Below are 122,799 nucleotides of genomic sequence, written 5' to 3'. Positions count from 1 at the left end.
GGATACACAGCAGTTGGAAATGACAGTATCTCAATTTGTGTCTGTAAAAAATAATTTAAACCTCTTATTTCTGTATAAATACAAGCTGTTCTCACCCCATAATGTTCATTTACTGAAAGGAACCAACCCAAAAGAGTAACTTCTCAGAGGGGACTGTCATTCCCTCTCACTGAACAACCATCATCTTGGATATAGGCTACAGACAGATTTGAGAAAGAGACATGAGTGGTTATGCAAAATCATAATGAAAAACAGTCTCTCTGCGTTTCTCACAAGCGCTTCAGAGATCAATATTTGACTGAGGAATCCTCCCAGTTGGCCACATCAGTGTAGCCTGATGGCCCAATCAACACCAGGACCTGCGTGGTATTATGGTGGGAAGAACAGAGCACTCAATGACGGGCAGGGGCATGCGCTAGCCCCACCGCCCTCCCCCTCTCTTCCCAGTCCCTTCTTCCCCACACTCCTGTGATGTGTCGTTACACGCCTGGCTGGCTCCTCTTCCATGACAGACTGTTACTTCCTGGAGCGTAAACGCATTTGATTGTTAACATCTGGGCCATTACAATTGCAAACTAGGACTCTGTACATCAATCAGGAAGTGATTTCAAAACAAAGAGACCGTCCTCCAATCCATCTATTGGGAAGCGGGGGCATTACATGCTCCTGTAATCCCGGCTAATTAGCGGGATAATGGGAATGAGATTTATGAATCTGCCGAGGAGAGTGGAGGTGCGAGGGCACACTCAAATTAGCAGGGATGCACGCCAGAGCCGCAATAAACTGGGTGAGCTTTTTGCAGTGTTTTTTTTAATTTTTTATCAACTTCACTCGGTCTGTCAATCTCTCTGTGTTTATTTTGTGAAACCTCATGCTGGTGGGACCAAGTTAAATGTGTTAATTAACATAAAATAACCATGGATATATGACAAACCACTTCAAATGGAAAGTGTCTACGATGAACTTATATCCTTCCTTCTTGAGGTGGATTGTCATATAACCATTTGAAACCTCTGTTATTACCATGTCCCACTGCAGGCCTTTGTTATCTAACACGGATGTATGGTGATCATCCTGGCCATAGTGACAAAGAGAGAAGAGCCCAATACTTATTCCACTCATAATGAATCCATTGAATTATCCGTGAAGGTATTATTCACAACTCACAAGCAGTGGCTCTCGGCTGTAGAGGGGGTGAGGAACAGAGAACACTGACATATGGTGTTTTCTCAGATGGATAAACAGATGAAGAGAGAGATAGGGCTACAGTATCTCCCTCCCTCTCTGATCCTGAGCCTTGGTTTGTTTACCCTAAAACAGGTGGGGCAGAGGACATGACCTCCAACCCCTATTGTCTGCTAGGCTTTCTCACAGGATGAGAGGTGGGAGGTCAAGTAGGACACCATCACACCATGTAGGGGGTAATGTTCTTCCATACCAAAAGTTACTACAACAATTGTCAACATTTCAGAACACCAAACCAGAGAGCAGTTTGCTATTATTTTGTCAGAATGGTACATTTCCCTCAGTAACTAATCCAGCTGTCATGCTAATCAAAGTGGAGTCCAGTTCTCTCAGGGCTGTATAACTTTGTGAGGGAGAGAGTGGGGGAGAGAGTGAGTGAGGCAGAGCATTGTCCCTGGTGCCACTCTGCAGGCTGCCCTCCCTCCCCAGTGGCCACAGAGCCCTGACCTTGCCTGGCGGCGGGGTACATCAACCATTAAAGCTCGGCATTCTGATAAGGCCATTCCTTTTCCTTCAGCATCTCTTTAATGTCATCCCTGAAATATGAAGTCATTAGACGATATTAAAACAGTGCTGACAAACTAATTAACAGAAGACATTATACGGGATGGGCTCGATTAATCCGCGTTAATTGCTCTTTTAAATGGGGGCTCCAATTAAAATTAATAAAGATTTACCGGTGATCACACAAAACTATGCCAAGGAGTGGCTGTCTGAAGGGCAGCCTAAAGTCAGCCTCTTCCATTCTCAAGTTTGCCTTCCTGTGCTCCCTACGCCCTCCCAGTGTGAGCGTGCCAAAGAGTCCATATCCTGGAGTAAGAAATGGAAGATTAAGCATAATAACCATCCCAGTGACATCACTTTGCTCCTATTGTGTCCAGCTCTCTGGTGTTTGCTCCCGGCTTTGTCTACCAGACCCAGCTGAGGCTAGATGTGCTTGCAGTGTTTACTGTAATATCAAAAGGACGTTGCACCACACAGACATCAATGCATTTATATAAAACTGTTGTTACTTCATCACGGTACCTGAACATTTATATAAAACTGTTGTTACTTCATCATAGTACCTGGACATTTATATAAAACTGTTGTTACTTCATCATAGTACCTGAACATTTATATAAAACTGTTGTTACTTCATCACGGTACCTGAACATTTATATAAAACTGTTGTTACTTCATCATAGTACCTGAACATTTATATAAAACTGTTGTTACTTCCTCATAGTACCTGAACATTTATATAAAACTGTTGTTACTTCATCACGGTACCTGAACATTTATATAAAACTGTTGTTACTTCATCATAGTACCTGAACATTTATATAAAACTGTTGTTACTTCATCATAGTACCTGAACATTTATATAAAACTGTTGTTACTTCATCACGGTACCTGGACATTTATATAAAACTGTTGTTACTTCATCATAGTACCTGAACATTTATATAAAACTGTTGTTACTTCCTCACGGTATCTGAACATTTATATAAAACTGTTGTTACTTCCTCATAGTACCTGAACATTTATATAAAACTGTTGTTACTTCATCACGGTACCTGAACATTTATATAAAACTGTTGTTACTTCATCATAGTACCTGAACATTTATATAAAACTTTTGTTACTTCATCACGGTACCTGAACATTTATATAAAACTGTTGTTACTTCATCATAGTACCTGAACATTTATATAAAACTTTTGTTACTTCATCACGGTACCTGAACATTTATATAAAACTGTTGTTACTTCATCACGGTACCTGAACATTTATATAAAACTGTTGTTACTTCATCATAGTACCTGAACATTTATATAAAACTGTTGTTACTTCATCACGGTACCTGAACATTTATATAAAACTGTTGTTACTTCATCATAGTACCTGAACATTTATACAAAACTGTTGTTACTTCATCACGGTACCTGAACATTTATATAAAACTGTTGTTACTTCATCATAGTACCTGAACATTTATATAAAACTGTTGTTACTTCCTCACGGTACCTGAACATTTATATAAAACTGTTGTTACTTCCTCATAGTACCTGAACATTTATATAAAACTGTTGTTACTTCCTCACGGTATCTGAACATTTATATAAAACTGTTGTTACTTCCTCATAGTACCTGAACATTTATATAAAACTGTTGTTACTTCCTCATAGTACCTGAACATTTATATAAAACTGTTGTTACTTCCTCACGGTACCTGAACATTTATATAAAACTGTTGTTACTTCCTCACGGTACCTGAACATTTATATAAAACTGTTGTTACTTCATCATAGTACCTGAACATTTATATAAAACTGTTGTTACTTCCTCACGGTACCTGAACATTTATATAAAACTGTTGTTACTTCCTCACGGTACCTGAACATTTAAATAAAACTGTTGTTACTTCCTCACGGTACCTGAACATTTATATAAAACTGTTGTTACTTCCTCACGGTACCTGAACATTTATATAAAACTGTTGTTACTTCCTCACGGTACCTGAACATTTATATAAAACTGTTGTTACTTCATCATAGTACCTGAACATTTATATAAAACTGTTGTTACTTCATCATAGTACCTGAACATTTATATAAAACTGTTGTTACTTCCTCACGGTACCTGAACATTTATATAAAACTGTTGTTACTTCCTCACGGTACCTGAACATTTATATAAAACTGTTGTTACTTCCTCACGGTACCTGAACATTTAAATAAAACTGTTGTTACTTCATCATGGTACCTGAACATTTTTCGGGGGGTTCTTTTCTTACGTTTATGGAACCTGGCACAAAATTACCGACAGTAAGTCAGTGTTGAATTATGGAATCCATAATAATGGTTGCTACTATGATCATTTCAAGGTGAAGAAACATCCACATGGACGACTGTTTAAGTCACATTCATATTTGTATCTGTTGTGAAAATCAAAAAGTTTGGAGGATCGGCTCAGGTCCAGTGTTGCAACAGTATTGTTACAGTAACCAGGGCGAACCTGTGTGGAGACTTTTACAACATGACTGTGTCACTGTATAAGAACGTTTTGTTTGATTGCTAAATGATAAAAGAAAACAAATCAAGTTGGGAGAATAACACGGTATGCATGCTATGAACTAGCACATCAAAGGCCATGCATCAAATAATAGAAGGGAGATCTTGGTCAGTACCCTAATTGAGCCGAGACCTCTCGATGTTACTTCAGTGATCCACTAGATGGCACTGTTTCTCTATTAAATGATCCTTTACTATGTCCCTCTGTGAGATTCCCTCTATACTCACGTTCTTTGTTTTTAAAGATAGAGACACATATTTTCACAAGTCTCCATGAAGATACTACCATGACAATTTTACAATATGTAAATGTAGGGGCATTTTTTTAATTAAATTGCTTTTCGTTATTGCTTCTTGATTAGAGGGTGTTTCTTAATTAACAAACAAGCACAGCTAGCTCTACCCACATGGTTCCTCCTCTCTAAAAATCTCTTTCTAAAATTTGGGGTAACAGTGTTCAAATGAGTAGGGATATTTGCATTATATAAACCTTAGAATTATACTAAAATTCAACTCGTTTTCTTTTCTCATTTAGAATTTTCTTGCTTTTCCCCTACGCTATATATTTTCTATTCCTTTACGGTCACACTGGGAGCTTCAGCACAGTAAGCCCTGGAGGCAGTTGGACATTTGAGACAATTCTCTTTGTTTTCTTTCATCGTATCAGGCACCAAGTCTTATACTGAAAATGTCATAACAAATGAATTTGAACAAAGTACTTTAGTTCAACCGGTGGCTTTTTAATTGAGTTGAAATGTTAAATCAATTTACGGAAGAAGATTGATCTAATTGAAAATAAATGTCTATTAAATGATTACCTAGGTTGGTATACTCCACTCCTTCTCATAAAGCTAATCAAACAAATGTTTTAATTTCTTAAATGTTATCATTTCAGATGTAATTGGTGCTTGGGTGCCTAACAGGTTTTCCAATTAAATGTTTGTTTTGTGAAGTGCCAAAATGATTTAATACATTAACATGAAACAGTCTACTTTAATGAAGAGCTTCTACTTTCACAGTGTATGCAGACTCCTTTGTTTTTCTTTCTATTCAGTTGTGTTTATAAGAAGTCAAAGCCTTACTGTATTTTTACAGCATGTTTTTTCACACATTTAAGGGTATCATATTGATAGTCTTTTGATAGATTTATAATAAATGATGGCTGAATATCAAGTCAGGTTTGAAGTTGACAGGCTTCCATTGAGCTAACCACAGGAGGCCCTCTATCAGATAGCAGGGAGAGGAATCACGCCATTCATAGTTGTGGTGTCACCGTGTGTGTATATCTGTGGGTCAGCGTGTGTGTATATCTGTGGGTCAGCGTGTGTGTATATCTGTGGGTCAGCGTGTGTGTATATCTGTGGGTCAGCGTGTGTGTGTCTTTGTGAAGTGATTAACACGCTTTGAGCAAGCCGGTGCCTGGAAGAAAAAGTCAACGGTTTTGTGGAATTTTGCTTTGGTGGCACAACTCTGATATGAGGTCACATTGGGCATTACTCATTAGGAGGGAATGCATTGTGTCTGTTTTTAAGACAAGGCAGTTGTTCGCATCCACGCTGCCCACACAATTAGTGCAATGTGAGCAACGTAGTCTGTGGGACTTTAAACAGATGTCTTTATGGCATGGATTAGTGGCACCTTAGCGGCTCGGAATTGAGGCAGAATACTTTCAATGTGGTGTTACAAACAATAGCAGTAAAAATATGAACAAAATGAACTAAATGTTTGGTGATGTCTAAAATGAATTGTGAAATAATTCCATAAAATAAAAATGATTATTTCCATCTATTTATATTTAAGTAATTTCATTAGACAACCTCATCCAGAGTGACTTACAATCAGTGATATAACAGACGTCTCAAGATGAAGTAAGTGCATCTTTATTCTATCAGCAGAACTATCAAATAACCACTCAGAAAATGGTGTCTCTGGAATTGAGTTGACAATAGGCAGTAGACTATAGAAATAGGCACAAAACATCTAAACATAACTTTGTACTTTTTTGTACATACAATTTTTTCTCAAACAATTGGTTCTTTGTGGTCACTTGCAATATTTACATGCTATTAGGTTAATACATTTAGCGTATTCACATTTACATATAACACTTGCTACAAAATCATCCAAAACCGCATGTCCATTAGGAACCATAAGTCAAATATGTATAGAAAGTACCATTTTGTTCACATTTGTAAGTCTATCAGACCTAGCAAGTGGACCACAGTACTAAACCACTGCCCTTAAATATCACTACATCTACAAACATGCAACTACATCTTGTCTTAATTGAATCCTTATGGAGATACACAGAAACACTACGATCTGCTGTCAGCTAAGTTTTTTTTTTAACTCCTAGGAGAGAGCTGGAGCAGTGCTATAAAGCTCACTGAGACTGTAAAAAGCTGTAAGTGCAGTAAGTAGGCTCCTATACTGCAGTGTATAATATGTCATTTACAACATAATCCATTTGTTCCTTGATTCTCTCACTAAAATCCAATTTATTGGCAAGATGTGTTAAAATTAGCACTTATTGTCATTGTATGACTGCAAAATGTCCTTCCTTCCTCGAGCATGGCTATTGTTTGCTCTGTCTATAGGCAGGTGGATGACTTGAACTCATCTGGTACATCACTGTCCAGTTTACAGATGACCTTGTAGATTGCCTTCTTCCAAGAGGGGTCAGAATCTTTGGCAGTTGAAATGGCGTTGAAAAACTCTTGGAGAGTAATTTCAGCAACCTCAAGGAATCTCTCAGGAACCTGTTGGTAGAGGGATCAAACACGATGGTGTGCTTAAAGCCAAGTCTCAATTAATTACCTGCACTGAAACCAAGCAAAATCTAAACCAACAGCTTCTTTGATGTGAGTGACAAACAAGCAGAGTGGATGGGAAGTGTGTTGTCTCATTGTTTACAGAACTCTTTTGTACAGTGCTCTGAATCAACACTGTGGAACCTGGACCTACAAGCAGGGCCAGATTAAAACAAGGGCTTACCGGGAGTGAAGCCTCTGGGCCCAGGCTAATCAATAATAATAATAATAATAATAACAATAATACTGTGTATATACACAGTACCAGTCAAAAGTTTGGACACACCTACTCATTCCAGGATTTGTCTTTATTTTTTAATATTTTATCAATTGTAGAATAATAGTAAAGACATCAAAACTATGAAATAACACATATGGAACCATGTAGTAACCAAAAAAGTATTAAACAAATCAAAATATATTTTATATTTCAGATTCTTCAAAGTAGCTTCCCTTTGCCTTGATGGTACCTTTGCACACTCTTGGCATGCTCTCGACCAGCTTCATGAGTTAGTCACCTGGAATGCATTTCAATTAACAGGTGTGCCTTGTTAAAAGTTACTTTTAACTTTTAGGAGGTGTGATGGTGTGGGGGTGCTTTACTGGTGATACTGTCGGTGATTTATTTAGAATTCAAGGAACATCTAACCAGCATGGCTACCACAGCATTCTGCAGCGATATACCATCCCACCTGGTTTGCACTTAGTGGGACTATCATTTGTTTTTCAACAGGACAATGACTCAAAACACACTTCCAGGCTGTGACTACATGGAACTCTATTCCACATCAAGTAACTCATGCAGTAAAAATAGATAAAAAAAGGCAGATAAAAAACACCTTATGGAACAACACAAACATAGGCGCATACACACACACACAGACACGATAACATGCGCACTATACACACACGTACACATGTATTGTGTACTGTATATATGTGGTAGTGGTGGAGTAGGGGCCTGAGGGCACACAGTCTGAATGTAATGTAATGTTTTTAAAATTGTATTAATTGCCTTAATTTTGCTGGACTCCAGGAAGAAGGTCCACACTCCACCATTTTGTATTTATTATGGGGATCCGTAATAAATACAAATACAAAAATGGAGTGCTGCATCAAATGATCTGGCCTTCACAATCACCCGGCCTCAACCCAATAGAGATGGTTTGGGATGAGTTGGACCGCAGAGTGAAGGAAAAGCAGCCAAGATCGTTGTAAAAGCATTCCTCATGAAGCTGGTTGAGAAAATGCCAAGAGTGTGCAAAGCTGTCATCAAGGCAAAGGGTAGCTACTTTGAAGAATCTAAAATGTACCATATATTTTGATTTGCCAAGGTAAGATTAAGCCAAGGTAAGTTGCTAGCTAGCAATAAACTTATCTTATAAAAAACAATCAATCATAATCACTAGTTAACACACATGGTTGATGATATTACTAGATATTATCTAGCGTGTCCTGCGTTGCATATAATCTGACTGAGTATACAAGCATACAAGTATCTAACTATCTGACTGAGCGGTGATAGGCAGAAGCAGGCGTGTAAACATTCATTCAAACAGCACTTTTGTGCGTTTTGCCAGCAGCTCTTCGTTGTGCGTCAAGCATTGTGCTGTTTATGACTTCAAGCCTATCAACTACCGAGAGATGAGGCTGGTGTAACCGAAGTGAAATGGCTGGCTAGTTAGCGCGCACTAATAGCGTTTCAAACTTCACTCGCTCTGAGCCTTCTAGTAGTTGTTCCCCTTGCTCTGCATGGGTAACGCTGCTTCGATGGTGGCTGTTGTCGTTGTATTGCTGGTTCGAGCCCAGGGAGGAGCGAGGAGAGGGATGGAAGCTATACTGTTACACTGGCAATACTAAAGTGCCTATAAGAACATCCAATAGTCAAAGGTTAATTAATGAAATACAAATGGTATAGAGGGAAAGAGTCCTATAATTCCTATAATAACTACAACCTAAAACCTCTTACCTGGGAATATTGAAGACTCGTGTTAAAAGGAACCACCATCTTTCATATGTTCTCATGTTCTGAGCAAGGAACTTAAACATTGGCTTTCTTACATGGCACATATTGCACTTTTACTTCTCCAACACTTTGTTTTTGCATTTGTATTTAAACCAAATTGAACATGTTTCATTATTTACTTGAGGCTAAATTGATTTTATTGATGTATTATATTAAGTTAAAATAAGTGTTCATTCAATATTGTTTTAATTGTCATTATTACAAAAAAATTAAAATAAAATCGGCCGATTAATCGGTATCGGCTTTTTTTGGTCCTCCAATAAATCGGTATTGGTATCGGCGTTGAATAATCATAATCGGTGGACCTCTACTTCTGACCCACTGGAATTGTGATACAGTGAACTATAAGTGAAATAATGTGTCTGTAAACAATTGTTGGAAAAATGTCCTAACTGACTTGCCAAAACTATAGTTTGAAATTTGTGGAGTGGTTGAAAAACAAGTTTTTTTTTTTTTTTTTTTGCATTTTACCCCTTTTTCGTGGTATCCAATTGTTGTAGTAGCTACTATCTTGTCTCATTGCTACAACTCCCGTACGGGCTCGGGAGAGAGGAAGGCAGAATGTCATGCGTCCTCCGATACACAAGCCGTACTGCTTCTTAACAAAGCGCGCGTCCAACCCGGAAGCCAGCCACACCAATGTGTCGGAGGCACCTGCACCGTGCACCTGGCAACCTTGGCTAGCGCGCACTGCGCCCGGCCCGCCACAGGAGTCGCTGGTGCGCGATGAGACAAGGAGATCCCTACCGACCAATCCCTCCCTAACCCGGACGACGCTAGGCCAATTGTGCGTCGCCCGATGGTCGCGGCCGGTTACGACAGAGCCTGGGCGTGAACCCAGGGACTCTGATGGCACAGCTGGCGCTGTAGTACAGCGCCCTTAACCACTGCGCCACCCGGGGAAAAACAAGTTTTAATGACTCCAACCTAAGTGTATGTAAACTTCCGACTTCAATTGTAGGTTTGTCCAAGCTTTTGACTGGTACTGTATATACTGTATATATTATATATGTGGTATATATATATATATATATATATATATATTTTTTTTTAATGCAACCATCAACCACAGGAATAACCCGTTCTCAATGAGTGTAGACAGCCTCATCACAGGAACATACAGGTAGGTATCTGCCAATATAAAGGAAACACCAACATAGAGTGTCTGAAAAGGATGTTGGGCCACCACGAGCTGCCAGAACAGCTTCAGTGCACCTTGGCATAGACTTCACAAGTGGACCTAAACCATGCTAGGAAAGTATTCAGACCCCTACCCCTTTTCCACATTTTGCTAAGTTACAGCCTTATTCTAAAGTGGATTAAATAAATAAATAAATACTCACAATACTCCATAATGTCAAAGTGAAAATAGTTTTGTAGACATTTTTGCGAATTTATTAAATATAAAAAACAGAAATACTTTATTTACATAAGTTTTCAGACCCGTTGCTATGAGAATCAAAAATTGAGCTCAGGTGCATCCTTTTTCCATTGATCATCCTTGAAATGTTTCTACAACTTGATTAGAGTCCACCTGTGGTAAATTAAATTCCCTGGACATGATTTGGAAAGGCACACACCTGCCTATATTAGGTCCCACAGTTGACAGTGCATGTCTGAGCAAAAATCAAGCCATGAGGTTGAAGGAATTGTCCATAGAGCTCCGAGACAGGATTGTGTCATTTCTGATACATTGAAAGTCCCCAAGAACACAGTGGCCTCCATCATTCTTAAATGGAAGAAGTTTGGAACCACCAAGACTCTTCCTAGAGCTGTCCGCCTAGCCAAACTGAGCAATCGGGGGAGAAAGGCCTTGGTCAGGGAGGTGACCAAGAACCTGATGGTCACTCTGACAGAGCTCCAGAGATCCTCTGTGGAGATGGGAGAACCTTCCAGAAGGACAACCATCTCCGCAGCACTCCACCAGTCAGTCCTTTATGGTAGAGTGGCCAGACGGAAACCACTACTCAGTAAATGGCACATGACAGCCCGCTTGGATTTTGCCAAAAGGCACCTAAAGGACTCTTAGACCATGATAAACAAGAATCTCTGGTCTGATGAAACCAAGATTGAACTCTTTGGCCTGAATGGCAAGCGTCACGTCTGGAGGAAACTTGGCACCATCCCTACAGTGAAGCATGGTGGTGGCAGCATCATGCTGTGGGGATGTTTTTCAGCTGCAGGGACTGGGAGACTAATCAGGATTGTGGGAACAATGAACTGAGCAAAGTACAGAGAGACCCTTGATGAGAACCTGCTCCAGAGCGGGTTGGGGCGAAGGTTCACCTTCCAACAGGGCAATGGCCCTAAACACCCATCCAAGACAATGCAGGTGGCTTCGGGACAAGTTCCTGAATGTCCTTGAGTCTCCCAACCAGAACTCGGACTTGAACCAGATCGAACATCTCTGGAGAGACCTGAAAATAGCTGTGTAGCGACACTCCCCGTCCAACATGACAGAGCTTGAGAGGATCGGCAGAGAAGAATGGGAGAAACTCCCCAAATACAGTTGTGTCAAGCTGGTAGCGTCATACCTAAGAAGACTCGAGGCTGTCATCGCTGCCAAAGGTGCTTCAACAAAGTATTGAGTAAAGGGCCTGTATACATATGTAAATGTGATATTTAAGATTTTTAATAACCGTTTTTGCTTTGTCATTATGGGGTATAGTGTGTAGATTGATGAGGGAAATAAACAATTGAATACATTTTAGAATAAGGCTGTAATGTAACAAAATGTGGGAAAAAATCAAGGGGTCTGACTAATTTCAGAATGCACTGTATACTTTATATGCCTCATTGACTTAAGTGTTTCCTTTATTTTGGCAGTTACCAGTATGTCTACAGTTTGGGCAGCATGCACTAAATACACAGCTTGTTGCATTGTGGCCATAGACATATAATCCATAGAAGGGTTTAGTAACTTCTTACCCTGGCAATTTGACTGTTAAACTCATGGGTACAGTAGCAAGGGATACCAGTCCTGACTTGAATGGGAACTGCCATCTATGGATTATTGTTCTATGGTTGGTTGCGGCTTTCGGTTTGCCTTGCAGATTTCAAAATATAATCGCGGGTAAAACGTACAGTTTGGAAAGCAAAGTTTGGGGTGCCTATAAAAAAAACAAAGCCCCGGGGCCTATGATTTCTTAATCCGGCCCTGCCTACAAGGACATTTTTAACACCCTTACTCACTTCAAAACAGACAGCTCCTTCACACTTTGTTCTCTATGCTCATAAAACAAATACAATGTCAGAATCATTAGCTGTCTGTAGTGGGATTCTCCTTTGACTTTGTAGCCTTGTTGCCTTGAATTTAGCTGTTCGGAAAGAGAGAAAGCACCAAGCCTTCCCAGGAATTTCACCCTGTTCTCAACACAGATCAACACAGATCAGGCTTGGATGCGGGGACAAGAATCTATTCGGTGCCATTATTTCCCATAGACCCGCTAACAGTCCAGTTGTTGGCATAACTTTTTTTTTTCTCATCTCCCGACACAAAGCATCCCTGGGAAAGGAATGTCTTAGTCCCAAGGTAAAGAAAACGGTCTTGGTTCTTTCCCACCAATCAGCCTTCTCCCTCGGAATTCACAGCATCTTTCTCAGCATTCCGCATCAGTAGCAATCTGAGCCTCGCTCAGGCGTACTGGTCCTCTAATCCAGAGTTGTTTTAGTGGGATTCTGCAGCTTCCTCTTCCCACAGTTTGATAAAGCATTGCTCTAGAGTTTAGATAATGGCTGCAAAGGCTGTGCAGCCACAGGTGCAGTGACACATGGGTCAGGGCAAGGACACAGTCATACGTGACCACAACTAGGAGATAGCTGACCAGACCAGAACCACAGAGGTAGGAGATTCCTGACCAGACCAGATCAGGAACAGGTTACTAGGAGGAGAATTCTCTGATATGCTAATGAAGGTGTATTACCCAAATACTACATCAATGTGTAATTTATCACATTCATGACTAAACAACTTCATTGTTTTCCTCACTTTATGACTCATTTTAGTTTCAGGGCAAAAAGCACAACTGCATCAACTGAGGAGTGCTGATGAAAGCAGAATGAACACACTGTTCCCATACATAAAGATAATTCAGTCAGCATTGACCATATGTTCTTTGAATACGTGCTGCAATTAACTTTGGAAAGGGAGGATGTTAATCTAATATGTAATAATCTAAAATCATGGAAAAACCTTGACGAGCTTACATACAGTATATAGTTACATTGGATACCAGGGGAGGAACTGACCATACATATGGTAAGATAAACACATTTTGACTTACCTGGAAATCATTGGCTTTGTTGTAGTGCATGTTGAGGGCTCTGAACAGCTCAGAGTCTCTGCTGATGGACATGTCTTTCACATCCGTGACCCCGTCCACTATGGCCTGGCGGGCAAACTTCTCCATCTGGATGTAGTAAAACTCCCGGAAGTTACTGAACCACTTGATGAGCTGAGAGGTGATGCAGCGATTGAACTAGAGACACAAGGGGACAACAAGTTGAGAAAAATTGACTGGCATCGTTTACTCAGATTACGTGTCTTTATCGACCAAATAATCAAGTTGATGCAAGATGATCGAGAACCGACTCTATGTCAAAACCGTGTCTTTTCTCTTTTTCATATCGATTTACAAATCTGAGCTGGAATATAAATGTGTTGTTTTGGGTAAAACCTTCCACAAGTGAATAAAGATCTATATTCAGTATGTACATAGTCGACAATCACCCAACCTCAACCCAATGGAGATGGTTTGGGATGAGTTGGACCGCAGAGTGAAGGAAACGCAGCCAACAAGTGCTCAGCATATGTGGGAACTCCTTCAAGACTGTTGGAAAAGCATTCCTCGTGAAGCTGGTTGAGAGAATGCCAAGATTGTGCAAAGCTGTCATCAAGGCAAAGGGTGGCTACTTTGAGAATCTAAAATATATTTTTGGGTTACTACGTGATTTCATGTGTTATTTAATTGTTTTGATGCCTTCACTGTCTTCACTCTAGTACAAATAAAGTAAAACCCTTGAATGAGTCGGTGTGTCCACAGTTTTGACTGGTACTGTATGTAAGCAATATGGATTGTGTTGGTCTGTCATTTTATTCAACGTTAATTGCTCTGATCTTTTCCCACCAACTTACTGAATAAAAAAACATCTGTCAAAGCCGTGTGTTTCTAAACTCAGTCTTGACATTAGCCTGGTTATTCTATCTCTTCATCCAGAAAGAAAGAAAAAAATGCCCAAGGGCTGGGCAGGCATCAAAGACGTTTATTTTCTCTGCTGCTATCGGACGGTGAGAAAGCCACAGTGCAGCGCAAGGACAGAAGGAAGCTTCCCTCTCAGTGACTCTGCCTGATAGGATGGAATCGGACACCAGGATTAGAACTGTCTTTTGTTCAGTGCCACTTCCCACCACAGGGTCGTGGGCAAGGAGGAGATGCAGTAGGCTGCTGGCTGCAGGCCTCCCTTCTGACCCTAGGGTCAGATAGAGTAGTGTGGAGGCCAGGCCTGGGCCCCAGACACAGACTGGCCCTAGCAGGACATGTCCCGGCCACCGTGGAAGGAGAGGGGACAGGAGAGGAAACACACAGGGCACACAGAAATACAGGATGCTGTGGTTAGGCCCAGTGCTCGCCTCACAGCCTGCCTGCATGCATGTCTAAAACCTGCCCTGTATTGACGCAGAACGACAGTGGCTTTATTACAGTCTTTTGTCAGTCCATTTGCTGACTAGAGTGGCTTTTTAAAGAAAGAATGCCCCTCTATCTCCCTGGTCTATGCCCCAGGACATGCTACTGGCTTAACAGCTTTGTTTTTCTAAACCGTGTGTTCTTTTGTTTCCTTCCTCCGACCATTCTGTCCCAAAAATACATCAACAAGTATTCTGCAGGCAAATATGGTGAACATAGAACAAGCCCATTAACATTAAATAACCTAACGTTAATTAATATTGTGTTAGCTTACCTTGACATCTGGAAAGAAGGTTTTCAGCACATTGGAGCTGGGATAACGGGTGTAGAAGAACATCAGCTTAGCTTTCTTCAGATGGTTGGGGGTTAGGCCTTCCTGAATGTGTCAATGTGTTAAGGCCACAAGTTCTGTCAGTCGATCACAATTAAATACAGTTCACATACACTGTACAAAGTGTTAATAGATTAGAATACTGAATTGCCTCTGTCTCCAATTAAAATGAATGACACTAAATAACAGCTCTGTGGTAACCAGGAAGTCAATAATGACCCTACAACATTATAAACTAGATTTGGGATTTCAATTAGTCACTGCGGCTCTTACACCTAATGCCTAGCGGTGGTGATGGTGATTGTTTGGGAAATGCTTTGAATAGTAACTAGATGGAAGACATCTTCCAGCTAGAAACGATGATTGAAGTATGATTTTTTTAGTATTAATCTGCTTCATCATGTTACAAATAAAATCATACCTCAAGCAAAGTTTCTATTCAACTAGATCTTCAGAGGTCTTTCTTTCTGTAGCCCACGGCCACGCCTTAGGTAATACTTCCTTATCAGCAGGTCACAGCACACTATACATTAATTAGGGAATACAACCTTTGAAATAAGGAAGTTGGAATGAAAGATTGATGAGAAATTGTTCAAAGAGAACCACAGCTCTTTGTACAGTAAAGATAAAGCATATCCTCAGAGAGCCTAATACAATTCTTCTCCAAATCCTTACAACTAAGGACAATGACCACTTCTGACCACGGGCACAATCTTCACGTCACTTAGAGTTGTTCAGTAGAGGTGAAAAAGAAATATGGCACAGGAGTTGGCTTACAACAGTTTACCTGTGATGTGCCGTTAACGTATCCAGTGATCAAACAATGCTTAACAACAGCAGCAGGGGACTTATAGCCTGTTTCTATCATAATGATTATGGGAAATAATTATTAATGTTTCGTTTGACAATGTGATTATATTAATTTATGATTAAAGTGATCATAATCGTGATAAAATGCAGAGTGGTGTCATTGAATATACTCTCACTGGATTATATTTATTGTTGGAATGTTTTTTTTGTGTGTATAAACACATCTTTTGATGGCTGTGTATGTATCCCATATATACTCAAGAAGACAAGTGTTCTGGTAGGGAGGCACTTCTGCTTTCCACAGGCACTCAGCTCTGACCTTTCAGATGCACTCCTATCACACTGATGATAGAGAAATATATTCTGCACCTTTTCAAGTCTGAAAAAACACTGTTTCCTGGACAGAAACAGAAGCTTTCTCTGCCTTTGAAAATTGGCTTTTGTTCCTGACAATTCTTATCAAAGCCTTGTATTCCTTTTTATTTGTCTTTTTCTAGACTTAAAGTCATTACTCTGCTCAGATTAAAGAAGATGCTATAATTTTATTTTGGGTTAGCGAGATCAAAGAAAAAATGATCCTTGAAGTCTGTATTAATGGAACTGCGCATGCTGCATTGAACCTCAGCAAATCATTGTTCAACTGGGAAGGCAAAACAGAGGGAGTTTGTATAGTGGATTTTATAATGAATGTAGATACATAATATCGGATAACTCAATATTAGTAAACACATCTAGGAATATTAATACAGTGTACATAATGCTCTATGTCATTATGTTTTTTTTATATTCTATGAAACATTTAATGCAGACATCCAAAGACTATATACTTGTAAATGCAATTCTACATTACTACATCTATATGCTGACAAATGTTAGATGGAACACTACCACACTATGAGATTTTTTTAGGCCAGTAAAAGGATATATTCAGAGACATGTAGGAGTTTCTCTCTGCCATGCTCTGCATGTCCCCACACTCCATCTTGACGTGAGGGAGACACAGACTGTCCACGGTCACTGGTCCTAAGCCTGATGTGCGAGGGTGGTGGGTCAGGTGGCTGGATGTCACTTTGGACCTCATGGCGATGGCATCCCAGGGCAGCTCCACAGAGTCTGGGGAGGTTCTGTCCATGGATGGGGTCACGCATGGAAGACCTCCGAAATTAGTGTGGGGCCCGTATTTGAGGAGGTGTTCCAGGATTTGACTGTCATGGAGAGGTGTGCTGTAGTTAAACTGGAATGGAGAATGGTGTAAGGGGTAAGGCCTCTTCACCGTCGGGGTAACTGAGCTAAGCTGGCTTAGGAGCGGCTTACGGACCACAAGAGACAGAGCCTCAGTCTGATCCTCAGGGCTGCAAGGCTCAGTGCTCTCGTAGTACTCTAGAGCCTGGGGTTTGACTGGCTCCTCAGTGTGTGATTGCTCCTGGTTACAGGCTACCTGGCCCTTCCTCTCAACTCCCAAGTCGATGTTCTCCGGGGTGTGACACATGCGCTGATAGGATGACTGGTTGAGCCCCGTGGAGGGGAGTTTCTTGAACACCATATCTACACTCTCACTCACCGCTTTGGAGAGCTCATGCTTCAGAGTCTCCTGTAGGTTCTTGCCTTCCGTTTGATGTGTCAGATAACTTCCGTCTTTCTTCACTCTGTCCTTACAGTCCCCTTTAGCTCCGTCATGCTTCCTCTCTAACTCTTCATCCATGTTTTTACGGAACCCAGACTCGTTGCTTGGTGCGGTGTCATCATGTTTTGCGGTGCTGGCTGTGCCTGTGCCATCTCTGTCCTCACGCTCAGTGTCTTCCTGGTTATAAACCTGCAAGAACTTCTCCTGGAGCTGTCTCAGGAGCCTCTGCATGCTCTGGAGCTGCTCCTTGAGCTTGTTGCACTCTTCATCCTTACTGCTGCTGCCACTGCTGCTACTGCTGCCTCTGTTAGCCAGAGCAGCAGCATTGAGACTGTGCTCCTGATGCTGGGGGAGCCTCTGTTTACGTTTGTTCTCCCTGTAGGCCTCTCTAGCCTCCCTGGTGTCTGACACAGCCCTCTCACTGTCCCCATGGAGCCTGCTGTTGGGAGACCCCGCCATGCCTCGGATTATGTTCTCCACACGGGCACGCTTGGCCTGGAGGTGATCACTCAGCGGCCTGTCCCCCTCAGGGCTGGCTCCGTTTGAGAGGTGACTGCCTGGGGATGCAAATTCCGCCGTGCTGTCCTTGGAGGAGACACTGCTCTGGTCCTCCTGACTGGAGTCAGCCATGGTGGAGCTGGACACAGCAGAGGTCGGTAGGTAGAAGTGGCTTTCGTCCAGAGCCCTCTTGTTTTGGACGGTTTTGCGCAGGAGGTGGGAAATGATGGATCCATTGGAGTATGAGGTTAGAGGCTCATCGTACATGTTTCTGCGGAAGCAGGGGATCATGAGCTCAGCCTTGTCATCCTCCACACCGCCGTCACTGGGGTTGTGCATGTTCTGGTCAGGAAGGCTTAGGTTCATGCCCACTGTGAACCTTTTTATTGCTGTGTCGGGACACCTTAGAGTGAGTCACAATGAGATGAATGGACCACAGACTGCTCTGGAAATGCAGGTATCTGAAAAGCAAAGGATAAAACCTGAATACACCATAAATCTCTTATTCAGTACAGCATCTATAGCATGGGGTATATCTGTGAACAGTATGCAACACTTAACAATATTTGGGGTTCAAATTATTATGTTTTGGGGAAAGTAGAAAGCACGAGTACAAGTTAAACAGAACATAGAGCAGAGGGCTTGCACCAGAACACTTCGGTTACTAAATGTTAGTTGACAGTGCTCACTAATTTCTCTATTACATGCCACTTCAATTATGTTCAACAGAGTTGATTGAATGTATATAATCATGGTGGGAAACAATAATCTGCTTCTTCCATTATGCTTATGACATCTTAAAGTGGTGATGCACAGAAATAAACTGCTACTCAAAAGAATTGAAAATATAATGCAATAGCCTCACATGTGATCCTGCCATTTCATATTTAGAACTTGACATTTCATCTGTGATCTTGTAATCACTACCTCGGTTAACAAACTTGTTACTACATATTCATAGCATGGAATGTCAAAGGCCACTCGTTATTAGATCATTATTTGGAGATCCTCAGATGTATAAGAGAAATCTCTAAGAACTCAAGGCACAGGGGAGTCCACAGTTGTGTCTCCCTTTCATCTTGGGTTGGACATAGTCAATATGAATGATAAAAAAGAATAACAGTTTTACTCATGAAAGATAGTATTTAATCAGAATATGAAAGGCAAGAAAATATTCTGAAAAAACACACAAAGGATCAATCTACAGTACCAGTCAAAAGTTGACACACCTACTCATTCGAGGGTTTTTCATAATTTGTACTATTTTCTACATTGTCGAATAATCGTGAAGACATCAACACTATGAAATAACACATATGGAATCATGAAGTAACCAAAAAAGTATTAAACAAATATATTTGATATTTGAGATTCTTCAAAGTAGCCACCCATTGCCTTGATGACAGCATTGCACACTCTTGGCATTCTCTCAACCAGCTTCATGAGGTAGTCACCTGGAATGCATTTCAATTAACAGGAGAGCCTTGTTAAAAGTTAATTTGTGGAATTTCTTTCCTTCTGAACGCGTTTGAGCCAATCAGTTGTGTTGTAACAAGGTAGGGGTGGTATACAGAAGATAGCATTATTTGGTAAAAGACCAAGTCCGTATTATGGCAAGAACAGCTCAAATAAGCAAAGAGAAACGACAGTCCATCATTACTTCAAGACGTGAAGGTCAGTCAATCCGGAAAATGTCAGTAAATTCAAGAACTTTGAAAGTTTCTTCAAGTGCAGTCGCAAAAACCATCAAGCGCTATGATGAAACTGGCTCTCACGAGGACCGCCACAGGAAAGGAAGACCCAGAGTTACCTCTGCTGCAGAGGATAAGTTCATTGGAGTTAACTGCACCTCAGATTGCAGCCCGAATAAATGTTTCACAGAGTTCAAGTAACAGACACATCTCAACATCAACTGTTCAGAGGAGACTGCGGGAATCAGGCCTTCATGGTCAAATTGCTGCAAAGAAACCATTACTAAAGGACACCAATAAGAAGAAGAGACTTGCTTGGGCCAAAAAACATGAGCAATGGACATTAGACTGGTGGAAATTTGTCCTTAGGACAAAGATTGTGAGTTTTTTGATTCCAACCGCCGTGTCTTTGTGAGACGCAGAGTAGGTGAACAGATGATCTCTGCATGTGTGGTTCCCACCGTGAAGCATGGAGGAGGAGGTGTGATGGTGTGGGGATGCTTTGCTGGTGACACTGTCTGTGATTTATTTAGAATTCAAGGCACACTTAACCAGCATGGCTACCACAGCATTCTGCAGCGATACGCCATCCCATCTGGTTTGCGCTTAGTGGGGCTATTATTTGTTTTTCAACAGGACAATGACCCAAAACACACCTCTAGGCTGTCTAAGGGCTATTAGATCTTAAAGGAGAGTGATGGAGTGCTGCATCAGATGACCTGGCCTCCACAATCACCCAACCTCAATCCAATTGAGATGGTTTGGGATGAGTTGGACCACAGAGTGAAGGAAACGCAGCCAACAAGTGCTCAGCATATGTGGAAACTCCTTCAAGAATGTTAGAAAAGCATTCCTCATGAAGCTGATGGAGAGAATGCCGAGAGTGTGCAAAGCTGTCATCAAGGCAAAGGGTGGTTACTTTGAAGAATTTAAAATATAACATATATTTTGATTTGTTTAACACTTTTTTGGTTACTACATGATTCCATTTGTGTTATTTCATAATTTTGATGTCTTCACTATTATTCTACAATGTAGAAAATAGTAAAAATAAAGAAACCCTTGAATGAGTAGGTGTCTCCAAACTTTTGACGGATACTGTATATTATTAAGGGGAAAATAAATAAATTCCTGTTTTTATCTCTCATTTGCATTCAATTGTAGTTTCTTTGTAAATTGATTTATTCCAGTGTGTGGATCATGTTATTGCATATTTCTTTAATCTCTGTAATAACAGCATGTTAAGATAGCTAGTAAAAATGTCTCCTGGTGAAAACATGCATCGATCAAATTTACCACAATCACTATTAATTACACATTACAAATGACAGACTTGCATTCTATAAAAACAACACACAATGAATGTATATTTCACCAAGCCCTCATGTGCTAAATATTTTGTTTTACATAAGTGAGTAAATAGCCTTATAGCCAGTATGGACATTTTCTTTGCAATAACTTTTTTTGGAGGGAGAAACACAACAAAATAAAAATACAAATAATCTTATGACCACTATGACTACAGAAAGTTGGAAAAATAGACATCCTCAATAAATACAGGGAAGTCATTCATATTCCACTTACAGCACGACTTTAATGTATAATTTACAACACATTGCACATTGTGTAGGCTACCTGGTGTATGGCAGTGACTGAAGAACTGGTAGTCTCTATACTTGATTTACAATTTGAGGATGGATTATTTTCTCTTTATTGGATGGAAACGCTTTCTGTCATTTGTTGAATCATCCTTACACATTTTTTAGTAAGGTTATCTAATAGGAGAGTATTTTTCTTTAGGCAATTAATGATTATCAAGTACATTTATTTGGATAAATCACAAACGTGGCATGATATTCTAACATAATAGTAAATGTAGCCTATAGCCTACGTCCATCTGCATGGAAATGACAGAACTATCCATAAAACTATAGTTAATCAATTATAGAGTTATTAATATATTTTTAGACAAGACGAACATAACAAAATGTTACAGTGCAGCTTGTAATCTGTAGTGAAAAGTAGTCTATAAGTGCTCATTGAGAGTTTTTGTATGTCAAATGTTTAATCAATAAGCCTAAAGTGTGCCTAAGATTTGCTTAAAAACACAAAACAAACGTGCCTTTATTTACTGAGTTAATGATATACACAAAAAAAACGTACAGAATTCAACATAGCTGAAATCATAAGCAACCAATTAATTTGCATGTGGACAATGCTGACATCAACTAACAATAAGGTCAACAATCATAGCCTTTAGTTGTGAAACTAAGGATGTAGCTGCGAAATGTAGGCTTAGTTGTCATCCTGAGAATGTCCCAAAGTAAACGAGCACACAGAACGCGCACCTTACCTGTTGCGTGGAGTAGGGTCGAGTTGATACACTGGTTGATACACTGAAAATGAATGTGATGAGAGCTGGAGCTACTGTCAATGCATCAAAAAGAAACAGGGGCGTGGCCTCGGAGTTGACTCAACTCTGAGGCCAAGGATGATTTTTTAAATTTCATTTCAACGTTATTTAACTAGGCAAGTCAGTTAAGAACAAATTATTATTTACAATGACGGCCTTCCCCATCATTCAAAACAAATACTCAATAGAACTAATTAGTTGAGCTCATATTAGTTGTTTAATAGATATTATTTTGTCATTTTCAACAAATCTATGTATTGGCATAATATGGCAATATTTCAGAGTGGTGAGTTTGAGGACAATTTGCAAGAAAACTGATTATGAAATGAGAAGAAACTGTATGCTACAAGTTGTGTTGAACTGATAGGCACTCACTTTATTGAGTGTAGACTAGATATCACATTATCAGTGATTTAATGGCCCTACCATTTTTTAAAGCTATAAACTGACATAAAATACAAAATAATAATATTATTGTGTAATTATCCAATCCTATTTAGGAATAGATGAGGAAAAATCAAACATGCATTATGCAAATGTATTGTAAGTTATTTTCACTCACTGAGCCATTAGCTTTTCCACAGTGGATCCTTTTTTGGGACATCCCTGTGATCAATCCCCTCTTTAGTTGTGGCTCTTGGTTCCTCCCACACTGCTTCCGCCTTTAGCAGGTTTTGGCGTACTACAGGGGAGGAGATTCCCTCCCGCCGACAGGTTGCTGTCATTACAGACACCATGTTATCCTACTCCCGGTGTCTCACCCGGAACTTCGGTCGTTCTCTCTCGGTCTTTCGTCAGGTAGGCATTAGATAAATGGAAAACTTTCACGCGGAGCTTCATCATGCTGCTGCCAACGTTGAGGTCTAGGTTAGCGAGAGGTGTAGAAGCGCCGCCGGTTGAGCAGTAGGCCTTCACATTGCAAGCCAAGGACAGCATGACACCCGATTCCCCGGCAAGACATTGGTTCAACCCGGTTTTGAATTCTAAAGCAATATCTCCCATATCATTTGATTATAGCTAACATTTTATTTGGTTTCACGAAGTTGGCTAGTTAGCCAACCAGTGGTTTATTTATCTAACGTTACCAAGCTACGATATGTTGAGGTCATTTGAGAGCACACAGCTATTTTTTTGTGATGATAGACTGTTGTATTTTGCCTAGTTAGCTAGCTATATTTTGAACAAGCTATGTTCTTTTTTTATTCAGATTTGACATCATATTGACTGTCCAATCTTTGCATAACTGGATTAAACAAACCAGTCGAACTCTCAAATACACAGATGACAGCCCTCTATCAATCTATTTTCACTTGGTTATATATTTAGTCATAGTAGCTAGTTATCCCCTAGCAGTCTGTTTGTATAATAGTGTATGCCTACATTGTTTCCATGGTTTGAAGTCACGGATTGGTACAACACGCATGCATTAATGGCGCTTTCAAGACAACTGTGAACTCGGTGAAAACGAGGTCAAATCATCACGTCGGTGATGTTCAGGTCGCAGGTCTGAGTTCTCGAAAGATGCCCAAGTTTCCGACTTGGAGTTCCGACTTGGATGAACAATCAACTATTTTTCCAAGTCGGAGGTAGTTTTTCTCCTAGTTCCCAGTTGACTTGAACGCTAGGAAGTCGGAGAGTTCCGAGTTCCCCAGTTTTTTTTCAACGTGGCAGTAGCCCTCCCCCACTACTGACCTTTGACTGGGGAGATACAGTATGTCAAAGTCTGTCTGTCAGACTGTTCATGTGAACATTGTAAACATGGTCCTTGGTAACAAACACCTGTTGTTGATTTGATGCATTTTCACTCCCTCGTTTTAGAAGGGGGGGGGATATAACATATGCATATGATATATATTTTGAGTTGTTTAATGATTACTTTATATTGATAGCTAACAGGTTACTGTTCTCTTTGACAGGGAATCAATGTGTCTGCACGGCGGGCTGTGCCAGGTGAGTGTTTTGAAACTGCATGTTAATTACAGTAGTTGAACCCAACTCTTTATACTGAACACAAATATAAATGCAACATGTAAAGTGTTGGTCCCATGAGCTGAAATAAAATATACCAAAAATGTTCCATATGCACAAAAAGCTTATTTCTTTAGAATGTTGTGCACAAATTTGTTTACATCCCTGTCAGTTAGCATTTCTCCTTTTCCAAGATCCACCTTAAAGGTGTAGCATATCAAGAAGCTGAATAAACAGCATGATCATTACACAGGTGCTGGGGACAATAAAAGGCCACTCTAAAATGTGTAGTTTTGTCACAACACAATGCCACAGATGTCTCAAATTTTGAGGGAGAGTGCAATTGGCATGCTGACTACAGGAATGTCCAACAGAGCTGTTGTTAGATAATGTAATGTCAATTTCTTTACGTTCTGCGTTGTAAACTACTTCAGTGGGAAAATACTCACCTTCGATGGCCGCTGGAGAAGTGTGCTCTTCACGGATGAATACCAGTTTCAACCGTACAGGGCAGACGTATGACGTCGTGTGGGCGAGTGGTTTGCTGATTTCAAAGTTGTGCCATGGTGGCGGTGAGGTTACGGTATGGGCAGGAATAAGCTACGGACAACGAACACAATTGTATTTTATCAATGTCAATTTGGATGCACAGAGATACGTGACGAGATTTAGAGGCCCATTGTTGTGCCATTCATCCGCCGTCATCACCTCACCTGCACGGCCCCATGTCACAAGGATCTGTACAAACATTCCTGGAAGCTGAACATTTCCCAGTTCCATGGCCTGCATACTCACCAAACATGTCACCCATTGAGCATGTTTGGGATGCTCTGGGTCGATATGTACAACAGCGTGTTCCAGTTTCCGCCAATATCCAGCAACTTTGCACGGCCATTGAAGAGGAGTGGGACAACATTCCACAGGCCACAATCAACAGCTTGATCAACTCTATGCAATGGAGATGTGTCACAGTGCGTGAGGAAAATGGTGGTCACACCAGATATAGACTTGTTTTCTGATCCACCGCCCTACTTCTTTTTAAGGTATCTGTGACCAACTGATGCATATCTGTATCATCAGTCATGTGAAATCCATAGCCTAATGAATTTGACTAATTTCTTTATTTAAATTAATTTGTGTTTTTTAATGTAAACTTTATTTAACTAGGCAAGTCCAGTTAAGAACAAATTCTTATTTACAATGATGGCCAAACCTGGACGATGCTGGGCAAATTGGGCACCGCCCTATGGGACTCCCAATCAGGGCCAGTTGTGATACAGCCTGGATTCGAACCAGGGTGTCTAGTTACACCTCTAGCACTGAGATGCAGTGCCTTAGACTGCCACACCACTCGGGAGCCCTATATGAACTGTAGCTCAGTAAAATATTTGAAATTGTTGCATGTTGCCTATTTATATTTTTGTTCAGTGACTTTTGAGATTCTGCGCTAGAACTGAGTACTGCTGTCATCTGTCCTGCAGGATTGTCAGCTAGCTGTAGTGTCACTGTCAATAACCCTACGTAAGTATTATAGCTACACCATTGACCTGTCTTCTCATTGAAACATTGCTTTAGCTGTGTTTTAGCCTTGTATTATGCAGTTATACTTTCTGTATTGACTGTATTTTATTTGTAGGAAATGTGAGGCCAGGTCCAGCATCTTCCAAATCAGATACTTCAAGACATCTGTAGCTTGCAGTATGTATTTTCCTGGACTCCCATCTGTTTATTTGACCCTTGTGATCTAAGCAGTAATGTGATTCTGTGTAACACTACAAGAGTTGTATTAAGTCAGTATTGTGTTGTCTTCGTCTTTTAGGGAATGAAGTCATCACAGTAAAGACACCTGCATTTGCAGAGTCTGTCACGGAGGGGGATGTGAGGTGGGAGAAAGGTACAGTAACTTATGTTTGTCTCTGATTCTTGTGCTCATTCAGATCTACCTGGTTGCAGCCAGGTAGATATTTCTGTTTGCCACGCTTAATGCAACTGTCTCTTTACAGCGGTTGGTGATTCTGTCAAAGAGGATGAGGTGGTTTGTGAAATTGAGACGGACAAGGTATTTAATGGTCGCTGAATCACCCTTTGAGCTGCCATTTTCACAACAGCCTTTTATAGTAAACTAACAGTTAACTGTAGATGGTTAGAATAACAGACCCACGGAAAGTTTGATGTATCATGCATGGTCCTTGATGTTTTGTCTCGACCCACAGACATCCGTGCAGGTGCCGTCTCCTGCTGCTGGGGTGATTGAGGAGCTGCTGGTCCCTGATGGGGAGAAGGTCGAGGGAGGACAGGCTCTCTTCAAACTCCGGAAAGGAGGTCAGTACCACTGAGTTTACCATGTCTATGGTAGGACCACATAAAAAATCTTCTAAATTCAAGACGCATGGGAGATGTTGTGTTTACAGAGCTATTAGATTATACTTACAAATTATACTTACCTACAAAGTAAACACATTGCTATTGCCTAATGCATTCTTATACCTTTCTCTCCTCAGCTGTTGCTGCCCAAGCTGCAGAGGCCCCAGCAGCAGTAGTAGCCACTCCTCCACCCCCCCATGATGCAGCCACAACGCCCTCTCCTTCTCCCTCTGCAGTGGGCCCCATCCCTACCACTATGCCCCCAGTGCCACCCGTCCCACGAGCTGCCATCTTTGCCACACCAGGTTAGTATGTCAGCCACTCAATGAACTCAATGTCAAGTGAGAAGTATTTAACCTGTCCAGTGTTTACTGTTGATTATGGAAATAGGATAAATCACTTGGCCCTTGCCTGTTGACAGTGACACTTGGTAATGGCTAAGAAGAGGTGGCGTGGCACTAACAACTCCTGTTCACCTGTCTGTTCGGTACAGTTTCAGCCATCAAACCCACTGCTGCTCCTGCTGCCCCAGCCGCTGTCACAGATGGAGGGGGTAAACCAGTCAGGACAGAGCACAGGGTGAGGCATCATAATCAGGAATACTGCAGTAAAGGAACATTATTCTTAATATTCACAATGGCTCAGACCATAGTGTTGGTATACAAAAACAGTGTCTGATAGAATGCATAGCTGTTGTGATGTTTTCTCTTAAGGTAAAATATTTCTGTGAAAATTCTTTAAATATTTAGTTTTTCTTTTTTTTCTGTCTCAGGTGAAGATGAACCGTATGCGTCTGAGAATCGCCCAGAGACTGAAGGAAGCCCAGAACACCTGCGCTATGTTGACAACATTTAATGAGGTCGACATGAGGTAGGCAAAAACAGAATAGCTGTCCTACATAATCAAGCCCTATCTCTAGTAACATAATTAGATAGGAAATAGGTCTTAAAGGAGCTGATTACTCATCCAGAACATATTAAACATTACCACTACACTTTCAGTACAACAGATTCACTTACATAAATGTATACATTTATATTAGGGATTATATGTCCTGTCTAAAATAAAGGTGTCTAGATAAAGTAAAGTCAGAAGTAGAGAAATGCTATTCAAGCTGAGGCCATACAGATAATGATTAGAGATTGGAATCTGCTCAATGGGATACGCTTTTTAAAGCCAGATCTCCTCTTAAACGATGGAATGTAAATATTTGGTCCTAATATTGGTGAAAACAAAGATAAGATTTCTTAAAACAGGGGCTTTATTCATTTACAAGGAAATTACCCCTGGACTAAAGATTACACTTTGAGGATTTATTTTCCTTTGCAAATGTGGGGTGTCAGCTTTCAGCTATTCAGGGGTTTCTCTGCATCCTATTTGAATTGGCATTGATGGTCTGGAAGAAGACTTCCAGGCCTGGGCTCATCTATAGCCGAAGGAGCAGTCAGACCTGGAGACCAGAGACCTGCGCTCTGAGTGGACGAGCTGCCCCAACCGCTATGGGTTTTTATGACAGGCCAGTAAGATTTAGAGGGTTTTGGAATGTGAAGATTTTTATCGCTTCTTCTCTCCTTTCTCAGTGCCTTGGGAGAGGCTAATGCCGTTAGCGAAGAAACTTTAGAGTTTAAACCAGGTTAGAGACAGGAAAACAAACAAATAGAGATACAAGAGGCCCTTTTCATCATACAGAGGAGAAATGAGCAATGGTGAAACATTAGCCCAGTGTCAATAGCACTCGATCACCATGACCTGGAGAAGCTGAACTTTAACTGAAAAAATGAGTATCGTTTTTTAAAGTTTGGTTGAAAAGATTGAGTGTAATGCATGTTTTCGATCGATATGAGAGCCTAATTCTCTCCACAGCAACATCAGTGAGATGAGGAAGGCCTACAAAGACGCTTTCCTGAAGAAACACAACATCAAGCTGGGCTTCATGTCTGCATTTGTCAAGGCTTCAGCATATGCTCTGATGGAACAGCCTGCCGTCAACGGAGGTGGGCTCTTCTTTCTGAGAAGTTGCTTTACTTGTCATATGAGTCTGAATAAGGCAACACACATTTTGTATCCACTGGTATCAGGCGTATGTGGTTAAGTTGGTTAAGAACAGGAACGAGATTTACATAGACAACCGTGCTTAGTGTGTACTCCACCAATGCCTCTCTGGCCTATTTAAACTAGCCACAGTCAAGAAGTGGTTAATTTTCACTCGTAAAATTGTCTGTGGGCCACCTCCCCACAGACACAAAAACGCTGTATGCTTCAAGGAAGTGAATCATAGAAGCCAAAGCAGACTGTACTCTCAAATGGCCACCCGGCAAGTGATACTGGAGCTCCAGGTCTAGGTCCAATAGCCTCCTTAACAGCTTCAACCCCCCCCTGTTTTTACACTGCTCCTACTCACTGTTTTATTATCTATGCATAGTCACTTTACCTCTACCGAAAGTTTATTAGTATTTAAAATGTTCAAATCCCTTTCATACCGTTTATATTTTTAGTCATTGACGACACCACCAAAGAGATTGTGTACAGGGACTACGTGGACATCAGTGTGGCTGTAGCAACACCAAAGGTAATGCCGATGGTTGGCTACTCACTCACATTGAACACTTTTACAACAGGGCTAATATACAGTACCAGTCAAAAGTTTGGACACACCTACTCATTCAATGGTTTTTCTTTATTTGTACTATTTTCTATATTGTGGAATTATAGTGACGACATCAAAACTATGAAATAACACATTTGGAATCATGTAGTAACCATAAGTGTTAAACAAATCTAAATATGGAATGCTGCATCAGATGACCTGACCTCCACAATCTCCCGACCTCAACCCAGATGAGATGGTTTGGGATGAGTTGGACCGCAGAGTGAAGGAAAAGCAGCCAACGCGTGCTCAGCATATGTGGGACCTCCTTCAATACTGTTGAAAAGCATTCCTCATGAAGGTGGTTGAGAGAATGCCAAGAGTGTGCAAAGCTGTCATCAAGGCTAAAGGTGGCTACATTGAAGAATCTCAAATATAAAATATATTATAATTTAACACTTATTTTTGTTTACTACATGATTCAAATGTGTTATTTCATAGTATTGATGTCGTCACTATAATTCCACAATGTAGAAAATAGTAAAAAATTATGAAAAACCCTTGAATGAGTAGGTGTGTCCAAACTTGACTGGTACTGTACATGAACCAAAACTCAGAATATCTAATGTGTCCTGTCTCCCAGGGCTTGGTGGTGCCTGTCATCCGTGGAGTGGAGGGAATGAACTTCGCTGACATTGAGAAGACCATCAACGAGCTGGGGGAGAAGGTAGGATAACATGGTTTTCTCTGTACTTTATGTTTGGACTTTGTGCATCTTCTAAGTTGATGATGTTGATTGCAGGCTCGTAAGAATGAGCTGGCCGTGGAGGACATGGATGGAGGAACCTTCACCATCAGCAACGGTGGCGTGTTTGGATCCATGTTTGGCACGCCCATCATCAACCCTCCGCAGTCTGCCATCCTGGGAATGCATGGTATCTTCGAGAGGCCAGTGGCCATCGAGGGCAAGGTTGGCTCTGTTCTGTAGACTTTGATTTTACACCATATATTGTAGATTCATATCTCAGGAGAACTCCTTATCATAAACTCAGCAAAAAAAGAAACATCCCTTTTTTAGGACCCTGTCTTTCAAAGAGGATAATTTGTAGAAATCCAGATAACTTCACAGATCTTCATTGTAAAGGGTTTTAACACTGTGTCCCATGCTTGTTCAATGAACCATAAACAATTAATGAACATGTACCTGTGGAATGGTCGTTAAGACACTAACAGCTTACAGACGGTAGGCAATTAAGGTCACAGTTATGAAAACTTTGGACACTACAGAGGCCTTTCTACTGACTCTGAAAAACACCAAAAGAAAGATGCCTAGGGTCCCTGCTCATCTGCGTGAATGTGCCTTAGGCATGCTGCAGGGAGGCATGAGGACTGCAGATGTGGCCAGGGCAATAAATTGCAATGTCTGTACTGTGAGACGCCTAAGACAGCGCTACAGGGAGACAGGATGGACAGCTGATCATCCTCACAGTGGCAGACCACGTGTAACAACACCTGCACAGGATCGGTACATCCGAACATCACACCTGCGGGACAGGTACAGGATGACAACAATAATAATCTCAACGCTGTGCGTTACAGGGAAGACATCCTCCCTCACGTGGTACCCTTCCTGCAGGCTCATCCTGACATGACCCTCCAGCATGACAATGCCACGCCATACTGCTCGTTCTGTATGTGATTTCCTGCAAGGCAGGAATGTCAGTGTTCTGCCATAGCCAGGGAAGAGCCCGGATCTCAATCCCAGTGAGCACGTCTGGGACCTGCTGGATCGGAGGGTGAGGGCTAGCCCCCCCCCCCACACCCCCCAGAGATGTCCGGGAACTTGCAGGTGCCTTGGTGGAAGAGTGGGGTAACATCTCACAGCAAGAACTGGCAAATCTGGTGCAGTCCATGAGGAGATGCACTGCCGTATTTAATGCAGCTGGTGGCCACACCAGATACTGTTACTTTTGACCCCCCCCCTTTGTTCAGAGACACATTCCATTTTTGTTAGTCACATGTCTATGGAACTTGTTCCGTTTATGTCTGTTGTTGAATCTTATGTTCATACAAATATTTACACATGTTATGTTTGCTGAAAATAAATGCAGTTGACCGTGAGAGGACTTTAGTTTATGTGGAATAGAGACAAGAAGCAGTTTGTCTCTGAAGCTCCTCTTCCTCTGCTGCAGGTGGAGATCCGCCCCATGATGTACGTGGCTCTGACGTACGACCATCGCCTCATCGACGGCAGAGAGGCGGTCACCTTCCTGCGTAAGATCAAGACTGTGGTAGAAGATCCCAGAGTGCTGCTACTGGACATGTGAGCCAGCCTCCCCAGTCAATGGCTAAACAAACCAACCTACCGCCCTTCACACGCAGCAGCTATACCTGCCTGATTAACCTAAACTGCAGACGTTTTGTGTTGGTTAACTAGGAAAAGGGATACTTGAATAGACCAAAAGGTGCATTGGACTTATTGCATGGGCTGAAATTGTAAAAAAATGTATGCTAAATGTTGTGTGTCTGGGGCAGGGAGTGGGTGTTGTACATCTCAAAGCACCATTTGCTATTTTCTACCTACAATAATTATAATATAAATGGCAAAAAGTTGCATTAAGTATTTTTCATGTACTTTTTCTGAGAACAATTGTAGCCTATCAGAAGATGGACTGTGAAAACACTATATCCTAAGATGTTCATGGTACAGGTTATTGATGCTTTGTTACACTGATGAAGTGTCAGGACCCAGTCATCTCATTCACGCACACTTAAATTCTGTTTATGCTGTGTAAAAAAACAAAACTATTTAAAGACAAGATTTCAAGGTTTAAAAACTATGCTTTTTGTTTTCTGTTTACACACACTTACTTGCCTTTTTTACAGAATGCTCTCAATGACTGGCGATAAGAACAATTCAGAAACCAAGTGGCTGGTGTGTAGTGTAAAATAGATATTGCCAGGCCTTGGAAGCTTTAAGAAATGGAAACATTAAAGAGACTGAGAACACACCACATCACTTACAAGTCAGGAAGTGACTGTCTGAGCTGTGGTAGAAATAGTCATAGGCCAGGGTTAAACAAACTTGGTCCTGGGGCCCTACCTGGGTGCACATGTTTGGTTTCTGCCCTAGCACTACAGTTGATTCAAATAACCAACTGATCAAGCTTTGATTATTTGAATCAGTTGTGTAGTGCTAGGCCAGAAACCAAAACGTGCACCCAGGTAGGGCCCCAGGACTGAGCTTGAGAAACCCTGATATAGGCTATGTACAGATGACCAGAAAAAAGGCTGACCATGAGTGTATTAAAGACTAACACAGCACAGATGCATTACTTCATTTTACTAACCTTATTGTCAACGCTGTTTATCACAGCCATTGGCTGACAAAGTATTTGTGTAGTAAGTGTTTGACAATGAAAAACATCCGTTTCCATACTTGGTGATGCTACGCATGGATGTTAACAGTAGCATTGCATGTCATTTGTACAACAAATACCCCAAAAGTCACCCAGGAGTACATTTTGCCCTACTATGTTTACACTAGCCTCTATTATTCAAACATGGAGGTCACAAAGACAACACTGCAGGCAGAGTTTGGTTGTTGCAGGGCTGACATGTTGGCTGTGTGCATATTGCTCTGAATTACCCTTCTAATCTATCATTCTTTGGGAAGAACAAGATGCTCAGGAAGTAGCTCCAGAGTTGGGGTTTCTATTTTAGCCACAAGGGGGCAGTGGCTGCCCAACTTCACTTGGCTGCAGATAACTGTTCAGGCTACAGAGTCTGTTGACCTGCTAACTGCTCAGTGCCTTCCAGGAGACACCATTGAAGAAGGGGTGACACTTGATGTCACTCACTCCACCGCCTCCAGAGCCCAAACGATAACCAGCGTCAAACTGCAGAAGCTGTGGAACACACAATAGTCACTCACTCAAACTCAAGCCAATTTGAGTTTGTACAATGTGTGTGGCTGTGTGTATCTGTGGTTGCAGGCTAGCAGCATGTGTGTATATGTCTACGGTATTTACACTACCAGTCATGTGTGTAATAGGACTCAGGCCTTACCTCAGTGAGCAGGGAGGCAGCTGCAGTACTCAGCTGGTCTGGGATCAGAAGCTGGGTGTGAGAATGTACCCCGGCTGGGTGGAACTGCCACAGAGGCTGGAGGCACAGGAACAGGCATAGTTTCAACAAGGACTTGATAATGGTACCAACACAGATACACTATCAACAGACCAGTTGGCAGCACTCTAATCAATATACATACACACGTTTGGATTGGAAAAAAACTTTACTATGACGGAGGGTAAGATTCTGGCCTCTTTTTTTCTTCAAAGGATTATTCAATACAAATGTTATTTACCATTCCTGTAAGAAGTTCAAATAGCAATGCCCCCAGACTCCACCAATCACAAGCCTCTGTTATTTTGGACACACCTCCAATCTCTATTGGCAAACAACAAACAGAACTGTTATTAACAGGTTTCTTATTGGATCAAACTAAATGTCTGATATATAATAACACTAGAAGGCACTTTAGGGTAGCAGCCATATGTGGAACTGTTGTGACAGTTTTACTAAATAAACAGTGTTTCCACCTGGGGCACAGTACATCTGGTCCATAGCTTCAGAGTTGGTTTCTGACTGAACTTCACTCCACTGGCCAAAGAATGTCAGGCAGACCTTTCCTGTTGAGAAACATGACAATATGTCACAATCAAAGTTTGTTGAGTTTTCAAGACTCAACTCGTGCCAAAAACTGAGACCTTACGGAGTTAAAGTGATTTAGGTGACTAACCGATGCTGGTAAGCAGGATGTTCTTTGGGTTGAGGTCACGGCACATGACACCTTGCTGGTGAAGACTCTCCAGGGCCAGGAGGATCTGAGCTCCCAACAGACGCACCTCTGCCTCAGGCAGCCCCCAACAGCCCTGCCTGACCCCGTCTCTCCCTCTGGAGGCCTTGGCAGGGAACTTGGGCTGGTGGCACCAGCCCTCCACCTCAATGATCTGATCCTGACCCTGTCCATCTGATCCATTTGACTTCAGGAAAGCATTCATGTCCTCCTTCCGACACTGTGGGGAGGCCCCTGTGGGGCCAGTGGTGTTAGGGTCACACAGTGATCCTTTCCCTTGGGGGATGTCCTTACTCAAAGGGCTCAGCTCCCAGCCCTCCTTCACCTCCTCCCCTGGCTCTCTGCAAGGAGGCCCCACATGATACTTTGCCCCTGTGAGGGCCAGGGAGATGCCTGCCTGGTTCCCCTGCTGTGTCCCAGCACTGAGACAGTGAGGCAGGGAAGGGGGGTGAGAGATCCCTGAGGATGTCCTCATGACCTTCAGCTCGTCTACTGTAGAGGGACACACAGCTCTGCCAGGCTGGGAAGTCTCTGTGTCCCTGCTTACTAAGTTCACAATGCTCTTTTCAGTAGTGTGACGGTTTACCTGTTCTTCCTGCCCTCTCTCCTGGTGTGTGGATAGCTCTACACCCACAGTGTTCTCAAGGTCTCCACCTGAAACACTGCCTTGGTGAGAGCCATAGGAGGTCAAAGTTGCCATCTCACTAGCCTGACTTTGATTATGGAGGGGAACATAACTTTTCTGTGAATACAAACTAATAGAATGATTCTTCAAGTTCACTGTTGACCCTGTCCCACCAGAAGAGGTCTGAGTTGTTTGAGGTACAGGTTTAGCGGCAGCTATATCGGATTCACTCTCACAATTCTGTGTCAGATCAGCAGCCTTCCACACCACGTCAAAATCCAAACTGGATTCAATTTTTTCTGTTCCAGTGGCCTTCCCAGAAGGCTCAGAGGTGACATCAGGAACCTGATCGATGCACAGATGACTAGGAGGAGCAGGCTTGTCCTGAGTTTCAGAGTGCAAACACTGATTGTGGCCTGCTGGATGGATATGGGGACTGATGTCTGTCCTCATTGGCCCAGATAAAGAGGGCTGTAGCGCTGTAGACCTTGAGTTGTTCTGCAGGCAGCCTGTCTCCTCGCAGTAGGAGTGGGTCCTACAGCCTTCCAGACGATGCTGAGCCTCATGCCAAGATGGAGGGGAGTCTGTGTCTGGGCTCTCCTCGTTCTCCCTCTCCAGGAGAGAGGTTGTCCCTGTGTCCCCTCTGTCATTCTGCTGGTAGTCTGAGCTGATAGTAGGGGAGGTGTAGCTGTTCTTCAGTTTGATCCTGTGCTGGCTGGGAATATAGCATTCTGGGTGCTCCTTGGCTTGGTCGTTCCTCACCTTGGACAGTTTGGAGAAAAGCTTCCCACCTACAGAGCATAGAAAAGTCAATACATCATAAGACAATAGTAGTTTTTCTTTATTTTAATTCAGCTATTTTTTCTAATCTCCTTGGCATCCTTGACCCAAAATGGCTGAAGAGTGCAACCATCAACAAAACAAATGTAACCTGTAGGTCCACTGCTATGCCATGGACATAAATCTCCCTTTGCATGGCGATAGGCTAGGTAAGAGCATCCGCTACATCTCACATACTGCAGGGCTGGCAGGCAGAGCCTGTGTTCAGCTCACCTTGAACATGCTCCAGATGCAGGTACACAGCATCCTCACTGACATAGTACCTCAGCAGCTTCACCATATAGGGGACGCCCTGGGGGATGATAGTGGGCTGGTCCCGGCTCTCCCAGCTCGACTTGGGCAGGCTCTGAGAGGACACAGCGCAATAGAACAATACATGTATGACTATGCTGTTACTATTACCTTGGTCAAAATACAACTTCTCTACTGTAATACACATTGTTCTCTTGTCTAGTCTTAGTCTGTCTATAGTTAATTGATAAAAACAGAAATCTAAAAACTAATCTCAACAAAAGCGGGCTTATACCTGGTTCTAACACGCGTCCTTTGTCCTGATCTTGTCCACATTCTGATTGTTAAAACAGGTGTAGACGATTAAAAGACACATTGTGATCAGATCTTCCTGACCACTTACGGAGGTAGTCAGGCATGCATTGTGTCTGGATATCTTTAGTGTAAACAGATCTAGATAGTGAAACCATTTAAATCCTCATTATCCCACCTTGTAAAATCATTGACAGGTGGCACTACTGACTTATGGCATCAATATGTGTCTTAAAATAATAAATAAATATTATTTTGAAAGAATATCCATCAAATAATTTATATACAGGGAGAGACCGGGAAATCTGATCACAATGTGGAAACAGTGGTCGTATAAAAATATACATTTTAATATCATATGTAGACACATTTCTCAAGATCTGGGCACAATCAGAATGTGGACAAGATCAAGACACATGATGCATGATAGTGCCAGGTGTAAACGAGACTACTGAGACCTGCGCCTTAGAGACCCTGCTACAGTATTTTCCAATAACAACTCTCTGGTTACGGAAATCAGAGGTGCATTTCCACTAAGAAGGTCAGAGTGGAGGGCTTTTAGCCAAATCAATGGTGAAGGATACTCAAGACTGAGAGTATTCCCATTGACTGGGCTGCCACAGAATGGCTGGCATGGGTCCAGACCGTACAACAGCCATCTGTGCACTGGATATGCATCTACACAGATAGACAGCTGCACTGTGACAGCTGAACTGTTTCTACTACACGTCTGCCACTCTGTCCTCTGACATACTGTATTGGTAGTGTTAAGTACTTACTTTAACAACACATTTCTCCTTTGTAATCAGGCTTTGGACAATCAGGACCTTGGGGAGAAGACGTACATTTTATTTTAGTTTAAATAGAACATAGTATGTTATTAGATGGTTGTGACATTTTAGGACAAGGTACTATTTGCTTAGCTAAGCATGGTTGTCACTGGATCTATAAGACATGGTATATGTGTATGTGACCAATAAAATGTGATTTGGTTAATAAAGGGTTAACTACAGCCAGGATGTCTGTTCAAGAGAGTATCATCAGTCTAACAAAATGTTATAGTACCCATGTCTGGTTGAGAGCAGTGAGTGTAAAAACGTCCTTACCTTATCGATGATCCCCACCACTTTACACATCTCCAGATCCTCCACTGGGCAGCTCAGGTGTCTGATTGGCCGGAATCTCAGACTACTGTAACCCTGGTGATAAAAAGAGATTACAAATCAGTACAGGACAGATAACAGCGATGTGGACACGTGTCTGTGTTTAATTCAGATCTGAAATGTTGCTTCTACTCAAGGATTAGTTACAATCTTAGAACAGATATTAGCATGTTGCATAAGAGAGAGGGGGAGAGAGAGCGCCCAGCCGGCCAGTGCGAGGCATCCTGGCAGATGTGATCTTCTCGCCCTGGTCGGGTGTAGTGTAACAGAGGGAGATGAGGGAGTTGTTGTGCTGTTCTGTAGCCCATCTCTAGAGAGAGGCTATAAGCAGCACATACTGGTTGCTTTGAGGATGTGACTCAGGCTTTCCCAGAAGGAAATGATTCAGAGAGGTGCTAACTGGAAGATTAGCACTTAACCACCTCTTCAATAAACAGACGAGACATATAAATCAACACAGGAGTAAAAAGCTGGAAAATGAGTGTTCAGTTCCCTGAGTAACATGGATGATCAGAGTGGGTTGATTTCCATCAATAAGATTTGCACAGTATTATGGAATGTTCATCTTGTCAAAATGAGGGTTCAAAGGTCATCTTCTTACCCCTAAGTGAGAGTTCCCCTTTCCCAGGTTGTCCTGCAGGTGGGAGATAAAGATTTCCTCGGCCCTCTTCAGATACTGAGTAGTCTTCCTCTTCACAGCCTCCCGGCGCTCCTTGTTAGGGTCCACTGGAAGACAGACCAACTACATCAGACCTCAGTTCTCTCCCTCTCACACAATGGAGAAACCTCACTCCACTAAACTGAAACTGAAATAACCTCATCATTCAAACACTTCTGTTTGAATATAGCTGACATACTTCACTAGCACAGTAGAGAGAGAATATCCGGCATGCTTTACCAGTATGGATATCGTTCTCTGACCTTGGCTTCCTGACTTCCTGTTTTTCATAGGAATTATTTAATTTAAAACAATGGATGAATCATGAGCAGATAAATCCACATGTTCCTGTTTCATGCCTCATGACTTATTCTCACTGTGTTGAGTAGCTAAAGTCTGTAGCGCCTTAACCTGCTCTATTCAATATCACCCTAACCAGAACCCTGCATGTTGACAGAATACTCTAGAGTACAGTAGATTACCACTGTACCTTGAACTCCATTGAGCAGCAGGTCAACCCCATTCTTGTAGTAGCTGAAGGCAGCTTCATAGTCTTCACTGACCTCCCTGTCCAGAGCCATGCGGATCTGCTTGGCTGCCTCCACCAGGTAGTCTCTCTTGGCCATGGCTGTCCTGGCTCGGCACTGTGGAGGTCCAGACGGGCCTAGCAGCCACACAGAGTGTACCGAGCTATATGGAATCACACAGACCTGTATGTCCTAGGAGGAGTCATAACACGACCAGCCACCGCTAAGACGTTCCTCTCTTTAAGGGAAGTTCCTAAGAATAATCCTTACGATGGCAGAGAATAATTGATCAAATCTTCCAGAGATGGTTAACTACCAAAAGCCAAGATTTCCCCAGGGCTACAGTAAATCCCTTAACTAGTCACTTGTCTGAGAAAAACATGACGGCAAAGCATGAAACTGAGAGTAAAGTGAAAGTAATGTGACCAATAATAGACTGTTTCTGTTCCTCTCCCCTTACAGGCAGCTGGTGGCACTGTAATTGGGGCGGGAGGAAGGGAAAGGGGGATACCTAGTCAGTTGTACGACGGGCTCATAATAATGGCTGGAAAGGAATACATGGAATGGTGTCAAACATTGGAAACCATGTGTTTGATGCCATTCTAGTCGACCCATTCCAGCCATTATTATGAGCCATTCTCCCCTCACCAGCCTCCTCATCAGATCATAAGGATGTGGAGTGTCTCACCTTTTCTCCCTGGTCCTATCAGCAGTGGGACTCATCTCTGGCAGCAGTTAGTCGGCTCACTGGGGGGGTTATCCTCCTCCACTTGAAGGTTAAAGTCTTTGTTTTCAAGCATGATGATACGAACCTGGGTCATCAGAGAGTTCAGTTTTTACTTCAGTAGAGCACAGGAAGTGAGTATGAGTGTGCAGCTCTGGTACTATTGCTGATGAATAAACACTGTCAGTGCTGCAGGGGTGGTGAGGAGGATGGATGACTCAAAGTACTTACAGTGCCTTCAGAAAGTATTCAGACCCCTTGACTATTTACAAAATTGTTACTTTGCAGCCTTATTCTAAAATTGATTAAAATGTTTGTTTTCTTCTCATCAATCTACACACACCCTATAGTGACAAAAGCAAAAACAGGATTTAAGAAATGTTTGCTAATTTATAAAAAATAAAAGAAACAAAATAACATTTACATAAGTATTCAGACCCTTTAATGAGCACTGTGTTGAAGCACCTTTGGCAGCAATTACAGCATTGAGTCTTCTTGGGTATGATGCTACCAGCTTGGCACACCTGTATTTGGGGAGTTTCTCCCATTTTTCTCTGCAGATCCTCTTAAGTTCTGTCAGGTTGGATGGGGAGCATTGCTTTTTTCAGGTCTCTCCAGAGACATTAGATCGGGTTCAAGTCCAGGCTCTGGCTGGGCCACTCAAGGACATTCAAAGACTTGTCCCAAAGCCACTCCTGCGTTGTCTTGACTGTGTGCTTAGGGTTGTTGTCCTGTTGGAAGGTGAACCTTCGCCCCCAAAGTGAGGTCCTGAGCTCTCTGGAGCAGGTTTTCATCAAGGATCTCTCTGTACTTTGCTCCGTTCATCTTTGACTCCATCCTGACTAGTCTCCCAGTCCCTGGCACTGAAAAACATGCACACAGCATGATGCTGCCACCACCGTGCTTCATTGTAGGGGATGTGCCAGGTTTCCTCCAGACGTGACAATTCAGGCCTATCTTGTTTAACATGGTCTGAGAGTCTTTACGCACCTTTTGGCAAACTCCAAGCGGGCTGTCATGTGCCTTTTACTGAGGGGTGGCTTCCGTCTGGCCACTCTACCATAAGGTGGTGGAGTGCTGCAGAAATGGTTATCCTTCTGGAAGGTTCTCCCATCTCCACAGAGGAACTCTGGAGCTCTGTCAGAGTGACCATCGGGTTCTTGGTCACCTCCCTGACCAAAGCCCTTATCCCCTGATTGCTCAGTTTGGCCAGGTGGCCAGCCCTAGGAAGAGTCTTGGTGGTTCCAAACTTTTTCTATTTAAAAATGATGGAGGCCACTGTGTTCTTGGGGAACTTCAATGCTGCAGAAATGTTTTGGTACCCTTCCCCAGATCTGTGCCTCAACACAATCCTGTCTCAGAACTCTACAGATAATTATTTCAACCTCGTGGCTTGGTTTTTGCTCTGACATGCACTGTCAACTCTGGGACCTTATATAGACAGGTGTGCGTCTTTCCAAATCATGTCCAATCAATTGAATTTACCACAGGTGGACTCCAATCAAGTTGTAGAAACATCTCAAGGATAATCAATGGAAACAGGATGCACCTGAGCTCAATTTTGAGTCTCATAGCAAAGGGTCTGAATACTTATGTAAACAAGGTATTTCTGTTTTTAATTTTTAATACATTTGCAAAAAAAAATTGTTTAATTCTTTAATCTAAAAACAAATCTGTGTTTATGTTGAATTAACGTGGAAAACTGATTAGATTTGGAAAAAATAAATCAACCTAAGGTAGCTCTTAGCATACCATACAAGTGCACTATAAAAATGTGCTGATGCCTTACCATTGTCTATCATTGTGACATGGGGTTAGTTTTGTATCCCACTCACATACACGTTATCATTCCTCATACAGTCTAATGAGGAGAAGTCATAGTGTGTCTGTTGTTGAGAATCAGTCCGCCTCCTGCAGTATTTCCATGTTACATGCACCAATATCCTTGATACTAACGACAAACATTGTCAGCGTAGAGACAAACCAGAATACACAAGATTAACAATACAATAATCCCATTTGTTTGTCTGCAATGGATAGACATGCTTGCATCATACATTCATCTTGGTCGCCACACGACAGACAGCACATGCACACATATATCCTACCTGATGTGATCAGAGCATGCCCCCTAGACCCACTGCCCCAGCAGCAGCCTTCGTCCTCAGCAGCCTCCCTCTGCACAGATATCAGGAAGAGGAGGAGAGTTCAGCGAGGCTGCTGCCTATTGGTTTGACATTATGTAAGGTGGTACCATTAGCCACGAGGCCTTAACTTCCCCCGTCTCATCCTGACAGATGCTATATTTAAAGAGATGGAGCTGTCAGATAGAACAATGAGACAGATATTTTACTGGATGTATATAAACGTGAAGCATCCGCTTGGCGTTTCCGCTGAGGGGAAACACACTGGCGCGCAGTGGGAGAAGATGGAACGAGATGGATTTTGGCCGACATTCAATACAGTTTTCTTTTCGCAAAACTACAATATGTCATGAACAGAGTGGGCTACGGTTTGTACACTTTGGCCTTTGCAAAAGTTTTTTTTAAATCACGTTGTTTAGAAGGAGTGCAAAAGCAAAAGCGAATTGAGTTATTGCACACGCGCACTTCAGAGAGTGGGCGTTTCTTAACGGAAATATGCAGATGATGCTAAAACGCACCAATGGGATCTCGCTAACTCGTGCTTGGCTCTACCCCCTCCTTGTGTGTTCTGCCCACTATGGCTCATTTGTTCCCCTTGAAAACGACAGACTTTTGTCTATCTTGGTTTAGTTATAAAAAATATTCGGTTCTGTTCTGTTTTTGTCTTGCTTTTGTTCTCAGACCTTTTTTCTATTTCAGATAGATTTGGCAATTTATTACAGTATAATGTTGTATCCACATTTTAATTAGTCAATGGATTTGTACAACAATGACCTGAAACCGTAAGAATAAAACAATGTGCATGGTTCATTGTTGTACATGAAGTGAATGGATGCTATGTGGCCTCACCCTGCCTGCTTAGTCTAATCTGCTCTGATTTGGTCCTCAGTAACAGTTGGACCCAGACTCTCGCTGGAGCACAAAGGGGAGGGCCACCCCAGTGGAGGGCTTGCTTACAGAGGAGCAAGGCGGAAGCCCCAGCCTGAGCCCAAGGAGGAGAGCTGGGAAGGGGAAGGGGAAATGAGAGGAGAGGGTGTGAGAGAGTAAACCACAGCCCAGGCCAAAGCTAGGGAGGGAGGGGTCTGATATCATACTGGGGATGAGTCATATTGTGGTACTAGTTATACGGAGTGACTCATATTCTACTAAAAAATAAGGGGTGGGATACTGCACCCCTATACTCTTTCTCATTGGACTGCCTTAGGTAATGGGAGGGAATCTGACACAGTTGGCTGGGTATTTTAATCATTATGGTAATAATGAACATTTGAATTTTCAACCCAACTTAAAATGAACTGAACTACAACACAAACAGATTCAATGCTTCAGTTTGATTTTATTTCAGAAATTCAAGGGACATGAGTTTTGAATGCAAGTCAGTGCATCAGACCAAGTAATGAGTATTTATTCAGTCAAAGCCCCGTGCTGTCAGAGAGTCATTTCAGTCACAATACGATAGACCAGAGGGAGGCTCTAGTTTTTGCTAAACGTGACACTATAAGACACAGGTTACACAGCAACTATACAAAATCAAGATCCCACAAATTAAGGTGGGAAAAAGGCTGCCTAAGTATGATCCCCAATTAGAGACAACGATTAGACAGCTGCCTCTGATTGGGAACCATACCAGGCCAAACAAAGAAATAGGAAAACTAGATTACCCACCCTAGTCACACCCTGACCTAACCAACATAGAGATTTAAAAGGATCTCTAAGGTCAGGGCATGACAGTACCCGCCCCCAAAAGGTGTGGATTCCGGCCGCAAACATGAACCTATAGGGGAGGGTCCGGGTGGGCATCTACCCTCGGTGGCGGGTCCGGTGCGGGACGCAGACCCCGCTCCGCTCGTCGCCCCGCCAACTTCGGTGGCGCCTCTGGTGTGGAGATTGTCGCCGGGGACTCCGGACCGTAAATCGTCGCCGGGGACTCCGGACTGGGAACCTCCGCTGGAGGCTCCGGACTGGGAACTGACGCTGGAGGCTCCGCACTGGGAACCCTCGCTGGAGGCTCCGCGCCATGGATTATCACTGGAGGCTTCCAGCCATGGATCATCACTGGAGGCGCTGGGCCTTGGATCATCACTAGAGGCTTCGGGACATGGATCATCACTGCAGGCTCCGGACCACGGATCATCACTGCAGTTTCCGGGCATGGATCATCACTGCAGGCTCTGGGCCACGGGTCATCACTGCAGTCTCCGGGCCATGGATCATCACTGCAGGCTCTGGGCCACGGATCATCACTGCAGGCTTTGTGCCATGGATCATCACTGGAAGCGTCGGGCCATGGATCATCACTGGAGGCTTTGGGCCATGGATCATCACTGGAGGCGTCGGGCCATGGATCATCACTGGAGGCTTTGGGCCATGGATCATCACTGGAGGCTTTGGGCCATGGATCATCACTGGAGGCTTCGGGCCATGGATCATCACTGGAGGCTTTGGGCCATGGATCATCACTGGAGGCTTCGGACTGGGAACCCTCACAGGAGGCTCCAGACTGCGGAGGCGCACTGGAGGCCTGGTGCGTGGAGCCGGCACAGGTCGTACCAGGCTGGGGAGACGCACTGGCGGCCGGGTGCGTGGAGCAGGCACAGGTCGTACCAGGCTGGGGAGACACACTGGCGTCCGGGTGCGTGGAGCAGGCACAGGTCGTACCGGGCTGGGGAGACGCACTGGAGGCCTGGTGCGTGGAGCTGGCACAGGATATTCTGGGCCGTGGAGGCGCACTGGAGGTCTGGAGCTTAGAGCTGGCACAACCCGTCCTGGCTGGATGCTCACTTTAGCCTGGCAAGTGCGGAGCGCTGGCACCGAGCGCATCGGGCTGTGAATGCGCAGTGGAGACACAGTGCATAGAGCCGGCGCAGGATATCCTGGTCCGAGGAGGCGTACTGGAGACCAGGAGCGCTGAGCCGGCACAACCTGTCCTGGCTGGATGCTCATTTTCACACGGCAAGTGCGGGGAGCTGGCACCGAGCGCATCGGGCTGTGAATGCGCAGTGGAGACACAGTGCATAGAGCCGGCGCAGGATATCCTGGTCCGAGGAGGTCTGGAGCTTAGAGCTGGCACAACCCATCCTGGCTGGATGCTCACTTTAGCCTGGCAAGTGCGGAGCGCTGGCACCGAGCGCATCGGGCTGTGAATGCGCAGTGGAGACACAGTGCATAGAGCCGGCGCAGGATATCCTGGTCCGAGGAGGCGTACTGGAGACCAGGAGCGCTGAGCCGGCACAACCTGTCCTGGCTGGATGCTCATTTTCACACGGCAAGTGCGGGGAGCTGGCACCGAGCGCATCGGGCTGTGAATGCGCACTGGAGACAGTGCATAGAGCCGGCGCAGTATATCCTGGTCCGAGGAGGCGTACTGGAGACACAGTGCATATCACCGCATACGAACGGTCACACGCTCCTTAAAGCGAGTGCAGGGATTTGGCTCTGGTCTGAAACCTGGCTCTGCCAGCCACCCCATGTGCCACCCCATGTGCCTCCCCCCCAAAAAATTGGGGGGCTGCCTCTCATGCTTGCGTCATGGTTGCGAACCCCAGTGTCATCGTTGTTCCTCCCTCGCTGCCTCTGGTTGCTCCCATGGAAGGCGATCCTTTCTGGCCAGGATCTCCTCCCACGTCCAGGATCCCTTACCGTCCAATATATTCTCCCATGTCCAGGATGTCTGCTCCTCCTGGCCACGCTGCTTGGTCCGTTTGTGGTGGGATCTTCTGTTACGTTCATCGTTTCAATGAGGAGACCAAGGTGCAGCGTGGTAGGCGAACATCTTACTTTTATTCAAATGAACACCGAAAAAATACAAAACGTCCGTAAAGTTCTGCAGGCTACACAGCAACTATACAAAATCAAGATCCCACAAACTAAGGTGGGAAAAAGGCTGTCTAAGTATGATCCCCAATCAGAGACAACGATAGACAGCTGCCTCTGATTGGGAACCATACCAGGCCAAACAAAGAAATAGGAAAACTAGATTACCCACCCTAGTCATACCCTGACCTAACTAAAATAGAGAATTACAAGGATCTCTAAGGTCAGGGTGTGACACAATGACCGTTTTACCCTTGGATTCATCAGTGGCATAGGTTACCCATAGCCCATTTTCATCATTCTCATGTTCTGATTGGCTAAGTAACTGTATGAGAATGTTGCACTGGCCTTTTTAATTACTCTGTAGTCATATTTGGAGGTGGTCAAATTCAGTTTAGCCATGCCGAATGGGCTGTTTTTCTAGTAACACAGGGTGTTACCATGAACAATGTAATTGTTGCCGGTACCCTGCTATCCATTTGGCAAGTTATGTTGTTTAAATTAATTCCTTAAAACCAGATTTTGATAGCCGGAGTAAAGATAAAAGTCATGCACTGAGGCACTGCTATAGGCACCATACCAATACATTGATTCAAAGCCACGATTGGGTTTTGAGCCTTCCATCACCCCCCCAAATCTGTAGCCCGCATTCAAGTTCGCATTCCGTTGGCTGATCACTGGCTTCCCTACACTGGCAATGCCTTTATGGTTGCAGGAGCCTTGGGGGAAACATAAATAGCTATTAATAATATATAAGACAAACAAATCCACGAACTACTGGCTTTGAAATAATGATACAATATGTTAACAATGCTACCATCACAGAGGCTTCTTACCAATACCTGGGTTTGTCCCCTCCTCTTGGTTCTTCTGGCACTCCTCCAGCTTCTTCTGCAGTTTTCCAAACTCAATACAGATCACCTCCAGGTTACTCTTGTCATAGCTCTCCAGCTGGTTCCCAATCAGGCTCATGTTGTGAATCTATGGATGCATGTGTACAAAGGACAAATAGGTCATTTGTTCCATGTAACAACATTACCCTTTCTTCACATGATATTAGCTGTCACTTATTTATAATGCCAATGACAGTCATTAATAGTCATTCTGCTATGTCTGTCTACCTATCACCCATTTACCTCAGTGCACAGGCTGTCGAACATAGGTGAGGAGGAGTTGAGGGATTCCTTCAGCTGTGTCACCAACAATTCAAACTCTCTCGTCTCGATCCTGAGAAGCTCGAAATCCAGTCGGATGTACTTATCAGGGCCGCTCTTCACAACCTCCACTCGGATAGTCAGGTTGCTTAACTCAGCCAAATAGATCACAATCCTGCCCTTGTAACTGTCCAGCTGCAAGAGAGACACAGGTAGTAGTAATGATGTAAGATATCTAGTAGGGTATACTGTGAATGAGGTCTCGGTTAAATATACACAAGCATCCCCCCCAAGGTTTACAAGACGTGTTCCATAAACTGGAGTAGGCTACTGTTAACATCACTCTACAACCTGGTGTGTAAATGCAATATGGATTCATCCTGTTCAGGGGGCTCAAACCTCACGGTGTTCATTACAATACAACAGTACATGATTTTATCTGGATTCCCACTTCCAGCATTAGATCCTTGGTGACCTGCTGCATGTGTTCCACATGGTCGGCAGGGAAGGGGATGTCAGGAAGAAACACATGACTAAGACATTGCCCCAACTCACTTACATTTGCAGTCACATTTCCAGAGTCCCAGTCCTCCATTGGCTGGAGGAAAATACAAGTTTGGACTGAACTTCACAGTGGTGGCTCACTCAAGTAGTAAACTAGCACTCTTTTTGGAAGTATCTCTAACTGTCAAGGTTTAGTGGAAGGAGAAAATGAGAGTCCCTTAACAGCCAAGCCACTGCAGGACAAAGGAGAGACAGGAGCACTAGAAACAGAACCATCTTGTATCCAGTGTTCTGGTGTGGGTCCTTGTCCATCTGTTCTGGGTTTTTAAAGACTCGCTCCTATCAGCTAATGAGAAACATCTTGCTTCTTCCCATAATTACTGCTGTTTCTTAAGAGACTACCTTCAATTCTTGAGGAATTATATGCAGACATCCTTGTTTGCTTGTAATAAAATACTCAAGTACAATTTTTTAAATCTGTCTCATAATTTTATTGATCACAATAATTCTATGGACATGGAGTGCATGAGAAACAGGGCATATGGACAGTTTTTTCAGTTATGAGGACATGTTATTGATGGCATATGGTAGATGGCACCTGATATTATCAACTACATAACTGGATCTTACTATTAGTCATCAACAATGTGGCAGGATGTTGAGATAAGCATAGTATAATAAAGTATTTTCATCCTTATTCCAATGATATTGCCTAGCAAGTTCCATCACACAATTCCACAAGTATTATGCTAACTTTTTTTCTCCACCTGAGACTTTAGATTATGCTGGTAAGGAGTATAGGTGCTGAAGATCTGCGTTACAATGTGATTGACAATTAATAAAGGCAATGTTTCTGCTGTCCCGGAGAATGCATTCACGGGCTGCATATGTCGGCTCAATCGGTATTCGGATCATCTGCGATGCTTCGGCGATACAGACTGAATCGCGCGCCTGTACACAAACTACGTTTAAATAGTTAACACTTAAGCCACTTTCGATAGTTCAAATCCATACTGTAATGCTAACAAAATAAATGGCCAGAGGCCAAAAGAGGATTGGGTCTGTGTTCAACATGGTTTTACCATAGTATTTTTTAGATACGAAAAGGAAGAGACAAATGTTGTTCTTTCAAGACTTTGCAGTAGCCAATCCTTGCAAAATGTCACATTATATTGTACAAGTTTTATTTTCTATATGTTTAGATATCAATAATGAGCAGACTAAGTATTCTCAGGAATGAAGTGTGTTACTGTTCATTAATTCCTAACAATGTGCTGCATATTGAAAGAGATTCTCCTCTAAAACAGTATCACAAACCCCCTCTGTGATGTTGGTGAGTGAGACTGTTTAGTACCTACAGTAGGCCTACATGAAGATTAACAAGACAGTCTAGAGACAGAAAATGTATTGGCATCTGACTTTATGTTTGACACCGAATTTATTATCAGCATAAGGGACTCATTTAAAGTATTTTCTATGAGATACACTGTATCATGCGTATTAGCCACAACTGACCTTCATTTGGCTGACTCTGGGGTCTAGTATACACCTCATTATACAGATGCTTATGTAGACTAAAGACTGAAGGAATCATAATACTTTAATACAATGAAGACAGTACTATTTCAGATGGAATATCAAAGGTAAACCCTTGAACACAACGAGAATGCTTAAGCGATTTATTTAAAATCAACACGTTTCAATATGAGAGATGCCACAATAGGCCTTTTATCTGACCAAGGGGTGTGTTGTGTTTACAGTGGCCTGGTTGTCAAACCTGAGATGATAGTTGACATAGTAGCCATCGTTGTACATGTAGAGTTTCTGATCAGTGGGGTTGTAGTCCAGGTTGACATACTTGTCCTGGAACCGCTCAAATGGAATACTCATGTAGCTCTTGTTGGGGAATAATCAGAATTGGTTGGTAACATAGGTAAGATGTTTTATATTCATCATATGTTTGTAAGTTACTTCTCATCAGAATGTTATTTTTGTATAATACTGTGGCGGGGTTGCAGTATCTGTTCTATGTCAAGACTAAGTTGCTTGGGCCGGAGAGAGGGGAGAGGTCAAGCGTGTATCTCTTGGCTCCACAATGTCTGTGTGACAGTCAGTGTGTCTCTGTGATCTTGTCAAGATAGGATGGATTTGATATATGCCTGTTGATATGGTGGATTGGTTTATGGTTCTGAGTTTGAGAAAATAACATAGTTTAGGAGACAAAGCTGAACAATTTATTATGTCTATGCTGTCTGACTATGTGTGTTTTTTGCTATTAAAGGATCTCAGTTGCAATGTGGAAGAGACTCTCAGAGAATTCATTGATAGACACTGAATTGATCTGAGAGTCACAGGGTTGTGATAGAGCTCATATAATTAAAGATGGACTTTGATAACTAACTCTGACTTGTGTGTGGTTTGCTCTCATGATTTGGTAAATAGAGGAAATTTCCACGACACTCTCTGGTTTTATCTTGGTGTCATAAGTATAAAATATTTCCTCATAGTGAATGTCAACTGTTCTGACAGCATAAAAGACTCCACACACCATGAAGGCATTGCTCACAGATGGTTTGTACACACTGGTTTCCCACAACTCCTCTATACCAAATGATGGCTCATGAATTTTAGCAATGATCATTTTACCCTTGGATTCCTCTGTAGCATAGGTCACCCACAGCCCATTCTCATCAGCAGCAAAGTCTAGGTTCTGATTGGGTGAGTGACTATACGAGAATCTGGTGCTAGCCTTTGCAATGACCCTGTACTCATAGTTCATAGTAGTAAAATTCAGTTTGGCCATGCTAAATGGGTTGTTCAATTGATAATACAGGGTGTTATCACGAACAATGAAGTTGTTACCAGTTCCATACCAGCTACTTGACAAGCTTTGGTGTTTAAATGGAGTTCTCAAAATGCAATTTTTGTAGCTACTGTAAAATCTCATGTCAACAATTGAGGCACCACTATACCCAGAGTACCAATATTGAGGTTCAGAACCATGCACAGGCTTAGAATATTTCCCCCAGCCTCCCTATTTGAAGCCAGCATTCAAGTGGGCATTCAGTTGACTGACAATGGGCTTGCTGACTCTGGTTATACCTCCGTGCTCACAGGACCCTGAGAAAAGAGGGTCAAGTCAGTGACATCAAAGATGCAATGGTCTACAAATGTTTTGGCATGAGGCGGGTGTGTATCACCATCAAAACAAACTTTACAAACTCTACAAGTGTACAAGTGTAGACCTTACCATGAAATGCAAATAATAGAAAGTAACACAATAACATAACAATAACGAGGCTATATACAAGGGGTACCGGTACCGAGTCAGTGTGCGGGGGTACAGGTTAGTTGAGGTAATTTGTACATGTAGGTAGGGGTGAAGTGATTGTGCATAGATAGACCATAAAGGAGACCATAAAAGTAGTCTTAGACTTACCGATGTTGGGGTTGAAGATCTCATTGTGGCGCTTCTCACACTCCTCCAGTTTGAGCTGTATGTTGATGTACTCACGATGGTTCACCAACACCAGGTTCTTATTGTATCTCTCCAGCATGGTCACGACCACCACCATGGAGGAGATCTGTGAGAACACAGATAAACAACCATAAGACCAGAAGTTTAAGTCCTTCAAAAGATACATGTCTGAAGTGAAAAGTAGACATGGTCATTGTTTATAGCTGTATCGTGGCCAGATGAGTTGTTGGGGACAGTCTTCGGGTAGTTACCTGCTGGTGCAGAGACTCAAAGACGGTAGTGGAGGTTTGTATGGAGCCCAGGAACTCCTGTACCAGAGCCTCCAACTGTTTGATCTGCACCTTCACCTCCTGCATGTAGGCGTCACTGTACGCGCCAGGGTTCTTCTCCATCAGCTCCACCAGTACTGTCAGGTTCACTATCCTCTCTGCATACACTGTCAGCTTGCTCTCATATGTCTCAAACTGGAGGGAAGGGATATTTTAAAACTGAGCTACTGTTAAGGAAAGAGTAGGTCATCAGAACCCGTGCTTATTGCTCAATTTTTATAGCTTAGCTATAGGTCTACGATGGTACTCCTTGTATATAATCTCCTTATTGTTCTTTTATTGTGTTACCATTTCCTTTTTTGCAAATTGTTCTTACTTTTGAAAACTCTGTATTGTTGGGAAAGGGCTCTTAAGTAAGCATTTCACGGTAAAGTCTAGCTGTTGTATTCCGCGCACGTGACAAATAAAATGGGATTTGATGATAGGATGTATGGTGTATATAGTGTGTCAGAGAGTAATAGGCCATTATAACCACCATTATAACCATCTATGTGACTCCATACTGGTGTACCTTGCTCATTTCCATCTCCAGCTTGTGGTTGATCTGCATAGCCATCTCTTCCAGGAGGACCAGCTCTCCCACTGGGAAGGTGGAGCCGGGCAGGAAGGCCTCACAGGAGCACTTCCCACCTCCATCCTCCGTCCCATTCCTCTCGCTCCACGGGCCTACAGGCTGAGAAGGCAAATAAACAAGTCACTTCTATAGGCATCAGTTAGTCTGAGAGAGATGCACCAGAATCACATCACACGTACCCCAAAGGCCAAGGTGGTTCTCAGGAGAGCTAAGACAAACAGAGTGGAAGTCATTCTGGAGTAGTCGAGGTGGTTATGATTCAGACTTGTTGGTTCTAACTGCTAGGATATTTTAGGTGCAGGGATGTCATAATGGTGTGGTATTATAATTTCCCCAGTTGATTCATAAAGTTGGCCTGAAACGTGGTTATGTATACTGGAGGAATGTATATTGTATGGTTATATGTGTAATACATGGACTGTATGTAGAAGCCAGTGATTTCTCTGTAAAATTACATAACATGGTTTAGATTGGGGCTAGCGTGGAGAGTCTTCCGTCAGCTTGGGCTGGGAGTAGGAGCACATGGTGGGGGAGCTGGTGGGCCTGTGGTGGGTCACATGGTGGGGGCATGGGAAGGTGGATGCGCTCCCTGCTCAGGTTGGTGACGGAGTAACGGCTGCTGTTGGACATGATGGTGTGGTGCCAGGAGTTCAGTGGGGTGGCAGAGAAGTGCTGGGGGCCACTGGAGTCCTCCTTGGTGCCCCCCGGGGACATGACCATGAGCTGCGGGGGGTGTTGGAAGGTCTTCAGGATGCGCTCGCTCTTCTGCTTCTCCTTCTTCTGACGGGACTCCATCTTATGCAGCTGGCATCCTCTGCTTCCTGGTGTCGGCCAGACCCCTGAGGAGGGACTCCGAAGAACGTATGATGTTTCACTAAAAGGACTTTCTTAGCGTTTGAAAAGGAAGAACATTGGCACGACACTACAAGCAATAATAAATATATATGTTTGCCCTACTTCGACACTTTGACCATAAACGTCTGCTCATTATGAGTTTTTTTTAGGGCAAACAGATGTGTGGACAGTTTATGACAAGTTTCTGTTCAGTTCACAGGTTATTGCTGATGTTTGGTGTTTTCTTTACACACTCATAGCGGTCTTCAAATAATGTTGCTAGTTCACCCCACCCTGACAGTGTGTACTGTATGAGAAAAGCCCACCTGTAATCAACCATCCCTGTCCTTTCACGATCCAGTCTCTGGAACGTTCCATGACAGATTGACCAGGTGAATCCAAGTGAAAGCTATGATACCTTATTGATGTCACCTGTTAAATCAATTTCAATCAGTGTAGATGAAGGGTAGGAGACAGGTTAAAGAAGGATTTTTAAACCTTGAGACAATTGAGACATGGATTGTGTATGTGTGCCATTCAGAGGGTGAATGGGCAAGACAAAAGATTTAAGTACATTTGAACGTAGGTGCCAGATGCACCAGTTTGAGTGTGTCAAGAACTGCAACACTGCTGTGTTTTTCACGCTCAACAGTTTCCCATGTGCATTAAGAATGGTCCATCACCCAAAGGACATCCAGCCATCTTGACACAACTGTGGGAAGCATTGGAGTCAACATGGGCCAGCATCCCTGTAGAATGCTTTCGACACCTTGTAGAGTCCATGCCTCGATAAATTGAGGCTGTTCTGAGGGCAAAGGGAATGGGGTTGGGGGGTGCAACTCAATATTAGGAAGGTGTTCCTAATGTTTTGTACACTCAGTGTATGAGAATAACATTACAGAAACCACTCATACGAGTACATGCAAGTGAGGGTATTCCGGGGTATCTTCGAGCATTGGAAATGCATTAGCTCAACGGACCCTGCAAATGTCAGAGACTATGGGATGAGCAATTAGTTTGAGAGCTGCACAGCCTTCCTGAAGTCTGCTACAGGCACTTGCATTGTCCCATCTTTTTGGGACAGTCCCAAAGGTGCAGCTTTTGTTGATCCAGATAATCCTTCAAAGAAAAGAGCAGAGATGTTTTTCCTTGACATAATCCTCCCTATTTCACATCTTGCACTGGTTTGAAAAACATTGATTACTAGGTACCAGTGAGTTGAATTTGAAGTTTATTTAAAAAATTGTTTAAATACTCTGTATTCAGTTATGATTTACAATCACTTGTAACTACTGCATGTGAATACACATTTGACAAAAATTATATGACCAGTCAGTGTACCTGGGTCAAGGCATTTGGATGATTTCTTAGCGATAAAGCCTCTGACACCTCCATACAGCACCTCTAGACTGGATTCTACTCACAAACACAAAGGACTCAGTTATAATTTTACCATGGTTTGGAGTGCTAACAGAGGAACCAAAACACTTTTCGTGTACATCAAGTAGAGAACAACAATGCTCACAGATATGTTGAACTCTTCCAGAGCAGTTCTGGGCGTGTTCTTGACCACAGTGACAAGAGCCAGCGCCCCTCCAGAGAGTTATAAGTCAGCTGCAGGGACACAAAACATCTAAAGTCCCCCTAGTTCCACACCACACAGGTCAGTGGATGTGAGCGCTGTCAATCAAGCACCTACTGTCAGCACTCCAAGAGTGTCGTTGGCCTCCAGCCCTTGCACTGCATGCCCACCCCCTCATTGGTGATGCGGTTGTAGTTGGGTTCTAGATATTTCGATACCAGAGTGTTGCTGAATTTCAGTGCCTCTCTTAAAGTCAAGGCCCCTTATTCCCAAAGACATTCCAGGACAGGTCTAGGTGTTTCAGGGTCACATTCACATTTGTGAAGAGGAGATATCTTCATCACATACTGTTTAACTATTTTTTTTTTAAAGGAACAATTACACTTTGAATGTGGGAATTGGGATGAGTATGTTTATCCACACCTTGTGGCCGGCACAGAAAGCCACAGCTCCTTTCATTTGCAGATGTTCCATCTTAAGTCTAGTACCGCCAGACCTTCATAATTTGCTGTAGGATTACAAGGTCAGTGACAGCAGATGCAAAACGCTAAACACTCACATTGTGAATGATTGTAACCCGAATGACTCCATGAGACTGCTCAACCGTAACGATGTGAGATGCAGACATAAAGTGAAATGGTCTCTACCTAACATCTGCCCCTGATGCTCCCCATTTCTCCCACAGAACTGATTGTGGCTCAAGTCCAGCTCCTTTACTCTATAGTTGTTCAAAAGGGAGAGATATTGCAAGTAGCTAGCTATAGACTCCAATGACAGTATTGTCATCAATATACCTGCATTTTTTTAATGTCATTTCTATTCACTTACTGCCAGGGCATCTGCAAAACTTTTAGCATCGTCCTCTATGTATCCATTCCCTGTTGTTGAAATTTTTGAAATAAAGATTCACAAATAAAGTAGAGAAATATAATATATACTTAACAAAAATATAAACGCATCATAAGGGAAAAGGGGATACCTAGTCAGTTGTACAACTGAATGCATTCAACTGAAATGGCAAAGGAGAAATGCTCACTTACAAGGATGTAAACAAATTTGTGCACATCATTTGAGAGAAATAGTTTTTTTGTGCATATGGAATATTTCTGGGATCGTTAATTTCAGCTCATGAAACATGGGACCAACACTTTACATGCTGCGTTTATATTTTTTTCAGTGTATCTATTGAACAGAGTTTTTTGTTTTCATGTTGAAATCTGTGTGTACTACCTGAAAGTTTGACGGATTTGATGGAAATGTTGTCAAGCAACATTTTTGCTCTGCACTCAGCGCCTTCAGACAGTAAGCGATTGTTGGACAAATTCTACTAGACAGTGGCCATTTTAATACATCTCTTAATGTCAAGGACTGCATGGCCTGCACAACTCCAATGCCCTCTTGTGGCAGATTGTGGGACAAATAGCACATCATACTTGTCCCATTTCTGAATGAACATGTTTAATAAGAGATGTTAATGCTACCAGATACATTTACATTACCTTCTTACAAAGAACTCATACAAACTTACCAGATGGCGAATGGTGAAATTTGCCTTCAACATCGCCACAAGGTATTTGGCTCCCTCAGCCAGCAGGTAGTTTCCTGCCAGCTCCAGGTTGGTGATGTGCATGGTCCCTGTTCCCCCACAGAGAAGTCTGAGAACAGTAACCCAGCACTGGAGCTAACAACAGAGACATCTGAAGTACAGAATCCATCAGTCAAGGACAACAGATGATAGAGTGATAGTCCATGTCCTGTTGATGAGCATTCCTTGAAGTTGATAATGTGTCAATAGACATCCAGCAGACTTACCACCAGGGCAATGACCAGCGCCTCCCCCCAGGGGTCCCACGCCGTGGTGGTTGTGGCTCATGGTGGAGGTGCCCAGATTCCAGAGGAAGTAAGAGACAGGAACCACTCGGACCAGGTTGCAGGCCTGCAGGTACATCTCAGCGGTGGTCTTTTTCACCTCTAACGATGATAAGAAGTGGTGTCACTATCAGACAACCATCAGGGTGAGATATGCATAAAACAAATCAACTTACAATACAAACAATAATACATTGTAATAACTACTGTGATCTGATGGGTTTTTTTATCCATAAAATTTCAATAAAATAGCATACTCATCAACCTCCAGGTCTGTATCCCACTCATCATGCAGGTCTAGGTCTTCTGCAAGGGATGGACTGACATTATCTGCTTGGCAGACTCGAGAGATAGGATAGACATCTCCTGTGTTCAACTCTCACCAGATCCAGGTCCACCACATATACATGTTGAAATATTATTTGCATTTCAGTATGTCTTTCATTGATACAGTATTTCCCACCATATGGTACTCTACATGAACAAAAGTATGTGGACACCTGCTTGTCGAACATCTTATTCCAAAATCCTTGGCTCTAGCAGGGTAGAAATGTGTCGAACTGACTTGTTGGATAGGTGGCATCCTATGACGGTGCCACGTTGAAAGTCACTGAGCTCTTCAGTTAGGCCATTCTACTGCCAATGTTTGTCTTTGGAGAGGAAGGCCCTAAAAATTTTCAAAGACTCCAGCCACCCTAGTCATAGACTGTTCTTTCTGCTACAGCACGGCAAGCGGTACCGGAGCGTCAAGTCTAAACAGCTTCTACCCCAGCTTCTAAACAGCTTCTAGCCCCAAGCCATAAGACTCCTGAACAACTAATAAAATGGCTACCCAAACTATTTGCACCCCCCACTCTATGTTATTATCTATGCATAGCCACTTTAATAATCCTACCTGCATGTACATAATTATCTCAACACCGGTGCCTCCAGCACATTTACACATTGACTCTGTGCCGGTACCCCCTGTATATAGCCCCACTATTGTTATTTACTGCTGCTCTTTAATTATTTGTTTTTCTTATCTCTTACTTTTTGGGGGGGTATTTTCTTAAAACTGCATTATTGGTTAAGAGCTTGTAAGTAAGCATTTCACTGTAAGGTCTACCTGTTGTATTCAGCGCATGTGACAAATAACATTTGATTTGAGATTGCATGGCTGTGTTCTCGATTTTATTCCACTGTCAGCAACGGGTGTGGTTGCCATAGCCGAATCCACTAATTTGAAGGCATGTCCACATACTTTTGTATTTATAGTGTTTATCATGAAAAAATATATAAAATATTCCTGGGTAGTACACCATTGAGTATTATAGATTTGGGACGATTTTCACTGTCAATCCATACAATTTCTGCATTCTCAGTTCCAGACCATAATGTTATACAAATAGGCCATTTTCCAGTGCACGACACACTGACGTTACGCGACTCTTGGCTGCAACGCCCGTACGTTGTTATTACTTCTAAACCAAATAACTTTTTGGGGTTGTCATGCGCTTACAATAATGTTTCGATTCTTGCTTGAACCGTCGCTAAGATTATAGTTGGTTGTGGTCTTAGCAAAATAACTATTTTTAATGCAGCAGGTAGCTAGAATGCTAACGCTCATTGACATTGGGTGTAGCAAAAGCTAGTCAATGGGCCATTTTACTGGTTGAAGTTTAAGTGTTTTTGTAAGCATAATGCAGTTGATTTGCGATGATGACACAAACATTATATTAAGCAGGTCATTCATACGAGCCTTAAAGTCCAATTATAATCCAAAAGTAGTGTGAACTGCACTAATTAGCTGGCATTCCATAGGAACTCGCGTGTTTTGCCACCACCTCGTGCAGCACTGTTTACAAACACATAAAAGGAGTCTATATTCCAACGTGCAGCTTTCTTGTTATCACTATAATGAAGTCTGCCACTGAGATGGTTGTAGTGTATGGGTTCACTTCTTTTTTAAAGACAATTATACATAATTAATGTGAGCATACCAGTGAGGGGATTCGATTAATCTGGCCCGGATGAAAGTTGATTGCATTCGTTTTGGAAACGGCCTGGCTGCCCTTGGGCATGAGGAACTGGGAACTCGGTGAAAAAACGAAAAAAAACTCGGGAGTTCTAGAAAGAATTCCGAGTTGAATGACCATTCAAAACGATGTTCCCAAGTCGGAACTATTTTCTTTCGCCGAGTACCCAGTTGTCTGACTTGCCTAGTTAAATGTTAAATACAAAACGCATTTAAATCAGAAGTCGGAGATTTCCGAGTTCCTAGTTGTTTTGAATAGGGAAAATGCCCACGTTAAATCGTGTCAAAACAAAAGTGACATGTAAATTAAGCACATGGAGTAATGAACAGAATTCTTAGTTTTTTCAAAGGTGATTTTTTGATAAAACGCGTAATCTGCCTTCCAACTGAAAACTAGTTAGACAATTAAAACATATTTTATGGAAATGGATGTTTTGTTGAGAACATGACCTCGTGGCGCAGATTATGGTTCGATTTGAGAAGGGCACTCATCCCGTTCATATCACGGGCCATAGCCCGGTGCCCCGCGGCTCGGCATGATCGGGTCCGCCCAATCATTGGAGCGGAGCATGATTGGGAGCCTGATATTTTACGGGCTTTACCCGTTAACACGGCTTATAAACTGCGTCACAGGTAAACCACATACAAACAAAAAACATTCGACACATACATTTTTGTTTTATTGCCTGTACATTTTCGCCTAACATGATGGCTCGTTTGGGTGCCTAAAGTCGAATGGCCGAATAGCTAGCTCTAGCTAACTAACTACACGTCGCGTAGCACATATTTAGTTGGAGTCCAATTTTTAATCGATGATTTAACTAAAGGCTAATCTGGTCTGCTTTAGCTACCGCATGCTATTTGAGTTTGAACATAATCTAAATAGCAAACACATGGCATTGACATTTTAGCTAGGCGCAATGGATTCTAAATGTACTGCGTGACGTCATATGAGTACCACGTGCATATGTTGTGGTGTGTGCAGTGACTGACAGCTTTTTGTTTGATTTTATGAGGAGTAATGATATAATTGCTTAAAATATTTGTTTTATTATAGATGCATGCAGCAATAATAAGCTAGTGTTTGAACACATATGTAAGTTATCGCACCATTTCTTTTTTACAGAACCCTTGAAAAAGGGTCCCTCTGTGTCCATTAATGACAATAAGGTGTGGGATGGTGAAGTCCCTTCCAAAATATTTACTAAAACGCAGGCAGGCCTGCTGGATCCGTGGCTTAGTACAAGCAGCGGGCCCCCAAAGGCCAAGAAGGATCCTGGGAGAGTGACTGGGGAATGGTTGAAGGAGAACGGCGCACTAGAAAAAGAGAAGAGTAAAGAGGCAGAGATGAAGAAAAGCACTGTGAAAGAGGTGATGGGGTCTGAACCAGAGAAAGACAGGAAAGAGCCTGTATTCGTAACTCTGGGGGGTCGGCTGCTTGATGGAGTGAAGGAAGAGGAGCCAGAGGTGAGAGACGACGTGGAGGAGGACGGGGTCAGAGAGGAAGGTCCAAAGCAGCAGGACCAGGAGCAGACTATCCTCTACTCAGAGAAGCTCATGAGGGATGATGGCGTGCAGGAGGCTCCCTGTTCCCCCACAGAGAAGTCTGAGAACAGTAACCCAGCGCCGGAGCTAACAACAGAGACATCTGAAGTACAGAATCCATCAGTCAAGGACAGCAGGACAACAGACGATAAAGCGATTGTCCATGTCCTGTTAGAACAGATAGTGGAAAAGATGAGCATGGGAGAGTCAGTAACCAAGGCACAGGTGCAAAAACCGGAGTGGGAGAGCCAGACTGCAGCAGGACTAGACTTGAGCTCTTTTGTAGACCCACATGCAAGCACTAGTGAAGTGCCTGCTGAGATATGGGATCCTGGGCTGGACCTGGTCTCCCTTCTCTGTGAGGCAGAGGCCCAGACACAGCCATGGGAGAGTAGGGCTCAGCCCCCACCCAAGGGCTGGCATTTCCCCATCGGCCCTGGCTTGAAAGAGGTGTTGTTCTGCCCTTCCACAGCGTTCCCAAGCATGAGCTACTACCCACATTCACTGGAGAGAGAGACCTTCCAAGGTGAGCATTTTGCATGATATCTGTAACATCTGTACAGGTTTTTGATTGATTGTTTGTGAACCCACATCACCATCAGAATATCAGTGTTACCATTTGCTTAGACATCTCTCTGCTTCCCCCTCAGTGGTGTGGAGGGTGTGGGAGGAACTCAGTGAGACCCACACAGCGCCAGAGCCTCTCCAAAGGCCCCCCTCAGAACCCCGGCCCCTGTTTGACTTCACAGTGATGTCTTACAACATCCTTGCCCAGGACCTGCTGGAGGCCAACCAGGAGCTGTACACACACTGCCCTCTAGGGGTGTTGAGCTGGGACTACCGCTTCCCAAACCTCACACAGGAGTTCAAGAAATGGGAACCAGATGTCAGTCTGACCTTACCAAATTAATACAGTAACATCTATTGACACTGTGTTGCTGAGCAATTGTCATCGGAGTCTCCTTGTGAATTGAGCTGTATGTTTTTCCCATGTGTAGATCCTTTGTCTGCAAGAGGTCCAGGAGAACCACTTTACAGAGCAACTCCATCCTGTCCTTCGTGACATGGGTAGGTCCAAGTTCCTCAGCATCTGTTAATGGCACAATCAAGACCATTGCAGAATAATGCAAGTCAGCTACACTTAGTAACAGACATGTAATAGCTGTTTGTATATCAATATTTGTAATTTTGTGGTTCAATCCTCAAGGCTACACCTGTGTTTACAAGCGGCGCACCGGCACCAAGACTGATGGCTGTGTGATTTGTTACCGCGGCGACCGTTTCTCCCAGGTGTCAGAGAGTCTGCTGGAGTTCTACAGGCCAGAGTGTGAGCTGCTGGACCGAGACAACGTGGGCATTGTCCTGCTGCTCCAGCCAATTATCACACAGGGGTCAGAAGTCACTGCCAAGGGCCCACCCCTCTGTGTGGCAACCACCCACCTCCTGTTCAACACCAGGAGGGGTGACGTGAAGCTGACCCAGCTTGCAATGCTGCTGGCAGAGATCGACTACATCGTGAGGAACTGCAAGGTGAAGGGAGAGCACTGCAATGTTGTTCTATGTGGAGACTTCAATGCTCTACCCAACATGCCTCTGTACCAACTGATCACGACAAGACAGCTTTACTATCATGGTCTACCTGCCTGGATGGTGAGCACACTACTCCTATGGAAAATGACTTGTCAATTTTAAGCTACTTAATAATTCAATGGTGAGTTGGTGTTCAGTATGTTACCTTGGCCAATGGGTTCTGTGTTTTGTTTCCTTATGTGTGGCAGATATCAGGTCAAGAGGATCTGTCCTACAACGTCCATCATAGAAGGGTATTCGCTCCCCTTTGGCCAAGCACCGTGGGCATCGATGACAACTGCCAGTACACAACTGTAAATGAGCCAAAGAGTCAAATCACGTCAACCCAGAGTCCAGAACGTATGTGTCAGTCTTTCTGTTTGGACCATGTCAGGGTGGATTGTTGAGTATTGTCAGTATCTCCATTTAAGTCTTGTGTGATGGTCTGACTGGCCACTCTGTTTGTTCTTCCTGTGTAGGGAACCTGCAGTACAACCATGGCTTCCTGCGTCGGCTGCGTTTCTGTGAGGCTGCCTGTATCCGGCCACAGGACCTGGAGCTCATTCCAGGGGTCACTGACAACACACCTGGTAACACACACACACACTAAAACTAGACCCCAAAACATTTACTCTCAACTATACCCACGGCAGGTGAGACCCCAGAGCACAGTTGTGTAGAGAACAGTTAATGACTCCTGTATGTTACTCTTTCACTTATTTCCAATAGATCCTGAGGACAAGCATCCTTATACAACAAGGTCAGATTTTATGTCCCTTTTCAAAGGGCCACATTTCATGTTCAATTTTGTTTATATGTCATATACACCTGATGTGCAATAAAATGCTGACCTGCAGGTTCACCTCTCCACAATGGGAAAGTAATTAAGTGAATAAAACCATACTAATGCAATAGAAGAAGGCACTCAATGAATTGAAGTAGGATATTTACACTTGCTGAAGAATTGTGCAATGGATTGTGTGATCAGACATTGTGCAGTAATATATACAGAAGTTTGCATACACCTAAGCCAAATAGATATAAACTTAGTTTTTCACAATTCCTGACATTTAATCCTAGTATAACTTCCCTGTCTTCAGTCAGTTAGGATCACCACTTTATTTTAAGAATGTGAAATGTCAGAATAGTAGTAGAGAGAATTAGTTATTTCAGCGTTTATTTCTTTCATCACATTCCCAGTGGGTCAGAAGTTAACACACTCAATTAGTATTTGGTAGCATTGCCTTTAAATTGTTTAACTTGGGTCAAACGTTTTGGGTAGCCTTCCACAAGCTTCCCACAATAAGTTGGGTGAATTTTGGCCCATTCCTCCTGACAGAGCTGGTGTAACTGAGTCAGGTTTGTAGGCCCCCTTGCTCGCACACGCTTTTTCAGTTCTGCCCACAAATGTTCTATGGGATTGAGGTCAGGGCTTTGTGATGGCCACTCCAATACCTTGACTTTGTTGTCCTTAAGCCATTTTGCCACAACTTTGGAAGTATGCTTGGGGTCATTGTCCATTTGCGACCAAGCTTTACCTTCCTGACTGATGTCTTGAGATGTTGCTTCAATTTATCCACGTCATTTTCCTTCCTCATGTAGCCATCTATTTGTGACGTGCACCAGGCCCTCCTGCAGCAAAGCACCACCACAACATGATGCTGCGACTCCTGTGTTTCACGTTGGGATGGTGTTCTTCGGCTTGCAAGCCTCCCCCTTTTTCTTCCAAACATAACGATGGTCATAATGGCCAAACAGTTCTATTTTTGTTTCATCAGACCAGAGGACATTTCTCCAAAAAGTACGATATTTGCCCCATGTGCAGTTGCAACCCGTAGTCTGTCTTTTTTTATGGTGGTTTTGGAGCAGTGGCTTCCTTGCTGAGCGGCGTTTCAGGTTAGGTCGATATAGGAATCATTTTACTGGGGATATAGATCCTTTGTACCTGTTTCCTCCAGGATCTTCACAAGGTCCTTTGCTGTTGTTCTGGGATTGATTTGCACTTTTTGCTCCAAAGTACGTTCATCTCTAGGAGACAGAACATGTCTCCATTCTGAGCGGTATGACGGCTGCGTGGTCCCATGGGGTTTATACTTACGTACTTTTGTTTGTACAGATGAACGTGGTACCTTCAGGCATTTGGAAATGTCCTCACCGACTTGCCAAAACTATAGTTTGTTAACAAGAAATTTGTGGAGGGGTTGAAAAAATATTTTTAATGACTCCAACCTAAGTGTAGGTAAACTTCCGACCTCAACTGTAAATAGGAGTCCAGTAGCAGCAGGCTGTAACGCAACAAAATGGGGATAACGTCAAGGGTTTGAATACTTCCTGAAGGCACTCTGACAGTGCTGAATACATGTTAAATGTAATAACATTGTCCATGTCCTTCCTCAGGTTCAGACAGACTATCTCCCATTACCTGAACCTGCGGTCAGCCTACGGCCACTTCATCCCTGGAACAGACCGTGCTGAGGTGACCACGCTGCACTCCGAGGTTGGAGCTACAGTCGACTACATCTTCTACTCTCCAAGGCGTGGCATTTCTGGTGCTTATCAGAAAGGTAAGGGGCATGTAATCCAAAGGAAATATATACAGTGCCTTGCGAAAGTATTCGGCCCCCTTGAACTTTGCGACCTTTTGCCACATTTCAGGCTTCAAACATAAAGATATAAAACTGTATTTTATTGTGAAGAATCAACAACAAGTGGGACACAATCATGAAGTGGAACGACATTTATTGGATATTTCAAACTTTTTTAACAAATCAAAAACTGAAAAATTGGGCGTGCAAAATTATTCAGCCCCTTTACTTTCAGTGCAGCAAACTTTCTCCAGAAGTTCAGTGAGGATCTCTGAATGATCCAATGTTGACCTAAATGACTAATGATGATAAATACAATCCACCTGTGTGTAATCAAGTCTCCGTATAAATGCACCTGCACTGTGATAGTCTCAGAGGTCCGTTAAAAGCGCAGAGAGCATCATGAAGAACAAGGAACACACCAGGCAGGTCCGAGATACTGTTGTGAAGAAGTTTAAAGCCGGATTTGGATACAAAAAGATTTCCCAAGCTTTAAACATCCCAAGGAGCACTGTGCAAGCGATAATATTGAAATGGAAGGAGTATCAGACCACTGCAAATCTACCAAGACCTGGCCGTCCCTCTAAACTTTCAGCTCATACAAGGAGAAGACTGATCAGAGATGCAGCCAAGAGGCCCATGATCACTCTGGATGAACTGCAGAGATCTACAGCTGAGGTGGGAGACTCTGTCCATAGGACAACAATCAGTCGTATATTGCACAAATCTGGCCTTTATGGAAGAGTGGCAAGAAGAAAGCCATTTCTTAAAGATATCCATAAAAAGTGTCGTTTAAAGTTTGCCACAAGCCACCTGGGAGACACACCAAACATGTGGAAGAAGGTGCTCTGGTCAGATGAAACCAAAATTGAACTTTTTGGCAAGAAAGCAAAACGTTATGTTTGGCGTAAAAGCAACACAGCTCATCACCCTGAACACACCAACCTCACTGTCAAACATGGTGGTGGCAGCATCATGGTTTGGGCCTGCTTTTCTTCAGCAGGGACAGGGAAGATGGTTAAAATTGATGGGAAGATGGATGGAGCAAAATACAGGACCATTCTGGAAGAAAACCTGATGGAGTCTGCAAAAGACCTGAGTCTGGGATGGAGATTTGTCTTCCAACAAGACAATGATCCTAAACATAAAGCAAAATCTACAATGGAATGGTTCAAAAATAAACATATCCAGGTGTTAGAATGGCCAAGTCAAAGTCCAGACCTGAATCCAATCGAGAATCTGTGGAAAGAACTGAAAACTGCTGTTCACAAATGCTCTCCATCCAACCTCACTGAGCTCGAGCTGTTTTGCAAGGAGGAATGGGAAAAAATGTCAGTCTCTCGATGTGCAAAACTGATAGAGACATACTCCAAGCGACTTACAGCTGTAATCGCAGCAAAACGTGGCGCTACAAAGTATTAACTTAAGGGGGCTGAATAATTTTGCACGCCCAATTTTTCAGTTTTTGATTTGTTAAAAGTTTGAAATATCCAATAAATGTCGTTCCACTTCATGATTGTGTCCCACTTGTTGTTGATTCTTCACAAAAAAATACAGTTGTATATCTTTATGTTTGAAGCCTGAAATGTGGCAAAAGGTCGCAAAGTTCAAGGGGGCCGAATACTTTCGCAAGGCACTGTATAATAGCCATTGATATTGTCCTCCAGTCTAGTAAGTGTATAGAGAAAGAAGAATTGAGAGATGGTGTACCAAAAACGTTGTTTCAGGTGGAGGTCAACGGCAGAGCCAAGGTCTGAAGCTGCTTGGTCGTCTCTCCCTCCTACCAGAGGAGGACCTCTGGTCAATGAACGGTTTACCCAATGAAATGTTCCCCTCGGACCACCTCAGTCTCCTGGCCAAGTTCCAGCTGGACCTGAATCCTGTGTGATTTGGGCTGTCTATGGTCAATGAAGAATCAGGAGGACAGAGGTCAAGCATTTAAACATTTTTGTTCAAACCTTACATGATTTGCCCATGGCACAATTCCATGTTTAAAAGTGAATACTTACTTGGTCCCTGGGGCTCACAGAGAGTTTTGAGTCCCATCTAATACTCTGCTTGTTTCCTACATGAAGAAAAACTACTCAGCCCAATTTCCAGAAGAGATGGGATGTCCTCTGAATGATAATATTTGTTTACATGTATAGAGAAAAAATAACCAAAAAGGTTAGATTCAGTTAGTTGGAGTTTATTTGACAAATGCTCTTACTGTTAAGATATGAATACAAGAAGCTTTTAGATTTAAAGGTTTATGGGGATTTTGTTTACTCAGTTTGTTCACAATCTGCTACACTAGTAAATTGGAACATTTGTCTTAAAACATTTACAAACTGTGAAATAATTGAATGTCAATGTTTTCTATTTATTTAGCTGTTTTCCCCCCTATCCTCTGTCTTTGGTCCAGTCAGTATTATTTGTTCAAATGGTAGAAATCTTAAATAAATCTAACAATAGCTTGGCAGTCTAATTAAGGTGATCTACATCATCTTTGGGTGTTAAAATTGTGACCTGAATGTTGGCAGTGCCACACTGAGATGGAAGCTCTCTCGCTCTACTGAGGCACTCTGTCAAGGAGAAGATGAGTGTGGCTGGCTGAGGCATGAATCAATTATTCATTCAGGTTGCAGGAAGGGAGCATTCATGCATGCTAGGGCACTGTCGGGGCCTTTGTGTGTGTGTGTGTGTGTGTACACTGCAGTCTAGACCAGGGTTTTCCCAACTCAGTCCTACGACTCCCCCTGGGTGCACGTTTTTGTTTTTGCCCTAGCAATACATAGCCGATTCAAATAATCAAAACTTGAGTTGGTTATTTGAATCAGCTGTGTAGTGCTTGGGCAAAACCAAAAGGTACACCGGGCAGGGGGGTTCCCAGGACTGAGTTTGGGAAAGCCTGGTCTAGAGGAACAGCCAACAGACTCCTGTCAACACTAAGACCTCTAGTTATAGCTCACTGGAATGACACAAATGTCAAGGTCTGACACTTCCTTTAGTCTAACTACAATAAATCAGGTGTTCTCTCTCAGGTCTTCCGGGGAATTATTTTCTGTATCTCATAATGAATCACTGAAAGAGTTTTTAAATGTAAGTTAGCATAAAGGCAGGCAGTGGGTTCAGTGTGTAAGAATTCCAGGATCTACCTTGAAACCTATACATGAGTTTGACTGTGCTGCACAAAAATAAATTTCCCGTGGCACAAAACACATGCACTGAGGAGAAATGGGTCAGTAGGTTTTTCAAAGTAGGCCACTATTCCTGTCTTCATTTCATAAACAGTGGTGGTGGCGGTAGTACCTAGTGTTTGTTACCTCTGGGTTTCTGTTTTGTCTCCCTCTGTGCCTTCATACATTTGAAATCTTGCCACTGAACATTACCATCCCTACCCCCACTTAACAAACCTATTTCAACACTTGCATTTCACATACCATACCTACATGATGTACATTCAGCTATAGCATATACTAACAGGAGCCATTTCATAAGAGAACAGTCACCAGCTACTCTTGTGCTACTGTATATGAGAGCTATCAAAATCTCCCTGGTCTGAACATGAAACAGTAAGAGGCTGTTTGTTCAGGAGAGCAACAACCATGGCAGTCCTGTGTGCTCGTATGATGAAATATGTCAGGTTAGCAGGGTTTAGTTAGTTAAGCCTTGTTAGCCGATTGCAGTGCTGTCAGGTAGACTATCCATTCAGCCAGGCTTCCATTAGACTTAATTGATTTGTGCAGCAGAATCCTTGGGCGTCAGTACACTGTAGACACAGCCAGCACAGTACAATTGACTTGTACAACCCATGCTGGTTGCTAGCACTAGCATCTCTCCAAAAAGCATGTGATGAATGGGAAAAAAGGTAGGTTAATCACTCAAATGTTACACCATTTGTTTTCAACAAATCTGGTCCTATACCAGTTCCTTGTTTATTTCAGTTTCAAGTGTCACAAAGCCATACGGGTGATTTACGGTTACAATATTTCAGATGACATGTATTAATACAGTGTCATCACATCTTTGCACGAAGGAACAAAAACAGACCACATTGCAATGAAAGGAGGAAATATCAAAACCTCTGATTTCATGTCACGGATGTCTTGGAGCCCAAAATGGGCTAGGTCGAATGTCTCAGTGTACCAGCGGGCAACAGAGAATATACAGAAAATTCTAATTAGTATAGCTGCAACCAATTGTTGTTCATTGTCTTACTGTATGGTCCCCCAGTACACATATCCTCAGTATGGGATTTGTATTAAGCTTTCTTTGAAGACAATTAAAGGAGGAAATGTTAGTCACTCTCTTTAGTCCAGGCTACACTGCCCAGTTTGGACTCTTGGTTGGCATGTAGGCTATCAGTTTGTCCTCAGGACCCAGTTTATTTATACTGCATCGGTCATTGATTTTTAACTACATTTTGTCCACTGTTGTATTTTGTAGATCTCTAAATATAGCTGAAGCTTGCTAATAAACATTCAGCCATCTGACCCATGTCAATGAGTTAGATAAATCCTGGCAACAACAGACACACTGGGAGGAAAGTGAGAGGAGTTGACTAAGTCAATAGAAAGCTTTACAACATGTTAAAAGGACAATTACAATATTTTGGCACAAGACAACCTCTGTTTATGGTATTGAAATTAAAGTGGACTAAAGGAATCCCAACCAACAAATTTCAATGTGCTCTGTGGCAATATTTAGAAACGTGGTGCGGACTTCAATTTCTCAAATGCTCGGTGATAATAAAAATTGATGCTAGTATAAAATTACAGAAACTCTGGCCTAAATGCCATATAAAAATGCAGATGAGAATACTGTAAACAAATCTCTTTGCACCTTGAATACAACTTTAATATTTAGAGTAGCTAGACAACCACACTAAGGCTGTGTGTTAAAATAAGAACAAGGTTATTTATACTGAACAAAAACTAAATATATCACTCCATGTCAATATAAAAAAGCAACTGCTGCCTTAAATGCCCATGTTATCAAGAATAATGACAAAGAAATTTTAAAAAAAATCACCTGCAATGTAATCGTTCACAATTGGACAAAAACATTGTGCATGTGAGGTTGTCTCATGAGTGACCACAAAATTCTAAACTTCTGTTGACCACAGTGACCACTTTCTCTTACTATCCTAAAAGGAATCACACTTCTCATGCTTTGGAAGGTTTAAATAGACTACTGCACGCTGAATTACCCCATATTCAATCATGTGTAATCAATAGCAGAACATACAAATACGAGATCAGGTGTAGATCACTCAGTCTGCTGGCTATTTGGGATAGAGCAGATGGTACAGTATGTTTTGCTAGTGAAATTAAAGATAAACTATTCATCCAGTAACACTTGTTTTCTTTATCACTGTCTATTAAAATGTTCATTAAAAAGGCACAAGGTAAGTGGATTGCAAACTACACTACAAAAGCGGTTACTATCCAGCAGAGCTAAAACAAATATTTACACACTTAAAGTACAACATGGAGACAGATTGCAATTCTTAATAACTGACATGGATCTCTTCTGTGATATGTCTAATTACTCATTTTTACACCTTACACAGCTTAAGCCAAATGTAACATTGCATATTAACCCATCTTTAAAAACATGAGCCATACCTGTTTAGCCTTTGGGAATTCCTTAAATGCTGCCTGAACCAATCTTATTGTAGAATGAACTATAAAAGAACGGTGTCACTACCAAGCTTCCGGCTTCATAAAAAGCCTGGTAGCAACCTAGAACTACAGAGCTGCTGAATGACCCATGCCACATTTTTGGAAAGAAGTTGCTGGGGACTTAACATCTATTACTCAACGAGATATTGTGAATAGGTCAGCTAGTTATGCCTGTTAATTTAAATATAAGTGTCTGTGTAAAACAGGGTGGGCAACTTTTATTTAGTTAATTTAAGTTTGAGAGTTCAATTATTATTTCCTCCAATTAAACACATTTTTGCCATGGGGTGTAGAGAAAACGTTGCAGGTTTAAAAGAAGTTTGGGGCAGAGAGAAAATTTAGCAATTTTATAACTAATTTCATACAATTCTACAAATTTTGTCAGGGGGATTTTTTGTGTGCAGTTTACAGCTAATGTCCTGCATTTCTACACATTTTGCCATAGGGTGGAGAGAAATGTTTGCAGTTTTTAATATGATGTGACAAACAAAATCAATGGGGGGCCCCCAGTTGGTAATTCGATCAGGATTACTAGAAGTTTAGATAGCTGCCCGCTAGACTAATTTACCAATCTAAAAATATTTAGCTGACATGGGTTCATTTAGTGACTTCCAGTGACTGACGTCAGAGGAAAACTGCTGATGCACAACCACATCTTGAAATTGCACCTTGTGTATTCTACCTCTCAAACGTAAGTTGAGATCCCACTGAGAACAAAATAATAATAATAATAATAATAATAATAATAAGTAGGCCCGTGGAATTGATCCTACACAAGGGTTTGATATCCCCTGGTGTAAAACGAGTGTTCGATATCCCCAAAGTTGAGCATTGCGAGACCTTAGAATTATAGGCTTTGAACATACAGTACCAGTCAAAAGTTTGGGCACACCTACTAATTTCTTTATTTTTGCTATTTTCTACATTGTTAAATAATACTATGAAACTATGAAATAACACATATGGAATCATGTAGTAACCCAAAAAAAAGTGTTAATCAAATCAAAATGTATTTTATGTTTGAGATTCTTCAAAGTAGCCACCCTTTGCCTTGATGACAGCTTTGCACACTCTTGGCATTCTCTCAACCAGCTTCATCAGGAAGTCACCTGGAATGCATTTCAATTAACAGGTGTGCCTTGTTAAAAGTTAAGTTGTGGAAATCCTTTCCTTCTTAATGAGTTGAGCCAATCAGTTGTGTTGTGACAAGGTATGAGTGATATACAGAAGATAGCCCTATTCGGTAAAAGACCAAGTCCATATTATGGCAATAACAGCTCAAATAAGCAAAGAGAAATGACAGTCTATCATTACTTTAAGACATGAAGGTCAGTCAATATGGAAAATGTCAAAAACCATCAAGCGCTATGATGAAACTGGCTCGCATGAGGACCGCCACAGGAAAGGAAGAACCAGAGTCACCTCTGCTGCAGAAGACAAGTTCATTAGAGTTAACTGCACCTCAGATTTCAGTCAAAACATTTGCTTCCCATAGTTTAAGTAACAGACATGTCAACTTAAACTGTTCAGAGGAGACTGCGTGAATCAGGCCTTCATGGTCGAATTGTCGCAAAGAAACCACTACTAAAGGACATGAATAAGAAGAAGAGACTTGCTTGGGCCAAGAAACACGAGCAATGGACATTAGACCGGTGGAAATCTGTCCTTTGGTCTAATGATTCCAAATCTGAGATTTTTGGTTCCAACCGCCATGTTGTTGTGAGATGCAGAGTAGGTGAACGGATGATCTCCGCATGTGTGGTTCCCACCGTGAAGCATGGAGGAGGTGTGATGGTGCTTTGCTAGAGACACTGTCAGTGATCTATTTAGAATTCAAGGCATGCTTAACTAGCATGGCTACCACAGCATTCTGCAGCGATACGCCATCCCATCTGGTTTCCACTGAGTGGCACTATCATTTGTTTTTCAACAAGACAATGACCAAGGAGAGTGATGGAGTGCTGCATCAGATAACCTGTCCTCCACAATCACCCAACCTCAACCCAGTTGAGATGGTTTTGGAGAAGTCGGACCGCAGAGTGAATGAAAAGCAGCCAACAAGTGCTCAGCATATGTGGGAACTCCTTCAAGACTGTTGGAAGAGCATTCCTCATGAAGCTGGTTGAGAGAATGCCTAGAGTGTGCAAAGCTGTCATCAAGGCAAAGGGTGGCTACTTTGAAGAATATAAAATATATTTTGGGGTTACTACATTATTCCATATGTGTTATTTCATAGTTTTGATGTCTTCACTATTATTCTACAATGTAGAAAATAATAAAAATAAAGAAAACCCCTAGAATGAGTAGGTGTCCAAACTTTTGACTAGTACTGTACATTTAGTCAATAATCAGTTATTGACATGGCCATGCTCTGTACAGTATACCTCACGTTTGTTGAATGCAAAATACCCAAAATAAATTGCTTACACGGTACAAACCTATTTGGAAAACTGAACACAAAAGCCCCATTCCCCAGAACAAACCTTTTGTCAGACAGAACCCCACCATTCTAAGATCTTGTTTTGCAGGATGATTTTATGAAGTGAAATCCTCCTCACACTCGAATCTGATATCCATTCATGTCTGGTGGCGGCTTCGGATCAAGAACTTTCTTCTCTCCAGATGGACTGTAAACCCCAAAAAAATATATATATGATTTCTCATGACACAGATTAAAACTGAGAGATTACTGTTCAGAGATTCCTCTTGAACTACACCATCATAGGACTTATAGCCTCTAGTGCTTGTTCAGATCAGTGCAGGGCCATCTCCACTACAGCTAGCATCTTGTTTATTGACCTAACGAGTATTTACTGTGCTGTCAGAGAGACTATAGTGAGACTAAGCAGCTCCTGATATCTGACTACATTGCACAATCAGTATTACCGTCTCTCGATGCGGCTGTTCCTGCGCATGGGGCTGCCTGGGTTACGAAGGGGCGAGCCCATGCTACTCTTCCTGTCTTTGGCGGGTGAAGGGGGCGCAGCCTTTCCAATCTGAAAGACAATCACACAGTTATGTTTACCTCACAGTAACAACAAGGGGCAACACAAAGGTAGAGGTACAAATGCTTACAAGTTGAGTTCTGGTAATATCCACCGTGTAGACTAAGGAGAAGTGCAATTCTCCAATTACTAAACGTTTATTTTAAAATTCAGCACACCATTTATGCAGAGAAGGGAGGAGGAAGGACACACACACACACAGATCATCAGCTTTCAATTACTTAGAGTAGTGCTAAGGTGAGCGAGCACCTCAATGAGGCCCTAATGTGCTCAAGGAGGCACAGTTTTGACGGTGATGACGGTAAAATCGTCCCCATCTTTAATGTGATTGTGAGTGCTGCCATTGGGTGAGAGCCCTCGCTATAAAGGATCAGCCATTGATTGAGGCAGCCATGCGTGACTCACAATGGAGCAGAGAAATGTCATCACATTAGTTATTATTATTCACAGGGCCCTGCGTTAAGGCTCCTTTCATTACTGTTTGGGATGATAGCCCATGAGAGGTCATCATTTGAGGATGATAGGTCCTGAATTGGCAGGTCAACTCCATATCATCATGCATGACGGGTCAAAAAGAGGTCAGCAACTCTGATTAAGGGCTTTCCATCTGCTCAGGATGGATTCACATTCAACGATCCCCTTGTGCTTCCATCTCATATAGATTCAGATCTAATGTAGCTCACATGCATCCCAATTTAATTTGACACTAATCTAAATTCAGTGCTGGTACAGTGATATGCTGCAGACTAATTCAGTCCCAGTTGGATCCAGTGGTGTAATTTACTTAAGTAAAAATACTTTAAAGTACTACTTAAGTTTTTTTTATTTACAGTATATATCTGGACTTTACTATTTGTATTTATTTGACAACTTTTACTTCACTACATTCCTAAAGAAAATGATGTACTTTTTACTCCATACGTTTTCCCTGACACCCAAAAGTACAAAAAGTACTAGTTACATTTGTATTAATTTAGCAGGACAGGAAATTTGTCTAATTCACAAACTTATCAAGAAAACATCCCTGGTCATCCCTACTGCCTCTGATCTGGTGGACTAAACACATGCTTTGTTTGTAAATTATGTCTGAGTGTTGGAGTGGGCCCCTGGCTATTCGTAAATTTTAAAAACAAGAAAATGGTGCCTTCTGGTTTGCATAATATAAGATATTTGAAATTATTTATACTTTTACTTCTGATACTTAAGTATATTTTAGCTGTTACATTGACTTTTGATACTGAAGTATATTTAAAACCAAATACTTTTAGACTTTTACTCAAGTAGTATTTTACTGGGTGACTTTTACTTTTACTTGAGTCATTTTCTATCACGGTATCTTTACTTTTACTCAAGTATGACAGTTAGGTACTTTTTCCACCACTGGTTGGAGCTAATGCAATCACTAGAAGGTAGCTGACTGGTTTGGTTCATGGACATTTTCCATCTCAGTCCCCAGGATCCTTCCTGAATGTGTGAACATGTCCTGCTTTAGTGCTGTACATCCCATCACACCCCAACACTCTTTAACAGATGATCTCTGTATCCCTGGTCCCATACCTTCAGCCTCATGTCCCGGGTGTGTCTCTCCAGCTCTCTCCGCAGCTCCTCCTTGGTCAGTTTGTCCACGTCTATTATGGAGTGTTTCCAGTCTATCTGTTCCACACTGTGGGGGTCATGGGACACATACTGACCAATCTTCACCTTCCTCAAGGTGTGCCAGTAGCCCCTGTAGGCCCCCTCAAACTCCTGCACCAGGTCAGCCAGCGTGCGGAACTCCAGGGGTTTGAACATGAGGTCCTCCCGCCGGCTGATGCCCAGTGCTCCGAAGCGGCCACCGCTGTGCATCCCCAGCACGATGTGGCAAAAGTGGTTCCCTGAGAACTGCGTCTTAAAGCTGAGGGGGAAGCGCTCCACACCCGGCATGCTGTTGCTGAGGTAACTGGGACAGGCAAGGTCAAGGAAATGGAAACCCCTATTACCTGGTTGTATGCTCACACTGGACTGCTCCTTTACAGGGTAACATAGACAACAACAGTTTTCAAGCCCCAATGATCTGGTTTTTAAACAAGAATACATTAGTCACATACAGTAGTCTCAGACTGTAAGCACACGAGTCTGTTCTAATCACATAATACTTGGATGCCCTGGTTGTGCCCATAAAGCTTTGTCTTATCTAAATCCCTGTTACCACACTGTTTGGGGCATCACTCTGGGTTATTTTTAGTTTCCCATAAACACTCAGTTGGAAAACAACATGTCCAGGTCATCCTTTATCCTCACCCCATTCCTAAGTCTCCAAAATTTGACCAAAAAATGATGTGCAGGTAAAAACACGGGCATAAGAAACTCATTCCAATTTCCACATGCTGTCAGTGTGACCCATGGAATACCTCAGCTAATTAAAGGAAAGGATACATTCCAAGGATCACTGCCTCCAGACACTTGATTGGTAGTGACTCCCGGATCATCTCCTTGGCGATGTCCATCAACCTACACAGAATATGAGGGTTAGAATACACCTGAAGGAAAAGCAACAAAATAGTCTACACTAAAGGTAATAATTCTAAACATGGATTCTAAATGGCCTGAAGAACATTTGCACACATTGCAGGACATGTGCATGCATGCAAAGAGAAAATTATTACCTCCTTTAGGCAAAACTTTGATTACTAGAAAAATCTCAAAGCTTAGAAAACTGGCACTTTGAGAAACATTGAAATAAAAGCGTCTGGTGCCAAATGTCACAAACTGAGTGGATGAGCAAGAAAAATGTACTAGAAGCTCCTGCCCGGGAAACAGATACTATTAGGCTATGATAACAGTTCCTGTTCCCTCAGTCCTGGGGCGCAACAGACATACAGCTGATCCAGATATCCAGTTCTTTCAGCTTCTGTCATGATCAGCGCAACTAGGAAGCAATTGGTAAACATCATCAGCTGCTTCTTCTGTTTGCTGCCTCTGTGGCCTCTCTGCAGCTCCAGGAAAAGCTATTTTGTCAAACCCTGAGATTCTCTCTGGCAGACAACAGTCATGTCATTTACACTGTCTGACATTTACAAACACTTAGGATCATCAAAGAGCTAAGCTAAAACGAAACGTTAGGAAACAGCAATTGGATAGAAGAAACTGTGCTTACGCAGTAAGAGGCCTGCTCTTCTTGATTTCAAAAAACTGTGTTCCTGTGTGATTGTACCTGTAGGATATTGTTAAGTACAAAGAATGCAGAGGGAGTGAAACAACATGGAACTGTTCAAACCCAACTAAACATATTCTCATGGGGAATAAAACCATGTTAAGTGATTTCTGATATTCATACTTCCTCGTTTGTGAATTATGGATGAGCTTCTTGAGCTGAGAGGTGCTAATGTTTATGCTTATAATAGATTATAGCCTAAACATGGCCTTACATTCTGAGATGTTGTGACATGTTAAGGACATACATATTGTCCTAAAAAGACAGAGTCAAACAAGTATGAAGTATATATATGAACTATTATACTGGTCAGTCACCACCATAATACTTATTCAGTACATCTACTGTGTTTGGGCCAGTTTCTAATAGCATGGAATCAGCTTGTGCCTATATCTATGAATTATGTATGAAGCTTAAAGCAATACATAATACAGTGCATGGCTAACACATATTTCAGAAGACCCATCTTGAATTCAAACCCAGAGCATAGTGTGCTTGCATCATGCATGAAATTTAGTTTGTTTGCTCAACCTAATGTATATTTTGTTGACATATCTGGATATGTCCTAAACTGTTCAGCCCACCCTGTCAATCATAAAAACTGACCATGACAAACAACTGCACCCTGAGGTCTAATGAATAGTCATAGCTTTATCTAGGCTACCTGGGCTATCATTGGTTCAGAGCTTGGCAATAGTGACAAGCAGTTCTACCATTTCAGGCAAAGGATACTGCAAATCCCTGATATATTTCTGTATGGCTTCTAGGCGCTGTGGGATACTGGTGGTTGGCTGGTATGTAGGCACACTCAGTGTTGGAATCTATGGGGGAGAGGCAGAGCACAACCAGAGGCATTAATATCACACAATCCCTATATTTACAGAGTTGGAGAATGTCCACTTGTTTAACCTAACAACCATGTTTCTTAAACTTTTAACCCATGATCATTATCTTAATTGTTCCCTATGGTGAGTCTATGGGTGGCAGGTAGCCTAACGGTTAAGTGTGATGGGGTTTAACTGAAAGGTTGCTGTGACAATCTAGTGACATGTTTATCTGCGTGGTCTGTAATGTATATTTTGACAGCTTTATCCACTTGGTTTTGGTCCGAAAATAATGTAATTTTGTATAATGAAATTCCTAACTGGAATGTGCAGTCGGAGACACACTTAGTATACTTAACGAAAACAAACAACCCATCATTGACAATAGTCAGTGGATGTCTTCAAGCATACAGCGCCGTCGGAAAGTATTCAGACCCCTTGACTTTTTCCACATTTTGTTACGTGACAGGCTTAATCTAAAATGGATTGTTTTTTTTGTTTTTTTCATTGTCAATCTACACACAATAACCCATAATGACAAAGCAAAAACAGGTTTTTAGAATAAAAAATTGAAATATTACATAAGTATACAGACCCTTTACTTAGTACTTTGTTAAAGCGATTACAGCCTCACATCTTCTTGGGTATGACGCTACAAGCTTGGCACACCTGTACTTGGGGAGTTTCTCCCATTCTTCTTTGCAGATCCTCTCAAGCTCTGTCAGGTTGGATGGGGAGCGTTGCTGCACATATATTTTCAGGTCTCTCCAGAGATGTTCGATCGGGTTCAAGTCCGGGCTCTGACTGGGCCAGTCAAGGATATTCAGAGACTTGTCCCAAGGCCATTCCAGCATTGTCTTTGCTGTGTGCTTAGGGTCGTTGTCCTTTTGGAAGGTGAACCGTCGCCCCAGTTTGAGGTCCTGAGCGCTCTGGAGCAGGTTTCAATCAAGGATCTCTTTGTACTTTGCTCCATTCATCTTTCCCTCGATCCTGACTAGTCTCCCAGTCCCTGCCGCTGAAAAACATACCCACAGCATGATGCTGCCACCACCATGCTTCACCGTAGGGATGGTGCCAGATTTCCTCCAGACGTGATGCTAGGCATTCAGGCCAAGGAGTTCAATCTTGTTTCTCATGGTCTGAGATTCCTTTAGGTGTCTTTTGGCAAAGTCCAAGCAGGCTGTTGTGTATTTTACTGAGGAGTGGCTTCCGTCTGGCCACTCTACCATAACGGCCTGATTGGTGGAGTGCTGCAGAGATGGTTGTCCTTCTGGAAGGTTCTCCCATCTCCACAGTGGAACTCTGTCAGAGCGACCATCGGGTTCTTGATCACCTCCCTGACACAATCCTGTCTCGGCGCTCGACAGACAATTCCTTCGACCTCTTGGCTTGGTTTTTGCTTTGACATGCACTGTCAACTGTGAGACCTTATACAGACAGGTGTGCGCCTTTCCAAATCATGATCAATCAATTGAATTTACCACAGGTGGACTCCAATCAAGTTGTAGAAACAGCTCAAGGATGATCAATGGAAACAGGATGCACCTGAGCTCAATTTTGTGTCTCATAGAAAAGGGTCTGAACATTTATGTAAATAAGGTATTTCAGTTTTATTTTTAATATATTTGCTAAAATGTCTAAAAACCAGTTTTTGCTTAGTCATTATGGGATATTGTGTGTCGCTTGATGAGGAAATGTTTTTATTTAATCCATTTTAAAATAATGCTGAAACGTAACAAAATGTGGAAAAAGGGAAGGTGTCTGAATACTTTCCAAATGTACTGTATAGTCAATTAACATTGCATTCATATGGTTGATTTACTGAATGTATTATATCCAGGTGAGGAGAAGGCGTGGACAGCTCAACTGGATTCTGCATGCCTGTATGTTGCATGACAGAAATATGTAGCGTTTAAATGACCGTTGTACAATTAGACGGGCCGTAACTGAATCACTCAGTTACCATCATTCTGCATAATCAGCTATTCACGCTATTGTCAGTAAGTGTGAATTTGATGAAGTTCATGTAGCATAATATACTAAGCCCATGCTATTGGAAAATTTATCCTCCTGAACCATTTACTGTATGTTTATCTCAATATTGAATGATGGTTTACTTTAAATAAATGTGACTGGTGTGCATATTACTGAAACAGTGTCTATGCCTATATTTCTGGGGGGAGCTATTGACAAAGTCTGCGTACGAGTGCAGCCTGTAGAGTTCTCAACAGTCAGGCAGGGTGTCTAGCTAGGTCAGGACTTCACCTTCATCCTACCTTGGGCAGATCACTGGCTCCCCGGATGCGTTTCCCTATGGCCTCACCATTAGGGTGAATCCGGGCCACATGCCTCCACATCTGCTCCCAAGTCTCCTCATCCACCGGTAGGCCTCCCCTGTTCACAAAGAAGGGCACACCTCCATCCCGCAAGTCCTCTTCACCTTCATCCTCCTGCTCCTCATCTCTCTCCTCCACCCCCACACACCCCACTGTGGTCCTCAGCATCCCGCCACACAACGGACCCCAGTCCTGGAACCTGGCTGGCACAAATGGCTTACAGCCTCGCCCTTTAACTGTCAATCTGATTGCAGTTTCTCAGCAAGTAACACTCCCACAGCAGGTGAGAAACATGAGCAATTCATGACCCACTGGATATGTAGGACTTTTCAAAACTGCAGGCTGTAGCCTATTAGCCTGCAAATTCAAATACTGTGCCTCTCATGAACAAAATGGCACACAGACTTGAAAATATGTTCCATATGTTGTTACAATTGTCCACTTAAATTGTCAGATGAGTTCAACTTCAAAAACATTAACAAATGCTTCCAAAATCAGAGATTAAAGGGAATGTTTGCTACCTCAATAGTCATAATCACTATCTGATCAACATGGTTATTGGCACTTTATAAAAATCACAATGATCTATAAGATGCAGATTAAGTCAAGTATATCACTGAAAAACATGAAACTACACAAAAATTATCAAAACTAGAAAAGGCGTGAATTGGCAGCCAACATTAAACACACTATACTAGGCCTACAACATTGATGATAAATTCAGCACCTTGGAAATAATGAATACACACAATGCCTTCAACATAACGGGGAAAAAATAGCAGTCTTCCAACAGGGTAGGCCACAACAAACTACCTTATTATAAATCACTAATACCCGGCACCGTTATCCCAGAGCGGGGATTCCGTCTATATCCAAAACGCCGGGAAAGATTCGATTGGACATTTCTTCGACACTCTGCTTAGCCGGTGGCGCATTTCAGTCTTGTCCTTTTGACATCATATTCTTCTTGTCAGTCCAAGTCATTGTCCAGTTTGAACGCCCATGGCTTCACAGTAGCGAGTGCTGATCTCATGCCTGCTACAATATTGCGCCGCTCAGACACTCCCAGAACCCAGCAGCTGCGCATGCTCTATCTGACGGATAACATCTTCCACGACATGCACATTTCGTCTACTGTTGGTGGCGTCAGCCAAACAAAATTACTCCTCTATTACAGACAAATGATGAGCGGAAAATGCATTAGTCTATTGATAAATATACTGTGAACTGCAATGGCTTGCAGGTACTTGATATAATGCCAGCACAGTGGGCAGCTATTATATGAACATTTAACAGCAAATATATTGTATTGGCATCATTCTTGGATACTCTACATGCAGCAAAACTCAAGGGTTTACTGTATAATAAATGCATTCTCCAAGTTATCAAAGCTCTAGGAGTACTATAATAGAAAAACTGGAGACATTTTACTTCTTCCATTAATTTATTGCACTTTTATGGGACAAAAATTAGGTTTGGATTGGTATGAAAAACACAGCCAGAATAAGCTTGCAAAAAATATTCTGTCATTCCCCTTTTCACAAAAAAACCAGCATAAACTCAAGTCCTTTGATAATATACAATAAGCAGGTAAACAAATCAAATCCTCCTCGACAGAAACCACAGTCCAACTGGAATTTAAATCCTATGTCCATCCATTGAATGTTAAAATCTTGGAGCACCATAGTCATCAGGCATTCTTTCAATGTTGAACCTGTGAATAAATATTGTTAGACATGGTTTAAAGATCATGGTATAAGGTATTTTACCTTGCTATACATTTTACTGCCATACACTGAGTGTACAAAACATTAAGAACACCTGCTCTTTCCATGACAGACTAACCAGGTGAATCCAGGTGAACGCTATGATCCCTTATTGAGAGGGGAGGAGAAAGGTTAAAGAAGGATTTTTAAGCCTTGAGATATGGATTGTGTATGTGTGCCATTCAGAGGGTGAACGGGTAAGACAAAATATTTAAGTGCCTTGGAACGGGGTATGGTATTAGGTGCCAGGCGCACTGGTTTGTGTCAAAAACTGCAACGCTGCTGGGTTTTTCACACAACAGTTTCCTGTGTGTATCAACAATGCTTCACCACCCAAAGGACATCAAGCCAACTTGACAACTGTGGGAAGCGTTGGAGTCAACATGGGCCAGCATCCCTGTAGATGCTTTCGACACCTTGTGGAGTAAATGCGCAAACAAATTGAGGCTGTTCTGAGGGCAAAAGGTGCTCAATATTAGAAAGGTGTTCCTAATGATCCATTACTAGTGTTCAATGAATAATTGAACACTAGTAATTTAATGTTAATTCTTACCTATGGTTGGAGATGTACATGATGGGTACTCCTGGGATCTTTCTGATTCTTCTCTTCAGGTCTCTGTCCACAGTTGCCAGGATGTAGCACTTGTGCTGTGAAAGACACACAATTTCATTGATGCTCTTCTCTGGCAGAAAACCAGTGTTCTAATAACTACAGGGTTCACCTAATATACACAGAACAAAAATATAAAACGCAACATGGACCAAATTCATAGATTTTTACTGAGTTACAGTTCATATAAGGAAATCAGGCCATTGAAATAAACAAGGCCCTAATCTATGGAATTCACATGACAGGGAATACAGATATGCATCTGTTGGTCACAGATACCTTTAAAAAGGTAGGGGCGTGGAGAAAAAAATACAGACAGTATCTGGTATAACCACAATTTGCCTCATGGAAATCAGGCTGTTGATTGTGGCCTGTGGAATGTTGTCCCACTCCTCTTCAATGGCTGTGCAAAGTTGCTGGATATTGGCGGGAACTGGAACACGCTGTTGTACACGGCGATCCAAGCATCCCAAACATGCTCAATGGGTGACATGTCTGGTGAGTATGCAGGACAGCTTCCAGGAATTGTGTACAGATCCTCACGACATGGGGCTGTGCATTATCATGCTGAAACATGTGGCGATGGCAGCGGATGAATGGCACGACAATGGGCCTCAGGATCTCATCACAGTATCTCTGTGCATTAAAATTGCCATTGATAAAATGCAATTTTATGGGGCACTCTGTTCACAACATTGACATCAGCAAACCGCTCACCCACATGACACCATACACGCTGTCTGTCATCTGCCCAGTACAGTTGAAACCAGGATTAAGCTGTGAAGGCACACTTATCCAGCATGCCAGTGGCCATCGAAAGTGAGAAATTAACCACTGAGGTGGGTTACAACGCCGAACTGCAGTCAGGTCAAGACACTGGTGAGAACGACAAGCAAGCAGATGAGCTTCCATGAGATGTTTTCTGTCAGTTAGTGCAGAAATTCTTTGGTTGTGCAAACCCAGTTTCATCAGCTGTCCGGATAGCTGGTCACTGACGATCCTGCAGGTGAAGAAGCTGGATATGGAGGTCCTGGGCTGGCGTGGTTACGCGTGGTCTGTGGTTGTGTGGCCGGTTGGACGTACTGCCAAATTATCTAAACTGACATTGGAGGCAGTTTATGGTAGAGAAATTAACATTATATTATCTGGTAACAGCTCTGGTGGACACAGGATTCGAAGAGACTGTGGCAAGTCAAATTCAAGGACTTAAGTACTTTTTCAAGCACTAATATTTATTTTCAAGGACCGACACTCTAGACCCAAACTGTTACAGTCCTATATCCATCCTGCCCTGTCTTTATCAAGTCTTCGAACGCCAAGTTAACAAACAGATCACCGACCATTTCTAATCCCATCGTACCTTCTCCACAATGCAATCTGGTTTCCGAGCTGGTCATGGGTGCGCCACAGCCACGCTCAAGGTCCTAAATGATATCATAACCACCATCGATAAAAGACAGTACCGTGCAGCCGTCTTCATCGACCTGGCGAAGGCTTGTGACTCTGGTAATTACCGCATTCTTATCGGCAGACTCAATAGCCTTGGTTTCTCAAATGACTGCCTCGCCTGGTTCACCAACTACTTCTCAGATAGAGTTCAGTATGTCAAATTAGAGGGCCTGTTGTCCGGACCTCTGGCAGGGGTTTCACAGGGTTACATTTTCGGGCCGACACTTTTCTCTGTATATATATCAATGATGTCGCTCCTTCTGCAGGTGATTCTCTGATCCACCTCTACGCAGACAACACCATTCTGTATACATCTGGCCTTTCTTTGGACACTGTGTTAACAAACCTCCTAACGAGCTTTATAACCATACAACACTCTTTCCGTGGCCTCCAACTGCTCTTTAATGCTAATAAAACTAAATGCATGCATCTTCAACCGATCGCTGACCGCACCCGCCCGGCCGACTAGCATCACTACTCTGGACGGTTCTGACTTAGAATATGTGGACAACTACAAATACCTAGGTGTCTGGTTAGACTGTAAACTCTCCTTCCAGACTCACATTAAGCATCTCCAATCCAAAATTAAATTGGCTATTTCGCAACAAAGTATCCTTCACTCATGCTGCCAAACATACTGACTACCCTACAGATCTTTTTTTTCCATTTTTAAATGTACCTTTATTTAACTAGGCAAGTCAGTTAAGAACAAATTCTTATTTACAATGACGGCCTAGGAACAGTGGGCCTGTTCAGGGGCAGAACGACAGATTTGTACCTTGTCAGCTCGGGGGTTTGAACTTGCAACCTTCCAATTACTAGTCCAACGCTCTAACCACTAGGCTACCCTGCCACCCCGTTGGAGATGCCCCCAAAATAGCCTCTTAACACTCTACTCAACAAATTGGATTTAGTCTATCACAGTGCCATCTGTTTTGTCACCAAAGCCCAATATACTACCCACCACTGCGACCTGTATGCTCTCGTTTGCTGACCCTCGCTACATATTCATCGCCAAACCCACTGGCTCCAGGTCATAACCACCATCGATAAAAGACAGTACCGTGCAGCCGTCTTCATCGACCTGGCCAAGGCTTGTGACTCTGGCACTAAGGCAGTGCTAGGTAAAGCACTGCCTTATCTCAGCTCACTGGTCACCATAGCAACACCCACCTGTAGCACACACTCCAGTAGGTATATGTCACTGGTCATCCCCCAAAGCCAACAACCCCTTTGGCCACCTTTCCTTCCAGTTCACTGCTGCCAATGACTGGAATGAATTGCAAAAATCACTGAAGCTGGAGACATATCTCCCTCAATAACTTTAAGCATCAGCTGTCAGAGCAGCTTACGGATCACTGCACCTGTACACAGCCCATCTGTAAATAGCCCACCCAACTACCTGCACATAGATCACTTGTGTTAATGCTAAATTGTAATTATTTCGCCACTATGGCCTATTTATTGCCTTACCTCCCTAATCTTACTACATTTGCATTGTGTTATTGACTTTTGTTTGTTTATCCCATGTGTAACTGTTGTTTTTGTCACACTGCTTTGCTTTATCTTGGCCAGGTCGCAGTTGTAAATGAGAACTTGTTCTCAACTGGCCTACCTGGTAAAATAAAAATAAAATCAATTTGTAATAGTTCATATTATGCAATTGTTTCTAGTCACCACCGGATGGCAAAATATCTCCATAACTTACTATACATCACAACCTTAAACAGAACTTGTCACTACATACATGAGTGGTAAGTCAGTACTGATGATGTTGAATTATATAAACTGTAACTCAGTAAAATCTTTGAAATTGTTGCATTCATATTTTAGTTTACATGGCAATAATATTAAACTTGTCTTTATATTTCCCTAAATTTGAGGTCCCACAGTCCGTCCCAACATGCCATGAAAGTGAATACTGAAAGTGTAAAAGGCTCTTAGTTGACTCTACATTTTTGTATTCTATACCCATTTGAAGAGAAACAAGTTATTAATGCGTTTGATAATCTTATCTCAGGGGACTATATTTACATTTTAGGGGACACCACGTGGGTTTCGGACACCAAGTTTGGTTACTACTGTAGTGCTAACCTCTCTCCCTGCTTGCTTCAATGCTTCCCCTCTGTATCTCCTTTGCCTATTTCATTTCAGCCTGACTCACCACTGTCTGTCTCACTAATCTCTATAAAGAATGCATTTTGTTATAAGAACTTATAGCAGCCCATCTTTTGATTACAGCTAGTTTAATTTCAGTCAACTGCTCCTGCTGAGGTCAACTGCTTAATGTTGGGCAGAGTGGTGAATGAATGCGCTGCCAACAGGGTAAATCCGGGGGACCAGGGGAACATAACGAGCATATATAAATCATTGCTCCCTGGTTAGGTCTGGCAAAACATAAATATTTTGACATGCAGGATTGAATCTACATTTGCCCGTCATTTTAGCTATCGATGTACCTTTGGAGGTGCCTATTCAGTCAGTTTTGTACCTGCCTAGCTGAGTGGCAGTGTGGGTGAAATGAGTGAGCTTGCCTGGAAACCAGAGAGCGAAACAAGAAACAAAACTCAGTAGTCTGCCTGGGAATTAATTAGCAAGACAAATAAATGTTTCTAATATTTTTCATATTTGATCCTTTTCTGTTCTCCTCTCATTTTAATTCAAGGACCAACTTCAAAAATGTCAGATTTAAGGTATTGCAGTACTTGAATTTGTGTGGCAAATTCAAGTACTTTAAGCACCGTGTGCAAACCCTGTGGACATTCATGCAGTCAGCACACCAATTGTATTCTCCCTCAAAACATGATACATCTGTGGCATTGTGTTGTGTGACAAAACTGCACATTTTAAAGTGGCCTTTATTGTCCCCAGCACAAGGTGGAGCTGTGTAATGATCATGCTGTTTAATCATCTTTTTAATAAGCCACACCTGTGAGGTGAATGGATTACCTTGGAAAAACATAAAGGCTCACTACCAAGGATGTAAACAAATTTGTGCACACAATCTGAGAGAAATAAGGTTTCTCAATGTGGAACTTTTATTTCAGCTTACACTTTACGTTTATATTTTTGATCAGTATAATATATTGTCAATTTAGTACATTAAATTACATTACCTGTGTTACCCTTTGAACTAAACAGTCATCAGCGTAAGTTCCTTTGTGGGTGCATGGAAGTCGTTCGAACTGAGGATCCTTGGCTATCCTACAGAAACAGACAAATATTTATCTGTCAAATACTTCCCCTATGGAACATCGATAATAACCCTCTAAACCAGTGGAGGATGCTGAGGGGAGGACGGCTCATAATAATGTCTGGAACAGAGCAAATGGAATGGCAGCAAACACAAGGAAACCATGTGTTTAATGTTGTTGATACTGTTCTACCTATTCTGCTCCAGCCATTACCACGTGCACATCCTCCCCAATTAAGGTGCCACCAATCTCCTGTGCTCTGATCATGTGTTTATGTCTGAATACCTGGGTGTTGGTCTTCACAACAGGCTAGTTACCTTAGAGCAACTCGATACTTCATCCCCAGTTTCTCTATCTCGGCCATTACACAGTCTGTGATGCATGGGATACCTTGATGATAATTGAAAATATACAGTTATTGCCTAATAGGGTTACATTAATTGAGTTTCAGCGGAATAAACTTTTCCAGATACTCACATTTGGCGTACAGGCAGTCCATCATTGACTGAACTATGTCGAGTTTAGCCTTGATGGAGAAGTTGATGAAATTGGTGTCGACAAGGATATGATAAGGGGGACCAAGCTGAGTGTTGTACTGGAAGAACAGACATGATGGATACTTTGGCCTGCAGGTAGGAAAGGAATGTGTGAACACACAGTAAGAAGGTATCAACGTATAATCAATCATGTGTTCACAATATATTGAATATCAGTTAAGAACTATTGGTACATTTATATTTGTTTACTCAGATGTACTTACACTTCTTTTTCCTTTATTTCTGAAGGATCTTTCTTTTTTTTCGCCAGTACTTTGGTACGGTCTTTCTCTTTTCTAAAGAAACACAGTCATTACCATAGAAATTCAAACTGGAGAGATCGTGATAGATAGGTTAGCTATGTCTTATTCAAAGTAAAGAAAGGAATGTGTGAACAATTAGTAAGCAAACTGGCAAGCTAGTTATTTCTGACAATCCATGCCAATTTGTTAGCTTGACAATTAGTATATACAAAGTTGGCATGGTTTGTTAGTCAACTAACGTTAGCTCGCTAAATGGTGTGTGTGTGATGATCCTGTGCAGAAAGTACAATATACATTCATATTCGTGTTCACCGACGGTAGTAACTTAGCTTGCTAGCTAGCAACTCACATTCTCTGATCTTTCAAACTTATCATTCTCTTCATTGAAGCAAACTTTTTAGTCTTCCGTTTCCCCTGAATTACACATATTGGAATAATACAGTCAGAACAAAAAAACAAGAACAAAAACTACTAGCTAGCTACGATTAATCGAGAAATGCACGTTACGTTAGCTCATGGTTAGCAAGTTAACGTTCGTTAGTTAGTAGTAGCAGAGCAACACAAAGCATACGAACTCCCATCAACAACTACTGAAACACATGTTCAATCATTAAAACAGCTAAATCAACAACCACTATATACATTGTATCATGTCATTATAATATGATAACTTAAAGGACGACGTTACCATGATTTGTTATCCAACAGCGGACTTCTTGCATGTCCCTAGTAGTATAGCCCTCGTGTAACTGTGTTTGTACGTCATCAACAATAGACGTTTGCTGCCTTTGCACATTTTGACTTCCGATTGCTGCTGGCTAGCTAAATGTGATAAATCCAAGCAAGGTATGATAAGTGTTATTGTTGAAATGAACGTTGTATTAGCTATGTAATGTATTTCAATGAAAAGTTGGCGCAGCTATGCGTGAGGAATGGATTATCACATTTGTTTTGAAACACTGAATTTGGCTCTGGAATACCACATTTCTATTTTGCGTTGACATTGACGGTTAACGTCGCTAGTTAGCACAGTCTAGCTCTCAGCAACTAAGGTTAGCTAGCTATCGTGCACTTGTTTTGAAGGAATTGATGATGCGACATGTTTTTTGTGTATCTAACTAACGTTAACTAAAATCATGTTGTAGCTAGCTATATATTCATCCCTGCCAGTTTTGTTAGTTTTGCATAGCCTAAGACATGTTAATCACGTTTCTAATGATGGTCGTTTCTAATGATTAGCTACGGTTCTCCATTCTACACATGCATGGAGTAGCGAGATAACGACATAACTAACTGCTTGTTCCATTAATTGATCGCCTTACTTTGCCAACCAGCCAGGTAACGTTAGCAGGACAAGTTAACCCCAAGAGCCAGTATCAAGGCATATTGATTACTGAAGCTATGCAGTATTGCTAAACCTTTCACCATTCCAGATGTGTAATTTCTCGTCAGATCTTTAGCAAACAGCACTCTGTGATATGCTGTCAAAAAAACTCCTTATTGATACAGCCTAGTATCCTCGACCTAGTTGTCATTCATAGGGGTCATATGTATATCAATGCCGTATCATTTCAACCTTGATGAAGGCTTCCAAAGCAGCGCTGATAACAAATGGGTATCTTGTGGGGATGTTGTTTTTGTAGATAGTCTGTCTATGGGTATTGTCCCAATGCATTTAGTCTATGTTTTTATCACTATGGTCTTTGGTGGTCTTTAGTTCAGATTATGAGATTCAAGTAATGAGACCTTTTAGGACCCTTGCCAGTTCATGCATATTTAAATCATCTGGATTACATGTCGTATCCCATCACCCAACACTCCTCCACTGTGACACATTAATATTCATACATGTCTTCTTGGTTATGCTGGTACTGATTAGTGACAGTGTCTGAGTAGCTAAATGAGCATGGTCACACGTTTTTAATTGTCTCAGTCATTGTTTAGGTTCATTCTTTTTGAACTGCCGGACTTATACCTGTCATGTTTTGTTGTTGCTCAAGGTCTTTCCAAGTGAAGAAGCTGGAGAATTTAAGATCATTTGAGACTTTATCGTGCAATATTTTGGACCTGGCCCAGTCTTTGTGAGGAGCAGAGGAGTCTGAGTCCAGGCTGAAGATGGTCTGATGGACCGCCGCTTTTTGCTGACCTTCCTCTTCTGCTCAGTCTCGTGGATTTTCTTCTGGGAAGTGTGCTGGAAGAAAGGCAAAGAAAGTCAGATTGAAGAATGGATTCAAGGCCACAGTCTCTCCGAATACAAACACTTACTTGAAGGTTAGTTGAGAAAATATATGCCACTCTTTGCGATGATCCAATGTTCATGAATGACATGGAACATCTTCAGTGGCAGTTTGGCATATCTGAACTATTGCTGATGGGTAGGAGGCTAATGTAATTGCAACCAAACACAGTAAATCTTAATTGACTTGCTCTGTAGTTAATGCACAGCATCCCAGTTCTTTTACAACAAGAGGAATTTATTCTCTTTGAATTATCTCATCCATTGGAGTTTGCACAAAAGCCTATCACAGTTCAAAGGGCGTTTTAATGAAGGTTCGGCCAATGGGTGAAATTCCTTCTCGACAGCTTATCTTCAGCCATTAGTGTAACTCTTTGTAGTGCCTGAGGTTGTTGTTTCAGTGATTTAGGGCCTTCTTGTTTGCAGGTAAGAGTATATTCTTGTCTTCCCCTCATTCTGGTAATGTTGAGGTGTATGTCTTTGTGACAAGGCTATAGACTAGAATAGATCCTCATACTGGCATGTCTGCTCTGGCTGATTTGTCTGCGTCTTTGTCTGTCTGTGTGTGTAGATGTGGAGACTCTGGAGGAGCTGAGCCTGAGTGTTCTGACTCGTCTGGAGGACGTGGTGAGAGAGAAGCGGCGCTGGAGGGACATCGCAGAGGCTCACATCCAGCTGCTGCGAGACTTTGCCTTCCAGGAGTGGCTTTGCTCTCAAAGCCTTGAGCACTACTATCATACGTAAGCATAAGACCACCATGTTATTAGCACAGTACTACCTACCTCTCACCTGTCATGGGCAGATTCAACATTACTACACAATTCCGCACTTACATCTTACAGAATTCATTCATTTTGCGAAACACTGAGAGGTCTCTCTCTTTCACTGAGAGAGGCTACATGGCTGAGAATAACAACCATAGAACAGATACTGCTTTGTGTCTGCTTTTTTGTCCACTTGGGAGCAGACTCCCCATTCATGGCTGGCTGCGCTTGGTGACATTGAGCTCAGGAGGCTGCAGTGTTTCAGAGGGTCACTGCAGTAATGAGTGCTCTTAAGGGGCTGTTACACATACGATATAGTAGTCGATGTTCTGCAATCCTACAAATGGGGGTGTAGCTCTCTGTGGACTGAGTTGAACTGCAGTCAGACTGAGCCTATATGCCTTTCTGTATAATAGTATAACCTTTACTTGTTTCATGTATTAATTCATAAATAAAGACAAATGTTCTCTATTTTCAGTTGTATCACATTCATATATTTTATTGTGATACATAGGTTAGTCATACGGAGGGGAATGTAAACTTGACTTCCTCTTTGCAGATTGTTCAGTACAGTATGAGCTCAGGTCTGTCTGAGCACTGGCTCTTTACCTAAAGTAATGTATTGTGAACATGAGCAGCTGGGTTATAGTGGTTATTACACTGTGTTTATTGTGGCTACAGCAGCTGTCAACCCTGGAAAGCTTTTGCTCCTTGAGTAGATTACACTGTACCATTTAATACATGTGTCATAGGAATACTAATCCACTTTCATCATGACTCACTCCATACCACACTATGCTTTCTAATGTTTCTGGCTTTCTAATGTTTATATAACTCTTGAAGAGGCAATCTGTGATTGCTACATCCATTTCTGGACATTTAAATTCATGATTAATTTGCATAGATTCTTGAAGAATATAACTTATAAATCCCTCATGAGCGTAGTAAAATGTTCTTACCCCATCAGAACCCAAAATATAAACTTGATCTACTCCTTTGTTTCTAAATAAAGTAATTGTAAACAAACACTGTATTGCCTCAATATGGTTAACTGTAATTTTGATCTCATTTGATTTCCTTGCTTTGTCTATGAATTTGAGAGTGGTTACATTTCTCCAGCATTCCCGCAGCTATTTACCAAATCAGGGGCGGTTTGACCGATTTGTTGTTGTTTGAACTGCAGATTGCCCCTTTTTAATGCTTAATATAAATGTAACTTAGTAGATCATGTTACGTTTACTGTGGTGCAGTGCAGAACAAGGTGATAAACCAATATTTGTTTTACGTGCACGATAGAGTACACAGAAGCCTATTTAAGGCACTCGCTAACAGACCACAGCCCTGTTTAAAGCCAGGTTCTTCTTGTTCAGTCGCTCTGAGTGTGAGTGTGAGACGGTGGCCATGCTAGAGGTGAAATGAATACAAGTGACAGTTTTTTTTTTCTCTGTTTGACCATATTGCACTGTGGTCCAAATGAAGACTGAAGACCTTGGGTTGTATGAATTTGGATGATCTAGCCCAGTTTGACAGCCAGTTGCAGCTCTCTCTGGCTGCGTGGGGATACTATTACGAAGACTACATCAAGTTGTCCACGGGCGTCAAGGTTCTCCAGGCCTCAAGGGGGCGCCGCGACCAAGACTACGAGATCCAACTGGTGCACAACCTTGCTGAGAGGCGGCTGAATGAGAAGTGGTCTATCGGTGAGTGCCTGATCACTTTGTAGACATCGTTTGACAGGCGTTGAAAAGCTTCTGCCTTGTATTGAGACAGAGTGACTTCAACAGCTGTCTGTAGAAGATACTGATGTATTGCAAGGACCTAGCGTTTCACTGTTTTATTAAGCAATAGCCACACAGATGAGCAGAACTAGGTAATATGTTGTGAAGGAGAAGTTGACTGTTATTACATAGTCATGCTGAAACAATAAGTGCAATAACTGTTTCAGGGATATGTGTGTGGGAGTATGTGTGTGTATATGAATGGAAAGGTGACTTACATATACAGTACCAGTCAACAGTTTGGACACCTACTCATTCAAGGGTTTTTCTTTATTTTTCTTATTTTCTACATTGTAGAATAATAGTGAAGACATCAAAACTATGAAATAACACACATAGAATCATGTAGTAACCAATTTTTTTTTAAACAATATATATTTCAGATTCTTCAAAGTGACACCTTTGCACACACTTGGCATTCTCTCAACCAGCTTCATGAGGTAGTCACCTGGAATGCATTTAAATTCATGATTAAACACTTGAACTTGAACACTTAGTGATTGAACACTTAGAGACTGTCAGCAGATGTGGTTTTCCTGCAAGCGTTACATTTCAAAAAAGGAGGAATGTAATATTTAAAGAGGAGCCAGGGTTGGAGAGGTCTATGCTGCCACCTAGGGCTGAGCGTTATATCTAATTCATTAAAATGAATGTTTTTGCCTGATATTCCAAATGCCTGTATCGCAGAATATTTTTTTGTGTGTATTGGTTGGGATTAGTCTCTAATCTGTAGGTATCTGAAAAAGTTACTTCTGGGAAGATTATACATTTCCCTCAGCAACTCAGAGGCAAAGGTCCCTTCTATATGTAGATCCCCTATGGTATTGCTCCCTAGTTCTCCCCATCGCTCAAATGTGTTATCAAGGTTAGAGGGGGCAAAGGAGGGATTCCTGGCAACAGGGAGTAGGAATGATATTGGACTAAGGTCAAAGTAGACTTTAATTTGCTTCCAGATTCAGACTGTGCTATGTATAATAGGATTGTTACTATAAAGTGACATCTCCAACTTGACAGGCGACAAAATCACAGCGCCAATAGAGAAGGGGTGGCAATCCTCACGCTCCATACTAAGCCAACCGGATGACAGAAGTGCGTCATCCAGCAGAAACGTAACAGCACGGAGGTTAGCGGCCCAATAGTAAAATATAACATTTTGGAGAGAGAATCCTCCATCCATCTTGGATTTACAGGTGTTTTTTTTTTACCTATCCTGTGTGTTTTATAATCCCAGATGAATGGATTGATAATTGAGTCCAGATGTTTATGAAAGGACTTAGGTATGAATACTGGGATTTTTTGGAATAGGTAAAGCAGTTGTGGGACGAAGACCATTTTAATGGCATTAATTCTTCTGAGCAATGAAGTTGGGAGAGTTCTCCAAAATTATATGTTTGCCTTGAGTTTTTGCATCAGAGGGGGGAAATTCTCTTTAAATAGTGAGGGGTATTGTTTGGTAACTACAATTCCTAGATAGGTAAATGGAATCAGTTCTAACCAAGAGGTGTTTTGCAACCTTATGGGCATTAATTCACTCTTGTTCCAATTTATTCTGTATCCCGAGAAGGTACCAAACAAATTCATCAAATCAAGAATAGCTGGAATACTAGATTGGGGTTCTGTTACATAGTATGTATGTTATCTGCGTATAGTGAAATCTTATTTAGAGTATCATTAGTATTATAGCCGTGTATTGCTGCATGAGATCTGATTGCCTGTGACGAGAGGTTCAATGATTAGAGCAAAAAGCAGAGTCGACAGCGCACAACCTTGCCTTGTCACTCTACAAAGGTTAAATTGTGGCGATTGGTTAGTGAGTATTCTCGCACAGGGGTTCCTATATAAAAACTGAATCCACTTTGTGAACCCATCTCCAATATTACATTTCTGTAGGACCTTGAATATATTGGATCACTCAACTGTGGTCAAAGGCGCCTGAGATTGAAGAATGAGTTTCTGTTAGGGATAAAGCCGGTCTGGTCCGAATGGACCAATTTGCCCACTAAAGTGCTAACCCTATTAGCAAGAGTTTTTGCTAAAATCTTTTGTTCTGTATTAAGGAGAGATATTGGTCTGTATGACCCTACCTCTTCCGGATCATTACCCTTTTTATGAATAACTGTGATAAACGCCTCATCCAAAGTAGGTGGGAGAGCTCCATCCTCATTGGCCTGAACCAACATTTTGTGCAGGTAGGGGGAGAGCATGTTGCTGAATGTTTTATAGAATTCACCAGGGAATCCATCTGGGCCTGGGGTCTTGCCACTCTTTAGAGATGTAATTGTTTCTTGAATTTCTCCTAGAGATATTTCCTTATTCAGGAATTTGGAATCTTCCTGGTTCAGGGCAGGGAGATTACAGCTCTCCAAAACGTTTTCATTATTAAGGGGTTAGGATCTGCTTTAGATGCATATAGAGTCTCGTAAAACTGACGGAATCTGTCATTGATGTACTTGGGGGAAGAGAGTAATTCCCCAGTAGCAAATTTAACTTTGTGAATCATCGCTGTAATGACAGAAGCAGAGTGGTCCGCTGTAATGACAGAAGCAGAGCGGTCCGCTGTAATGACAGAAGCAGAGCGGTCTGCTGTAATGACAGAAGCAGAGCGGTCCGCTGTAATGACAGAAGCAGAGCGGTCCGCTGTAATGACAGAAGCAGAGCGGTCCGCTGTAATGACAGAAGCAGATCAGCCCGCTGTAATGACAGAAGCAGATCAGCCCGCTGTAATGACAGAAGCAGATCAGCCCGCTGTAATGACAGAAGCAGAGCGGTCCTCTGTAATGACAGAAGCAGAGCGGTCCGCTGTAATGACAGAAGCAGAGCGGTCCGCTGTAATGACAGAAGCAGAGCGGTCCGCTGTAATGACAGAAGCAGAGCGGTCCGCTGTAATGACAGAAGCAGAGCGGTCCGCTGTAATGACAGAAGCAGAGCGGTCCGCTGTAATGACAGAAGCAGATCAGCCCGCTGTAATGACAGAAGCAGATCAGCCCGCTGTAATGACAGAAGCAGAGCGGTCCGCTGTAATGACAGAAGCAGAGCGGTCCGCTGTAATGACAGAAGCAGAGCGGTCCGCTGTAATGACAGAAGCAGAGCGGTCCGCTGTAATGACAGAAGCAGAGCGGTCCGCTGTAATGACAGAAGCAGAGCGGTCCGCTGTAATGACAGAAGCAGAGCGGTCCGCTGTAATGACAGAAGCAGAGCGGTCCACTGTAATGACAGAAGCAGAGCGGTCCGCTGTAATGACAGAAGCAGAGCGGTCTGCTGTAATGACAGAAGCTGAATGGCAGATCAGCCCGCTGTAATGACAGAAGCAGAGCGGTCCGCTGTAATGACAGAAGCAGAGCGGTCCGCTGTAATGACAGAAGCAGAGCGGTCCGCTATAATGACAGAAGCAGAGCGGTCCGCTATAATGACAGAAGCAGAGCGGTCTGCTGTAATGACAGAAGCAGAATGGCAGATCAGCCCGCTGTAATGACAAAAGCAGAATGGCAGATCAGCCCGCTGTAATGACAGAAGCAGAATGGCAGATCAGCCCGCTGTAATGACAGAAGCAGAGCGGTCCGCTGTAATAACAGAAGCAGAGCGGTCCGCTGTAATGACAGAAGCAGAGCGGTCCTCTGTAATGACAGAAGCAGAGCGGTCCGCTGTAATGACAGAAGCAGAGCGGTCCGCTGTAATGACAGAAGCAGAGCGGTCCGCTGTAATGACAGAAGCAGAGCGGTCCGCTGTAATGACAGAAGCAGAGCGGTCTGCTGTAATGACAGAAGCAGAAGGGCAGATCAGCCCGCTGTAATGACAGAAGCAGAGCGGTCCTCTGTAATGACAGAAGCAGAACGGTCCGCTGTAATGACAGAAGCAGAGCGGTCCGCTGTAATGACAGAAGCAGATCAGTCCGCTGTAATGACAGAAGCAGAACGGCAGATCAGTACGCTGTAATGACAGAAGCAGAACGGCAGATCAGTCCGCTGTAATGACAGAAGCAAAACGGCAGATCAGTCCGCTGTAATGACAGAAGCAGAGCGGTCTGCTGTAATGACAGAAGCAGAGCGGTCCGCTGTAATGACAGAAGTAGAATGGTCCGCTGTAATGACAGAAGCAGAGCGGTCCGCTGTAATGACAGAAGTAGAATGGTCCGCTGTAATGACAGAAGCAGAGCGGTCCGCTGTAATGACAGAAGCAGATCAGCCCGCTGTAATGACAGAAGCAGAACGGTCCACTGTAATGACAGAAGCAGAACGGCAGAGCGGCCCGTCGTAATGACAGAAGCAGAGCGGCCCGCCGTAATGACAGAAGCAGAACGGCAGAGCGGCCCGCCGTAATGACAGAAGTAGAATGGTCCGCTGTAATGACAGAAGCAGAGCGGTCCGCTGTAATGACAGAAGTAGAATGGTCCGCTGTAATGACAGAAGCAGAGCGGTCCGCTGTAATGACAGAAGCAGATCAGCCCGCTGTAATGACAGAAGCAGAACGGTCCACTGTAATGACAGAAGCAGAACGGCAGAGCGGCCCGTCGTAATGACAGAAGCAGAGCGGCCCGCCGTAATGACAGAAGCAGAACGGCAGAGCGGCCCGCCGTAATGACAGAAGCAGAACGGCAGAGCGGCCCGTCGTAATGACAGAAGCAGAGCGGCCCGCCGTAATGACAGAAGCAGAACGGCAGAGCGGCCCGCCGTAATGACAGAAGTAGAATGGTCCGCTGTAATGACAGAAGCAGAGCGGCCCGCCGTAATGACAGAAGCAGAACGGCAGAGCGGCCCGTCGTAATGACAGAAGCAGAGCGGCCCGCCGTAATGACAGAAGCAGAACGGCAGAGCGGCCCGCCGTAATGACAGAAGCAGGACGGCAGAGCGGCCCGCCGTAATGACAGAACCCAGCATGATATCCAGGTGTCTAATGCCACCCCATCTGCCCCGACCTAACCATCACCGCCAATAAATGATATGATAATAAGAATAATGTAGGAATAATCTAAGAATTGAGAAATAATGAAACAAAACAAAAATGGGTGGTATAAGTATATCCATCCAAAAGTGTCAATGATCAAACCCAACAAGCCACTCAAACAGGCATCCTCTAAACTTCAACGACAGGTCAGTCTTCCAGCCGGAATGAAAGCTCTAACCGCCCTCCATTGGCCGGCTAAGCATCTTACATGTCCGGGAGCGTCAATAAAACTTCCGTCGGCAGCCCTTGCTGAGACAGTTTAATAAGGTTTCATCCGCTATGACATAGTATGGATTTGAGTCCATGAGCACACCACACCCTAACACACAATGACAAGGCAATCTAACCCGCACGGGGGATTGGTGCATATTCCCGGTTAAAATTCTCTGCGTCCATAACCGAGGAGAGATCTTCTCACCAGAAGGAGGGGTAATTCTGAGTCTGGCAGGGAAGAGCAAGGCTGGGCCAAGATGGAGTTTGTAGAGTTTGGTCGTGACGTCTCTGAAGCCGACCTGATGCTTCGCCACATCGGGCACGTAATCATCATAGACACGGAAGGGATGTCCTTTATGTAACAGGTTACCCCTCATTCGAGCCTCATATGATCCTTGGTCTTGAAACTGTGACAACAGGTGATTACTGGGTGAGGACGTTGGCCCGGTCCAGGCACGGGGACAACAGGCAAAGAAGCAACTGATTGAATGGTGCTCTCGATTTTGGTGTCCAGTTCAGAAATAGTAGCCTTAAAATCCTCAGCTATAGCAACACGTAGTTCTCCCAGAGCTCGGGTAAGTTCTGTAAGTGTCACGTTGTTACCTGTGCATTCCGCCATGTCTGTCTTGTTGTTTGGTGGGGAGAAGGGCTCCGATGAGGATTTATTGTCCTTTAGTCGCCTATTTACTCGGCATGTTCACATACAAAGTTACAATATTGTATTAGAAAGAGACTTATGTTGTAAAAAGTGCTGTAAAGTAGGTTAAGTTAGATTGTTTCGCAAAACAGTTGCAGGAGCCTCTCTCACACAGCCGTTCACTCCAACATGCTAGCTCCATCTTCCTTACTACATGATTCCATATGTGTTATTTCATAGTTTTGATGTCTTCACTATTATTCTACAATGTAAAAAATTAAATAAAAGCCTTGAATGAACGTTTAACTGGCACTGTATATATATGTTTTGGTCATTTAGCAGGCACTCTTATCCAGAGCGACTTACAGGAGCAATTAGGGTTCAGTGCCTCGGTCAAGGGATCAGGGATTCGAACCAGTGACCTTTCGGTTACTGGCCCAACGCTCTTAACCGCTAGGCTACCTACTGGTTAAAACTGGTGATGGATGGTGAATATGTGTAGGAGGGTGGGAGAGAATGGGTGTGTTGATGCATAGGGTATATGTTGGGCGGGAATGGATGAGTAAGTTGATGGGTGTAAGTGTGTCAGAGAGGTAGGGAGGGAGGGTAGGACAGGATGGTAGGTAGGGACAAGCTTAGCTTGGGTGGGCAGGGATGGGAGATTGGGACAAGCTTAGCTTGGATGGGCAAGGATGGGAGGTTGGGACAAGCTTTGCTTGGGTAAAGGGGGTAGAAAGCAGGGAGGTAGAGAGGAATGGGTTTGGCTTGGGAGAGAGAGAAGTATTTAACTATACTACAATGTCATTTAATTTACTTTTGTGACTTGCAAACCTGCTGTAAAATGAGTAAGAGTTCTGGATCGATTAGGAGAGGATGTTGAATTTGTCATTACAGCTAAGATTCAATGGTGGTTATTCGTGAGAGTGGAGGGGGGCTCTTTCTGGGGGATTGGGGCGGGGTGAATGGGAAGGCATTAGACACTTCTCTTAGGTGTGTGTCAGGCCTCCACTCATCTATGTACAATGACATAATCCTTAGACTCTTGGTACACTAGAAGAGGAGTTGGAGCTTAAAAGCCCTAAAAAGGCATAGCACCTCAAAGTACAAAAGTACTTTACTTCGTTTTTTGTATGTTTTCTGTTAAATGTCTGTTCAGCTTGCATGCTCACATGCTCTATAGATGTAATGTATACAATAACGATGTATTCATACAATGACTCTTCCATTTCATGAAATGGCCCACTGCCCTTATACAACTGCTAAAATGTTTTATCTGGTTAACTTTGAGTGTATTTTGAGTGGTTAACAAAATCCAATTTATTACATTTAGTCCTGAGGTGCTGACCTGTTGCACCCTCTACAACCACTGTGATTATTATTATTTGACCCTGCTGGTCATCTGTGAACATTTGAACATCTTGGCCATGTTCTGTTATAATCTCCACCCGGCACAGACAGAAGAGGACTGGCCACCCCTCATAGCCTGGTTTCTTCCTAGGTTCCGGCCTTTCTAGGGAGTCTTCCCTGGTCACCGTGCTTCTACACCTGCATTGCTTGTTGTTTGGGGTTTTAGGCTGGGTTTTTGTACAGCACTTTGTGACATCAGCTGATGTAAGAAGAGCTTTATAAATACATTTGATTGATTACATGGAATGTGCACAGGCTTCATGATGGGGAAAAAGCATATGGTTCTTGAACACTTAGAGATTGAACACTTAGTGATTGAACACTTTAGAGACTGTCAGCAGATGTGGTTTTCCTGCAAGCGTTACATTTCAAAAAAGGAGAAATGTAATATTTAAAGAGGAGCCAGGGTTGGAGAGGTCTATGCTGCCACCTAGGGCTGGGCGTTATATCTAATTCATTAAAATGAATGTTTTTGCCTGATATTCCAAATGCCTGTATCGCAGAATAATTTGTTGTTGTTGTATTTTTTGTTTTTATGAGCGTTTGTCTGCTTGTTTTCATGTTGTCTTTTTGGTCTCGTTCGCTCCGTCTGTGCTGTGCACCTTCCCATTTACACCAGAGATCTGTATATAATGACGAGGTGAAACTTCTCGCTTCGCCTCTTTCTCCAAAGCTCCTCCCCCTACCACTCACAACAACTAAGATGGGAGATCACTTCTTCTTTTCTGACAAACGGTTTCAACTTGCTATTTGAGGTTTGGTCCAACGGAATCGTTCATATGGACACCGAAACACATTGAGACATTATTTTACTGTAATAGAGGAAACGTGAACCTCTCGAACCATACCTTGTTTATGTTTCAACTCCTTACATTTCAAGCAGAGCAGACACTAATAAAACGGATGTACCAATGAACAATTATTCTGGAAAATGTATGCTTAGTTCGTTGCGTGCCCACGGGTTACGGTACCACGTATCACTAGCAGCATTTTAGTCAAATAAAGATTGTTATACTAGCTGTTTAGTCTGTCTTTTATAAATGTGCAATAAGCATAAAACAATTATAAGGAATTGGCAACCCGTTCTCATTCTGAGAAATAAGGTAGGCCACTTATTTCAACATCTGAACAAAGTGGACAGGCTAGCACGCTGTTCAAACAGTTGGAGACGGACAGAAGGGTGTGTTCATAACAATTACAATGTTTTGCCTTGTTAGTGGAATTTTACCTAGATCCAAGTTGGCTGAACATGAAATCTAAATATTAGCTGGCTACTCATTAGCACATGGGCTTGTGTTTGACAGATTGTTTATGAGACCGGTGTTCATTTTATATAAACCATTATTACTGAATGTGCATTATGCATGGTTTTGGTTACATTTGTTACAAAAATAGCATTTTTATAGACAGACCTGAAAGCCAAATCGGTGATTATTGAAAAAAAAAAGGTACAACTATTTTTGATAAAATAATGACATTTATTAGTGGTTGTGGAAGGCATATATATTCAGCCTAGGTGTAATTTCACAAGCACTCAATTCATTATAATTTTGGTGTATTTGACCTTTTAATTGTACAACAAAGCTTATTTAGATATATATATATATATATATATATCTTGAATCACTTATAAGTTTTTTAAAAATGGAGATATGAGTTTTAGGCCATATCGCCCAGCCCTACTGCCACCTACTGTAGTAACAGCAGTGGTGTGGGCATGCTTGATAAATACACCCTTTTCTGTTATATCCTAACACACAGACCAAAAAGGACATTTTCTAATGTTGAATTGTATCTTACATGGTAAAAGATTACACATTGATTTAATAGACAAATCTGGTGTTTTTAGATGGAATTTAAGCTATATTAGGTCAAATCCAGACAGGAACTATTATCTTAGCATGAGACCTAAATAATACAGTTGATAAGTTTGACAGACGTAGCAATAAAAAAGGCAAATTCAAGGAACCTTCAAAGAGTCTGAAAAAAAATGGCATCTCTACAAATAATTTAGAGAACACATCAGATGAGCAAACAGTAACCTAACCATTCGCTATAGTATTACCTGGTATACGATTCCTTGCCGTTCCTCAAGTTATAACGCGTTAGTTGCTTACTGAACCCTGGCAATCTGTGTGAAATGTTAACGTTATCTGGGGCGGCAGGTAGCCTAGTGGTTAGAGCATAGCCTAGTGGTTAGAGCAATCAAAAGGTTGCTAGATCGAATCCCTGAGCTGATAAGGTAAGAATCTGTCGTTTTCCCCCTGAACAAGGCAATTAGCCCACTGGTCCTAGGCCGTCATTGAAAATAAGATTTTTTCTTAACTGACTTGCCTAGTTAAATATAGGTTAAAAAAAAAGAACTAACCACTATCTGTTAACTAATGTTTTCCCTCTACAGAATGTGGTTAATTTTCATAATGAGAAAATGAGGTGAAATGAAGCGTTGTTTGTTAAACAAGTGGATTCAGGGATCAAGTGTAGCTGGAGCTGGGCCTGGCTTAAGCTGGATGCCACTATAGAGGTGAAAGGAACACAACACTTTCTCTCTTTCTCACTTTTTCAATACAGTGGATAACAAGGGGTAAGCCAGGTGTCCTCTCTGCCTGAAAGAGATCAATTATGCCAACAAAGGGTATCATGCTCTGCAGGCACATTGTAGAACAGATGTCCACAGGCAGAAAGTGTACAATGTAATAATGTGCAGTGTAGCCCACAGATATGGTTTTTGTTGTGTTGAATTTGACAGTAACACGTGTGTGTGTGTGTGTGTGTGTGTGTGTGTGAGGGGGATTATAGTTTTTTTACTCGGTGAAAATTATTTTTGCACACATGTAGCTTTGTGCACTTGACCGATGTCTGCTATAGTGGCCACTATAATAGAGCAAGAATAGAATGCCTGTTTGTTTCATTCTATTTCTACTTTTAATATGTTTGTTTCTCAAGTGCAATATTTATATGTGTGTGTGGTCACGAGCGTTCTATTATAAAGGCTGTCATGGCTGCAATATTAATGTATTGTTTTTTTCTCAAGACTTGAGTGTCATTTGCAGTAAACTTTAGGCAACAAATGACATTGGATTGCTTTCTTTACATTTTTTAGCTGTGAGTTAGGTTCACATTTACCACTTTTTATTTTACACACAGAGACTGATCATGTAGATCATATTCTTTGTTGTTTAATTAGTTAACCTGCATTTCCCCCTAGCAGGGATTTTTTGTATGTTTCAACCCCCCCCCCCCCCCCCCCCAAAAAAAAAGTGTCAAATGTTTGGGCCCTCACCAGTTTGTATCCCTGAATTATCAGCAGACAAAAAATGATCACTAAAAAAAGATATCACCCAAATATAAATATGATACACTGTTAAAACATTCGGACAGAGAAAAGCACCAGGAATGCATGGATTTCCCATAGAATTATATTTATCATTTTGGGACAAAGTACCACCCCTATTTACACAAAGGACAACACATGTCACTCAGTTCAGTGCTTTCTAATTCCATGTATCAAACAGTTATATTAAAACCAAGAAAATATGTGACAGTCCCCTGCTGATTACATACCCATAAGTTTAACAATGCTCAAACAGTGCATTCAGTACTTTGTTGAAGGACTTTTAACAGCGATTACAGCCTCAAGTCTTCTTGGCTATGACGCTACAAGCTTGCCAGACCTGTATTTTGGAAGTTTCTCCCATTCTCTGCAGATCCTCTTAAGCTTTGTCAGGTTGGATGAGGAGCGTCACTGCACAGCTATTTTCGGGTCTCTCCAGAGATGCTCGATCGGGTTCAAGTTCGGGCTTTGGCTGGGTCACTCAAGGACATTCAGAGACTTGTCCCGAAGCCACTCCTGCATTGTCTTGGCTGTGTGCTAAGGGTCGTTGTCCTGGTGGAAGGTGAACCTTCGCCCCAGTCTGAGGTCCTGAGCTCTCTGGAGCAGGTTTTCATCAAGGATCTCTCTGCACTTTGCTCCGTTCTTCTTTCCCTCGATCCTAACTAGTCTCCCAGTCCCTGCCGATGCCAGGTTTCCTCCAGACTAGACGCTTGGCATTCATGTCAAATAGTTCAATCTTGGTTTCATCAGACCAGATAATCTTGTTTCTCATGGTCAAAGTCCCTTAGGTTCCTTTTGGTAAACTTTAAGTGGGTTGCCATCTGCCTTTTACTGAGGAGTGGCTTCATTCTGGCCAATCTACCATAAAGGCCTCATTGGTGAAGTGCCGGTTGTCCTTCTGGAAGGTTATCCCATCTCCACAGAGGAACCATGGAGCTCTATCAGAATGACCATTGGGTTCTTGGTCACCTCCCTGACCAAGGCCCTTCTCTCCCTATTGCTCAGTTTAGCTGGGCAACCAGCTCTAGGAAGATTCTTGATGGTTCCAAACTTTTTCCATTTAAGAATGATGGAGGCCACTGTATTCTTGGGGACCTTCAATGCTGCAGAAATGTTTTGGTAGCCTTCCCCAGATCTGTGCCTCGACACAATCCTGTCTCAGAGCTCTACGGACAATTCCTTTGACCTCATGGCTTAGTTTTTGCTCTGACATGCACTGTCAATTGTGGGACTTTATATAGACCGGTGTGTGCCTTTCCAAATCATGTCCAATCAATTGAATTTACCACAGGTGGACTCCCAAGTTGTAGAAACATCTCAAGGATGATCAGTGGAAACTAATAGTCTAATAGCAAGGGTATGAATTCTTATGTAAATAAGGCATTTTTTTTCCTTCTTTTTTTTCGCTTTGTCATTATGGTGTATTATGTGTAGATTGAGGATTTTTATTTATCCATTGTAGAATAAGGCTGTAATGTATCCAAATGTGGAAAAAGAGAAGGGGTTCTGAATACTTTCTGAATACACTGTACCAGACAATATTGAAAACTCATTGCCCCCTTTGCTAAAGATATTTTCAGAATACTCTAAAATCTCAGGATAGAAGATTTGCATGGGGGGGAAAAATAATTATGGAAATAATAAAAATAATAGATTAGAATAGATTCTTTAAACAAGTATACTCAGTCATAAGACTTTATATGGGCAAATAGAACTCATAGAATAAAAGGGAAAGTTTTACATCTTCCTAAGTCGGAGGGTGGTTTTAACTAGAGGTCAACCGATTAATAGGAATGGCCGATTTAATTGGGTCCGATTTCAAGTTTTCATAACAATCGGAAATCGGTATTTTTGGACACCGATTTGGCCAATTTAAAAAAATATTTCTTTACACCTTTATTTAACAAGGCAAGTCAGTTAAGAACACATTCTTATTTTCAATGACGACCTAGGAACGGTGGGTTTAACTGCCTTATTCAGGGGCAGAATGACAGATTTTTACCTTGTCAGCTCTGGGATTCAATCTTGCAACCTTACAGTTAACTAGTCCAACGCTCTAACCACCTCCCTCTCATTGCACTCCACGGGGAGCCTGCCTGTTACGCGAATGCAGTAAGAAGCCAAGGTAAGTTGCTAGCTAGCATTCAACTTATCTTATAGAAAACAATCAATCAATCATAATCACTAGTTAACTACACATGGTTGATGATATTACTAGTTTATCTAGCGTGTCCTGCGTTGCATATAATCGATGCGGTGCGCATTCGTGAAAAAGGACTGTCGTTGCTCCAACGTGTACCTAGCCATTAACACCAATGTCTTTATTAAAATCAATACACCAAAGTATATATTTTTAAACCGGCATATTTAGCTAAACGAAAACCAGGTTAGTAGGCAATATTAGTAGGTTAGTAGGCAACATTTTGTGCCGCCTGGCTCATTGCTAATTTGCCAGAATTTTACGTAATTATGACATAACATTGAAGGTTGTACAATGTAACAGGAATATTTAGACTTAGGGATGACACCCATTAGATAAAATACGGAACGGTTCCGTATTTCACTGAAATAATAAACGTTTTGTTTTCAAAATGATAGTTTCCGGATTCTACCATATTAATGACCAAAGGCTCGTATTTCTGTGTGTTATTATGTTATAATTAAGTCTATGATTTGATATTTGATAGAGCAGTCTGACTGAGCGATGGTAGGCAGCAGCAGGCTCGTAAGCATTCATTCAAACAGTACTTTCTTGCGTTTTGCCAGCAGCTCTTCACTGTGCTTCAAGCATTGAGCTGTTTATGACTTCAAGCCTATCAACTCCCGGGATTAGGCTGGTGTAACCAATGTGAAATGGCTAGCTAGTTAGCGGGGTGCGCGCTAATAGCGTTTCAAACGTCACTCCCTCTGAGACTTGGGGTAGTTGTTCCCCTTGCTCTGCAAGGGCCGCGGATTTTGTGGAGCGATGGGTAACGATGCTTCGAGGGTGGCTGTTGTCAATGTGTTCCTGGTTTGAGCCCAGGTAGGGGCGAGGAGAGGGACGGAAGCTATACTGTTACACTGGCAATACTAAAGTGCCTATAAGAACATCCAATAGTCAAAGGTATATGAAATACAAATAGTATAGAGATAAATAGTCCTTTAAATACTATATTAACTACAACCTAAAGCCTCTTACCTTGGCATATTTAAGTCTCATGTTAAAAGGAACCACCAGCTTTCATATGTTCTCATGTTCTGAGCAAGGAACTTAAACGTTAGCTTTTTTACATGGCACATATTGCACTTTTACTTTCTTCTCCAACACTTTGTTTTTGCATTATTTAAACCAAATTGAACATGTTTCATTATTTATTTGAGGCTAAATGGATTTTTATTGATGTATTATAAGTGTTCATTCAGTATTGTTGTAGTTGTCATTATTATAAATATATTTTTTTTAAATCAGCCAATTAATCGGTATCAGCTTTTTTTGGTCCTCCAATAATCGGTATCGGCGTTGAAAAATCATAATCGGTCGACCTCTAGTTTTAACCTTCCAGACCTGGAATTGTATCAACTCGCCACTCAGGGATTTTACTTGTAATATATAGTTAAATCGATTAAAGAGGAACAATGGGTACATATTGAAGATGCGCATGGTACATTCTACAGCGCAACGGGTCATGTCTTAACTGTAAAACGAACAATGACTCAATAATCCATGCCTTCTGGGAATGCTATAAAGCCCAAAAGTTATTGGAGGAGTTAGAAAATTGTCTGTCAGAATATTACAATGTAAATGTACTTTTAATCCGTCTGTCTGCATATGTCAAGACATGGCTTATTTATTTATTATTTATTTATTTCACCTTTATTTAATCAGGTAAGCTAGTTGAGAACAAGTTCTCATTTGCAACTGCGACCTGGCCAAGATAAAGCATAGCAGTTCGACACATACAACAACACAGAGTTACACATGGAATGAACAAAACATACAGTCAATAATACAGTAGAAAAAATCAAACAAAGTCTATAAACAGTGAGTGCAAATGAGGTAAGATAAGGGAGAAGTAATTACAATATAGCAATTAAACACTGGAATGGTAGATGTGCAAAAGATGGATGTGCAAGTAGAGATACTGTGGTGCAAAAGGAGCAAAATAAATAAATACAGTTTGGGGATGAGGTAGATAGATGGGTTGTATACAGATGGGCTATGAACAGGTGCAGTGCTCCGTGAGCTGCTCTAACAGCTGGTTCTTAAAGCTAGTGAGGGAGATGGGAATCTTTTTGCAGCGTTCCAGTCAGTGGCAGCAGAGAACTGTAAGGAAAGGCGACCAAAGAGGAATTGGCTTTGGGGGTGACCAGTGAGATATACCTGCAGGAGTGCGTGCTACGAGTGGGTGCTGCTATGGTGACCAGCGAGCTGATATAGGGCGGGGCTTTACCTAGCAGAGACTTGTAGATAACTTGTAGCCAGTGGGTTTGGCGACGAGTATGAAGCGAGGGCCAGCCAACGAGAGCGTATAGGTCGCAGTGGTGAGTAGTGTATGGGGCTTTGGTGGCAAAACGGGTGGCACTGTGATAGACTACATCCAGTTTGCTGAGTAGAGTGTTGGAGGCTATTTTATAGATGACATCGCCCAAGTCAAGGATCGGTAGGATGGTCAGTTTTACGAGGGTATATTTGGCAGCATGAGTGAAGGATGCTTTGTTGCGAAATAGGAAGCCGATTCTAGATTTAATTTTGGAGATGCTTAATGTGCGTCTGGAAGGAGAGTTTACAGTCTAGCCAGACACCTAGGTATTTGTAGTTATCCACGTATTCTAAGTCAGAGCCGTCCAGAGTAGTGATGCTGGCTGGGCGGGCAGGTGCGGGCAATGATCAGTTGAATAGCATGCATTTAGTATTATTTGGGTTTAAGAGCAGTTGGAGGCCACGGAAGGAGAGTTGTATGGCATTGAAGCTCATCTGGAGGTTAGTTAACACAGTGTCCAAAGAAGATCCAGGAGTATACAGAATGGTGTTATCTGCATAGAGGTGGATCAGAGAATCACCAGCAGCAAGAGCGACATCATTGATGTATACAGAGAAGAGAGTCGGCCCGAGAATTGAACCCTGTGGCACCCCCATGGAGACTGCCAGAGGTCCGGACAATGGGCCCTCCGACCAGAGAAGTAGTTGGTGAATCAGGCGAGGCAATCATTTGAGAAAGAGTATGCCAATAAGAAGGTGGTGATTGACAGAGTCGAAAGCCTTGGCCAGGTCGATGAATACAGCTGCAAAGTAATGTCTCTTATCGATGGCGGTTATGATATCGTTAAGGACCTTGAGCGTGGCTGAGGTGCATGGTCATTCATCTGTTTGTTAACTTGGCTTTCGAAGACCTTAGAGATTCAGGGTAGGATAGATATGGGTCTGTAGCAGTTTGGGTCTAAAGTGTCTCCACCTTTGAAGAGGGGGATGACCGCGGCAGCTTTCCAATCTTTGGGAATCTCAGACGATACGAAAGAGAGGTTGAACAGGCTAGTAATAGGGGTTGCAACAATTTCGGCAGATCATTTTAGAAAGAGAGGGTCCAGATTGTCTAGCCCAGCTGATTTGTAGGGGTCCAGATTTTGCAGCTCTTTCAGAACACCAGCTATCTGGATATGGGTGAAGGAGAAATGGTGGAGGCTTTGGCGGGTTGCTGTGGAGGGTGCCGGGCAGTTGACTGGGGTAATGGTAGCCAGGTGGAAAGCATGGCCAGCTGTAGAGCAATGCTTATTGAAATTCTCAATTATAGTGGATTTGTCGGTTGTAACAGTGTTTCCTAGCCTCAGAGCAGTGGGCAGCTGGGAGGAGGTGCTCTTATTCTCCATGGACTTTACAGTGTCCCAGAATTGTTTTGAGTTTGTACTGCAGGATGCAAATTTCTGTTTAAAAAAGCTAACCTTAGCTTTCCTAACTGCCTGTGTATGTTGGTTCCTAACTTCCCTGAAAAGTTGCATATCATGGGGGCTAGTCGATGCTAATGCAGAACACCACAGGATGTTTTTGTGCTGGTCAAGGGCAGACCGGTCTGGAGTCAACCAAGGGCAATATCTATTCCTGGTTCTACATTTTTTGAATGGGGCATACCTATTTAAGATGGTGAGGAAGGCACTTTTAAAGAATAACCAGGCATCCTCTACTGTCGGGATGAGGTCAATATCCTTCCAGGATACTCGGGCCAGGTCATTTAGAAAGGCTTGCTCGCAGAAGTGTTTTAGGGAGCGTTTGACAGTGATGAGGGGTGGTCGTTTGCTCGCAGACGCATTACGGATGCAGGCAATGAGGCACTGATCGCTGAGATCTTGGTTGAAAACAGCAGAGGTGTTTTTGGAGGGTGAGTTAGTTAGGATGATATCTATGAGGGTGCCCATGTTTACGGATTTGGGGTTATATCTGGTAGGTTCATTGATAAATTGTGTGAGATTGAGGGCATCAAGCTTGAGGGTGCAGTGAGATACCTGATGTGTTGGACGATACTTTTCTCATCAATCATCTTGAGAAAACGTATACTTGACTGGAAATAAATCGTTAACACAATGGAAAGGTCAAATGCTTTATTATCTAAATGTGCGTTGGCGACGGAGAGATAAAAAATGGTGCGGTTTGAAGTCATGTGGCGGAGAGTAATACGAGTGCTGAAGATGGGGGTGTAAGGAGGTGGGTCTGGGCGGGGATGATGTTGTGGATGTTTGTGTGCGTCTGCTTGTTGTTGTTTGTACATGGATGTTTTGGATTTAAAAAATCGTAATCATAAATAAAATCTTTCACCCCCCCAAAAAAGTGCAACCACATAATGTTAAGGCCTAGTCCTATGTTGTTACATTCTCCAATGTACCATTTCCTATCCTAATTTACATACTGCAGTACACACACCGATTCTCATTGGCCTATACACTCTCAATTAGCAAATCGCTATGCTCAGAGAAGATACCTAACTCCTATTCCTGGAAAATCTTGATTTGCCCTTGTTTATTCACTGATGCACCACATAACAGTGTCCACATTAGGGCTGTTCTCAACTTTAAAAAAAACTTGGTCAACCGAGAGTCGTCTGTGCTTTTGACCAATCGATTGAAATGTTCTAAATGTGGGCCTCCCGAGTGGCGCAGCGCTCTAACAGACCCGGGTCACGATCCCAGGCTGTGGCACAGTTGGCCGTGACCGGGAGACACACAATTTGTCCAGCGTTGTCTGGGTTAGGGGAGGGTTTAGCCGGTCGGGATGTCCTCGTCTTATTGCATTCTAGTGACTCCTTGTGGCGGGCCAGGCACATGCATGCTGAATTTGGTCACCTGTTGGACAGTGTTTCCTCCGACACATTGGTGCAGCTGGCTTCCGGGTTAAGCGAGCAGTGTGTCAAGATGCAGTGCAGCTTGGCAAGGTTGTGTTTCAGAGGACGTATGGCTCTCGACCTTCGCCTCTCCTGAGTCTGTACGGGAGTTGCAGCGATGGGACAAGATTGTAACTACCAATTGGATATTTTATTTTTTACCTTTATTCAACTAGGCGAGTCAGTTAAAAGAACAAATTCTTATTTTCAATGACGGCCTAGGACCAGTGGCCTTGTTCAGGGGCAGAACAACAGATTTTTACCTTGTCAGCTCGGGGATTCAATCTTGCAACCTTTCGGTTACTAGTCCAACGCTCTAACCACTAGGCTACCTGCCGCCCCACACGAAATTGAGGAGATAAAAAGTACAAAATATATATAGACACACCCTATATTTGAATAAAATCAACTATATGTAAGCTACTGAGCTTGTCTGATGCTTTAAGCACTGCGATTGAAAATGAAGATGCACAAATTATTAAAGAGGGAGCCAGAGATCAATATAGCCTAACCCAGAAGAAAACCTGTTCCTGATACAAATCTAAAAGTAACTTCTATTGCCATTGACAATATTTAAAAATAGCCTAAATAAAGACAAAAAACAAATTTAAAAACATTGCAGACTGCAGGTAGAAAATATCCTGATTTTAAAAATAAATATCCTATTAATCATATTTGCTATGCATGGCCTTTCTGTAATGAACTTGAAACATTGTATCAACCATTAACTTGGTCTGGTCTGAAGCTCATGCTAGCAAACCTCGAGTTTCCCACACTGGTGAGCTTAGACAGACTCACAACTTTTGTCATTCTCAGTGGATGTAAAAACAGACTTAATTTACTTGCAGTTTAAGGCGAAGACAAAACTACTTTGAGAAGCTCCACAGTGGTGGTGAGTTAAGACAATTCAAAATGGTATCAAATCCCCAAACGGGAACATTTGTAGGCCTACATTTGCACCCAGGCCAGGTAGCCTAGGCCTACTTCTATGCGAAATAAGGTGCGTACTCCAGATTGACAGGACAACTCGTAAATATAATTAAATAAACCACAACTTTTTTTCCTCACAAGTGTAGCATAGGTTGTGCGCTCTGCAAACAACGTGTCCACTCCTACAATGATGGTTAGACTGTAATAGTACTATATTGAATGCATTAACAGAAATGACCATAAGCAAACTAACATTGTAATTAGTAATACTGGTGATATTGGTTTGCCATCCACGCAGCCTCTGCAATGGATTAGTCCACTCAGACAGGCGTGTATCAGACAGGCGTGTATCAGACAGGCGTTTATCAGACAGGCGTGTATCAGACAGGCGTGTATCAGACAGGTGTCTCGTGTCATATATTCTTAAGCCACTGCTCGACTAAAAAAAATCTCTGTCGACCAACAGCCTATCGGCCAAACAATCGTCCAGTGGACTAAATGGGGTCAGCCCTAGTCCATATACTGTAGTACTTGGGTAGGACAACATGGACCTAATAGGTTTCCTGATGAATGTCCTGGATGCAGAGTCCAACCTGGGCGTGTGCTACATTTAAAGGTTTATTATCTACAGATGAATCAGAAAACAAAAGTGAAATACAAGTCAATCCTCCAAGTTGATCTGTAAGTATGCCCTTTCAGAATGAATGGTGTACACTAGAGAACGCCAGCTTTATATGAAATGTCTGTTGAAAGCTCCTTCTGTGCTGGGAAAGTCAAGTGAAGTATGCCGTCTCTTTGTTTCTCTTTCAGCGGGAGCTCTTATATTTGGCTGTACTGTGGCACTGTGCTTTCTGATAAGGGACCTCATGTTTTACGTGATTGGTGAGTGAGTTCTACTGACCGTAGCTGTTTGAAGTAGGGGATTGGCACATGTCAGCCAGGCCTGGAGTCTAAACTAACTTGTAGTTTAGAATTATCAGGAAGAACTTTGAACTTGTTGAAATACTAGTACATATTTGAACTTGTGATACTGTTTGTGTCCCAAGACTTTCAGGCTTTACCCATACAATTACTGCTTATCTGCAGCTCATTAAATCAAATAGACCTGGAGGGCATTCTTTGAAGTAATATTGCATTGCAAATGGTCTCTCTACTAATGTGTGCTGTGCATTTAATCACATTTAGCTCTCTGACACAATGTCTCCCCCTGTCAGGTGGAATTACTGTTTCCATCATAGCGTTTGTCTTTACCATCAAGTTCCTATGTGAGCTCGCTGCGCGGGTGGTTAGCTTCCTGCAGAATGATGACCCTGGGAGGAGGGGCGACCGCAGCATTTACGACTATGTACGGGGGAACTACCTGGACCCGCGCTCCTGCAATGTGTCATGGGATTGGAAGGACCCACAGGAAGTGGGCCAAACTATGAGCTTCCGTGTTCAGGTAAGATCCTTACCTACCGAATGGCTTGAAATCTGAAGTCTGCTTCAGTAATTTCTGGACTTTAAGAGTTTAGTTTATATTTGAAACTGTATGATTAAAGAACAACAACCTACATCAAGTATTAAAGAGTGTGGAGGAAGGATTTTTTTGTTTCTGCAGATTGAAATCAGTGATTCTGTTATTTGGCTTGTTTGTTGGGTTTCTATTGGGATCATAAAGCACACAATGAATAGACTGTTGGCAGGATGGTGTTCTGGCACAAGTTGTAGTGCAAGACTTCCTGCCATGGTTTCTCATGGTTTTCTCTGACTCTCTACCCCAGCTCTTCTATAAGAACGGCCAGCCCTTCCCTGCCCACCGGCCCGTGGGGTTAAGGGTCAACATCACCCACATAGAGCTGGCCCTAGACATCCCCGTCACCCAGGAGGTTCTGCAGGAGCCAGAGTCCAACGTGGTCAAAGTGACCTTCACTGTCCGAAAGGCCGGGCGCTATGAGGTGGCCGTCAAACTGGGAGGACTCAACGTGGCCTATAGCCCCTACTACAAGATATTCCAGCCAGGTAAGGTTGGGCTGTGTAAGTAACCCATTTCAGGACAGGACTGTGCTATATTTGTAAGATTTAATGCAAAGCATGGATGACATGATGACGTTTAAGTAATTGATATTGATAATCATGTGCTTTTGCTCATAAAGAACATCACTTTGAAGTTGCCTAGTAGGAATGAATGAATGGCCACCCAGACCAGAAATGTTGATACCCCTTATTATAATGCCAATGTTACTTCCAATGTTCTTTCCATTGCTTGTCCTCATAGCACGATAATAAGGCTGTTAATAGTATTCTTCATCACAATCTGGTTTGTAGTTTGGCTTTGTTTACTAAATATAGCATGATGTGATGCTGATCATGACATCAAGTTTATTTAAGACAAAATCAATATTTTTCGGAACATTGTATTTTCATCTGGTTGTTTATTACAATGTTTGGAATGATTTCATTTGTCATCATGCTCTACAGCTTTGACCAATCAGGCTTGATACGTGTTGAAATGCTCCCTTAACATGGAAGCAACTTGAACCTTTGTGTAAATGAAAGAGAGTTGTTTTTCTTTGTTGTCTCAGTGCCATTGCATGTATTGTACTGGTAAACACTACATACTTTAATTTGAAACGTTCCTTCAATGCTCATCTGTTTCCCTTATTTTCTGTGTTCATTTCAGGGACAGTGGTTCCATCTAAAACGAAGATAGCCTACCACTTCTCCACGCTGGTCTTAGTATATGGCCAGCAGCATACCCTGCAGATTGAGCCCCGGGACGAGTATGGCAACCCCACCAGTAACTCCACCTCACTCATAGACGAGGTCAACTACGGTGTCCACGTCCACTCGGTAAGACACTTGAGGCCCAATATAACAATCCTCATATAACAGCCTGAAGTCAATTGTTTCCGGAATTTAGACTGTGAAAGTGGAAAATGGGAATCCATTTTGTATCTGCCTCCTATCAGTTGGGCACAGTGGATGACGACAGCCTGGAGGAGTACTACAGTAAGACAGTGACGTCCAACAAGCAGCTGTGCCAGGTACTGCTGAAGATCACCCTGAGGAAGAAGGGCTGTTTCCGGGCACGCATCTCCTATAACGACCTGCCCATCAGCAACGGGGAGTTTGACATCATCGTTCTCAGTGGTTAGTAAGGGTCCTATTTTAGGGTACGATTACACAGGCCGAGGCGAAGGAAGTATTTCAGCAAGTCAGCCTATCATACTCAACATTAGATCATGTACAGTGTATATGAAGACTTTTGTTCTTTGTGTAGTAAAATCTCTTACATCGCTCCTGTGTTTCAACTGCTACTCTTCCACCTCCCCCACAGAGAATGAGAAGAACTGTGTGGAGAAGAACGTGTCAACTCCAGGGATCAGCATCTACTTTGAGGCGTACCTCTACGGCACAGGGAACTACAGTAACTACAGTAACTCCTCGTGGCAGCTCCCAGCCTCGGCTCTGATGGCCCCTCAGAGTCGACCCTCCATGGGGGACGAGGAGGACGAGCATGACTCCCCTGTAGAAGACCAGCCAGAGAAGGTCAAGAAACCTAAAAAGGTCTACTGCTACATATCCCCAAAGGTGGGTGAAGAGGGGATAGAAAGGGAAAGCTATTTTTATAGAAATAGTACATGCTCTTCAGTTGGGTGTGTTGCAGACTTGTCATTGACTGGAAAATGTACTTTTCTGCTACACAGCAACTGTCCGTGAAGGAGTTTTACCTGAAAATTATTCCATGGCGCCTTTTTACCTTTCGAGTGTGTCCAGGGACAAAGGTAGGACAAGCAGAACTGCTCTGAAAAACTGTACGATGTCCACATAATGCTTTCTGACCTTTTATCAGTAGATTTAATGAGCTGGTGTGTTCACCCTCCTCTTCTGTCCCTCCCAGTTCACATACTACGGCCCTGACCCCGTTCACAAGTACCTGACTCTAGTGGTGGATGATGGGATCCAGCCGCCAGTGGAGCTGAGCTGTAAAGACAGAAACATCATGGCTGCCACCTTCATCCGTTTCCTGCACAAGAATATCGGTTGGTTTCCTTTAGGACTATCCCCGACCCCCAAAAACTCTTGGTCGACCGAGAGTCGTCTGTTCTTTCGACCAATTGATTGGTCAACATTTTAAAACTTGCATTTTTCATATATAGACAGATGCTATGTATTTTAATCAAATAAACTATATTCAATGAGCTTGTCCGATGCTTTAAGCTCACTGTTTGATTAAATAATTAAGACACCCTAATGACTAGAGGGAGTACCGCACTTGATTTGATTGTGTTTAAGAAAATGACACTGTGACTAGTACCCGTTCTCTCTCTCCTCCCCACCACAGAATATCAACAGTGTTAATGCCGCTGTCCATGTTGTTAAAGCTGCAACATAATTAGAGCCATTTACATTCTCTATTCCCTCAACCCTTGCTCTCTTTACATGACACATGTATGCATCGCATGAACGTGACCAATAGGGCCTGACTTATAGTACAGTACATTCGGAAAATATTTAGACCCCTTGACTCTTTCCACATTTTGTTACATTACAGCCTTATTCTAAAATGTATTAAATCAATCTACACACAATACCCCATAATGACAAATCAAAAACAGGTTTTTAGAAATAAAAAAGACTTTAAAAAATATAAATATTACATTTACATAAGTATTCAGACCCTTTGTTGAAGCACCTTCGGCAGCGATTACAGCCTTGTGTCTTCTTGGTTATGACGCTACAAGCTTGGTACACCTGTATTTGGGGAGTTTCTCTAATTCTTCTCAGCAGATCCTCTCAAACTCTGTCAGGTTGGATGGGGAGCGTTGCTGCACAGCTATTTTCAGGTCTCCAGAGATGTTTGATCGGTTTCAAATCCGAGCTTTGGCTGGGTTACTCAAGGACATTCAGAGACATGTCCCGAAACCACTTCTGCATTGTCTTGGCTGTGTGCTTAGGATCGTTGTCCTATTGGAAGGTGAACCTTCACCCCAGTCTGAGGTCCTGAGCTCTCTGGAGCAGGTTTTCATCAAAGATCTCTTTGTACTTTGCTCAGTTCATCTTTCCCTCGATCCTGACTAGTCTCCCAGTCCTTGCCACTGACAAACATCTCCACAGCATGATGCTGCCACCACCATGCTTCACCGCAGGGATGGTGCCAGGTTTCCTCCAGATGTGACGCTTGGCATTCAGGCCAAGGAGTTTAATCTTGTTTGTCATGGTCTGAGAGTCCTTTAGGTGCCTTTTGGCAAACTAAGCGGAATGTCATGTGTATTTACAAAAAAATTAAAAATAAAACTATAAATAATACCAGAGAGGCTGTTCTAATGGGAAAAAAAGTCCATTACCTTTATTACAGCATAGCAAAGATTAAAAACAGACGAATTTGTGAAATTGTTTATCCAACATGTTGTGGTTGCATGAGGCTTGGTGCTCACAGAATCAGCAGGCTATTAAACAAACACTCAAACTGGCAACAGAAGCAGGATCTGTCTTATTTCTGTACATACATATGGATGATTTAAATAGCCAGGCACATTTAACAGTTAGGCTATTGATTATAGACCTAATTTAGTTGGTTTCCCCTCTCCTCACTTTTCTTAGGCAATTAAGGAAAGGGCTGTTTTCTCGTCTCGTAACTCCGCTGCTGCCTCAACCGCATTGTTCTCAACACCAATATGCTGGTTATCTTTGCTGGTCTAGGAAAAGGTGCCAATTCAACAGCGCACTGATGTTTCAGAACTGCGACCGCTATCCAACATGGCAGAAAGTGCATTTGTTATAAATAATATCATTGTTATTAGTGTTGCACCATTGTTCTTACATAATATAACCATATACAATTTCAAAAGCACATGTTTTATAGTGATGGACTATGCCATCATTACAGCCTCCATAATGGATTAGTCCGCTCAGACAGGTGTCTACACCATTAACGTTTGTATTTATTTTTTGCTACTGCTCAACTAAATAAATCTTGGTCAACCAACAGCCTATCAACCAAACAATCGACCATTCGACTAAATGGGGTCAGCCCTAGTTTCCTTCCTCTTCCAATTCAGTGTCCATGGGGAGTACATGGTTAAGATCTGTATGTTTTTTATGCTGTTGTCAGGAGGCTCGGAGACGTTCCAGGACAAGGTGAGCTTCTTCCAGAGGGAGCTCAGACACATCCACTCCAAGAGACCTCGCACCAAGACCTGCCTGAAGATCACACGCCACTGCATCCTGGACTCGGTGAGTGAATCCACCGCGCAACTACTCTCCGAGCTGCAGTGAGATTAAGAACTGCTACAGCAGACTCGTATGAAGACAATGATTGGAAATTGAAAATTACAATGTTTTAAAATCTCTCTCTCCCCAGTCTCTGAAATCCACCCGGAACTTTTCCGTGTCGGACTGGAGTAAGAACTTTGAGGTGGTGTTCCAGGATGAGGAAGGTAAGATCAGCAGATGACAGGCCAGTCAGCTGGTGTTGTTTGTGGTAAGGGCTGTTGAATCACTAAGTATGTGTGTTGTGTTGGCCCCTAGCTCTGGACTGGGGAGGGCCTCGAAGGGAGTGGTTTGAGCTCGTCTGTAAGACCCTGTTTGACACCACCAATCAGCTGTTCACTCGCTTCAGTGACGACAACCAGGGACTGGTAAGACCTCACCAGCACAACTAACACTATACGGCTAGGGTCAATATTCACTGACTTTGCCAATATGATAGTGAGGTAATGTGTCTGCCTGTCTTCCCAGGTCCACCCCAACGCAGAGCGGCCGGCCCACCTGCGTCTGAAGATGTATGAGTTTGCCGGCCGCGTGGTGGGGAAGTGCCTGTACGAGTCAGCCCTGGGCGGGGCCTACAAGCAGATGGTCCGTGCTCGCTTCACCCGCTCCTTCCTAGCCCAGATCATCGGACTCAGGATGAACTACAAGGTACGCCCTCCACCCCAGTCCCACAGCCGCTCAGAGGAAATGGAGTTAGACCTCACTCCCAATGTTTACCTCTATGCTTCGGCTAGTATTAGGGCTGGGCGATATGACGATATATATCGTGTGACGATAGAAAAGCGTCTATCGTTTCATATTGTGCTCTATTGTTTATTTTGTTGTCGCAAATCACACTCTTTACGGCAATATTTTTCACCAATTGGACGAAGCTTTGTGTTCTTCCACATGTGCCGTGAGAAAATAAATTTGCAACACAAACAAACATGGAGGAGAGTGAACGTGACACAGAGCACGGAGACACGGGGCTCGTACCTAAAAGAGGGGCTACTTCGGTCACATGGACGTGGTTTGGGTATGAAAAGTCTGACACGGACCAGAAAACCGTCCTCTGCAAAATATACTGCAGGCTCAAACACCACTAACCTCTTTTACCACCTACGCAAGAATCATGTGAAACAGTACAGAGAGAGTCTACGGATGAGACCCAAAAAAGTACAGTCGAGTGCTCCAAACAAACCCCCGACTCGTTGCAAGAGGCTTTTGCCCACGACACACTATATGGCGATGAATCACGAAGATGGAAGGAGGTAACAGCTGCCATTACAACTTACATCTGCAAAGACATGGCCCCAATTTACATGGTCGAGAAACGGGGGTTTCGTGTGTTGGTGCTGACACTCGACCCAAGGTACCAAACTGGTATGTGACACGTATTAATGACAAAATAACATGCAAAACAGGCAAGCCCCCCAAAATATATATATATTTTAGGCCTATATTTATTTTGTTTGCAACTATAGTTTAAGTGTTTTCTATTGACCTTTTTTAGATTTTATACATTCATATTTTATATTTTGTTTCATGCTTAATTGAAAATTTGCACAGGTTCTAAATAAAATAAATAATCAAATATGAGTAAGTACCTTTTTATTTGTTGAGTATAATTCAAAATGTAATAAGAAATAGGCCTTTACATGTGGTCATTTTATATAAACTATTTATAAATTGAATTTACAGAAAATTATCTATATCGGGATATGAGATTTTGGCCATATCGCCCAGCCCTAATTGTAATCAAATTGTAAGTGTTGCATTGTTCACAAGGCCATGAAAGGAGATCTGTTTATTTCATAGCGTACCAGTTGTATGTTGTGGTGTTTCTAGAACATATTAAGATCTGAACCTGCCGCTCTAAGTGGATAAGTCATCCTTATTGTTTCGCCGAGGTAAACACGTCATTCTATTTCAATTCCATTTTCCTGTGTTTTTATTTCATTTTCCACGGCAGTACTTTGAGACGGATGATCAGGAGTTCTACAAAATGAAAGTCTGTGTCATCCTAAACAATGATGTCAGTGACATGGACCTGGTGTTTGCCGAGGAGAAGTACAGCAAGTCGGGACAGCTGGAGAAGGTGACGAGGAAATCATTCTATTTGACATGACTTCCCTTATCCACCAAGTCATCTCACAGGGAAAAAAGAAAGCAATAACTAAACAGAAGAAACCCATATGATTTCCTTGGTAGACTGCTTAGGACTCCTAAATAGAAGTGGAGTGTGTAAAAGTAGAGGTAGTGTGTCAGGTTCGGTATGTGTTGTCAGTCACGTCCTGTGCTCTGTTACTCTGTCACTGCAGGTGGTGGAGTTGATATCTGGAGGAGCTCAGATTGCTGTGAACAATGAGAACAAGATGCATTATCTGAACCTGCTGGCCCAGTACAGGCTCGCCAGTCAGGTGCGAGACGAGGTGGAGCACTTTCTCAAAGGTAAGGATACAAACGTAGATATTGTATGGCCTCTTCACATTCACCTGTGTGTCTAATCTGGAGTCTCTGTAAGGGGATAGGCAACAAACTGTTTTGTGAATTGCAGGTTTGAATGAACTTGTTCCAGAGAACCTTTTGGCCATATTTGATGAGAATGAGCTGGAGGTATGCTGCATAAAATCACATTCACTGTCATACATTCCAAGCGTACATCCCTTGTCATACATTCTAAATGTCACTCTTATGGCCCTGTGATGTCTAAATGTCTGTTTGTCCCTAGCTGTTGTTGTGTGGTACGGGGGATATCGATGTCCAGGACTTCAAGGCCCATGCTGTGGTCGTAGGAGGGTCTTGGCACTTCAGAGAGAAGGTGGGTGACGTCACCAGGTCTGACCCATAGTACACGGTGAAAGATACCGCTTTGCTACAGCATTGATGGAGATGTGTTAAATGTGCTCGTGTTGAGCACCATGCTGACTGTGTTCTGGTGTTGTCCTAGGTGATGAAGTGGTTCTGGGCCGTGGTGTCCAGCTTCACCCAGGAGGAGTTGGCTCGCCTGCTGCAGTTCACCACCGGCTCCTCCCAGCTGCCCCCCGGGGGCTTCAGCACCCTCTGCCCCTCCTTCCAGATCATCGCTGCGCCCACACACAGCACCCTGCCCACCGCACACACCTGGTGAGTGGACGGGCAGACACACACACACAGACGGACATTTACAGTAAATGTACACTTACACTCACATTTGTACTTGGCTCACATACATGTATGTACTATGTAGTTGGTTTCAGTTCTTTACTTGAATAATGCACAGACACACTATACATCTTTATATAATAAACACATACACAACTGTAAATTGACTCTGGATTATTTTCTCTCTAGTTTTAACCAGCTGTGCCTCCCTACCTATGACTCCTATGAGGAGCTGCACAAGATGCTGAAGCTCGCCATCAGTGAGGGCAGTGAGGGCTTCGGCATGCTCTGATTGGCCTTATCCCTGGAGCTCACCCCCAGACTCTGGTATACCCCTGTTATCCTCTCCATCAGCTTTGGACAATGGACAACTCTCCTCGACTCACACAGACTACCCATGATCCTCTTTCAGTGGTAGAGGGCATTACAGGAAACCCACAGGATGTCCCAGAAAGCTCTGGGAAGTCCTCATATGTCTGCTGGCACTATGTATATGCTGTACAACACTTGCTTTTCTAATGAAGAAAGATGAACTGGTGTAAAAAAAGGCTTGATAGTTTTCTTCTAGATGCAAGAGTTACTTAGTTTTACATGTTTGAGACAGAACGTAGCACTAGTTTAAGAGCCTCGTGAGCTTGATGTCATTTTGCTTTTTGTAATTTTGTTTTGGAGAAAAAAAACGAGGAACATTTAAATGCAAATGCAGCCTATACAAAGTTTGGAGTAGCTGCGCACCCATAGCACTTTGGCCTTAACTGATCAGGGAAGGATATACAGTATATATACATGACTCTTTTACTTCAATATGTGTACATACATGTAAATAGGTTTTCATGTTATGGCAACAGTTCAGATCTTTTTGTTTCATTTTCAAAGAGAAGGGACAAGTGGTACTTGATATTTATATATTTGAGGTCACACTTTTTTGTTGGTGGGAGTTTCATATGTTACAGTTGAAGCCCAGCTGATTCATTTCTGTTTTGTTATTAAAGTGATACTTCAGGGTTGTGGCAATGGGTTGTGGCATCCCTAGAGTCAGGTGAACTTGTGGATAACATTTTTATGTCTCTGTGTCCAGTATGAAGGAAGTTAGAGGTAGTGTCACGATCTGTTGCCAACTAGCGTTAGCGCAATGACTGGAAGTCTATAGGTGTGGCTCGTAAAACTACCTTCAAGTAAATAAAGGGTTAGGGCCTCATTGCCAAAATCCCAAAATATCCCTTTAACATTTCACATCACCAATTGACTTCACTGTACAAAGACATGGGGTTTCAAAGGAACAAACAAAGTACTTGCCCATGTCACTGTCTGTTTTATGGACTGACTTGGACGGATTTGTGTTGTTTTCACCCATACTGTTGATGGCTTTTTGTTGACGATGTTATTCGTCTTGATCCGTAAAAGTTTTTTTGTTTTTTTAAACCTGCCTTATTCAAACCCTTTGCCTCTGACTTTATCTGGAGAAGTGTATAGTTAAACGAAGCCTAGACCTGTAAAAGTATAACAACAGAGATATTACTATAACATGACTTTCTGTTGACTGCCGGGGAGATTTGAGATGTGAATATCAATTGGATTTTAACCTTGAGTTCCAGCCTCTTCAACTGTTATCTTGATATCGGTCATGTCTTTTGCTCTTGACTGGGTTTACCTCTGGATCTCCAATTCCATCTATGCATCCACTCGCTGTATGTGTGTCTGTGTCCATCCGAGTGCTTGTGTGATTTTAGCTGCCTCCCTTCTGACTGTACTACCCATAGGCTGCTGTATTTGACCTGAGCAAGGATACTGAGACAGGATACACAAGGTGAATATTTATTGCCTGTGTTTTCATTGTATTATTGACTTATTTCTACATATTTACACCGTTTTCCAATGCCCATGTACGTATAATACTGTTGTTAAGTCAAACCATGAGCCTACGGGATGGTGTGAAATATTGGTTTATGTTCTGAACTGCATGTATTCTTCTTCTATGGTCATTTCATCTCTGCAGCGAACATTTGTACATTTGACAATATGCAGTGTATTACAGTGGGCAGCTAACCACACATACAGGCTATTTAGGAAAGCATAATGTAGAATGCAGCATATAGCACAAAAGCCTAAAGCAGACAGACACACACACATTTTAAGCAATACTATTGTATTCTTTGAAGTGTTAAAAGATCATTTGAATCATTAGCCTCACAACGCACCACAAATGCAAACCCACGGCAGGTTAAGTTGTTGTTGTTCAACCCTCCTCACATTTATCAATGTGATTTACCACTTAAACGTCACATCATTCTTGTTGAACAGGATACACACTTCTAACAGAATAATTCAACATGATTGGGGTCTTCTTTAGGGGGCTGTTTGTGTTATTGGTGCTATCCTTATGGAGGCACAAGTCAAACTGTGTTGACGGAAGTAGAAATGCATTGTACTATAGGAATCAAGATCTGAACTATTCTTATACAAACCATGTGCATTTACAAAAGTGTAAATAGTTTAATACAGTTCAGATAAGGACATAATATGAAGATGTGTAAAGAAACGGAAGTTGTGATTTAAAGTTAGTTTATATAGTCTTTCACATTCATAAGCAGGTCCAGCTTTCAGTGTTCAAGGTTCCAGTTCGATTGATTTGGGAAGCTCAGTGGTTATTGGGGTTTGGTATTGGATTTTTATCTATGTAAATATTGTTAATTAGTTGCTTATGGCTTGGAGGGGAGATTGTTTTGTGTAAAATAAAATGGCCAAACTGTTGGTCATCACTGATGAATGTCAGAGTTCCTGCTCTGCAGTCCCTTTTGTTTAATGTGATTCACAAATGATTATTACATTGTGTGTCAATGTTTTAAGGAGGCTGAGATTTGCTGGTCACTGTTCCAGGCATCTCGAGCTAGCCACCAGCAGTCTCATACTGTGGGTATCCTCTCATGGGCGCAGGAAGACCACATTAAACCTGCGTGGACAACATATGCAGAGACACTGGTCTCAGAGCAGGGGACCTTCCAGCTGTCATGAATAACGGCGAGCTATGGCATGACATCATCCTGCACATTGTGCCGCCATAAGCAAGTAAGCAAGCGTTTACTCCATTATTGTACAGCTACATATCAATCAAGTATGCTCCAATTCAAATAATATTCACCTTCATTGCAAATGCCATAGATAAAAAAATGAGGGGGGAAATGATGCTGAAACAGGAAAATCAGATTTGAACAATATTCCGGTGTAATTCAGTGATCAAAACATTGTTAACGTTGCAAATGAAGTCCGGGATCTGGATGTGTCTGACCAGTCCAACATGGCCACCCGACTACTGACTCCAGACTTATAGGAGAACCCTGGGCCTGACCCTCTCTCTGATGGGGAGTGTGACCAATGCTGTCAGAATGATCATGTAGAACCAGGCTAAGTCCAGACCCCAGGTTTCTGACTGCTGAGTGTGGGGGAACTACACTAAGTGGACAAAACATTAGGGACACCTTCCTAATATTGAGTTCCATTCCCTTTTGCCCTCAGAACTGCCTCAATTCATCAGGGCATGGACTCTACAAGGTGTCGAAAGTGTTCCACAGGGATGCTGGCCCATGTTACCTCCAATGCTTCCCACAGCTGCGTCAAGTTGAATGGATGTCCTTTGGGTGGTGGACCAGTCGTGATACACATAGTAAACAGTTGAGTGTGAAAAACCCAGCAAGCAGCGTTACAGTTCTTGACACAGTCAAACCGGTGCGCCTGACACCTACTACCATACCCCGCTCAAAGATACTTAAATATTTTGTCTTGCCCATTCACCCTCAATGGCACACAGTCCATGTCTCACCTGGATTTACCTGGTCAGTCTATGTCAGGAATGGCCAACTGGCTCCCCTTTTGTAGGCCTGCGGACCAATTTCACACCAAAAATATATAGATATATTTGTATTTATTTTATGAACACAGTTGGAACTTCCTGTT

The 122,799-nt window shown here is 42.5% G+C and overlaps 8 protein-coding genes and 1 pseudogene across 19 annotated transcripts; 3 read left to right on the top strand and 6 right to left on the bottom strand.

Annotated features, from left to right (window-relative positions):
* Window positions 1-6,089: 6,089 nt before the first annotated feature.
* LOC110505540 (prospero homeobox protein 1) lies at window positions 6,090-22,884 on the bottom strand. 2 transcript variants are annotated; one of them, XM_036962352.1, is made up of 5 exons: window positions 22,751-22,884; window positions 16,888-18,545; window positions 15,096-15,203; window positions 13,421-13,615; window positions 6,090-7,060 (listed from the first exon to the last, which is right to left on the bottom strand). In XM_036962352.1, the coding sequence occupies exons 2-5, from the start codon at window positions 18,448-18,450 to the stop codon at window positions 6,893-6,895; spliced, it is 2,034 nt and encodes a 677-aa protein (XP_036818247.1). In that variant the 5' UTR covers window positions 18,451-18,545; window positions 22,751-22,884; the 3' UTR covers window positions 6,090-6,892. The 2 variants fall into 2 exon arrangements, with proteins under 2 accessions (XP_036818247.1, XP_036818246.1); XM_036962351.1 differs by lacking the exon at window positions 22,751-22,884 and adding an exon at window positions 22,129-22,273.
* Window positions 22,833-31,938, top strand: LOC110505539 (dihydrolipoyllysine-residue succinyltransferase component of 2-oxoglutarate dehydrogenase complex, mitochondrial). Its single transcript, XM_021584826.2, has 15 exons — window positions 22,833-22,986; window positions 24,105-24,138; window positions 25,638-25,677; window positions 25,793-25,854; window positions 25,976-26,050; window positions 26,160-26,215; window positions 26,370-26,478; window positions 26,658-26,825; window positions 27,014-27,099; window positions 27,293-27,390; window positions 28,384-28,514; window positions 29,016-29,089; window positions 29,751-29,834; window positions 29,910-30,077; window positions 31,300-31,938. Exons 1-15 carry the CDS (start codon window positions 22,924-22,926, stop codon window positions 31,432-31,434), a joined length of 1,383 nt encoding a protein of 460 aa, XP_021440501.2. The 5' UTR covers window positions 22,833-22,923; the 3' UTR covers window positions 31,435-31,938.
* Window positions 31,925-41,532, bottom strand: LOC110505538 (ribosomal protein S6 kinase delta-1). Of its 8 annotated transcripts, XM_021584822.2 has the most exons (13): window positions 41,154-41,530; window positions 40,835-40,996; window positions 39,010-39,133; window positions 38,285-38,484; window positions 37,738-37,862; window positions 37,080-37,172; window positions 36,753-36,800; window positions 35,644-35,776; window positions 33,909-35,381; window positions 33,709-33,798; window positions 33,474-33,556; window positions 33,176-33,271; window positions 31,925-33,015 (listed from the first exon to the last, which is right to left on the bottom strand). In XM_021584822.2, exons 3-13 carry the CDS (start codon window positions 39,042-39,044, stop codon window positions 32,905-32,907), a joined length of 2,487 nt encoding a protein of 828 aa, XP_021440497.2. In that variant the 5' UTR covers window positions 39,045-39,133; window positions 40,835-40,996; window positions 41,154-41,530; the 3' UTR covers window positions 31,925-32,904. The 8 variants fall into 8 exon arrangements, with proteins under 8 accessions (XP_021440497.2, XP_036818244.1, XP_021440495.2 ...); XM_036962349.1 differs by having other exon boundaries at window positions 38,358-38,458; window positions 40,835-41,532; XM_021584820.2 differs by having other exon boundaries at window positions 40,835-41,530.
* A 542-nt stretch (window positions 41,533-42,074) lies between these two features.
* On the bottom strand, window positions 42,075-48,550 carry LOC110504203 (annotated as a pseudogene).
* Window positions 48,551-49,031: 481 nt separating this feature from the next.
* On the bottom strand, window positions 49,032-51,838 carry LOC110505537 (olfactomedin-4). The gene is made up of 4 exons (XM_021584819.2): window positions 50,979-51,838; window positions 50,390-50,602; window positions 50,100-50,244; window positions 49,032-49,780 (listed from the first exon to the last, which is right to left on the bottom strand). Exons 1-4 carry the CDS (start codon window positions 51,021-51,023, stop codon window positions 49,695-49,697), a joined length of 489 nt encoding a protein of 162 aa, XP_021440494.2. The 5' UTR covers window positions 51,024-51,838; the 3' UTR covers window positions 49,032-49,694.
* Window positions 51,839-56,810: 4,972 nt separating this feature from the next.
* angel1 (angel homolog 1 (Drosophila)) lies at window positions 56,811-66,064 on the top strand. Its single transcript, XM_021584817.2, has 10 exons — window positions 56,811-57,976; window positions 58,470-59,414; window positions 59,539-59,774; window positions 59,887-59,956; window positions 60,096-60,538; window positions 60,667-60,817; window positions 60,937-61,047; window positions 61,187-61,217; window positions 62,855-63,021; window positions 64,770-66,064. Exons 1-10 carry the CDS (start codon window positions 57,880-57,882, stop codon window positions 64,928-64,930), a joined length of 2,412 nt encoding a protein of 803 aa, XP_021440492.1. The 5' UTR covers window positions 56,811-57,879; the 3' UTR covers window positions 64,931-66,064.
* Window positions 66,065-70,920: 4,856 nt separating this feature from the next.
* LOC110505534 (tubulinyl-Tyr carboxypeptidase 1) lies at window positions 70,921-79,342 on the bottom strand. 2 transcript variants are annotated; one of them, XM_036963070.1, is made up of 8 exons: window positions 78,880-79,342; window positions 78,007-78,265; window positions 75,639-75,727; window positions 74,850-74,906; window positions 74,129-74,203; window positions 73,271-73,652; window positions 71,595-71,704; window positions 70,921-71,335 (listed from the first exon to the last, which is right to left on the bottom strand). In XM_036963070.1, exons 2-8 carry the CDS (start codon window positions 78,232-78,234, stop codon window positions 71,263-71,265), a joined length of 1,014 nt encoding a protein of 337 aa, XP_036818965.1. In that variant the 5' UTR covers window positions 78,235-78,265; window positions 78,880-79,342; the 3' UTR covers window positions 70,921-71,262. The 2 variants fall into 2 exon arrangements, with proteins under 2 accessions (XP_036818965.1, XP_036818966.1); XM_036963071.1 differs by lacking the exon at window positions 78,880-79,342 and having other exon boundaries at window positions 78,054-78,192.
* A 149-nt stretch (window positions 79,343-79,491) lies between these two features.
* On the bottom strand, window positions 79,492-86,677 carry LOC110505535 (rRNA-processing protein FCF1 homolog). Its single transcript, XM_021584816.2, has 8 exons — window positions 86,573-86,677; window positions 86,234-86,298; window positions 85,846-85,917; window positions 85,563-85,711; window positions 85,403-85,475; window positions 85,008-85,095; window positions 80,386-80,480; window positions 79,492-79,780 (listed from the first exon to the last, which is right to left on the bottom strand). Exons 1-8 carry the CDS (start codon window positions 86,573-86,575, stop codon window positions 79,732-79,734), a joined length of 594 nt encoding a protein of 197 aa, XP_021440491.2. The 5' UTR covers window positions 86,576-86,677; the 3' UTR covers window positions 79,492-79,731.
* Window positions 86,651-121,623, top strand: LOC110505533 (apoptosis-resistant E3 ubiquitin protein ligase 1). Of its 3 annotated transcripts, XM_021584812.2 has the most exons (22): window positions 86,651-86,730; window positions 87,885-88,155; window positions 88,692-88,860; window positions 90,364-90,584; window positions 110,281-110,352; window positions 110,685-110,911; window positions 111,234-111,471; window positions 112,133-112,302; window positions 112,422-112,602; window positions 112,790-113,043; window positions 113,160-113,237; window positions 113,354-113,495; window positions 115,568-115,689; window positions 115,817-115,892; window positions 115,984-116,093; window positions 116,194-116,373; window positions 117,677-117,802; window positions 118,026-118,155; window positions 118,262-118,320; window positions 118,436-118,525; window positions 118,655-118,830; window positions 119,038-121,623. In XM_021584812.2, the coding sequence occupies exons 2-22, from the start codon at window positions 88,008-88,010 to the stop codon at window positions 119,138-119,140; spliced, it is 3,072 nt and encodes a 1,023-aa protein (XP_021440487.2). In that variant the 5' UTR covers window positions 86,651-86,730; window positions 87,885-88,007; the 3' UTR covers window positions 119,141-121,623. The 3 variants fall into 3 exon arrangements, with proteins under 3 accessions (XP_021440487.2, XP_036818964.1, XP_021440488.2); XM_036963069.1 differs by lacking the exon at window positions 117,677-117,802; XM_021584813.2 differs by lacking the exons at window positions 86,651-86,730; window positions 87,885-88,155; window positions 88,692-88,860; window positions 90,364-90,584 and adding an exon at window positions 108,943-110,151 and having other exon boundaries at window positions 119,038-119,140.
* Window positions 121,624-122,799: the final 1,176 nt, after the last annotated feature.

This window comes from Oncorhynchus mykiss, chromosome 25 (genome assembly GCF_013265735.2).
Source record: "Oncorhynchus mykiss isolate Arlee chromosome 25, USDA_OmykA_1.1, whole genome shotgun sequence".
NCBI lineage: Eukaryota > Metazoa > Chordata > Actinopteri > Salmoniformes > Salmonidae > Oncorhynchus > Oncorhynchus mykiss.
Note: the sequence above shows the minus strand (reverse complement) of the source record. Positions and strands in the feature narration are given on the sequence as shown.

Excerpts from the sequence above, each read along its gene's own strand:
- LOC110505540 (XM_036962352.1), bottom strand. The coding sequence starts at position 18,450 with ATGAACCTAAGCCTTCCTGACCAGAACATGCACAACCCCAGTGACGGC. Across the intron at positions 15,204-16,887 it reads ACTCCTACATGTCTCTGAAT|ATTCAGGAAGGCCTAACCCC; the intron begins ATATCCTTTTAC and ends ACACATTGACAC. Across the intron at positions 7,061-13,420 it reads ACAAAGCCAATGATTTCCAG|GTTCCTGAGAGATTCCTTGA; the intron begins GTAAGTCAAAAT and ends CTCTACCAACAG.
- LOC110505539 (XM_021584826.2), top strand. The coding sequence starts at position 22,924 with ATGTTATCCTACTCCCGGTGTCTCACCCGGAACTTCGGTCGTTCTCTC. Across the intron at positions 24,139-25,637 it reads TGCACGGCGGGCTGTGCCAG|GATTGTCAGCTAGCTGTAGT; the intron begins GTGAGTGTTTTG and ends TCTGTCCTGCAG. Across the intron at positions 29,090-29,750 it reads TGGCTGTAGCAACACCAAAG|GGCTTGGTGGTGCCTGTCAT; the intron begins GTAATGCCGATG and ends CCTGTCTCCCAG.
- LOC110505538 (XM_021584820.2), bottom strand. The coding sequence starts at position 39,044 with ATGAGTCCCACTGCTGATAGGACCAGGGAGAAAAG. Across the intron at positions 37,863-38,284 it reads GCTGCTCAATGGAGTTCAAG|TGGACCCTAACAAGGAGCGC; the intron begins GTACAGTGGTAA and ends TCTGTCTTCCAG. Across the intron at positions 35,382-35,643 it reads GCATCTGGAGCATGTTCAAG|GTGGGAAGCTTTTCTCCAAA; the intron begins GTGAGCTGAACA and ends TATGCTCTGTAG.
- LOC110505537 (XM_021584819.2), bottom strand. The coding sequence starts at position 51,023 with ATGGCTATGCAGATCAACCACAAGCTGGAGATGGAAATGAGCAAG. Across the intron at positions 50,603-50,978 it reads TGGAGATGGAAATGAGCAAG|TTTGAGACATATGAGAGCAA; the intron begins GTACACCAGTAT and ends CCTTCCCTCCAG. Across the intron at positions 50,245-50,389 it reads TTGAGTCTCTGCACCAGCAG|ATCTCCTCCATGGTGGTGGT; the intron begins GTAACTACCCGA and ends GTGTTCTCACAG.
- angel1 (XM_021584817.2), top strand. The coding sequence starts at position 57,880 with ATGATCGGGTCCGCCCAATCATTGGAGCGGAGCATGATTGGGAGCCTG. Across the intron at positions 57,977-58,469 it reads GCTTATAAACTGCGTCACAG|AACCCTTGAAAAAGGGTCCC; the intron begins GTAAACCACATA and ends TCTTTTTTACAG. Across the intron at positions 59,957-60,095 it reads TCCTGTCCTTCGTGACATGG|GCTACACCTGTGTTTACAAG; the intron begins GTAGGTCCAAGT and ends TCAATCCTCAAG.
- LOC110505534 (XM_036963070.1), bottom strand. The coding sequence starts at position 78,234 with ATGCTGAGGACCACAGTGGGGTGTGTGGGGGTGGAGGAGAGAGATGAG. Across the intron at positions 74,204-74,849 it reads AAGAGCAGGCCTCTTACTGC|GTTGATGGACATCGCCAAGG; the intron begins GTAAGCACAGTT and ends TATTCTGTGTAG. Across the intron at positions 73,653-74,128 it reads GAGGCAGTGATCCTTGGAAT|TTACCTCAGCAACAGCATGC; the intron begins GTATCCTTTCCT and ends TGCCTGTCCCAG.
- LOC110505535 (XM_021584816.2), bottom strand. Across the intron at positions 80,481-85,007 it reads TAGTTCAAAGGGTAACACAG|CACAAGTGCTACATCCTGGC; the intron begins GTAATGTAATTT and ends TGTCTTTCACAG. Across the intron at positions 79,781-80,385 it reads ATGTACATCTCCAACCATAG|GTTCAACATTGAAAGAATGC; the intron begins GTAAGAATTAAC and ends ATTTATTCACAG.
- LOC110505533 (XM_021584812.2), top strand. The coding sequence starts at position 88,008 with ATGGACCGCCGCTTTTTGCTGACCTTCCTCTTCTGCTCAGTCTCGTGG. Across the intron at positions 113,496-115,567 it reads TTTCCTGCACAAGAATATCG|GAGGCTCGGAGACGTTCCAG; the intron begins GTTGGTTTCCTT and ends TGCTGTTGTCAG. Across the intron at positions 115,893-115,983 it reads GGTGTTCCAGGATGAGGAAG|CTCTGGACTGGGGAGGGCCT; the intron begins GTAAGATCAGCA and ends GTTGGCCCCTAG.